Below are 140,251 nucleotides of genomic sequence, written 5' to 3'. Positions count from 1 at the left end.
GCACAGCACTGAAACAGCCCTCCTCAAAGTCACCAACGACCTCCTCCTCTCCTCAGACGCTGGTCACCGCAACATTCTCATCCTCCTCGACCTCACTGCAGTGTTTGACACCATCAACCACAACATCCTTCTCTCCCGCCTCGAATCCTCCCTCAACATCACCGGAACTGCTCTCTCCTGGATTAAATCATATCTCACAAACAACAGTTCATCAGTATCAACAACTGCACCTCCTCCACTGCTCCTCTGTCTCAAGGCGTCCCCCAGGGTTCGGTGCTTGGTCCTCTTCTGTTCATCCTTGACTTGCTCCCTCTTGGTCACATCATCACTTTCACTGTTACGCCGATGATGTCCAACTCTACATCTCCACAAAAGCCATCACCACTGCTACTCACTCCACTCTCACCAACTGCCTCACTGACATTAAATCATGGATGCAAACCAACTTCCTCAAACTGAACTGTGATAAATCTGACATGATCATCATCGGTCCCAAATCCCTCACTAAAACCAGTCACAACTTCTGCCTCACCATCGACAACTCCACTCTGTCTCCCTCCCCACACATCCGCAACCTTGGAGTCATGTTTGACAGCAACCTCTCCTTTGAACACCACGTCAAACAAATCCCCAGAACTGCCTTTTTCCACTTAAAAAACATCGCCCGTCTCCTCATCTGCTGCTGAAACTCTGATCCACGCCTTCATCACCTCCAGAATTGACTACTGCAACAGCATTCTTTACGCCACATCATCCAAAATCCTAAATAAACTCCAGTACATCCAAAACTCTGCTGCTTGCCTGCTCACCCACACCCGCTCCCGTGACCACATCACCCCTGTTCTCCAGAACCTCCACTGGCTCCCCGTCCCACAACGGATCAAATACAAAATCCTTCTCCTCACTCACAAAGCCCTCCACAATCAGGCCCCCTCCTACCTCACCGACCTGCTTCACCACCACACTCCATCCCGCCGGCTCCGCTCCTCTGATGCCAACCTCCTGTCCCTTCCGCTCAGGACCAAGCACCGGACATGGGGCGACAGAGCCTTCTCCATATCTGCCCCCTCCCTCTGGAACTCTCTCCCCAAAAACATCCGAGATTGCACTGACCTTTCCACATTCAAATCACAAATCAAAACTCACCTGTTCAAAACTGCTTTTAATGTGTGACTATTATTATGTACTTTGTTTTTAGTGTATTGTTTTTATATATGATGATTTTAATGTAAAGTGTCTTTGAGTGTCATGAAAAGCGCTGTATAAATAAAATGTATTATTATTATTATGTGACGTACTGCTTCTGGGCTGGCTCTCAATAAGGTTACACCGCTGAGCTTAATGAGGGATCGGTTTATGTTACTTCATGGAAACATTTATGAGGTAGAGACTCTGTTGTGTAGAGGCGAGAAAGATTTAAATGTGAGCCAACAGGAGTCACATATAGCCACCCTTCATTGTGAGTTACTTTGATTCGCTCTACTGACAAGACAGAGGTATTATTCTGTTTGAACAGAATGTCACTCCATATAATCGTTACAGAATAGATTGTGCAGCAATGCACAAGAGCTACACTCTCCCGGCTTTATGCGGGGCCACTAGTGGTTCTTCAAAAAGCAATAAAGAACAATTTAAATGTTAAAATGTTGTTTTTCATGTAGCAACAGCTTGTGTGTGCAACTTCCACACGCACATAAACCTCTGAAAACCCGTCTGTTTAGAGCCCGACACCGGCCTTTACTTCTGACCGCTCAACTGCCAAAGCAACCACTATACAGAACGATCACACGGTGAAATAATTGGAGATTTAGAGTGGACTGTTCAGTTGCCATTTTCCTTCACATATGCATGCGTTTAATTATGATCCACAACCATAAAGCACTCTCTTCACCAGAATCACTTCAAGGTCCACGGGGACGACCCCTTTTTCAATGCAGCCTAATATTTGTGCAAGCTGTCATAATGCCGACGCCTTGTGTCAAGCAAAATCTGCTGTTTTGCAACACTTGCAGGGTGCAAGCCATTGACTTCGTCATTCTGTGGTTGGAAAACACTGCTCATGTTCTTTGAACAGAGAGCGAAGTCGACGTCTAATTCTTGGGGGTTTGTGTTCCCCCCCCCGAAACTACATTTATCTTCAGTGAAGTGCGTACAGATTGCCTCAGGTTAACAGAAGGGGGAGGACGGACATGCTCAGTTGCTATGGAAAGTGTTTCCCTCCATCAGCTGCTCCGGCCACGGGTGACTAACATGTAGGATGAGGCAGAGTGGGAGGCAGAGGGGGAGGGGGGGAGCCCAGTAAGCATAGCTGTGAGTCTTCCCCCCGCAGCTTCGCCTCCTCCCACGCTATGAGCCTCGTTCGGCCTTCACAAACCAGAGGCAACGCTCTAAATTGCATTCTACATGCAGATGTTACTGTGACTCATTGCATGGACAAGGGAATACTTTCTTACTACTATAAATGGTCTGTGTGTTCAAGGGGTCACTTTGCAGGCCGAGCTAGAAGTTTCAAACCAGCAGTCATTTTTTACTTCCTGAGGGGAACAATCATAGAAAAAAATAAATAAACACTTCTTCACATGTATGTATCCCGAGAGCTACAGCCAGTAACAACGACTTCCCCTGGTTGTTTTATATCTTCACGTTGTTTCATTATAGTAAAGTTATATTTATTTATATTCATTATATTCGGTGTATAATTGAGAATTGTAAGAATTGAGTGGTACGCCAACTACAGCAGGCTAAAGTTAGTAGAAACACTGGAGAACTTGAACACAATTAACAATCTTACAAAAACACAAGCTGGAAAACAACAAAAGACTTTCACCACAGAATGAATCACAGCTTCTTGGAAAATATAGGCGAGGCTTTGCTCACTCTGCCCATCACTCCGGGTTCAGTCTTGAATGTGACTTATATAAATCGTTGTTGTTTTTTTTGTGTGTGGCAGCAGCCTTGTGAAACACCACGCTGCACTGAGAGAAAATAAAACCTCAAACCTGCCTAGACTTGAGAGAGAGCATGCTGTCATACAGCAGCCACTGTTTGCACACATCAGGGAGTCTCGCCTGGTTCGCCCACAGAGCTATCCACGACTGAAAATGAAACATTAAATGCCCCTTTTTTCAATGATTCCATCTAAAATGCAGTCACATACTCTTCTTCACTATCATGTCAGTAATTCTGATCTGGGATCTTTAGGGGATTATACTCGATTGTATTTGCTCATGTGAATTGTTTTTGAAATATGAATGGATGAGCCCAACTAGGAGAGAATAAGTGATTTTATAAGTTACAGCATGTGAGACTTGAGCTGCACTGAGGCGAATTCTAATCACTTCACTTGACAAGAAAGTATGACTCATGAAAGAAAAAGGGGTTCAAATCACGAATACAAGACTCTGGCTGACTCAAGGGAATATTATAATGAAGGAAGTGAAGGCTAAATGGAAGATATAACTACTGAATTTAGAGAAGTGAAATGCCATTGCTTTGGTCACACTGGCTACCGCCACACAGAAACAGCTAATATGTATACACTAAACTGCAGAATGCAAAATGGGCTCAATTCTAGTGCATTTACAGCCTCTGGTCTCAGATGTAATGATGGGACAGCTGTCCCGACAACAGTATTGATTGACTGTGACTGAAAACTCTCTTGCAGCTAAAAACGCAGACTCCCCAGCTTTCAACTAACTCGCTGGTAATAAAACACACACCTTCACCAGGAAAGTGTCTCCTGGAAATAAAGTGGCCTTCGTTCAAACAGGGATTTCAGGAGAAAAAGGAGAAAACACGGACCTGCACGTATATCTTCCTGTATGTATTGTTTTACCAGTTAGCTTTGAGCACTTTTCCCAATTTGCAAGTGACAAATGGCAATGACAGGGGAGCTTTGAGTAAACAACGACCACACAGCAGGGAGAGTGCCCACCATCATCTACTTCACACTGTGGAGGATTTAGTTATCCCACCAGTGACAAAAACACAGTGATAAGCCTCTGAGGTGGTTTTATGTCGATTTTGACTGCGGTGTCACTGTCCCGCATTGGAATAGGACCATATCCTGCAATAAACATAATCTCAGTCACTCAGATAAGACCCTATCATGGGGCAATAACACGAGCAACCTCCTTGCTCAATGCAATAGTGATATCATAACGCATGTGTGTTTAAATACAACTTATAGTCCTTTACACCAAAGTATATCTTCAGACATGACACCCCTACCAATCCCCCCATCTGAGATATGCATTGCTCTATTCTGTAAATAGACAGAGAGGAGGGTCCCCCGCATGTAATTTAAGCAGCCTGGCATTAACAGTCATGACACGCAAAGGGAACTACAATTATGATGAGTTTAAAAAAGAAAGTACCATGACCGTGCAGTAACATGCAATAGGTCTGCCCTGTTGTCTGTTGTTCGGTAGAGTGAATTACTCCACAATCAACAACACACAGCTACTCGCTGACATGCGCGGAGCGGAAAGCCTTCGATTACTCAATGCGCAAATTGTTGACAGCAGCACAAAAAACAAACAGGCTAAAAATGATACGCTGTATCAGACCTTCGTTGATCTGCAGCGAGCCGCTCAGGGCTGCACAGAAACTTCAATGCGTCGAGTACCGGACCTCCGTGCTGTTTGTTGTTGATAGTCACTTACCTTCTCTGTCGTGGTGCGGTTCAAGAACCGGTGAAAAATCCTGCTTTCACAAGTGGCCGTTAACTTCAAATGGAGGCAGCAGCAGTTCGGCGAAGTGGAAGCAGTGAACTAATGCAGAGCAGTGACCGAGTGAGCGGATCCTCCTGTCAACTCAAGCACCGCCTCAGCCGCTCTGCGCCCTCTTCTTGGCAAGCCAATACACAATCGGTGCACCAGCGTGCCTCCATCCGCAAAGTTGCGAAAGTAATGCTCATTAAAAATGATGCAGCGTTAACCTGTCATATCACATCATTCCTCTAAGGCTAAAAGCAAATCAATGCAATTTACACGATAGGCATTTAAAAAAATAAATAATACTAATAACTCATTAATAAGTACAGTAGCTCCATTTTCCATATGGAGCCACAGTTCATTTGCAAAGTAGCAACCTTCTTTTTTTTTAAGTGTGCAAGTATGTATTGTAGCTCCCTATATGCTAGGCTAGGCTATGATTTGGTGATAACATGCCACAAGCTAACAAAATAAAATATGAACACAGTACTTTAATTGAGTACTTCCATTTCTTGCAACTTTATACTTTTTACTTCACGACCTTTATTTTGGCGGCTGTTGTTACTAGTTACTTTAACAATTAAGATTTTACAACACATATAATAGGTTTATAAAATATCCATTTTTATAGATTGAACTACCCAAGAACATGATATAATCCATTTTGCCAAAGATACTTCACAAACATTATCAATGCAGCCCTTGCAATGTAATGCCTACCACAAATATATTATTTAATATTCTATCCATATATTTTAACTGCTGCACTATTTTACGTCTTAGATTCGCATCAAAATGGTCATTGCCTTTTGACTACTTCTCTGTAATTGTTGTACATGACAAAAATCCCTTGAAACTAATGGGAGTATTTTCAGTGCGGTACTGCTACTTGTGCTGTATATTTTGTAGAAATGTTCTTCGAAACATATTCATCAACATATTCTGAGGAATGCTTAGTATGTGGCTTAGTATGGGGACTGCGGTATGCCTTGCAGCAACCAACCACATCACATAATAATGTTTGTAGACAACAGAGCCACTGTATTGGCTAAAGCACATGATTTCACATTCCAGTGACCACAATGGTGAGGGATTAGGCTCCACAATGACGAGGCTGGCAAGAGAGGATAACAGACATGGAAAGCATGTGGGTGTCTGGGTCAGACAGAGAAAAGGAGAGCGACACAGGGCAGAGGACTCAGACCTTCGTCCCACGGAGTTTTGTTGTAAAAAGGTTCCTTTTAATTATCTTGACCTTGATCTACAGCATGTCACATCCCACATCTCCTTCTCACCGCCCAGATTTCTAAAAGCACCACTAGTTTTCTCTATACTGACGTTTCTACATCATCTAATCAGCAGACATTCCCCGAAGAAAAGTCCCACCCTGCAGATCTCTGATGACATGATGTGGTAAAGCAAGGAACTGCGTTTTTTTTCCTAATTAAAATGCTAAATATAAAATCGTGTTATCCGGGTGAGAAAATACATTGTTTCAGGATGAAGTTTGACATTTTTTATTACTTTGTCTGTACAACACAGTACATAACAGACACAAAACAAACAAAAACATTGAAGAGGGAAAATAATAAAGGGCACAATCTAAAACCTATGTATGCTGCACTTCTGTGGGCGTTCATACTGGATGGTTGAAGTATTGTTTGTCTTACTACAGCAATAACCGACTAATGGTGAAACAGTTTACCTCTCAAAAGCCATAAGAGTGACTTTACAATTATTTTTACATTCTCCAAGCTATGGTTTGTGGTGACATGTCAGTGAACAGATGTTTGCTTACTGTGAAGAATGACTAGATCAATGCCCATATTTCAATCATCAGAAACAGATGCAAGAATTACCTAAAATATCAAGTGAACCATTATGATTTGTCAAACAAAACTCATTATACATAGTTAAATCCCAAAATGTTAAACTCCTAATTTAACACTTCAACTGGACCCAACATACAGACAATATTTACAACTGAGGCAACAAAGAAAACACAAAACCAATTTTCTTCTGAACTTCAAATGCACCGAAAAAGGCAGATTTCCATACATCAAATGGTAACATTTTCAAGCATGTTTGTGTAAAAGGCAACACAATAAATAAAACAAATGGCACAGAAGGTTTAGACAATCAAAACTCAGAAGCACAAATGTCTTGTGAAATATTCACAACAAACTAAAAACTAAAGCAAGCACACGAAAACAATCTTCAGAGTCAAAGTCCCCGCAGACAGCAACACAAACAGAACAGAGATTAAAAAAAGAATAATCACAATCCAATTACAGTGAGCGAAATAAGAGAATGACATTTATAATTCAATATAGTATTTGTATTTACAAGCATTTATACAACTGAGCGCATTAAACTGGGGTTCAAGCTTATTACTATATTAGGACATGGAGCAGAACAATCAGATCATATACTGCGCCAAAATATAAACCTTGTAAACATCACTTCTCAACTTTTATCTCAGATATCAGTCAGATTAAGTTACCATTAGCCAGGTTCCTAATATCTTTGTCCTTACTTTAAGGCATAGGCATCAAGCTTAGGGGTGAGCCCCTTATAGGATTTCATTTGAAATAAACCAGATTAAAATCAGAAGGTTTCACTCCAACGAGGAAAAGCTCTACTGGTCACAGCAACCAGGCAAAACGTCCTCCCCACGTGTCTCTGGATCAGGTCAGTACGCTGCAAAGTTATAAGATCTCCTCCACTCCGTGTGCAAAGATCATGACCAGGCCCGGCTCCAGGATCATGTCCTCCCCCATATGCTGATTCTCACAGGCCATCACCACCACGGCCTGCTTGCCAGGGATGCGCTTGGCAACGTAGTTCTCATAGTAGCGCCTGTTCATCTGCCGCGTCTCGAGCGTGGCCAGTCCCTGCGGCCAGTTTCGCTCGTGGGCGTTCTCGATCAGGTCGTTCACGATCGAGACAGGGCAGCCGCTGTCGATGAGGGAGCGCTTGATGACCGCTTGAAGCACGGCATCGGGAGTGGAGATCATGCCGCCCCAGCGAGTCACTCTGGCAGGTTGCATGGAGTTCACCCACCTGGAGATTAGATAAAGAAGAAGAAAATTAGGGACCGAGCTGCAGCTCTCAGACAAAGTTATTAGAATAAAAAGCATTGGAGAGGATGACATTTTAACTTACTCTAAGATCTCATTGTACTCGATACTCTCCTCGAGGTTTTGGAGATTAGGATTAGCACTGCGGATTGCTCTCATGTAGGCTTTTAGCAGCTGAATGTCCCGTTTCTGGAAATTAAAAGCATCATCTTCAGTGACTGATACCACAAAATACTCCTAAAGATGAACAGGAATTTATAAATGGACTATTTGTAATATTACTGATCCTAAATCTTTTCAGCTGCGTCAGACTCCGACCTAGCTATCAACAACATGCATAGTAACAGCAGAGCTTTCCATGAGCTACGACATTATGTACATTTTTGATTCTGATAAAATGGTGTTGATGAACAAGTTGCCACCAGCCTCTGCTTCAAAACAATGTGAAGATGATGATAGAGAAACGTCCATATCAGTCCCACCCCAGATGCTCTATATGAATGTGTGTGTGTGTGTGTGTGTGTGTGTGTGTGTGTGTGTGTGTTGTGCTCAGCTGAGAGGTTGTGTGGTGGAGAGTAGTCTTTTAGTGTTTGACAAATATTTGCAAAACAAATGATGACAGAACACATTAAGAATTGCATTGATTGCACAGACAGGCGGCATCCTAATTACACGGGCTACCTCAAAACTACTAATTCAATTTGACGATGGTGCAGTAAGCATTAAAGAGTCCACTGAAAGCACTTTATTTTCCACATACACCACACAGACGTTTATATGACTGATGAATGAACGAATGAATGATCTTTATCACCATTGCTCTTTTTACAGCAGACATTTTTAAGATGCACTGCAAACACACTAAAACAGTCATCGAAACAGGCCTATGTCTACATATGCCTATGAAGGTGAAAATAAATAAATAAATGCAAAATGAATAACGAAATAAGCTCTAATGATTCTTCATTGCAAAAGCTATGATTAGTAAGGCATGGTTCTAAATAGTAATAGCTATTTACAGACTGTGGGCTAAAACACACAAGTAGTCCAATTGCCCTTTACAATAATTCACAACATGTTTACAATCTGGTAGGCAAACACAATAAAATATGTAATAGTTAAGATGAGTGCATTAGCATTAGAATTAGAACTTGCCAGAGGCCACCAAATTTGGGCTTTTACAGTCAAATCCCCCCCCCCCCCAGGTGGCTACTCTTTCCCACCAACTATTCCATATCCTTGTAGAAAGCCCTGTAATAGCAGTGCCTTATAGGGTTAAGTATTTGTATATTAACATTCTGCTTCTTCGTTACATAACTGTATCGTGACAAAACTCTCAGGTCTCTTTCAGCAACTGAATAAGATTGAAGCAGAAAACTCACTGTCATTATAAAATAATAATGGAAAAGAAATATGCTCTTGGCTATTTCACAACCGGTTCCACAGACTTAATATTCTTAAGGAACTTGGCTCATAAAGTATTTTTTTGGTGAACACATAAATAAGCAGGAAAATGTTCTTACTTGTTCCCCCAACTGGTGTCTATGCTCTGCAACCGTTTTCTCCAGGTCCGAAATCTTTGTCTGTTGCTGCTGGACGACGCTCCGCAAGTGTTTGATGCAGTTATGGTTGGGCACCTCATCTTTGGGCATCTCATGCCTGGAGTAACCAGAGAGAAGAAAATTAGATTTAATACCATACAGAGGACAAGTCATACATTTTTGTAATCATTCATAATCAATGTACCCAACAGTGCAGAGTTCATTTCTGCCAAAGTGAAGCCCACTCACCCACATCCTTCGTCGCAGTTGACGGGCCTTTTGGGGTTGTGCTCGCAGTCCTTGAGGTGCGATTGCAGCTGGTCCAGCCGCAGAGTGGCCGTACAGCCAAAACCTGCATTGTCACAGTTGATCTGAAGTTTGGACAGCATGTTCCGCATGATGCGGGGCACGGGCCGGAGGTGAGCTAGCGTCACTACCGTGCGGTCAACAGGACATATCTGCTGCTGGGCAAACCACTGCGTTATACAGGCATTGCAGAAGGCATGCTCGCAGTGTGGAGCCTGAAATGAAAAGGAGAGCCCAAAATTTTTTTTTTAACTTTGAAATACGCCAATATGAACAAGAGTGGGTAATCTTTCAGATAGGGACTTGCCTGCACTGGTTCTTCAAGCACTCCACTACATATAGGGCACAGAAGGTCTTCATCCACCTCCCCTTGGAACCTCGTAATGTCGTACCCCATGGTACATCACTGGGATCCACAACCTTCCTGGGCAACACACAACCAAGGAAATTAATAGTAAAAATGCATCAATATGTGACTGTAGATACGCCATAAATATGTACAAATACTTACCTCACTCACGAAAGGCCTCAAGTGCTTCCATTCAGCTCTTGATGTAAAGCTGATACATCACATCTGGTGAAAGAGACACAGACACTCCCTGCAAGAAAAATTATGATATTCACACAGATTATTTGGTTTTCTGTAGTCCGACCTAGCTCATTGGATATTGGATAGCTGGAGCTGAGCTATGCTACATAATCTAAAAATGACATGACGAATACAATAGATGCTGTTTATCTACAGACATATTTCTTCACTATGTTAAGCATTCTGATAAAAAGGTAACAACGAGAGGAATCGTGCTTCCTAACAAACATATATTGTGTTATTATTGAATCAACAAAAGCTTTAAAAGTACAATGACTCAAGTCATGCAAGTACACAGTCATGTTTGAGCCAAAAAGTGACGTCCTTGATAACGTGCGTGTAGTTTTCAACACGTGAAACTGCACCATCTGAGAGCATCCTGTCGTCCCAGGTGACTTGTTGTGTCTGACCTAATTTCTGTGAAAGCAGCACACACCGGTCCGGAGGGGCTTTACAGATTCCCTTTATTTTTTCCACCAATCGCACTCAGCATGCACAAGCTAACCCTCCAAGCTAACGTTAGCTAACCTACATGTATGATGCTATTTCTCCGGTACATGTTGCACTAAAACCACTATTTAATTTGAGTTTATTATGAGCTAAACCGGTGTCATGCTGAGTAAACACCCCAGTGTTTAAGTTCAGATGTCAGCATAGCTTGCCAGCCATGAGGAGGCTAACGCTTGCAAAGCAGATAGCACTGGCACTGGTTTCCTTTGGATGTTAGCATTTGAGCTAACCAGACAGAGCCCAGTCCGGCCAAACTACACCGACAAACGGCTCGTTACAACCAGCCACATTAGAAGAAAACAGTATAATGGACTGATATACTTACTTGAATAATGTAATAAAACAGGTCCCAATCACGATGTTTATGTATTCTCTGACGTTCTACTGTTGCTAGTAGCGCGCTAGACACGTCCTGTGCTACATCCTATACCTCTGTGACGTCGATACGCAGGCGGGTGGATACGTCATGACGTACAACAGGAACCTCTAATTGGTCCAGAAAATCAATCAATCAATCAACCAACGAACCTATCTATCTGAAATCTTGAAAATGTTAAAATATGTATTTAAAGGACCATATAATGAAACACATTTCCTACAACAGACATATAATAAAATAAAACATATTAAGCAGTGAAATACAAGTGTTCATGACATTAAAAATGATAAATAAACAAAAATAATATTTTACACTTGCTGACATGCATCAGCAGAGGAATACTAATATAACTCCATGCTGACTGAATGAACCGTGTAATTAATTGATCCATTAATGTATTTCTCAATTTGTGAAAGTGCATTTTCTTTATTCATTTATTAGTTTCCAACACATTAGGTATGAAGCGCCCTTTTCCTCAGCCATGCACTGTTGCAGCTCCCTGTATGAAGCAGAAGGTAAACAGGAAGGAAATGAAGAGCAGCTAGCCTGCAGAGGGGAAGTGCACTACAGGCAGTGTGACAGGACCTGGCTGAACAGAAGGAGCAGCACATTGAAAAGATGAGTCATCATGAGTCACTACTACTGTTGTTTTGCATCTTCACAATACATGTGGCTGTGTTCAAATTAAATCTAGCCCCAGGCAATGGTAACACAGTTAACACAGTTAACAGGCAACCGATTACTGCTCTATCTACATTGCTGTCTTTTTGACTTAAAAATTGACGTTGGGCAAGTAGATTTCTGACCAAACACATTAACGTTAAACGCTGAAGAACCTTGCTCAGTTGTGAAATTTTCTCATTGAAATGAAGATTTGATTCAAACTTTTTCAGCCAAACATCCCCCCCCCCCCCCAACTGTATTCAGCTTCATAGCTGGCAGCTATTCCAGTGAATTTAACAGAAATGCTAATTCAGGGTGAATCATGCTAGTAAAACTACGTGATCCAAAACATTGATTCATCGTCAAGAAACAACTCCAGACTCACGAAATATTTAGCAATAGCACTTTATTGAACACAAACAACCCTAAGCCACAATACTGAATGACAAGACCAATTGGCTGCAGCAAACATTTTATAAAATAGATTCAGGTTTAATGTCACGAAATTGTTTTTTTTTCTTTTTACGTCAGAAAGACAGATGCAGGTTTTTCCAAAACAGTGAATGATCTTTTACATATTTAACATTTTTTGTAACAAATCATCATTCACATGTTTACACAAAAGAATAACAAGGCAAAGTGCTTTCAGGATTGCATTGTCAAAAAAATAACAGAAAAATGAATGGCTTGAGGTTTAGGTGCGACAGCGGGTGGGGTGACGGGGGAGTGGGGCCGGACCGGTCCTGGATTAGGTGTGGGTGGATGGGTTGGTGTGGGGGACCCTGGTCAGTAAACCTCAAACCTTTCACCTTGTCCTGTGCCCCTTATCGTCAAACTGAATGTAAAATGTCTGGGCAGTGTGGAGACCGGTGCCTGTGTAGCAGAATTTGGTTCGGCGTGGACAAATGGATTCAAAGGCATACGGCTCGAGGGGCTCAAACTCGCCCCCGTACAGAATGACCCAGAATGAAGCTGTAAACGTTGAAAGTATGCATACTAAAAGGGCTAGACTGGGAAGTATACATACAAGAGGAAACCAAAGAAATAGGTGGTGTTGAAAAACAAAAACAAAGCCAATGCACGGTTACTTATTTTCAAAAAAGAGGAATCCTCTGACCAGTCGCCACTGAATGTTAAAGGGGATAGACTATCTTTATAATCTGCATCATAACATTGTCTGGCTTCACATTCCAGTGGTAATTTGTCGTATAAATGCTTCTCATAAATATTTTTTTTCCAACGTCAAATAGACATATAGACATACAGCACAACCAAGCACGCTTTTTATGTATAACTACCATTGCTTATGATAAATCTGTATTCCTGTACTGTGAATAGACTTTTTTTTTAATCAGAACAGGTGGAGCGACAAACAATACTCAAGGCTGCAAAACAAGGAGGTAGGAGAAATGCTACTGAAAAACAGCAAGTGATGCTAATGTGATCTTTCACTGAAATAATTGTGAGATACACCAGGCTTCGGCTCGACTTCTTGAACTATGCTAGTGCCAACAGTTGCTATTCCAGTCAGTGTTTAAGGAGCAGTGTGTAACAACTGCAATGTTAGATTTTCACCTTTTACTTCCAAATTAACAACTGCCGCTCTCCTGAAAGCTCCAGATGAAGACTGGTGTAGCAGTGGTGGTGATTTACAAACTGACGAAATCTTAGAGGGCCATCCTGCCTTACAAAAATTTAAATCGTGTCTTATCCCTATATTTTCAGACTGGTCATGTTCTAAATTGGCCAATTTTCAACCGAGGAACTTTCATTGGTCCTGTTGTCATCACAGGTGTGGAGACCACGCTGCTGGTGATGGCATTGACTCCTTTACTCTCACTCACACACACACACACACACACACACACACACACACACACTAGAATAGTATATTTGCAGATTTGTAAATGAGGTAATCAGCATTAGGCTAAATAGGGAACCCTGTCATTGACACACACATGCCCACTTCATTCACCAGCAACAAACAAAAGCGGGACAGGACTCTGGAAGATGAAATCAACTTTGGAATGTTGGGATGGACGAGCCGACATTTTTAATCTTATCTTTTTTTCCCAATCTTTTTGTGAAGGTGCACTGTAAAACTATTTGATTGTTACTCATCACATGCCCTGATTCAGAGTCCTTCCCCTCACATTTCCCCAGATAAGCCACTCAAAGCAAACAGGCAACCCTTTATCAGTCATCTTTTTTTCCTTTTTAATTGCAATGAAATAAGGCTGCCTCAGCAGCAGATCAGTGACTGCTTCAAGTCCAGCTGTGAATGGATTGTTAATAGCGTGTGAGTTGCAATGAATAGGCAACATCTACAGTGAAGCGGACTCAACATAAAAACATGGAAAAAGGGACTAGGCGCTACCAAAATGTCACAGAACATGCAGTATTACATCCTTTCCTATACAGTAGGCTATTCCTAATAGCACATTCAAAGGGGCTCCTATGGGCAAATTCTCTGATATGGCTCTGCTTTAGAGTAATCAAGCTCGCTGTGAGACTACCTCCGCCGTGGACTCACAGAAGTCTATAAAGGTGCTCCATCAGAAGATGGCTGCCTTATTTCACCTGCGCAAATACTTTGTGTCATTCAGTTCAGGTTCAAGAGTAAACACGGGAAAGTTTTCTGTACATTTGTTTTCCTTTTGTGTTCATTAAATCCCCCCCCCCTCCCCCGAAGACACATCCTCTGCTGGTGAAAACAAACGGCACTTTCAAAGGGGAATGTTTTTCTAAAACCACAATCACAGGACCTCCAAGTAACAAATTCTGAAAACACACAGGCTGTACAGAAGATATAAATCTCATGAGTTTCTTAACTGTACAAGCTTTAGGCTACACGCTGAAAATGGAGGGACACGTAAGAACCCTTAATGCTGAACATTGAAAACAAATATAAGGCATTTCATATTTCCTTTTATCCGCATACATCACTGACAGCAGGTCTAAATATTTGAGAAAACATTTCACTCAAAGAGGAAGAGGATGCATATACACATCTACACATGCAAATGAAAATGTCTACCGGCTATAAACCAGAAGTCCAAACTAGAATACCATCAGAGTCCATCGGTAGAAATAAAACATATGCACCTACTCAAAATCTATCAGTCAACTTGTGCACGGTTCTTTCTCTGAGCAGGCAGCTTTTAAAGTCGGATATCACAGTTTTAAGAATGAAATATCAAACACTCACACTGTCAAACGCCACCTCTCTGAACACAAACGGAAGGACGACTTGAAATCCTTCATTTGCTACAGATGAGTGACTTTTGGTGTTAACAAAAAGGGCATATTAAATAATGTGGAGTTTTCTTTATTTTTTTCAACTGAGGAAGCAATAATAAACAAAAGGTTATTGCACTTTTTTATCTTTTGTCTATTTCAAAACGAGCTTGAGAGAAGAGGATTCATGCCTTAATGTCGTGGTAAGACAACAAATGTTACGTCACGTCTATAGTATGATCACACTGTTATTAACACTGCACACAGCTACTACTGCAACCCTACTTGTCGTCAGTCTACCCTAAATAACACAAAACAATCTCTACAATCAATTTGCAACACAGTCACAAACAACAGTTTGCCCTAACTTGATCTTGAATGCCGGTACCGCGTCGTCTCACAATTTTGGTTCGTATTGTGAAGTTACTAATTGTCGATGAATACCAAAGAAGTGGAGAAGAAACAATCAGAACGGAGCTCTGAAATTCCCAGACAATGGTCGTTCTACAGTTAATGTGTTGCTGACAATCAAAACTCATGTTCTCTGCACTCAAGAGGAGTCCAATGTTTCCTCCTCTCGTCTTTGCCTAAATTTGGTCGAAAGGCTCCGTTCGCGTCTTGGTGTTGGGGGAGCCAACCGAGCCCCGAGGTGCCTTCTTTGGATTTGTGCTTTCTTACAACTGATCCCCGTCCATTCAATGTTTGATGTGCCTGAAATCGCAACAGTACTGTGCAATTTATTCTGCCACCCAAAGGGAGCACTCAGTCACTGGAAATGCATCAGGACATCCAGACTAATAAAAGGAGCTATTTAGGCTGGTTTTATGTTTTTCTCAGATCACATTGGGTTGGAATAATCACGCTCAGAGGGAAAATGAGCCATGTCGTGTACTTTGTGTCATTTCTTTTTTTCCCCGTTATAAGGCTTCTGGGAAATACAAATGGAAGACCGTACCTTTCGGTAGTAACAAATAAAAGGCACCATGCCACCACTGTGCTCGAAATTACACAGGTCCTATCGGTGGGGGGGGGGGGGGGGGGGATTAATAACCAACTGTTCAGGCAGGGAAGGCTGTCAAACTAGCATTAGTCATAAATTGTATTGTTTTGACTTTTAGAGGTAAAGTTTTATAGCTACCTTCATTCCCCGCCTTAAATGAGACTGAACCCTTTTACCCTTTATGACTTGCACCACATAACAGACGCGTCTGTTGGTTGTAATGAAGAGAACGTGTTTGAATCTGCTTTTCTGTTCTAAAAAGGGCATGTTTGTGAACGTTTAGGTTTGACATGCATATATTGAAAAGTCTCTTACACACAAACTACAAGAGAGAAACCTACACGACTGGCATCAGGAGAAACGAGAAGAAATCACAGAGGATAAATGTCAGCGTCGTCACACAAAAGATCACTGATGAGGTAAAACTGCAGGTCCAATAAAAAGTACACGGTGCAGTTCGCTGCCCCTTTGTAAGGTAGGAAACATGAGACATCTGCCAACACTAATCCAACACTTCCGCGTCGATACATCTCTGATTTTAGGCTGGTTTAAGCAGAATTACGCTACCCCCACAACAAGATAGACCACAAGATTTTAACTCTTTGTTAGCAAAGCTGTACAAGTATATTCCATAAGAATTTCCTTTCCGTCCGACTTTTTTTTTTTGAGGTACACCACTTTTATCTCCAGGGTCATTTGGCTCTGGATGACGGAAGAAGCCAAAGTTGATTGTTTACGAGTGAATTCTGAATTCGTTCATTCACAGTGGCAAATATGGCGATATCCTAACCTCCCACGACAATCTCTGCACCACGGCAACCTCCAGCTATGTGCTACCTCAATTGATTTGTGTGCTTCTCGACACCCAAACATGTCTGCAAGACCAAAATTTGCCAATAATTCCATTTTTAGTTTTTTTCTTTTTGAGCAATCCAACCAAGCAGCATAACTCTACAGGTGACGCAACTTATCAGGTGCTGCCAGGTATCATTTCACTTCTTCAGCTTTTAAGGCAAAAGGCTCAACAGTGGATCAGAGAGTTGAATTGAAATTTGCCATTTACTTCAAGTAAGAACCGAGACATCCATTGAGGCAAATCAATTCTATACTGTATATACCATGCTTTTTTTTTTTTGGACATCATTTTTTTTCTCCAGGTAACACACACACACACACACCTTGTGAAACAAAACACACAACCAAGGGATTGCTTTGCCAATACCAAAGGGACTAATTATATTCTTCAGAAATGTCCAATTATACAATAGACTTCAACCAACACCAAATTTTAACAGAATACTTGCACTTAAGTACCAGTATCCCATGCAAATATCTAGTTCTTCCTTTGACTAACATAATTGGTGTAAAGACATGCAGCTCCAAACACAAAACTGTAGTAATCCTGCCTACTTCTGAATTAGTTACCGAGTAATAATGATTTCTGTCTAAAGGCAAATAAAGGTTTCTATGGCACTAAATGGGTGTAGCTTAGGTGCATTTTTGTCAAATATAGGCTCTTACCGAGTATGTGTAATCATATATACTGCAGACATTTTTGCCCCTCTTGTTTTACCGTACTGTAAGGCAATCTCAATGGAATGGATGAAGATGAATGTTAAATTCATCTGAACTCTCGTCTTCCGTTTACCTTGTAGGCTACACTCCACACAAATATACATAAATATATATATTTGTACAGAGAAAGAGTGATATTACACAACAGCAGGCCTATTTTCAAACAATGCCACACAAAAAGAACCCCTATCCAGACCCTCACTGCAGGAAGACTACTATACATACTGTATATGTAGAGAATTACATGCTACCTGTATAATCATATCTACACAAGACAAATGAAGAGCAACAGTTTAAAGTCGGGAGAAAGCAAATTGTCCTGCTCTAAACTGACCCTACATTCATTTCAGTTAGAAAAGTTCATGGCTCAGATTTGATGGTCAGACTGTAAACTGCTTGAACGAATGCATGAATCCATTGCTGCCTTACGAAGAGGCTTTCGCCGCTCGACACATTTTGGCAATTAGGCCGTATTTGTGACCAAAGATTATAACATCCAACCCGCATTTAAATCTTCCACTGGCATTTATGCTATGATTTACTGAATTGGCCTAAATGGATGGCAGTGCAATGTTTGTGCTGCACACGATTACACTCACATACACACACACACACACACACACACTCACACTCTATTGCTACAATTGGACCTTTCATTGCTTTTCTGTTTCGGACACCAGATATATTGTATATGCTCCACTCGCTTAAATTGTTACTATATCAAAATTGTGATCTAGCTCCATGCACAATCACTCAATTATCACTGGTACACACAAATAAAATTTTAAAAAAGCATGTATAAGAATACTGTGATACAACAAAAGGATTCAGTTACAACTTGTATATAGCTGTCGGGGCAATGGCTCCATTTACTGGTCAGATGAGGACATCACAAGAGAAGAATGATCAGCGGTCTGACAGCACCTACCGACGGCAGAGCGAGTACGTAGAGTGTTTGAGGAGCCTGCCTGAGGTGTCTGGTGAATCACTGGACTGACTTTAAGTGACTGAGGCCAGAGGCTGTATTATTAACAGTAGGCTGGGTAATGTAACCTTGTCACTTTTTTTTTGGGCTGGTTGCCGAGCAATAGGTAACACAAAAACAAAAAGTCAGTGGGCTGTGGACACTGTGCGGAAAGTACTTGGAGACACTTTAAATAATGCATTATTAGAGTACTATTTCGTTGCAGCCTTTGCTTGTCTCTCGTCACCCTACCTGCCTGTATTCAGCAGCAACACACATGCATGTAAACACAACATACATCACATCTGCTCCATTTTGCACACTTTGAACCTGAACGTACTAAAGTGCGTGCTTGACTATCTAATTAAGTGCTGTGGATTAAGGTTAAAAAGGAATTCAACTATGAAACATCCCATCCAAAATAAAAAATGTAGACATAATCATCCTGCTGAGATCTGATTGGATTAATATATTCTGCCAGCTGCTATTTCAGCACAGATCCTGAGATTACAAAACGTTTTGTACCTTTCCCTAATGTTAATAATAATAATAATAATAGAACTTTTCTCATGTAAATTATAAATTGATCAAGAGAACACAAGGCCGGGGATCATCAATTACAGTAGCTCCATTTCATTTCAGTCAGTTATGGAGGTCAATTGAAACGCAAACTTATGAAACGATGACACCGACTGAGAAATCACCGCTCTGAAATGGATTTCGTCAGTTTCTGTTCATTATGTAAAATTCAAGATTTTTCGCAGGGGTGTTTAACGACATCTGCCAGTCTAGGTCCTCATCGCTCATCCAGTCAACTAATGTGTGCAATTGTGCCACTTCATTACCAACGGATATGAAGTTATCACACCGAGGAAAACAATCCGACTCAGTGTAATTTAACCACCAGCAGATGGTCTAAAACAAATAAAAACATAAAATAAAATAAAAACAGACACAAATAGCATAGATATAACATCTAAAAGTCACAAACAGCTCTAGTGGTCCGATACAATCATCTTTAGTACCAGAAATGGGATGACGAGACAACAATATGAACACCAAAAAAGCACATATTTGGATTTCTGCTATTCCTGAAATCTAAACAACAGGTATTGGCCGAAGCAAAGATCCCTCTCATTTTCCTCTTAGCCCTATCTGCCTCTACAAGGAATATCAACTTCCTGGTCATTGATAATGCCGGGACATATAAAGATATGCCACCGCCCCCCCCCTCCCCTACACAAGATACTATGGGTGCAACTGTTGTTCAATGCTGTTGCTCTCAAATGGGTGGAAAGATAATCTGTCTCAGGGCTCATCTTATTCTGCCATTATGCAATCCAACTGAAATGATGTGTTACAGAAGGCATGGGTCAAAAGGCATTTCATGAGATGCCATAAAGGCAATCCAGTGCATTTGTGTTGACACTGACAGTAAAATGCCCGGCACACACAGAGCCATTCGTTTAGTCTTTAGGTAATTTTTTCATGAAATAATAAAAAAACCAAACACATTCCAGGGAAACAAAAGCCCTTGTGACAGTGATTGTCTATTCAAAAACGTTAAACAAAACAAAAACAAACAAAAAAAGGCCAAAAGAAAATATTGCTTGAAAACTGCCCAATAAAAATAGCAGACATTACTCCAACTGTTGAAATCGATCAGACACGACCACCGAGAAGTTGAGAGATAAGCTATTAGATGTTCAAGACTAGTTCACCAGCTCCAAGAAATACTCTTTGAGTGCGAGTTTGTTAAAAACCACAAAGCTGATGGCCGGTTCAACTTCAGAGAACACAAACAACAAAAATGTCACGAGTGCCTAAAAACCAAAACCGATTGCTCTCTTTCGATAATTAGGCCTTTCGAATTTGGAAAATCCTTTCCAAAAAAAACAAAAAAAAACACTGTTAAATAGATGGTAAATAAATTGAAATGGCTTGTTCATTTATGTGCTCAAGATATATGATGCTTTGATGAGGTGTTGTTGGCAGATATTACTAGTAAAGCCTTCATCTAGAAATAAACAAGGCCTCAGTCAGTCACTATCCTACGGAGAGAGAACGTCAGGCCAACGGACCCCCGGGTGAAGATGAAGCAGCTGCTAAACGAGTTGACGAGGTATATCGAGATCTATTGTCTTTTCTCTATACAGTACAGTTCATCTCAAATAAATAATTTATAGCCATAATAGTGTTGATCAACTTTGGTCATAAGTTATATGCTTAGAAACATTCTAGCTTAAACACTTATTTAGCATCTTTAAAACATGAAGTCAGCATTAAGAACAAATCAATGTTACGAACGCCGACCCGAACACCGCTCTCCTTTGGAAGGAGACATGCCGATGTATTCAGCAGCATTCCCAAATTATCTTAAAATGCCAAACAATTCTAGGCCGTACATTTAAAGTACACTCTGGAATTAACATCTTTGTGACCCTTTTCCAAAGTTTTCCGGATTGTACTGTCGTACACAAGCATTGCACTCTTCAGCAAAAGTTCTATTTTTCCCTTGTGTGGTTTCCTTCATACAAATGCTAGGCTAACGGAGAATTAAAAAACGAAAAAGAAAGAAAATATAATTTAAAAGAAAAAACAAACAAAGAAACTCTTTGATCATTCTTTTGGGAAGGCTGCATGTTCCTCTACAAGGTCACCCGCAACGGATTCAAACATGACATGACTTTTATGTTGAGCGATATGAAGAGAAAGACGGGTGAGGATGCAGAGACTTCCATGCTCTTAGACGTCGGTTATATCATTATGTCGACACGGTTTTAAAGGGTCGAGTGGTTTAGAGATGGCCAGATTGCGAGTGTTTGTTTTGGAATGCCACACTTCATCTGAGTGACCCTGCAGAGCAATCCGCCTCGACATGTTAAGCACTACCAGGAGATGGAGGAATGGGATCTAATTGCATATTAGGTTTGACTGCACCTCAAGAGAAGAACAAACACAGACACACACAAACAGACACAGAGAACAGACATGTGGGTGGGTGCTCTCCTGGTCCTCTGGGCCATGTTAAAGGGACCTCACTCAGACAGACACCCGTCCAGGCCAACCGGTGCACCGTGACGGTCTTTGACGTAGCCGTTGTGGAGGCCGTTGCTGGGCAAGGGGGCGCAGGCGGCAGTGATGCCGCAGTGCTTCAGCAAGTTGAGACCCGTGGAGGGGGAGACGGTGGGAGAAGAGCAGGAGCAGGAGGAAGGGTCCCGCTGGGGGAAAGGCTTCATGGTAGAGAGGATCAGAGCCAGGCAGTCCGCCACGTCCTTGTTGGGAGCACAGGCCAGGGCCGGGGTATGGCCTGATTGACAGATAACACATTCACATTAAACCTGAACCGATTCCTCGAGTAAATCGATTACTAAAAACCATCGATGCAAAATCTTTGCATCGAGGCTTTTTGTTCGCCCACACCAACTTCAGCTACAGATATCTGGACCCCGAGTGGGCAATCTGACACTTTCGTGTGCTGTGGAAAATGGTCAGAAAAGCTTTTATGATTTATAGTTTACAAGCTAAATCATTATTAAACAGAGTAAGACTCCAACTCACTTTAATGTAACACTACATCTAAATCACACTGGATGAGCTCTAATGGCTCACCAAGCGTCGAGAGGCCTCACCTTCCTCATCCACAGCCAGCACAGTGGCTCCTCTACTCAGCAGTGCCTGCACCACCGTAGCCAGGCCATTACGTGCTGCGAGATGGAGGGGCCTGGAACAGAGAGTGGGAAAGAGTGTGAGACACAGCTGGCACATCTACTACTCAGTCTGCAATTCTAACATTAGAAGTTTTTACATTGATAAATAGAAAGAGACATGTGACCCCAATAACAGACTAATACTCGACCTGGTACCTTATTCTCCCAATGTGCGTACTCATTCAGAGGCGATAAAAGTTAAAGGTTCCAGCCTCAGAGTAGGGGTCAGATTAAAACAAATGACAGACATGGCCTGCAAAGTTTTTCAAGGCGATTGGCTTAACGGGGCTTTTGTAGAAATGTAGGCTCACAAATATTTACAGAAAATCCCAATAAACTCCATGATCTTTGTCCCCTTTTTTGTTGATAGCTTAGAAGTATTGCTAGCTTCCTCACATTTGCAGAGCGCTGTTGGTGGCATTGATGAGTGTGGGACTGTGGATTTCCCCCAGAATCAGCAGGGCACACATCTCATGGGCCTGTGGGACAAAACGAAATTAAAAGTAAAAAAAAAAAACTGCATGGCCACATGTCTACGTACTACTTGGTGTTAATACTCAGCACAACACAGTGGAGCTTTGAGTACCTTGCTGCAGGCCAGGTGCAGGGCAGTGTTGTTGTTCTCATCCAGCAACGTCAGGTCAGCCTTGGCCCGGTGAAGAAGGATGGCTGGAGGACATCAAGGCAGACAGACATTTATTTCCTGCTTCTACAGATGTCCCGAGTGTGACAATCAGCTATTCTTAAGGAAACAACTAGTTCTTTAAGAACAACAGGTCAAAGACTTACCCACGGTGCCACTGTGTCCCTTGTCAGCCGCTACCATCAGGGCAGAGCATCCACTGTTGTCCACTGCGTTGATCTCTGTCCCATGGCGGAGTACTAGCTGAAGTCCCGCGACATCCTCAGCAAATGCAGCAGCATGCAGTGGGGTCCTACAGGCGCAGACAGAGACAGTCCAAACAATTAAGACAGAAGGATGAGGTCTTGGTATTGGCATTTACAATGTCTACATTTAAAACTGTGAAATGGTCTACTCATTGTGTAGTTATTTCTAGGGGTGTAACGGTTCACAAAATTCACGGTTGGGTTCGGTACTATAAATGCCAGAGAAATGTACTTGATTTTAAAATATATTTATTCATTACAACTAACATCATAAAGTTATTCTTTGACTTTGAACAATGATGGAACTATACCTGAGTGACCCATCTTCTGGGGTGTCTTCTTAGCAACACAAGCATAAAAAACAAAAACTGCTCCTTAATGTGATGTAGTATTGTTACTTACATCTTGCTTACATCTTGTATTGCTACTTACATCTTGCAAAAGAGATTTTTAATCTCAATGGGACTACCTGGTTAAATAAAGGTTTTAATTTTTTTTTTTCTTCTTTTTTTATTCAAATGTATTCGGTTCGTGAGCCTCGTACCGAACGGTTCAATACGAATACGCGTATCGTTAGTTATTTCATCATACAGAAATCCTGACGACTCGTTTTAAGGCTCAGTTTCTGAATACGGGCTGTGTGTAATTCTCCATGGATTGAGCGTTAATCCTCTCACAGTATTTATTTAGTACTTAGACCTGTTTTATAAGAAAGAAAGATGTAAAAATAAGTATTGTTTCTGCATTCTCACCTTCCTTTTGCATCTCTGGTGTTAATCATGTGGACCCCAGCAGACTCCAGCAGCCTCTCTGCGGCACCGCTGTGGCCATTCATCCTACATGCAAGAGCGGAGCGTTAATGAAATGATTCCATCTAAACATACTCATTGTCTCGTTTCTTTTGAGGAATTAGTTTTGACAAAGTAAGACATGCGGCAAAAGCACATGCCAACTGAATACTCACAGAGCACAGTGCAGGGGGGTGAAAGGGTTTCCCTCGTCATGGACAAATGTTTTAAATTCAAGTAAAACCTCCAAACAGTCTTCATGCCCTAAGAACAAACACACTCAGCATTATGGACAGACGTGACACTGATTTATTGCAACATTTAGGGATTTAGCCTTTTCCAGTCGATCAAACGAAGCAAACCTTTGTAAGCAGCCCAGTGCAATGGGGTGTATTGCTTGCTGTCCAGCAGTTTATCTTGTTGGTCTGTGGCCATGGCAGCCTGCACCAGACTGGCCAGGATCTCCGTGTGGCCTCTGGATGCAGCGTAGTGCAGCGGCGTCCTACCCTGTACGTCCCGACACAGTGCAGATGCTTTGTGCTCCAGCAGGGCTGTCACACAGTCATCATGGCCCAACACCGCCTGAACAAAGGCCGGACAATCTCCATTGATACAAACAACTTGGACTGAGAAAAATTACAATAACAACATCTTTACATTTTAGATAAGACATCATTTCCTGCTCACATTTCGCCCTTAGGTATTCTACTTATTGACCACAGCAGCATTCATTAGATTTAAGCTACTTTCCTGGACAGGGAGCTCTTATTCTGAGGTCTGTATTTGAATGTTATTTGTAGACATCTCATTTAAAAAAAGGTTTTTAATCCATGACTACGATAAATACCTGTCAGGAAACTGGCCACCTAACCCTAACCCCCCTTGGGCTTTGTAGCTTTTATCCTTTTGACTCCTTGACAGATGGTGCTAGTAAGACTTTAAAAAAGGAGCTTTAACCATCATTCCTTTATGTTGATATTTCACTCTTTTGCCACCAGGGAAATGTGGAAACACTGCTGGATGCAGCTTAACTATTTCATCAGGCAGGTGCCCATTTAGCTATATGATCGAAACTACTATTTTTTGTGTATTAAAAAACAGAAGTCAACATTGACAATAAAGCATTTCACTTTAATTCTCACTACCAATTAAAAGTCAAAGTCTTGTATGAGTTTTTGTGGTGCAGCCGATGCTCTGCCGTTGTGTTTTTGACCTACCCCTCTGTGCAAAGATGTGCTGCTCCTCTTGTCCTTGGCATCTGGCAAGGCACCCTTCTCCAACAGGAAGTGGACACAGTCAGTGTGACCTCCCAGAACAGCTAGCATCAAAGGGGTCCTGAAGGGGACAGAAGGAACAATGAAGACATGTTTTACCGAGTGCTGATTGGTCAGATATGCTTTAGGCATTAAACTGTTTTTGAAAGCTGAATGTACAAAATGTTTCAAAGAAAACAACTCACTGGCCGAATTTGTCTGCGACATTGGTGAGATCGCCCTCCTCCCCATAGTCTATCATCATGCGCAGGCAATCCGAGTGACCGTTGGAAGCTGGAATAAAATAAAGCACAGGAGAGAATATAAATAAATAAATAAAAACTATTCTCTGCAAGTTAAAATGTAGACCATTCAGGGTAGTAACAATCAGAAACATTGTCATGAGATCGTCCAGCGGAGAGCCGTATACCTGCAACATGAATTGGAGTCCACATGAGGCGGTTGTCATTGAGGAGACAGGAGGCCCCCTGAGCCAACAGCACCTCCACACAGCGGGCGTAGCCTTTCTGGGCAGCCAGGTAGAGCACAGAACGCCCTGCGGCATCCTGCATGTCCACATAGGCCGCGGTCTCCGTCAGCACACGCAGCGCCTGCCAGTGGCCCTTATCAGCCTGAGGGAGCAGAGACGGGCAGTCACAACTTTGCATGTGGTCAGCATTAAGCGGTCGATTAAAACCGGCTTCGACCAGAGTTGGTTAAATGAGAAACACTCACAGCAAGATGCAGAGGACTGACTGGAATACTGCTCTCTATGTCTCCTAGTGCATTAAAGGACATCTCCAGGAGCTGAGAAATAAACCACAAGAGTGGATTTCATTTAATTTACTGAGGAAATAGATAAACATGCTACACATATTAATATCAATGAAAAGTTACACCTGACGTGTTTTCATCATGCAAAAGCCTGCAAAAATGATCCCATTAATTAATAGTTTTGGCTAAACAACACGACCGCAAATACATTTCACTCAGCAGAATAAAATATTGTGTTGACCCAAGTCTTATGGACCAGATCTGGGCCATTTGCTTGAGTGGAATAGGAGCACGAGTGCATGTAATGTGTGACAGTTGAGTATTAAAGTTTAAGTTTCAGATTAAAAACGGAAAAACTCACCAGCTCCAGGTTCTGTTTGTTGCCATGATAAGCTGCATAGTGAACAGCGCTGTAACCCTTTGAGTTGACCATCGATGGATCAGCGCCGTTGTCCAAAAGATGCTCCAAGCAGCTGTTATGAGAAGACGATGAAACATGTAGAGAAAGGATAAAGAGCAGAGCCGGTCTCAGCACTAACGTGACCACAACCCATACTGTCGAGCCTTGAGACTCATTTCCTTCAGCGGCCTTTAGGCACACATCTTTTCCACAAACAAACTTGATGTCCGTTTATTAAATCTTAAGCCTTGATCACATTCGTCATGGTTCGATGGAGAGGAAAGCCAAAGGAAAAAACACTCACAAGTACGACTCCTTCGCCTCATCCTCATCATTCTGATGGTTCCCAGAAAAATGACGATCAACTCTGAAAATGACAAGAAATGCTTTGATTCAATAAACTCTCTTGATATCGGTAGAACATGCACATCATTGCAAAACCACACATTCCTCTGTGTGTTGTTTAGATGGTTACACTGATGTCTAATAAAGCTTGATGTTGCTCACAAGTGAATGCGATTTGACGATGAAACCAAACATTCAGCAAACTGCTTGAACTGCATACGTATGAGTAACGAGGAAAAAAAGATGAGAAAGTCAAGAATTTTTTTAATTTATTTACAGTTTGACGCAGAAGGAGAGGGAAACGTTGTCCAACCTGCTGAAGGCTTGGGAGGCGGCAGAGTAGTGCAGGGGAGTACAGCCTGTCTGGTCAGGCTCGTTGACTTCAGCGCCAGCGCTCACCAGGGTCACAGTGCACTGGTACCTCCCATTAGCAGCCGCATAGTGCAACGGAGTCCTACAGGGAGGATGAGAGGGGAGAGAATCGTCACTCAGACTAGTTACATTACTGTCACACAGCAGCATGTCACAGCAGCATGAAAACATCTGAGGAGGAGAAACTCACCTTCCCATTATGTCCCTCTTATTCAAGTCGGTACCGCTACTTAAGAGCAAGTTCAGACATTCAACATTTCTGTAAAGGAAGATGATCATGGAAAGGGAATTAAGTTAGATGTTTCAGACATGTGCGACTGGAACATTTTTTGGTCATTTAAAATGTGACAAAGCAGATTCTGCATCTTACCCTCCAGAGGCAGCAGCGTGTAGACAGGTCCTCCCAAAGTTGTCAGGGGTGTTTATGTCAAACCCAGCCGAAAGTACGTGCTCCTTACTCATGGATGAAACTATACTGTACAGCTGACCTGTAGGGTAATGAAGGAACACGATGGCGGTAACGGCAAACGTCAAAGCGTATAAAAATAGAAAGATTTTGTTCATCGGAATGCACATTTTTTGTGGAACAAAGACAAACCTGAGGAGAGTAACTTGCGACAACAGTCTGAAAACCCGTACAGCACCGCTAAGTGCAAGGGGAACATTCCATTTATTCCACGCCTGGAAATTAGAAAAACATACAAACAGAATATTAGAAAAGAAACAGTCAAATGTTAAAATGGACCTTGGGATGCACCGGTACGACTTTTTCAGTTCTGATACCGATACCTGGGCTTTAGGTATCGGCCGATATGGAGCACGGATCCAATACCGGTATTTAATGAATTAGTTCCACATCATTGTTTCACATGTAAGGCTTAACTTAAACATTAATTTTTTTTTTTTTAAATCTGTAACTTACTAAAAAAAAGAAGAAAAAAAGAAATCTATAAAATGAACAGGAATTACAATTTAAGTGTGAAACTTTTAATGCAGCAACAAATTGGTCAAAATGTATTAAAATTCCAGCATATAACGTATATGATAAATAAACATGTCCGTATTGGCCTGATATCTGATATCAGTGCATCCTTTAAATGTAACCCCATTGATAACCAACTGTTTCACAGCATGTATACATTGATGCTTCTTCGTATTAGTTATCTGTAGTACAACTAAAGGCGTTTCTGATACCTGGCCGTGTCCGCTCCGTTGGTCATGAGCGTGCTGATCAGCAGTTCGTGGCCGTACTTAGCAGCAACGTGGAGAGGAGTATTGCCAAACTTATCCACACAATCAATTTCCCCACCTGATGTGAAGAAGGGAAGAGGGAGTGAATACAAGGCTCATTGGGACAAACGTCTTCTCACAGATCAGTCAGACAAGTTCATCGTTACCGTTCTGGATGAGGATCTGAGAGCGTGTGAAGCGTCCATGAATGGCTGCCATGTGCAGGGGGCTCTTCCCTTCTTTGCTCTGAAAAAACAAACGAATATAAAATCACATTATTTCATCTCGAGTGTAGTTAAGAGATAATAACAATTCACAGTTTAGTATAACTTAGCATGCATGTTTTGACAAGTTCTAAGCATGTTTCTGCAGGGAGCAGTAGCTAACAAGTAGTTTCCACACCATCTGCCATAAATTCATATAAATATAATAAATTATAATGTGACAGGTCTCACTTTCACACAGTATAATGTATACAGTCTTGTAAGCTATAAAAAGATGAATAACATGATTTATATCAGGACATTTTCTTTTTCACACATACGATGGAAATGTTCTCGTTTCTAGCGGCTTAATACACGTGTGTGATAAATGTTCCACCCCTGCACATTTACAGAAAAAGAGTTTACATGGGTAGGAATAAACTGTGTATTATCTCCATCTCCATTACTTTATGTTCATTTCATGAATTTGGACCACAGCATCAAACCAAACACGCTTTTCTTTACATCTCCAATTTGAAAATGAGTGTAAAAGTCTTTGACAATGGCCAAAACCAAACAAAATGTAGTGCAGTGCCACATCTTAACACAGCATTATCACCACAACATATAGGGAACAGTAGGTAAAGTGAATTGAACCCATTTCATACCTGCTGGTTGACATCTGCCCCATTGTTGACCAGCAACTCCAGACAGAGGGCACCGTTGGTGGAGACAGCGGCCAGGTGCAGAGGGGTGTAGCCGCACTTGTTGGGCTGGTTAACATTAGCTCCGTTGTTCACCAGCTCGGTAGCCACAGCCTCCTGTCCCGTGTAGCAAGCCACGTGGAGCGCAGTGTTTCCAAAGCTATTGGGCTCATCGATCTGACAGCAAAACACAAACACCCGATCAGACTGAGCCAAGAGCCTGAAAGGCAGGAGTCCGAGAAATCTTAACATAAGTGACACATTTCCGCAGATGGTGAGAGAGTATTGGTTAAACGCTGTGACTGTTAATGATCAGACAACATGGCAGCTAAACTAATGTATTTATATAAATATATTATATGATGTGAAAATCGCTCACCTCTGTCCCCATCCTCAGTAGGTACTTTACAATTTCGAGGTGACCACTTGCAGCTGCAGCATGGAGAGGTGTGTAGCCCTGCTTATCCTTGCAGCTCTTGTCTGCACTGCGGGACACCAGCAACTTCACAATCTCTGAATGCCCTACGGGAAACACAAAAAACACAAATCTTTGAGGGATTCGTAGCAATAATGGCCACAAACAGAGAAGTCCAAGTATGAGACACAACAATCAGCGATTGTAGATAGATAATGACGTAAGGACTTGGCAATGTTATTGCTCATCATTTGAGTGAAACTTGTCATGAACAACAGGAGCTTTTTACTGCTATGTGACAGTGAAAATGTGTGCCGTGTGCAGAATTGGCAAGAAATCGAAACTTGCTTACCCAAGTAAGCAGCACAATGGATAGGCTGTCTTTCCTTCTTATCGATGGCACTCAGGTTGGCCCCTTTGTTCAGCAGCAGCTTCACCATCTGTGAGAAGAGTAAAATAAAATTGAAGGAAAACAACATCTCATAGGTTCTCAAAATAGGAAGCCAATGACTCGAGACTCACCTCCTGGAACCCACTCTGAGCTGCGTGGTGCAGGGCAGTTCTGCCAGTGCGATCTGCCATGTTCAGGTTGCTCAGCTGGGTCAGCAGGGCCTCTGCGCAGCGAGTGGCCCGGTTGGCAGTAGCCACATGCAGCGGTGTCTGCCAGAACTTGTCTCGTGCATTTGCCTCCGCTCCGCGCCTCAGCAGCAGACCCACTGCCCTCTGTGGACAAAGGAAAACCATCACAAGAGCTTAAAGCATATATTATATCTGCAGTTTGCTGCATTTCCTTCAGTCAGCACAATATATTTGGTGCATAAATCTAAAAGAGTTGTACAATCACGGCCGGTGAATACATAATGGCATTAGAGGATGAAGTCATCTTGACAGAGATAACTGGACTCCTGGATATGAGTTTATTGCTTACCTCATTCCTGGAAGCAGCCGCCCTGTGCAACGGGGTCAACCATACATGGTCTTTAGCATTTACAGTGGCACCTGGCAGACAAAAAAAAAAAGTAACACATTTTAAGAAGAAGTAGAAAGAGCAAAAAACTGACAATGAGGGCAATGTTTATTGGAGTGGTGACAAAGATTTGAGAATGCACCACTTTTCATTAATGCAGAAGACTCAAAATAAACACATAGCCATGTAGCAGTGGTGCACACACTCACCTGATTCAATGAGGAGGTCCAATATATGGACGTCACCCACACAGGCAGCAGCATGAAGTGGCGTGCGGCGCTCTTGGTCCTGTGGGTAAAATAAATCAATTAAGGGGAATGTGACGTCAAACCGTCATGTTTAACGGATATAGATAACAGGACCCAAGTGCTTCATGATAACAGCCCGTTTGCATTGAAACTGAAAGCACGTCATACATACCAGTGCATTGACATCCTCCTTTTTGTGCAATAATTGTTGAACTTCTTCAGCATTACGGTTGAAGATGGCCTGGACCAGAGGAGGCTGCAACACAGAAATACCTGCTAAGTTACCGTTGCACATCACAACCTTAACGACGATTAGCTAACATGTAATGTCCCATCTCGCTGCGATTTTCTCTGCGCACTATTCAGTGTAATTGGTAAAATGTGCTATCGTGATTTTACATGTTGTATTTGGTGCATTGGTTGGGCACCGAATGAGATTCTTGTTTGCTTCCAGGAAATAGACGGAGCCCTGGCTGAGGCCTGCAGGCCCTTGTGCAAGTACTTAGTTACGTCAGCTAGCCTCTGTAGCTAATTATGCTACATAGATGGCCCCGACCCAGAGCAGTAGAAACGTACGTAATGCCGAACATCATTGCTCATCACAGGTGATTGTATGATTATGTTTACGACATGCACTCAAATAAAGATGCACCACCGATAAGCTGAAAACGAAACGACTTGCTCCGCGGATAAGACGCAGTACGTTGCGCACAAGAACAGGGCTTTTCCCAGCAAATAGACTGCGCCACAGCACAAACACGGAGCGCTTTCTTTTCGTCGTACCTGGTCTGCAATGTTATGTACTCCCATCTCCCAAACTCAGCCAGGACGGAGCTCCTTCATGAGGATAAAACTGCGAGGTATATTGCGGTGCGCTACTGTATCCACTTGTTTCAGACTACACCCATAGCTGGTTTGCAAACAGAAATGCGGTCTCGATCTGTTACTGTTGTTGTCTGTATCCCGATGTCTGGTTTGACGATACAGGCTACGACCGTGCTGGGTCCGCCTACAGGCGTGGCGGTCCGTGTTCTGGCTGCTCGGGTGAAATGGTGCCATCGTGTGAGAGAAAACGGTAAAAATCCGTTCACTAGCGGTGACAACATGGAGGGCTCTAAGTTAACTTCTGCGAGGTCAAGTGAAACGTTTAGGGGTCGGAGGGGCACCACGACAAAGACCGAAGAAGTTTTAGTCAAAGTTATTTAACCTAGTTGTTGTTGAACATATGTTGTAGCTTGAGACAATTATTTTTGATTATTACAAATGATTTAATTGTATATAATTTTGATAATTTAAATACATTTTATAATATTTTTATAATTCATAATATTATACCAATATTGTTATAATAACAATAACATTATTATAATAATGATAATAATATTACTATAGCAATATTGTTATACTAATATTATTATTCATATTTTTAAATGTAAGAACTTTTTTGAAAATGTTCCTTAATTTAGAAGTTGCCATATCAGGTAAAATGAATAGTAAACTGACTATTTTAGATCGACAGATTGATAGATACTTTATTAATCCCTCAAGGGGACATTTGTTCGCCACAGTGGTATTATGATACAGGTAAGCAATCAAAGTAACAGAGAAAAAATATATAAAATATAAAATATATTGAGTATAAAAATGCACAATACATACAATGAAATATAATAATGATAAATGAACTAACTAAACAGTAGTGCAAAGATTTAGCGTTTACATTGTTATTGCTATAAAATACACCTACAACTAAATAAATAAATTAAATTTGAGCTTATATGTTTAAAGTCGTTTGGCTAAACAGAAGATCAGCCCATTATTAATGTTAATATTATTATCCTTTAGAACGGTGATGGAACTGTTACTCTGAAACTGCACACTCCAGTACAGTAGGTAGCGGTATGCACCTATTCAAGTTGGTTTCGATCCGCCAATCAAATTAGAGAAGAAGAAGAAGAAAGGAACAGCTTGTTCCACCGGCGTTTTTAGCCACAAGAAGGTCGTTCGCGGTTGGGCGGTATTTATTCAACCCCAAACTAGCCCAAATAATTTAATTGTATCGCGAGTGTGTGGATCGTAACGTGGAGTAATGAGAGTATTGTCGGGGGAAAAAAAGAGGAATGCGGCTTTATGTCGCGTTTAGCTCGTCCGGGCTCGTTATGAAACAGTGTTAGCGAACGGTGGCTAACGTTGGCAGCTAACTGACGTTACCGAAACTAACATAAGTTACGCCGGCAGCTCTAAAAGCGGCAGGTGAGCGTTGTTGAAGTGACTATAATCAACGAGCTAGTTATTCGGGACAGTCAGAATTAGCTACAACTACCCGCACGGAAGCAGGGTGTTTGGACTGGATCTTTGAATCCCAGGATCTATCTTCGCTGATTTGATGGCTGCCACGGCCAGTGCCCGGAGGTTGCCCATGGGTGTGCGGACGTTCAGTGACTTTCTCCAGATCGTCTCCGTGGGCTCCCCTCGCTCGTGTCTCACGGGGGTGCAAAGAGGATGCCTGCGACAGAGCATTAGGTAAGCGAGACACAGCGAGTCCTACAAAACAGAGTCAATGACACAGTCTGTTTTTGGACCGAAGGGTGTAAGAGGTTACACGCTAACTTTATCACGGTTGACTTATTTATGTCATCACTAGTGTGACAATTCTCCATTCAGGCAAGGACTTTGATATTCTGGTAGCTAATGTCACCGTTTATAGTTCATAATACATACATATTCAAGCGAAAGACACCTACACTGTTGATGTTGTCGAGTTTGAAAATGTCTATTACAAGATGGTTTATTGTTTTTTGACTATTACAATTGTATTGTCATTTATGTAAGTATCATGTAATGTAATACGTACTTGTTTCATATTAAAAACAAACAAAAAAGTTCGGGTACAAGATACTTTATCCGCATTTGACCAAGTTGAATGAGAGCCGTAAGTGAAGAGAGCGCAACAACTTATTCGAATATGTAGAATAAACAAGTTACCTGCTGGAAAACTCATTGCTAAGCGGTATCCTGAGTGGGTGTCAGATTACAGAGTTTTCTGCTATTTACATAAAAGGCCTCAGAAAACACCAGCACAGTTGCAGCACAGGGACCTTCCACTGCCTCCTGGTTCAGCATATTATGTGTTCTCATTGACTTTGGTATCTAGAGAAAGGGGAACGTAGTGGGCCTTTTTATGTTGTGGACTGTGCCTGTGGCACGTTGCACTCTTTCCAGAATGTGGCTCACAGAAAAATATTTCTCTTACCTTTTAGGCACTTGTCGTCATGCGGCATTTTGATGACAAGAACTCCCAAAGTGCTTTGCCTTCAAGACTGGGACACCATGACAGCTGTTCCTCAAAACAGAAACTTCATCAGTTTCACCAACAAAAGGAAGGAGTACTCCGAGCGTAGGATACTTGGGTAATTATCCACTATTTGCTACTAATAACAATCACTTATGTGTTGTTGTTTTTTTATTCCTCAACCTTGCAATGCTTTTTTTGTCACAGCTTTTCTATGCAGGAAATGCATGATGTGGTAGCCAATGTTGACGACTACAAGAACTTTGTGCCGTGGTGTAAGAAGTCCCAGACCATCATGAAAAGAGCGGGCCACTCCAAAGCCCAGCTTGAAGTCGGGTTCCCTCCCATGGTGGAGAGATACACGTCTATGATCACTTGTGTCCGGCCTCATCTAGTCAAAGTAAGTGCCAGTACCTTCACGGAGTCTCGTCAGTCCTGTGAAGGATTTTATATCTGATGTTTAACGTGATATCTGTGGATGGTTGTGTTTGATATTGCTGCAATGCGAATAAGTTTAAATGTCAGCACCTGGCTGAAAGCGAAGCTGTCTTGAGTAATGTTTGTGATGCCAAATCTCTCATTTCTAATAACAGAATGTCTCCTCTGGGTTGATTTTTAGGCAGTGTGTACGGATGGAAAGCTATTCAATCACCTGGAGACGATATGGCGCTTTAGTCCTGGTATTCCTGGTTACCCTCGCACCTGCACCGTAGACTTCTCTGTAAGTAGCCTGCAGCTTGCTTCCTGTGGTGAAAACACTTGATTGCCAAAAGTTAGATGAGGAGCTCACTATGGTTCTCAAGTCCGTACGGTGAATATGAAGCCTTAGCCAGCAGATAATTAGCATGGCTTTGCATAAATACTGTAAGCAGAGGGAAACTGCTAGCCTGCCCAGACACGTCCAAATGGCTCCTTCTGGTTTTTCGGGTGGTTATGTGTGGGACTATTTCTTTTTCGTGAGCCGTGGCTTTTCTGGAGTCTCCTCTCTGTAACGAGACACCAGGAAGTCTGCTAGTCCAAGCTTCACACGAGTGATATCGCTGAACGAGAAAGCAAATAAACATATTTTCCAAAATGTTGAGCTATTCCTATTCAAACTATTGTATAGTTGCCATATTTTATGACTTGTCGACTCCCTGTCATATCCTAAAGAGATTTAATTTTTTTTTTGTATCTTTGACAGATATCCTTTGAGTTCCGCTCTTTGTTGCACTCCCAGTTAGCCACCATGTTCTTCGATGAGGTCGTAAAGCAGAATGTTGCTGCGTTCGAGCGGCGAGCCGGTAAGCTCTACGGCCCAGAGACTCGGATCCCACGAGAGCTGATGTTTCACGAGGTGCATCAGACGTGATCTCAGCATCCGTCTGTTCTCATCTGGCCTTAAACCACACCAACTTTTAGTCGCTTTATCAACACAAACCTGCATGATGCTTCTTAGTCGCCCATCCCTTCAAGACATCCCGGCATGCTCTAGTAGAGCGTTACGTTGGAGTTCCTGCCTCAACACACTCTGGTTTATCTCCTCTGTGTGTTAAGTCTGTCCAATTAAAGGATGCTTGTTTATCAGAAGGAACCCACCTTTGCTCTCGCTTCCATGGCAGTTACACGCTGCATTTGTGTAAACAGTAAATCATTGCAACAACATGATGGTAGGCTGGACTATTATTTCAAAAGAAAAGCACAGTGACACTGAACAAAACCGCCTTTTTTATTTTTTAGAAAAGGGCACAGACGTTTGCTCTGGACGGGGATCAAGTTTTGTCGTTCACTGTGATCTATTCCACACTGACACGATATCGAATCAGTGTGTTCACTCTTTAGTTAGCTTCAGCTGCTCATACCGTACCGAGGGAAGCGTAATCTTTGCCTCTACTTTTACCATTCACATTAACTATCTAAGTATATTGTTTGACATATTATATAGTACGTATCCTGGTGCAAAATGATAATTCATTTCATCCTTTTTTATTTATTCATCAGAATTTGCTTATTGTTTTATTGGGGTTCACATTAATGCACCATGTTGGGGTGTTGAGTGTTGTCACTGTATGTTGGGACAATATCATTGAAGTGCAACATTTGGTCCGCTGTGCCCTCGAGTCGCTTGAGGTTTGGGATATTTTGCTTTAACTTGGACGTTGATGTGCTGTGAGAATTGTGTTTTTGGACATTGAGACTTGTCCTGCCACTTTTAATAGTGTCTTATTTTACAGCCCCAGAACAAGTAACTATTAGGTTATTGACGGGGGGGGGGGCGGGGGGTCTTAATGCTGCACCAATAAGCGCACCTTATAAACTGGAGAGTACTGTGAAATACTGCAAATGGGATTACAAATCTAGATCTTACATCTTTCCCAGGTCATCACTAAATGATCATAGCCATTATTTTGATGAGCTGAGTTATATAACTTAACATCAATATGTAAAACATGCTGTAAACGTTTCTCTGCTTTTTGTATTTTACAGTTCACAGGAGGGTGTTAGTTCTATTGTGTACATTGTTGCTTTAAAATATACTCTAGGGCTGCAGAATAAAACATCAATCACTGTCTATGGGTTTCATGCTTATTTTCTGGGAACTTCAGCTTTTACAAATATACATTATGATGCATTGATCTAACTAACAGAGGCAAAGATAGTGTTTATGGGTTTCATTATTCGTGCGTGACTTATCTTTCATGTATGAGCAGCCCGCGGCTTTATTCCACGATAGAGTTCCTGAAGTTCATTGATTGTATATCTATTTTTAAGAGTTGACCATGTTCAAGTAGCAAAATGTCAACAGAAGTCTGTGACCTTCCTCATAACAGGCAGAACGTTATGTCCACATGCTCCAAGTCTCGTACCCAAAGACATTTGAGTATTTTCAAAGCTGTTCTGTCCTCACCGCTGACATGTTTTTATGTTCCGTGTTGGTAATGGAGTTAGGTAATCAACACATTACGAATGTTAATTAAATCAATCATTCTGTGAACTGACTTAATAAAGAAATCAGTCCAACTTTTAAAAAGATTGTAAAATGCTACTTCTCGTGTTGTATCTTTATGAATTAATATAGACTAAGTTGATTTAATGCCATATTAGAATTATATTAAAGCATGGCGCTTATAGTCAGTAATGTTGCATCTTGTAAGAATGCATTTGAACTCACTTTAAGTTTGTCTTTTTGCTAGACATCTTTTATTTTCAGTATGTTGCCAAAAGATTGAATTTCTTGCCAAGTTTTATTTTTGTAGTTGCCAAAACATCCAAGAGAGTATAATATGATCACCTCAGCTCTCCACAGTAATGGTAATTGTGTGACTGGCCATTGGTCTAACAGTAGCAGTCCAGTATGTGTATAAGGATTGAGTTGCTACAATAGAATATATTACCATTTTGCGTGCACTTTTCGTCTGTTGCAAACTTAAGTGCATCCTTGTAAATACTGTGTATTTCAGAGCTCTGTTATTTAAATAAAAAAGTGTAATTTGTTCCTGTGCAGTTTTATTTTTAATTGCGAGAGTCAAAGCACTGCTGAACTTTAACACCACAAACAGTATGTGTGCAGTGTCAAAGGCAGCTGACCGGCACGAGAAACCAGAGCAGGGTGATGGTATCTGGGACAGTTATTAATAACAGCAAATAGAGCTCGGTGTTTGAAGCCATCTTCATTCTCAATCATGTCAATTGTATTTATTACATAAAACGCAGGCCGAACCAAACTTCTCTGGTCAGAGGAAGTTTCCAAAATGATATTGTCTGTTGCTGCATGGCTCAGCAGGAGTGACATAAAGTTTACAGAGTAAAATGCACCGTCTATTAGACATGATGGGAACGGCCCTGACCTCACTCTTCAGTGGTTGTGTATGCAGATCAGTTAGAAATATCACAGAATTGGAATACTCTCCTTAAAGTGAGAGCAAAGGACTTATTTTACAGGCTCCTTTTCTATACTTTAAAAAAGGAGAAACCCCCAAAATTGTTAATAAAAACCTTTATTCTTTTTCTCATTTTTTTGTTAGGTTTTCCTCGTTTATCTTGACCTTTTGACACATCCAGCCCCAATCCCTAAGTGTTTCTCTGATGAATCCACCTGCACCAATGCACAACCATTCCTCTACGATCAAAATAACCACGTCTCTTGAACGCCCCACAAGGCAAACCACAAACACGCCTGATAAAAGCCAGAAGGAAGGTGGTAGCAGAGCAGAGATCCAAACAGAGTGAATTACTGACTCACAAGGCAAGAAAAAAAAAAAAGCGAGGATGCAAGAATTTAAACTACAAAAAACCGGAGTGTTGACGACCCCAGAACTTAAGCGCAAGCTTGAAACATTCAAGTGAAACACCTGAAAAACAGCACCGGCTAAACCCACAGAGCAAGGCAAGAAATCGTGTATATACACAAGATAGCTGCTGGTCATCTTTTTGTTCGTTGTCAGAATGTCAGTGAGGCTGGACACTACATTGTTGGTGAACTATGGTAATCATTGTGGTCATTACAAGCAAGTGATCGCAGAGCTCATACATTCAAGCTATACATATATATATATACCTATGTACACAAAGTATAAATAAAACTACAAAATGAGAACCCAAAGATTATAGTTTTACACATTTTCAACACCAAAAAGAAACTCCTGTAAAAGGGACACAATCAACCTGGGGGGGTGGGGGGGGGGGGGGGGTCCCTCTGCTACTACAAATTAGGATATCCAATCAAGCAAGTGCTCATTTTGGTTGATGTTTAAAGCGCTCTCTTGTGGGGATAAAGTCACAAACATACACTCAAATAAGACCGGACTTACACAAATACAAAGCCCCCCCGATCTCACTTTATTGTATTCAAGCTTGCTCTTTAGGATTTACTACAGGCTGCCGATTACAACACCCTTTGTCTTTACTGTGACTGTACATTCTGTATCCTCCACCAGTCAGGAGAGCAGAGAACCATTAAAAAACAGGAAGAAGAAGAATTTCTATAGAGACAAGTCAGTTATTTTGATCATAGAGGCAATACAGGTCATCATAAAAAAAAAAAAAAAAGGAAAGAAAATAGGAAACTACAAGTTGGAGAAAAGGGAGGGACCAACAATTTAAAGGGACAGTATCTTTTAACCGATTTTCATGACTTTTGAATATCTACCTTGAACAGCTGGTTAATTTTATTGGTGAGGGCCGTAATTGTAAGCTGGAGTGTTCATAAATGGGAGTGAAACACATGGCTAGACTGGGAGGGATGACGTCTGGGAACGTTGCATAGAAGAATCTAAGCGGGGAGCCTGAATTGGAGGGAAAGGCTCTTATGCTTCCGGATATCTTCTAAAACTAAACTACTGCATTAGCCAAAAAAAAGGAAATGGTCGAGTCACGTATTTAACTTCAGATCTTTAAACAAATACAAAGGAAGCGTTTATTTCCTTCCACAATTCCCTTTGGATGCCACTCCCTAGTCATAGTTCAGACCCGGTGCCCAGTGACAAACACACAGGCGCTGCACAGGGGATGCTAGGAGACTTATAACGGTACATAGTTTGAGCCTACTATAGGTTACATTTATGTGTCTGAAGTGTTGGAGACCTTACGGGAAAACTTGTCTGAAACTAAACGCACTGAAACACTAAATAGTGTGACGGTTAAAAAGGCCCTTCTTTTGTGAAATGACATTAAAAGCATACTGTCTCTTTGAATCCCTGGGGTCAACCACTTATGTCTGCCTTTTGATGTTCCCACCTCCTCCCCACCCTTCACCCTAACCCCCCAGCTCTTCTCCAGGTGGTTCTTCAGCCGGACTTGGCTCCCACCAGTGTCATCAGTCCGTCTGTGCTCATGGACTTGGGGCGCTCCAAGGGGAAGCCCAGGGCTCTACTCCACACCATCTGAGCCAGCACGCCGAGGGCTCGGGACACGCCGAACAGCACGGTGTAGTAGTTCATCTCGGACATTCCGTAGTACTGCAGACAGAGGAGAGAGAGAGCGAGAGAGAGAGAGTCAGGCCTGTCGGGGGTCTGCAGTTGCCTCCACAGGGTGACAGTTGCGTGATCTACCGCATGCCTCTTACCTGCAGCAGCACTCCGCTGTGGGCGTCCACATTGGGCCAGGGGTTCTTGGCCTTGCCCTGCTCCAGGAGCACGTTGGGCACGATCTTGTACAGCTGGGCCACCATCTTGAACATGGGGTCATTGGGCAAGTGCTTCAGGGCGAACTCGCGCTGACAGGTGTAACGTGGGTCGGTCTTCCTCAGGACAGCGTGGCCATAGCCTGGCACAACCTACGAAGAGAGACGACACTTTGCTCAACTTCTGAACTGTGCAACTCATTTTCACTGAACAGAGCCTGAACGCATCACAATGTAACTGAACGGAACCTACGCTTGTTAGCCGTTGACGGTGCTGCCACCGTTACTGGCTCCTAAATTTCACGGTTAAACATTGTAATTAATCACAATTAATCATGCGTGCCGAACCGAGAGGGGGGGGATCCGTACTGATCGTGGATCAACAACGGTACATTACAACACTTCTAGAGTCGGTAGAGGAACTGGTGTCTTTACCCTTCCAGACTTCAGAGTGTTCCAGATGTAATCCCTCATCTTCTCATCAGACACCTCTCCGCCCAACTCCTTCTGCAGGGCAGTCAGCCACACCAGTACCTCCTGCGAGATGCAGAATATAATAAACAGTCATTATACACAATAAACATGAATTCTTAAAAACAGAATGTACACGATTCAGACTTTTCCATGATATTATATGAGCTTGTGCTGCATTTCAGTAAGAAATACCATGGTAGGGAAATGCTTCTCTCATAATAATCCTAAAGATGTGTTCAAGTGTCCCCGTAAGACATGAAAACCACGAAACCAAAGCAGCAACAATGTCCCCTGTGAAAGAAATGCCTACTGGGAGACGAGATAAACACTGCCTTCAGCAGAACTGCATTTTGTGAACGTGACAACAGAGTGAAAACAATGGTTTGCTTGGTACGAACCTGATTAGCGAGGCCATGCAGAGGACCGGCCAGACCGTTCATGGCAGCGCTGAAGGAAAGGTAGGGGTCAGACAGCGCACTGCCCACCAGGTGGCTGGTATGTGCACTGACATTCCCTCCTTCGTGGTCACTGGAGCGTTACAAAATAAATATATGCATTCAAATTAACAAAAATGTACATCGAAACAAAAAACAAGTGACATTTTGTCTGAGATTAAACTGGCATCCACTACATTTCAACACAGAGGCAAACTGATTGCTATCAAATCACTGATAATGAAACAGTGGCGATTGTTCTGCTTGGTAGATAGGTTTGATGCCTAATAAAACTACAGGTTGTGTAAAACAGTATCACCCAGTATTTATTACTGAGATAACAGTAGAAGTTGCACCACACAAACCTTGACTGACAGGCCCATGCACGGCATGGCTGAACAAGACCAGTGTAACCTTGATGTAAGGCGCCTTGATATAAACTGAACAACGTTTAATGGTCAAAATTTAGATGTTTTTACAGCGTAGCTCTAGAGATGACAGGCTTTAGCGACACGAGGGTTACTCGAGTCAAAGAACACTCATTACTTTAGAATCAAATGTTATTTAAGTAGAATATTAGACAGGTATTTCAGTTGCTTGCTTTACGAAAGCATTATCCAGCCCAAGCTTCTGTATTGCCCCCCCCCATGCTCCTCCAACAAAAACCTAGAAAATCAAAGCTATCTTATAATGCGACAGGTACGCTTGAAGTTGCACCTGTGGATGGTGAGGTAGAGCCTCATCAGCTCAGTGAACTGGGCATCGCTGTAGCCCAGCATGTTGGTGAAGTTGTGGGACCAGTCCAGGTTTGAGTCGATGGCTCCGATGCTGCTGCCTTCGCGGTACAGGTTGCGGTAGATCTTGGCGGCAATGCAGGGCAGCTTGGCGATCAAGTCCATGGAGTCTTCATAGGCAAACTAAGAGAACCAACACAGAAGGGATGTGCTAAAGTAAACAGCAAACAAGCCACCACACCGGTTTGAGAGGAGATTTCCTGTAAACTCACCTCCCAGTACTTGGACTTGTGGACGCCCTCAGAGTACGCCCGGGCAAAGCTGCTCTCGCTGTTCAGAGCCGTGATGGTGGCACTGAACTGAGACATGGGGTGCAGGTTTGTGGGGAAATTATCCAACATGGTGACGACGTGAGAGGGGAGGGCTGCTCTCTTCGCCCACTCTTTGGACACCCAGCTCACCTGGAGGAACAGGAGCACGCAATATAGTTCACTCTCTCTGCTCTTTCAACGTCGAGATAAGATAATGTGTGCAACATGCACATGAATTAAATTGTAACGGCAACTACAGCGCTAATGAAGCGGTGCAGTGTTTCTTTTACAAGTAGAGGGAAAATAGTTTGTTTGGGAGAAACTAACTTATCCTGCAGATGCATTAAAAAGGACAGAATACCAAAGAACAAAGGGGTTAAGAGGTAAGAGGCGAAGGCTTATCAGTCAGGTTACCCTCATATCACTCTTCAAAGACATCGCTGGCAGCAATAAAATGCCTATTTAAGAAAGGTAATGAAAGTGTCGTGTTCCCCAGTTATAAAACAATCCTGTGTGTGTGTGTGTGTGTGTGTGTGTGTGTGTGTGTGTGTGTGTGTGTGTGTGTGTGTGTGTGTGTGTGTGTGTGTGTGTATGTATGCATACATATATACATACATATATGAGAGATGATTTTCTGGAGTCATACATAATTGACAAAGTCATTTAGGCAAGGCAACAGTAATCATGTTGGCACTCACATTACCAAGTTACTCTTTGAACTGATCGAACATCTGTCACCTTCATCTAATATTCATGATTCTGCAGGAATATGTAGTTTAGAAAATGCTGAAACATTGGGCGGATGGAGCGAATGAAGTCCTCCCTCATTACAACTCGGGCACATTTATCTTTGACGCTCCAGCGCTCGCCTGCCACTCACCTGCTCCTCAGTGGGCACTTGTCCCGTGACCAGCAGCCAGAAGAGGCCCTCAGGCAGCGGCTCTTCACCTCCTGGAGCTTTAGGCAGCAGCTGCTGACACTCTGGAATGCTGTAGCCCCGGAAACGGATGCCCTGTGCATCAATGGAGAGAGAGAGAGAAAAATGAATAAATGATCCTGAAACGCACCATCAAGTGAGTGATGACAACTCTACCATAGAATATGTTATTCCATGTGGTGGCCTGTTAAAAAGGTAGGGTTGGTAATCTTCCTCAAAAATCTTTTTTTTTGTTAAAATTCTAATTACATCCCAGCAGCAACCAATGACTCAAACGCTCCGACAGCCATTTTTTAAATCCAGAGTACTGTAGTCCTTCAGTTGACAATCCAAGCCTTTAACAAGATATATGGCTCTGCCCCTGAAAGCTCTCAACTTAATTAAAAAAAGAAATCAAGATAAGAGCCGTTGGGGCAGGCTAATCTCCAAAAACACAAGAGCATTCAAACTGACCTCATCAGGATCCAACACGGAGGTCTCGTACACCAGACCCTTCATGCCCCTCATACCTCCATAGACCTGTGGATGAAAACAAGCATGTTAGAGGCATTACATATTAAAAGCAGTCTTGTTATCACCGTATATTGGTGTATCAAGCCAAAATCCTCTGAATTAAACTCAGCAGCCAATTCTGTCTTTTACAAATTAATATTTTGTTGATTAATTCAACAATTATTTTTTTGAAGGAGAATATAGAGCCTATTTGTCAGATGCCTGACTGGACCTCAAATTCAAAAGGATTGCTGTGAAGCATCGATTCACTTAAATCAATGTATGTTAAAACAACACTTTCTCTGAACTGGAGAATCTGTATATTTACTTAAGTACCTCCCTTAAACGGTTTGGAGATGGATGCATTTCATCACACGTGTGGGGTAAGGGAAATAATCCAAGAGATTTACACACCAACGACAGTTTGTTACCTCAGTTTTAGTGATTTTCTCACTCTTACATGGCCGTTAAAGTAAACCAAAAATATCAAACAGATGACTCACAATGTTGGATGACACGTTATGCTACTACAACAGCAGTGGTGCAGAAATGACTTAACATGGGGACGATGAAGAGACATTTTTGAGTGACTACTGCTTAAAGAAACATGTTCCGCTTGTGGATGTCCTGCTTTGGTCACGACCAAAAGAAAACAGGACATGGAGCCGCCTTGACAAAGCGCTCCGGGATGCTTTGACTTTCGGTCCGTGCGGCTGTGGTAAGCCGTGTCCAATTTGGAGAGCTTTCAGAGCACCACATTGTTGGATCTCCGTCTAAAATACATCCACTCTAATGATGATTGAGTTTCGTTTTTGCTGCATCTTGTTTTGAAGGAGGCATGCATGCTTTGACTGGGCGCAGTCATTCTTGCGACGTACCGACACGTGCTGTACAAACGGATGTATTTTGGAAATGTATAAGTCTAGCTTCATACTGTGAACTCTGAGGGAGATGACCGTTCAGTGATACCTGACACAGTAAATGAGGCTGTGCGGGTCTAGACGGATTAGGTGATGCCAACATGCCCTCGTCTAATCCACATCATTGAAGACAGCCTAGATGCTCCGTCCTTCATTGACAGTGGATCAGAAGAATCTTGGCTTTGTCGTTCTCAAGTTTATTCAGATCCCTCGACACATTTAACTGTCGAACACCTCGAGTCACTCACCATGTCAACAGAAACCTGTCCTATGTTGGTTTTGCCATACTGTTGTTTAAAGTTCTTGACCCTGGTCTGTTCTTTGGGGATGAGGTCTGCCAGAACATCCTTCAGATTCTGTAAAAAACACAACGTTCAATCAGTCAAGCTGTGGAACGAACATCTTATCGGCAAATAAAACACATTCCTCCAAAGTGAACTGGGGTTAATCAAACAGACTTCATGTTTACATTTTAGTAAAATAATATCTGTAGATCCACAAAGGTCAGTGTGTTCCATCAATACTCAAGAGAACATAAACAAGTGTTTTACACTACAGCACGATAACCAGGTTAGAATATGAAGGAAGCAGACTACCCTGCAGTGAACGTAGTGTACTTACTGTTGTTGTTGCGCTGGCATTTCTGGCAGCCACAAGGAAGGAGGTGGCATTCTGCGGAGCAGACAACAAAATAAAAGGATTTTGACTATTAGTAGCACAATCACAAATCATAATTTAAAAAAAGTAGGAGCCACAGCAGCATCTCTAGGCTCCTAACACTCCTTACACATGAACCTAGACAACCTTGCAGCAGCTCAAGTCATAAGACACATATTTTCAGACCACATAGAGAACTACAGTTCGTTTTTATTGATGGTCCTCCAGCGAACGACATCTATGAACTAAATAAACATTTTCTAGTTCTTCAATTTATTTAGATTATTTACGACCGATTAAACTTGGTAGGGTCTAAATTATAAATCCTCAATTCATTCAGATTAATTGAGATAAGGTAAATAGGCAGATTAATACAAACAGCTGCAACGAGTACGTGCTGGTGAGGACTACTCTTTCACATCCCTCCCATGATGCATTAATAAAGTTTTCTAATCTAAACAGGGGATTACCCTGATCACACAACTGTTGCTCTACTTCTATCAAACATCACAATGTGTGTCATTGAAGAAAACCCCAATGCCTCACAATCAGGGCATTTTAATAGACTACCACACATACTAACATTCTGCACGGTGACTTACAAAAAAAAAGAGAAACAAGCAACACTTTATGAGCAAATTTTTCCATGAGTAAGATAAGTCCAGAAACACACAATGTTTCCCATCTAGCTGAGCATTAAGGATGGGCCTGCGTACATTTGCCAACACGAGCTATGTGACAGAAAAAAAAAATGACTCGTTACACTGAGAGATCAAACATTTTTCTATGATAATTGGTGCTCGGGTTCTTAAGCCTTATGCTGCGTTCACACCGGTTGCGTTGATTTTTTGACGCGCGTCGAGATTACATACAAAGTCTATGCACAGACGCGATGAGACTGGCGCGCCGCGATTTTGCGATGGCGCGGCGGACGCGTTATTGCAGTGCGGTGGACGCGTTGGATGCCGCAAAAGCGGCAACGCGCGAGTTGAAAATTTTCAACTTCTGAGAAATAATCGCGTGACGCTGTGGCGCGATAGCCTATCAGCGTTGAGTTGCTCCCCCTGTCATCACTGGCTTCCTGCCGTTGTAGAATCAGGAAATAAATCCTGTAGCCGTCTGTGTTCACCCAGAGCTCTACGATACCTCATATCAATAGAGACCGGACCAAACTATGTGTATACATGTGTGTGTGTAAACCATACGGTACAAACAATGAATAGATGCTGCCGTATTTACGTCTACGTGACGTTATTGAGTGCTGGTGGAGCTGCTACGATGTTAGCATAGCCTAGCACTGATCCATCAGAGCTCCATTGAGAAGACAAGTAGCCTACAAATCGGCATCATTACGTAGTTATTTCGGAGTCCCTTTTTGTCGGAGAAGACAAGTACAAATCGGCATCATTATGCAGTTATTCCGGAGTCCCTTTTTGTCGGTTTATTGCCGTTGAATCACAGCCAAATCAGTTTATTTTGTGTTCCTACAGCTGTAGTAAACAGCGACCGGTGGCTTGCTAGACAGTGAATACAGCTCGATACAATCCACGGAGCTCCTCTGAACAATATTATTAACCAGACATGACGGCGTTTGGCATTCCGATGTTTGAGGGACTTCTACAACACGTACAAAGCAGCAATTGTCCTTATTCCTTTCATGGTTGATAGCGGAAAGAAATGACGGCCAGGTGAACGGCTTCCAGGCTTCCAGGACGATAAACCACGCCCCCTCTCCGGCACGGAGCGATTTTGCGGCGTTTGGTGTGAATACGACCGGCGGTGCGTTGGACGCGTTTTTGCGGTGCGTTGGACGCGATTTTGCAGTGCGTCAAAAAATCAACACGACCGGTGTGAACGCAGCAGACTGTTGCTGGAACAAGACTCAGGGATGTATGAGGGATTTAAATTTTTTATTTTTTATTTTTTTAAACTACTGGCCCTGTTTCTGAAAGTGTTTGCAGGCTGGTAATCTAATTGAAAGCTCAGTGGTGAGAAGTTGAGCTTGCTGCTGCTCACCACTGAAACAAGACTCCTCTGTCAGCATGTCAAAATTATCAATGGGGAAAAGGGGGAGGAGCCTGCGCCTCTGGGACAGGGCACAGGTGGCATGCTCACAATGGGATCCCCTCCTTGTAACCAAAACTAGTAAAGGACCAACAAAAAGTAGGCTCTTGCACCACACACTACAAAGCTGAGCGAGAGATTATGTGACAGCTCAGGGCCTTAAATATAGAGCAGCAGTTTCACTCAGTCACTCCCACCGTCCTGTCTGGGAGAAAGGTTAGAGCAACTACACTGCTCAGAAGGGTATAGGAGTCAACCCAGAGGCTGAGACTTTAAGTTTAAGTAAACACAACTGAACATAAAACCTGGTTGAAGATCCTTTGTTGATAGTAAGCAAAAACACAAAACTGGATTCACCTGAGGCAAGAAACCACATTGACACCACCAGTCATGCTGCTCAGAGCATGAATCACATGACTTTTTATCATAAATAGTTCAGAAACCAAACATTTTATGGCCAAGAATGAAATGCCGCTACACAACAGATCACTAATAAAACTTCTGAGCAAAGATTACAGCTGATAAGGGAGAGTGTTATGTCTGTTATATCTACATATTGCTAATTACAAGACTGATAACAGTGACAGGATTAACCCCCCCAGTACAAGGAAAGACACCATTTGATCGCTGAATACTTGCTTTAGGGGGGGCTGTAGTGTCATTCGTTCAGTGTCAGCAATCTAGGCTGAGAGGTCAGTAGAGTAAAACACTAGATTTCAGTCACTGGAAGGTTATAGTCAGCACGTGGGGGCAACTACCTTTAATCGATGATTGGAAGTGTTTCAGAGGGCTGGCCTAAGCATGCAAAGCCTTGTGGTAACATCATGACGTGCCACGTTAAAGCAATATTTTAGTCACACGATAAAATACCGACAACTGAGATTATACACTTAAAATCCAGACTAAAACACGTTGTTCCCACAGTGCTGTGGAACTTTTACATTTTCGAGAATATCATCAAATGATGTGGTGTCAGATAATTGGCTGAAATGTTAACCTGAAGGTCGACCCGGGGTTGTGTTAGACGAAGTTTAATCCGTGTCTGTAGCCAAAGGAATAATAAGTTATTTAATAACAAAACCAGTACGTGCTTAGTCGTGCCCATTTAACACGGTGTGAGTCACTAACGTCTGGTTAAAGAAACATGTCCAGACAGGCGGTGACGATGCCAGGCCAGCACAAGCAGCACGTTAGCTAACAAGAGTTCACAAACGGTACAACGTAAACGTTATCATTACAGCATCCAGATACAAAAAACACCAATAAATTGAGGATACTCCTGAAAGCCGTTTCCCTGTTTTCTCAATTATTAGCCACGGTCTTTATAAACAGCATTTCACAATGTGGTTGGCTAAGCTAGCTAATGATAGCTAGCTTGCCATTACCTCGCTAGCCGGCTAAACCATGGTTAGCTTCTGTAGATAGCATCAACAACTTTGACTTCTAAAGTGGCATTACGGCCGTTTCAAGTCCTCTTACCTTTGAATTGAGTAGTTTAGGTGCTAACCTACTGACAGTCAGAAAAGACATTGTGTCTGTGTTAGTCTGTTATTTCCAATTGTTCTTTAAAACTAAGGAAGCCCCTGCCAGTGCACCACGGAGCTGGTTGAAGGTGCCCCTCCAGAAAGCAGAAGGTTGTAGGGAGATTCAGGCCCGGAGTAGCAGCGACGTTGATTGGACGATGGGCTGGATCAGGCACAACAGCGTAAAGGGATTTGATTGGCTAGGGGGCAGTTGGGTTTACGCTGATTGGATAACGTCTCTTCCCTCTGTTCTGTGAAGATAGCTGCAGATCAGTGAGGAACATGAGGAAATAATGTTATGTTCTATATGCCTATGTATGGTGTTTTTGCAAGTTATCATAGGCCACATCTATATGTTATTTATATATTATGTAGTGTGATATTTTCGGCATTCTTACCTAATATCAGTGGCCATGATCTATGTAGGCATTTAAAGCAGTAACAGCTGATAATATTTGCTTTGAATGCCACTTTGCAGAGATCAAAGTCAGTAATTATTACCAAGTGTTAGCACATGATAGGATTTCTTTCATAATTATCAATCCAAATGGCAATGTTAGACAGTTATGTTTAGAGAAGGAAACAAACTAGATTTTTGCTGTAAAACAAGAAGTTCAAACTTTATTGTCAATGCGTGTTGGAAAGTAGCCGGTTGTGTAGATTCAAGGGCTTTCGTTTTCAAACCTACTGCATGCAGTTTACCAGTCTGGTTCGGTTGATAGTTTAATGGTCAAGACTCCGGTCAACTTCCTTTGTGGACTGTAAGGTAATGGCTCAACAAACTGTTCAAAGAAATAATTTTATTCTGCAATACATGATAAATGTTTAAAATGCTAAGATGTACCAAAACAGAAACATACCCTACTTCCAAATACAGTAAAAAGACAGTCCCACATAGATGTTCTTGCATCATCCTTGAACCAGAGCTTGTGGTGTAAATAGTCACAGTTGCATACTCATTCTTCATCACAAAATGCAAGTGATGCAAAAATTCCACAAAATGTATTTGGCACATTAATAATTATCCAAATGGGTCATTTAACTTTATTTGAGCAGGGAATACATTGTGCAAAAGATCTAAAATAAGATTTTACAATGTTATCTTATAGCTTGTGGAGAGTCTGACCAGGACACTGACCAGTAGGGCCAGATTTCCTGTTATTTTAGAGTTTAGGATTAAAATGTTGTGTATTGTACATTTTAAATTTTGTTGGAATGGAATCTGTAGGAATCGGAATATGATCCCGTAGTCCAGAAATAAGGATTTTTTCCAATGTGTTCCCGGCTGTTGGCAGATTATATACTTTTAACCCTGATGGGTGAAATTGGGATCTGCAAAACACAGAAAATGCAATGTAAACTAATCCACATCATGCAGCCATTATGACATGCATGTTTTAAAATCTTTGTAAACCTTTGGCAGAATCAGTATTTTTCTAGTCCACACCATCTAAAGTGAATTTTGTAAACAAACGGCCTCAAACATACAGTTTAACAGCAAAAATAGCTATGTGCAACAAGATATACAGTACATCAATTTTTCCAGAAGTTGTAGGAGGTGATCGAATGTGTTTGGTCCCCACTCCTCTGCCTGGTAATCCGACCCAAGGTAATGCATAAAATGGCATTCAGTCCAAAGATAGTCCTTCCAGAAGGAGGGAAGGGGCTCTGGGCTCAGTCATCTTCCTCCTCCTCGTCCTCTACGGGATCTAGGAGGATGCCGTGCTTCAAGCAGGATTGGAGGTAGTTCACCACCGTCCGCTGGAAGTGCTGGATGCTGTGCGCCTCCCTCAGAACATGGCCCTCATCTGGATACAGCTGCAGCGAGTAATTGGCTTCCACCTTCACCAGTCGGCTCAGGAGCTCCGCGCTGTGCTGGAAGTGTACTCTCGCTTTGGCCAAATGTACACACACATATTGAAATTAGAGGCGAGAAAATTGAATTAAAAACATAAAATTAAACAAAATCTCACCATCTGCAGTTCCATGAAGAATCAGGAAATTCTCATCTTTTAGCTTGTTAACCTCCTCCAGCAAAGAGGCAGTCTGAAAACAAAAAGTGTTTTATTAGGTACAACTAGCTGAAACTAATCTATCTAACACAACAGCCCGATAAATCACACCTTCATACACATTTACATGTTAAATGTTCAGCTTTTGTTGAAACTTTTAAGAATGCATTTGTTTTGGGGCAAAAACAAACTGCAACTGAGAATATATCCACAGGCTCACCGAGTAAGCATTCTCCTCCTTAGCTGGAAGGCCTAGATACCTCTCTGAGAATGCAGCACCTGAAATAAATGGAATAACTCAAGTACATGAGTTGTGTCTCGATTTAATCACAATTCCCATGGACTTAGTGTTTGAATAGTTAATGACATGAGCTCAACTCACTATAAAGTCTGAAGTCAGTTATTGGTGCGACAGCGGCCGTGCATTGAAAGAGCTTATCTGTTGCAGCTAGCATCTTGAGAGTTAAATATCCGCCAAATGCCTGCAAGGAGAAACCGAAAAGGGGTAAAACAAACAGAGCATGCAATAGCTTGAATGGCTTCAATAGGAGAATTGAGTTTATAAATCTAAAAGAATGCTGTAACCTTGCCATAGAGGATCATCCGACGATCGTCAATGTAAGGCAGTTGCATCAACAGCCTGTAGATATATATATATATATATATACACATATCATTACATCCTATTAGTGAACCAGTTTACAGGCAGTCTTCTCACATGTCAATTATATAGCTTTTGTTTGCACAACTAAACTTACTCTACAACTCCCAGATAATCTTTGACTCTAACTGAGCCAAGCTTGCGCGGATCCACGGTGGTGGTCTTCTGTCCACGGCCGACCCCACTCCTCCCGTCCACCCAGGCCAAGGCCACATTGTGAGTGCCGGAGAGGACCTGAGGCCAGTCCAGGGAAAATTCCTCTGTCACCGACTGACTGCCAGGCACGCCATCCCTGAGCGACAAGACAAACAGGATCAGCAAGGACGGGGACAGATGCTGGGGGTGAAAGAATGAAGTAAAGGTGAGGGATCATAGGTTGCAAAACAGGTGGCTAAATAACTCAGCTGCTGCTTGTTCAGCGATTCTTACACAATGACGAGGAGAGGGTGCAGGTTTGTCTCGTAACCCTGAGGTAGCGATAGCTTCAGGTGTAGATCTAAGGAAATCAAACGAGTCAAATAAAGTCAACTGTCCACAGACATGTTATTGCTGCTACATTTTTAGGCTCTGACATCTGAAGCACATAAAAATACTCTTTAAAAAAATAGTTAATCCTTAATCTGAACAAAACATGAGCAAGCATGCACAATCATAGTCAGAGAATAACTGGCACTGGCCCTTGAGCAGAGGGCCAGAGGCTGAGACACTTTGCAGCCAGTGCTTAATATAGTCTGACTGCTTGAGAAGGGCACTCAGGGTGATCTGTGAATGCTTGTATTTGTGTGGCCAATATCCTAAATATCAAACCATGTAAAATAGAGCCAATGTTGTTTTTTGTTGTACCATGGTTGTCTGCTGGGAGAGTCCTGAACAGAGTCTCAGGAAGCCTCTTGTCCTCCAGAGCATCAGATAGAGGGCTGTTATCCTCCAAGACGACGTATCCTACAGGAGATTAAACACCAGTGTGTCAGATTATTCATACTAAATGTCAAAACAGACACACTAAACCATCAGTTTGCCTAATCCCCATGATCTCCATGCAAACGGCTCAAACTGAGAGCTACAGACAGAGGGCAGTGTTCACAAGCCTGCGAGTAAAGAATCTACTTTCTGGTGTGTTGTGCTTGGTGTTTGAATATAGCTTCCTCTGCAGGGTGTACCAAGAAACTGCAGACAAGCCTGTGTGTGCACGTCATTATACAATAAGTCAGACAAGCAGATGTAACACTCACTGGAGGGGTCCTTTGTACTGTGAACCGTCACTTTAGGTATTCCTGGGCCTGGGGGATTTTTCAAAAGAAAACATTCTAAAACCAGCTGTCTGAGCAGCGTTAAGCTTGAAAGCATACTCCTTGCTTTTGTGTTTCTCATTTACCTCGACAATAGAGGATGAAGTGGGTTTGATTGGGGCTGAATTCAGCTTTAAAGAAGCGACATCCATCTATGAGGTTGCAGGAGATGCACCGGCGCTGAAACACTCCATCCAGGTCCACACTTGGACACAAGAGAAAAGGGGTTATTGACCGCACGATAGAAGAATAGGAGAGTCTAAAGTGGTTTTATTAGTGCCAGGAGAGGGTCAAATAATTGCCAAGTAAAGTGTCAGTGTCTTGAGACAAACTAAGCAGTTGACTTTTAAGAAACAAATGCGTGTTCGATAAGACATAAAAGCGGTGATACAGATTGCTCTGTGTCGAGTCTCTCAATGACCCTCTCCACTCTGCTGCCTACAGATTCCATACAAGATGAATCACATGCCAAATTCAAACAAGCCACAGTCCCTCCTACATAACGTTGTGCCATCTCCTCAAGCCCAAAGCTATATAGGCTAATAAAAAGACGAGAGGTTGATGAGGGAACAGACAAGTGTGTCGGCACAGAGGGTCCTAGTCCACTCAGAGGAGTTCTTTCTTCTATGAATGTGTAAATACAGCTCTTGGCCTTGAGCATGTACAGCTCACAAGAATAACGATTCACACGTCAACACACTAATGTGCAGTTACTCTTCTGAATGCTTGTTCAACCATGCAAGCGTTGTTTCAGGGATGGCAATGTTGGCCACCTACTTTGGTCCAAACTAAAACCCATGGGATGAATTGTAGTAATCAATTTTATTTAAGGATATTCATAATGACCAGAGGATGAACCCATGTGATTTTTGTCATCCTCTCACTTTTCATCTAGCACCACCATAAGGTCAAATCTTTCACTTATCCACTGAAAAATCTCAATACCTACAAGATGGATTGGCATACAATGTGTACAGACATTCATGGTCCCCAGAGGATGAATCTTAAAAATGCCCCAACAACTATTGAATGGATTTCCATTAAACTGTAATTTCATCTAGCGCCACCATTAGGTCATATTGTGTTATGTGTGCAATACTTTTATTTATAACCAAATACCTGCTAAACCGATGACATTGCCATCAGCATCAGCAATACGTTGCGTTTGGTGCTAATTATCAAACGCTAACATGCAAAACGATGAACATGGTGAATATCATACCGGCTACATCAGCATGTTAGCCGGCTGACGTTAGCATTTCTCTCAAAGCACCACTGTGCTCTAGACTCTAGTTCTATATAATAACAAGACATGCTAGCATAGCTACTTTTCAACTGACAACACATATATCTTATGTCTTATATCATATACATTATGTCAATAATGTGTCTGTTTAAATAGCGTTGAACAGAATGTGTACTGTGCCGCCGTTTCAGAGGGAAGCATGTCTACCTGTAAAGGTGTCTACTTTGTCTGGATTCCTCTGTGCTCAGGAAATAGCTGATGATGAGAAACACAAACCACACACACAGCAAGTTATATCAACACTGAAATCACTTTTGGGCATCTTAACTTCATCATAATTATTCTGGATATCAATTATCCATGACGAGAATACACAGATTCACATACTTCAGCATGTTAAATCACACTTACTTTGTAAAGCACCATTAGGGACGGTGAATTAAATAAATCAAATGTGAAATGGATGTGCATCAAAGCATCATATGTCAACTATCCGCCTCTATGTACGTAGAGTACTGTGAGACAGAAACACTTATTTAGTTGTTTAGTATCAACCCGTGGACTTCGGGACGGCAAACAACGGACTAGATCCTCAATTGACTTTGTTGGATTGTCTTTGATGCTCATTCCTCAGTCAGTTAGTTCATGAGGGCTTTCTGCCCCCAGCAGGGTAAAACAGATGTAAGTGACAACCTGCTCTGTTCAAATGTAAGTAATTCTTTACCCTCTTCAGTGGCAAAGCATTGCCACAAGCAAAGTCAAGGTTAAAGAAGTTCCTTTTGGCACTTTTTCACAGAGATCAATGCTACATGTAGAAATTGCACTTTGAGTTATTTTTGAATAAAAAAATCACATGTGTACCATTCACCCAGTGGCTGAAACGTCTAGAAATTGCTCTCAGCTTACAGCGAGAGATGATCATTTTAATGATGGCCACTATTCTACTCTAACCCCAATTCATAGTCAGGAGCTGCAAGCTGTTAATGCGCTGAAAGGTGATTAAACCAGTCTCCACACACTGTGACTCTCACATACATTTTTCCAGCCGTCTCGTCGAGGGCACAGAGCAAGGTGACGTCCCAGCTCCCTGATGTCAAGAAGCGAGGCGGGACGGAGGGGATGACAGGCTGCGTTGCACAGAGAAACAGAGACGAAGAGCAATGTGGAAGCCAGGTGATACACAGAATAAAAATAGGTGCGATACAGCAATTGTGTGTCAGAGGATGGAGGGGAAAAAAGCAAAGGTAAAGTTCATAAAGTGAAACCAAATGAAGGCACTGGCGGCTACAGAGTGTTCAGGAACAGTATGTTTTAATGACTGAAGTGAGCGAGACGCAGAAAAAGAAAACTTGTGATTTGAGCCAAAGCCACTAATGATTTGCATGAGCCCAAAGGTGTCACGACACCTCTCAGATCTCTGAGTATTACTTGTTCAATATTCTGCCTGGTTGTCCATGTCACTAACTGCCTTGTAATTTCAGGCACAGCCTTGCTTATCTGTCCTCTGGTTACCCCTTTCCACCAGTTCCACCACCTGACCTGTTCCTCCCTCTAGCTCACCTCTGTGTGTGTTTCGAGTAGTGATGTGACTGTTCTGTGCCAAGAGACCCAACAGCTACGTAACATATGCTACTACACTCTTAATCTGTCCACTAATGGCAAAATGGCAACAACAAAAAAAAAAACGGCATCATAAAACCTTTTTAATTGCCTTTCTGGGCATGCATCAATTGCCAAATTGAAATTGACTGAACTTCCTTCAATGATGTAAAGGGCAAAACGGCCATAATAAGGGAAATTACTCCTTAGATGGTGGTGTTTTAGCAATTAGGGACAAAAACAAATACAAACAAATTGCTCTAATTAATAAGAGAGGAGGGGATTTTAAGCAAACCAGACTTTAAAGGTCTGTGCTGCTGATATCTGTAATCACAGTGTTTTATGTGACTGCTGTTGAAATGTTAACGACCAATTTTGTAAAAAAAAAAACTGACCTGGGCTGAAAGACCAGCAATATGGTGAAACTCTCCACGAGCGCCCTGTTTTGCTGGCAAGATTGTATAAAACACAGAGCCGTCTGCTGAAAACAACGGCGCATCCTGTTGAGGAGAAGTATTGAGTCAAGAAGACAGACAGTAGTGGCAAACAGGTGTAATAAAACATGAAACATGAGCAATACATACCTGTCGTTTGTTTTGCATTATGTCCATGGCCATTTTGTGCTTCTTTTGTTTTAGAATCACACAACATAGAGAAATGTATGAATCACACCATTTACAAAGCTAAAGCACAGTGCATTGTGTAAATAAAGCTTATTATATATATTCATTATTAAATATAAAAATAATACGCTATTGGCAATGGGTAACATGGAATATGTGAGGATTTACCAAAAGGGAACAAGCAATATAATACTGCGCTACATCACTGAGGATTCCTCTCATGCAGCAAATGACCTTAAATATTAATCCAGCCAGTAGATGTTTGAGAGCTTAAGGAAATCAATCCCAACTCCCAAGAAGCAAAAATTATATTAAAGCCGTACATATTGCAGCGGAGGCCGTTTGTGGATTACGAATGCTGAATGACTGATGACCGCTCACCTCTGAGCAAGCCCCCGTGGTGGCCTCGCACACACAGAGCACTGATTGGTTCTGGGCACGATTCAGCCAACGCACCGTGAGGCGAGTGCTGCTGATCCAAGTCACCATGGAGATGTAGTTGTCTCTGAAGAGGCGATGCAGAAAATGGAACACGGGGAAAGTGATTGGAAAGTGGTGCGAAGGAATGACCGAGAAAAAACAGTGGAGAGGAATTTTGACACATGAGTAATAATATCTGACAGGTGATGTCACAAGGTGACTTTAAGGTTTATTCTGTTTTTACTATGCACCATTCAGACTATTTCAGCCCCAATAACTGGGCTTTGGGTATCAGCCAATAGAAGGTACTGATCCAATACCAGTATTTAGGTAATAAGCTGTATACCTCACTGTGTGGAAGTGACTCGAATCATTATTTTATGTGCCTGACTTAACTTTGCAAAGCACAATATCAGCAAAAACAAAATAAATATTTTTGATGTAATATTTATTAAAATAATTGTATCTGATACCAGATCGGCGTATTGTCGCTGATACCCTATCCAGCAATTTGAGTCAGTAGCGGTGCATCTCTAGTTCTTACATTCAGATAGATGTAGTACCTGGCCCTGAGGGAGTCAGGAGGCATCATCTCCAGAGTGTGAGCTGGACCATACAGATTCACCACAAACAGACTGACTGATGGGATACTTGAGCCAGCCTGTGAGCACAACAAACAAAAAAATACGTTAAAAAGATCAAATAAACTCAATAAAATGTGCACGCACAGGAAAATCTTTTTAGCCACGCTGAAAAAAGTGGCCATTCTCTTACACTTTGGTTCAGACTGTAATGTCTCGACAATTATTTTTATGAATTGCCATTCAAATATGGTGCAGATATCAGTGGTGCCTAAAATATGAATCCTCGCGACCTTGTTGCTCCCCTGACTTTCCCTCTAGCTTCACTATAAGGTTGACTTGTAATAACTTTACTTTTCATCAGGTCCCACCTTTGAATTTGTCCAAATACCTGCAAAACTAATGACACCTGCTAAACAGCAGAATGTTAAGTTCAGCCTCACAGAGCTGCCAGTGTGACTATCAACTTTTGTCTTCATCAACTTTTACCTTGGGGTAGGGGAAGAGCACATTGGAGGGGTAGAGACCACCTAAGAAGTGAGGTATTTCCATCACAGGTGTGGCAGAGTTGTTGATGGTGAGGTACGCCAGCCGGGCCCCGTCCATAGACCACCAGTGGGCAACATATGTCAAGAGCACTTCCTCTGTTTTAAAAGACAGTGCAAGTTGTTATATCAGTCTCAAAGCATACACCTGCTGTTCACAATCATTGTTGTCAGCTTGGTTTTGCAGATGTTTCACTCTGTAGTTTAAGTGCAGGAATACATCTTACCTTCATAAGTCCAGTCAGAGAGCCCGTTCACCACGTTCTGCTCCAGGTCAGTGGTTGTGAGACGCAGGGCTTTGCTGGTCACACTCGGCTTGTAGTAGATATCTCCATCAAACACATAGGCCTGGCATGAGCGGCACAGACAGACAGGGCAAATCCAACATTAAATACAGAACGGTTGAAGGCTTCATCGCTGGCTGCCTGAATCGAGCGCCGGTCGAACACCGTCCAAGAGTGAATGAATCATCGGCCAGCACAAGTGAGAGCCAATACATCTTTACTTGCCAGTTAATATGCTGCAGACGTAGCAGCAAAAAGCCAATTACATTACAGGGAAGGTAGATGAATGATATGTTGAGTGTAAAACAACTCCATTATAGCAACACAGTCTGAGCAATAACCCCTGAGATGGAGTTCATCTCACCATTGATGTTATCATTATGAAAATGATGTCAAAGGACTTTGTTTTTATAGATTGTTGAGGTTGAAAAAAGAACTCCTTATCATTTTGGCAGGTGTAGTTGATTTAGACGCAGACAGCACATTGATCAGGTAAATGAGAGGGCCCCTGGCTTACCAGCTGGCTCCCCTGAGGCCCCCAGGAAGCGTATTGTAGCACTGCCTTCTCCCTCTCCGGAGGATTAAGCTCCAGCAGCTCCCTGGAACACACACAAATACAGGGCCGTAAGCCCTCTGTTAGGGATGAGTGCCCTGTTTAGAGCCCTCTGAGGTCCATCCATGCCCTGTCCTTGAGCTCTGCTCACTGCACTGTGAGGACAAAGGAGCAAGATGCAGACAGGGAAAAACAAAACAGAGAATGGAGTTGGTACATGCAAGAGTGCAACATTTGTTGTTACATAATCCTAGCTGCCAGGCAAACATTTTCCTCCAAGGCATACTCAGGCAATGATCAATACTGCAGGTCCTCCTCAATTCCTTTATCATAACCATTCCTCAGAAGCTCCAGGGATCTACCACAGAGCTTTTCCACTAATACAATGCTGAGTATGAATATCAGGCAGTGAAATCTGAAGTACAGTACAAACCTTACGTTAGGATATGGAACCTGGAAAGACCACTGAAGAATGAATGCATGTCTGACAGAAACATGAGGCTCTGATTCGATGAGACACACTCATTTGGGGAAGTTTTTTAATCCGCAGGTCTGCTTGCATTGGTGACGCTCATGCCCAGTGCAGCCCATGCATTAGCATTCATGATTCCACCTACCCATTAGCCACATTGTAGATAGCATAGGAGGCTGTGAAGGACTGAGAGAACACCTGAAAGAGGTAGAGGATATCATGCACACAGGTGTGCCGCACTTGGATGACAACACACACGTATTTTAGTGCTCACACAAAACTTCCACTTACGAGGTCGTGAATACCAGAAGACGGGGGACGTTCTCGTGAACACGGTAAACATGACCCCATTTGAAGGCAGCATAAGAGCATTCAGGTGAATGTTCCAAATGGGCACATTTTCTGTTTCAGAACTGAAAACACTATAATAGAACAAAGCTCTTTTGGTAAAAAAAAAAAAAGAAACATTCTGTGGGTCCAAAAAATCTCCCATTCATTGTCTTTGGAGCAGCCACAGACTTAATACTCATGAACTCATGTTCACAAAGAAAGAACCGTGGAAATAATATGTAGGAATTATTTATGTAGGTGGGCTTAAAACTAAGTTAGAGAATCTTATCAAGTAGTATCGTTACAGCTAATGTCTTTTCCACTGAGATCTATTGTGGCTGGCAACCCTGACACAGGCATCAGCAGCTCGATGAACAATTCAATTAACACGCTGAAGAAGACCAAGGGACCAGAATCAATGAATGTGTGCATGTGTATGTGTGTGTGTGTGTGTGTTAACCGCAATTGACCACAGCGTCTCACAACCACTGACCTGGAGCAGATCTCGGCAATGTATTGATTTGTATTATTCTTTTTTTCCTCTCATGCAAAGGGTTGGAAACAAGCTGTTTGCCCACTGGCCTCCGAAAGCCTGACCCTTCCGAATAACCAGTCCCCAAAGAAATGAAATGTCACATCCTCTATACAGTTTCACAGTTAGCGGTGAAATAGGATTTTTTTTTCTCCTCTGTGTTGTTTGTATGTTGCAAGAAAATGCATGGCTGGAAAAAGGCAGCGATAAAGAAAGAGAAATAAATTGTAAGGCTACCTAAATGAAATCGAAATCTGATTGCGGGGTAAAGTCTGAGCATGAGGGTGGAACAGGGTGTACAGCTGTTACAATTACAACAGAAAATAACTGCGAGGACATGAAGAGGAAGGGATGAATTGGTCCAACACTACAGGAAAAAGGGAGGGAGGGAGATGGAGAGAAAGAAACAAGGACAGGAAGGAAGGAAAGGATGCAGAGACAAGGACCGATCTTGGTCGTCACAGGGAGTATAACTCTCCGAGACCACAGGGGGGGGGGGGCTTAGCCAAGTGCACCACGTTCAATAAGCTGTTCATGATTTGTAAATGAACCCAGAGATTCTGCTCATGACTTAACATCATGGGGCTGGTGGCAGAGGCTACTTTATTGTGTGTTTGTGTGTTTCAGTATGATAAACAGACAGAGACAGTGAGAGCATCTGTCTTGGAAAGGAAGAGTGAATTCTAATGTGGCTTCCAGTCACATATCATAAATCCTACAGATTGCTCTGCCCCCCCCCCCCCCCCCCCCACACACACACACACACTTTACTACCCGCCTACTATCCAGTCCACATCTACAAAATGGGGGTGGGGGAATAAAACACAGATTAAATATTCATAAGATAGCTTGTTAATAACGTGTTGAAGGAAACGTATAGGTATTACAACACCATTTGCAGGAGCGCAGCTGTAATATATAGTGTACACTGCATGATGCACAATACAGAGATAATAGCATCCTTCCCTCTCAACGTTCTTCCTGCCTCACAAGCGTTTTTTTGCAGCCCCACTATGCGCTGCCTTTGATGCCAGCACCCATCAGCGTTTGCTGCAGAGTGTAGACACGACTCCGTTGGCATCTTATTTGTCCCTAAACTGCACTGTCTTGGCAGGATGGTATCTCGCCGTCACTCTTTTTATAAAAACAAGTGGGGCTTCTCTTTCTTGTTTTTTGAACCCATTCAATTCAAACAGGCTTTAAAGAAAGACATTTTCCTGTATACAGGAAATCTGCTCTCTCGTGTTCCATGTGGCCAAATCCACGTCTATGTACCCTCTTATCAAAATCCATTTATTTTCCCCCACGAGGCACAAAACCCTCCCTAAAGCCTCCAGAGCTATCACAAAATCCAGAGAAGCCTTTTAACTTTACCCACAGCCACGCTCATCCGTTTCTCTCCACTGCAGCTTTCTCCTTTTAGCATCTCTTAGATAACCCTTCTGATTGATTTCAACTGGGCAGTGTATTTGAGGGGAAATGGTACAAATCCTATTTTTCTGCCCAACTCCCTCCTTTCACAAGTGGCTTCCTCCACCGCTCTCTCTGTTTTTCTCTCTCGTTCTCTGCCACTCTCGGCAGCGTGCCGCTCCTCTTTTTGAACAGCAAAGCTGGTGCCTGCCGCAAACTGCTTCAGTCAGCACAAATCCCCTCCAGAGACAGGGGAAAAAAAGTGGCAGAGAGTGAGGAAGAAGGAGCGAAGAGAGAGGGATGGAGCTGGAAAGACGAGGATAATGGAGGAATAGCCCCCCCCATGCACACAAAATGCCAACCATGCTCACGCAAACATACACATTTCTATATATACAAATGATTCCAGGTGGCGTGCCCACTGCCTCTGATTTCTTCCCGGGTGAATACACACTGAGCATACAGATGAGAGTAGACAATTCCTGCTGACATCAGAGAAAGTATGCTAATGATATAAATCTAAAGCAACCCACAGATTGGACACAGATCTGAGCCCTTTCTCTACAGAGATAACTGAAAAGTGATTGAACGAATGTTCATCACTGAATAATGCAGTTAGAATGGATGCACTGTGTTTCAGACGAATACTGTAACACAGCAACAGGATCCCCCCCCCCCCCCCAGAAAAGAAGTGACTGAACAAATGAGATTGCGAGAGAGCAGCAAAACCTGATTTCAGCTTTTTAATAAGAATGTGGGGGAAAATGTGCTGAGGGATTTCATTTTATCCTAATTCTGTTTCCCCTCCATTGCCAATTACTTGCAAATAACAGAACTTGCATGCCCTTTGAGGAAAACCCCGACCATTTATTAATGGTGCGGGTATTTGAGGCGGCTGGAGGAACTGAGCTATGGGGTGTTAAAGTAAAGGGAGCAAAAAGATCTGTTTTGTGTCTATACCCCGACGCCTATCCGAAACCACCTGCGATTGGGATTCTTGTCAGCTTCTCATTAATATTCCCCACCGAACTAGCAGGGCGATTTCATTACTGCAGCTCCAACTTTACCCCCTCCACCTCCTTGATCTCCCCTTCCCCCGTTCCCCCCACTATCACTCGGATCACTCACTAAGCTTTCCTCAGGCCCCTGCACCTTCCGCCATCAGCCAGTTTAAATATTCAACTCCCCATAAGTTATCCCAGTCATGTGGCGGGCGGTGTTATGGAGCTTATGAGTGCTGCAGTAGCAGAATCAGCACACACACACACACACACAAACACACACACACACACACACACATCTTCCTCAACCTCCTTCATGTTCTCACTCCTTATCTCTGTTGTTTCTTCGGGGCTCTGATTAGGATGCATTCAGCGTGGTTTTGCAGCAACCGGTGGCCGACCAGACCCGTTGAGCCGTGTGAGCGGTAACAGTCTTTAATATTAGAAGGACAATGTGTGACTCCGGATGTCTTCTGAAGGTAAAGAGCTTAACAGAGCTTATTCTGGAATAACTCTGAGTCAACTTGGCATTTGGAGAAAACTTACCGGTCGAATGTTATACGCCAAGAGGACAGCCGTCTTGTCTGCTGACACTTGAAATTTAGTAGCAGTCAGGTCCTGTTGAAAGATTAGACAACACATCATCAGCAACTTCCATTTGTTTTTCGCAGAAGACAACCCTGTCTCCTTCAAAATATCATTCCCATAAAACTAAACTGCTCTCTCAATTACCTTTGGAGGGAAATGTTTACTGCGTTCCAATTTGCATACTTTTTATTTATTTATTTAGTACATACAAAGCAAATAATCCACATCAAAACACATTTCCCTGGAAACGAACAATGCAGTTTTGTTGTATGGGCTCAAGACAGGGCTGGTGGAGAAAGCGGTTGTAGGTATAATATAATTAAATATTTTTCTTCAGAATTAGAAATTTGACTTGCTTTTACTCAAACTTGGGGTCATTTTTGGATTCCCAGTTGAACCTAGAGAAACATTTAAGGTCGGTTCTATTGTCCTGTCATTTTGACAGAAACCAATGTGCCCCTGCTTATCCTTCTACCAGCTCGAACAAATCATCCATTCGTCAGTCTCATCATGCCTAGACTTCTGTAATGCCTTTAGTTCTTGTTTCAGCCAAAAGCTTCTGGCAGGACTTTCTGCTGCGTGTTTACAAAACTCCATAGCGTTCTCACATTACCTCAACGCTGCATGGCTTTCGCTAAATCTGTTTATTCTCAAAGACATGTTTTCAAAGCTTCCTTGCCTTCATTTGTTCTTATTCTTTAGCCGTTTGTGCTTGTCTTCAATTTGAATAGTTCTACAGATGCTTTTCACCATCTTTGTATGTTACTGTGAAGCACTTTGTCACCCTGGTTTTAAAATGTGCTTCCTAAAGTTGCAAACAAACTCTGCACACTTTCTGACTTGTAAAACATGTTTTGTTGTTTCGGTGCTAGACCTTCATCAGGCTAATGGTTTGTGACAATGACAAGCCATCTTAAATAGGGAATATGGAAATGACTCGATGGCAATCACCAATATTGTATGTAAGTAAAACACTCTGGATAGTAACAACCATGAATGTGCACCAAAATGTTTACATTAATTGGGTAGATTTCTGTCAAATGAATGCTTAAAGCCCCAAAGGCTAAACTTCGTTCTCAAAAATATGTTTTGATGACTCATAAGGATACATTTACATGGAAAATGGAAATTCAGCATTAATAAATAAATACAAAACTCCATAATGAATAAATATGATCTACTCGTCCCTCTTTCCCACGCAGCTGTCTCATAAAATAGATCTGCAAAAGTATTTTTCTGGTCTAAAAAGTGTTACCTAAAAAAGTTTCATTAATGACTATGAATTCTAATGTCAATCTTTGACACTATATGGAGCTAAAATTGTGTCAGACATTCATTTATTTCGGGAAACGCCATGTGCATCTTGGTATTCATACAGGAATACATATTTTTCTGGAATTAAGAGCAGCAGAGATAACAAATCACATCATAGCGCCGAGGAATGACTCAACCTGACAACACAACCCTGCTTTAAGCTCCTCGGCGATGACCCATATAAGGCTGTCAGTGTCGCGCAGAGGCGGTGTTCAAAATGATGCCCTTGCTTGGGAAATTCTCTTTGAAGCCACATGTTGAGAGGGCTCACACAGCAGCCAGATTTTGGGGGGAAATGAGCTGATACTGTCACTCTGCCAATTCTTTTTTTGTCTCAAGTGTGGGATTTGGAAAAGTGGCACTCAACAGCTTCTCTCTTTCTCTCGATCTGGAAACTCCATTGGCCAGTCGATTTGTCCAGCTGTCTGTGGATATGAGCCAATCAATACTGAAATCTGTCCCCTGTCCTCAAAAGCTGTGTAACTCACCAGGGAGCTGTTGTCCACCAGAGTCGAGGTGAGGTTGCTGTTGAGGCTAAACGACAGGACGTGTCCTTCTCTAGTGCGGAGAGCCACTTCGTTTTCTGACAGGGTCAAGACAGTTCGGGGAAGAGGATCCTGTGTTATTACAGTGATGGCTTGAATCCACAGAGGCAGAAACAGCTGCTAGGTCTGCAAACCACTATCTCAGTTTCAGGTGAGATCGATTAAGTGGTATTAAACTGACATGAACACTTCATTTGGGAGTAATTTGCGAGACAGAACAGGGGTCCTTACCGTTCAACCATGCCACACAGGGGTCATGAACTTGGAACTCTTCACTCTCCAGATCCTCCATAGTGAGATGGGAACGGACTAATAAGTGAGATTCATCTTCCGAAGCAAAGAGACAAGAGTTAATTAGTTCATCAAAAAGTATGTTTACAGTAAAGCCTGAGCGCCTGGAGCCTGGACTATATGTCTGCTTCGATTTTGGATTCATTTTTCACATTTTTGCCTTTATTTGACAGATTGCAGAGAAGACTGGAAAGAGACGAGATTGCGAGCATTTCTATTGCCTCTCAACGACTTACGGCAACCCTGCTGACAGAGCTAACAGCGTTTACCTTCCGTGTTTGAAACATTTGAAACATCTGTGAAATGCTTGTCCACGGAAGTGCAAGTTCGACAATTTGGGAAAAACGCTTATTGTCTTTCTGGAGAATAAGCTAAGATCTCTAACTGGAGATCGCAAGATGGATACCTCTCTCACAAGTTTAACTGTGCAATAAATATAAGGCTACAGCCAGCAGCCAGCTATCTTAGATTGTCATAAAGACTGGAATCAGAGGGAAGCAGCTCGCCTGGCTCTGTCAAAGAATAAACAAATATGAAACCTCTGGTCCATCGCAGGTTTGGGGATTCTGGTTGTGGATTTGCTACTTTGCCCTTTAACATCAGGTAATGGCGTTTATTACTTACATGACTTACATAAACCACCATAAAACTTGGTGAGATCTATTAGCAGACACATACAGCCCACAATATAACCTATATGGCAAGCAGCACTACTTCCAAATTCGATACAGTCTGTGGAACAAAAAAAGGGGGAATTTACTTTTCTATCAGATCAAATAAACAAGCTATAATATGTCAATTTGACAGCTTTTGAGGTGTTGGTAGAACCATGTTCTTACTTTTGGACAGAGCCAGGCTAGCTGTTCCCTCTTGTTGTCAGTCTTGTTATGCTAAGCTAACCAGATGCAAGGTATAGCTTCATACTCTACAGACGTGAGAGTTGTATCGATCTTCTCATCGAACTCTCTACAAAATAACAAAATTACCCAAAATATCACACTATCCCTTTAATTCCCTAAATTACAACACATCTCTGCTTTGCTGCCTTTTCTCCTCCATACAGCTCTTCTTACCGGGCGTGAGGGCGATGACAGAGAGAATGACCAGAGACATAACAGCCAGGATCACCACCATGGCTATTCCTATGCCCTTCCAGTTCCGCGGGGGACCATCTGAACTCCCCAAGTCCTGATATGAAAAGAACACACACAAACACGGTGATGAATGCGAGCACAGCAGTGGAGGAGGACATTAGTGCTGCTTCATCTCCACGCTCTCACAGAAATTGCCCCCCCCGACAGGCACATCAAAACAGCGAGCCCCAGGGGGGGGGGGGACTGAGACCAGCTTGATTGAGGCAGCAATTTTGGCCGCACTTTAATTTTTCTTTGTCATCGACTCATTTCACTTGTTACATGACTGATGGGCTATGTGGTTTGGCTAAAAAAATAAAAATAAGGAGGTGGTGTAAGTTATAATGAAATATGTGGCGCCTGAGTGCTTTTTATAGGAAAAGCTGCTCCCTATTTCATCTGCTTCAGTGGATCAGAATTTATTCAACAGCACTGGATGAAGTTGTTAACGAGGCAATGAAAATGAGAAGAAGTAGTTGGGACTACATAACTACACAATAAATTATACACAAAGCTTCAGTTATCAAGAGAGAAAAGGATTCTGTGAATATCCTCAGTATGTGATCAGGGAGAGCTGATGGAACGAGCCGGCATCAGTATCAGTTACAATGAAACACAATTGCGTGCTGTTCCCAAGCTGCACTCCACTCCCTCGTAACGAGTGGCTGGCACTGCTGGAGCCACATAGCCGCTGGAGTGTGAGAGTTCAATCACACAGAAGGTACAACATGTCGGTCCTCATTATGGCTGCCCCACCCTTTGGCTTAACCTTCACAGCCTCGCCTGTCCAGATCACCTTCCTCCAGGCATTAGGGAGGCGGGCAGCTGAAGGAAGGCATTTTGGCCTGCTGGTCAACAGATTGCTGTTCCTCCGTGCTCCCTGGGTGACACCAGCTGTCCCTGAATCAGTTCTATTGGTCACACCTAACATATCCTCTCCGGAAACATACACTTCTCTACCCCCATTGACCATCTGACTTAAAGCCGCTGGGCACACAGTGTATTAAAGTGCTGAAAACTGAGAATGCACTCACTTAACTGGAGTCAAAATGTCTTAAAAATTGATTTCTAAAAAGTGAGAGAATTCAGCAGGGACTGAGGCGTAAAGGTCAATGCAGTTGAACCAGAAACAGAGAGGTTTCTAAATTGTCTGTATGCCTTTGTGTGCCATTTATTTTGATCAGATAAAAATCCTCCATTCACAATGTTTTTTTTAAAAACACCTTTGAGAATTTGTCTCTCTCTCTCTTATCATAAGGAAGCAGTTTTACTTTATATCCATGATGAATGGAAGACAAACACGGCCTGTTCCATCCCGACTGGTTGCCAGCACAGAACTCCTGCCAAGGCCTCATCTTTAATAGATCTCCTTGGCTACAGTATCATAGCGTGTTCAAATTAAAACCACCACCAGTTGACTGATGTCCATGCCCGTGTGTCGATACTGGTCTTTCTAACACTCTGTTTTGTCTCATTCTACTGGCCTCTCAGCACAGAATCTCTCCACCATTATCCTCCCGTCAGATAAAGAAACCTTCAGCAGGCTTTGGGAGTAGTATACTGCATCTTCAGCGCTTTCTGTTTGACTGAACTGTTAGAAATTTGGAAAATTGAGAACTGAATGTCTCTTAACGTCCACACGGGGTATATGTTGCGTAAAATTGCAAACCATGAATAGCAATGGTTACATAAAACATATAAATAATTATATTCCAGGATCTCACAGTAGAAAGGGACATTTTAAATTAAATTCCTCCTCTTGACTGATTCCATCACCAATCCCAAGCCTGTGTGCAACGTGAGAGCGGAAACATCATCTTAATGGGATGCCCAGCTCCTATCATTCCCCTGAGCCCAGACATTAGACTATACTTCCGATTAAGGTCACATCGTCGTCGTGACAGACCGCGAGAATCCCACGTTTGAGCGATTGAGGAGTTTTGTCACACATTTGCGAGATGTGCCGAGCGGAATCCCCAGAGAGAACGTTTGACGAAGCTGCTCGTGCCGACTGGTCGCTGATTCCAATGCAGGCACAGGTGAACAGATGACGAGCTGGGCTGTGTGAAGGGCAGGCTTCTGTTAATCAGGTTTTCTTCAGAGCAAGACCAAATGTGAATCGAAGAGAGCCATCTCATTTATTCAGCCTCTGAAATCCCACAGGAGTTGGAGTAGAAGCCCAGATGAGGTGTCAGTCAAACAGCAAAGAGTGCAGGAATGTTAATCAAACGTTATGATTATGGAAGGAATCCCCTTGAGAGGATTTTTTGGCAAACCATGCAAAACTGCATTAGAGAATAGAGAGCTCTTCTGTTTGCCAGCAGAGCGAGGGGATTTTTAACTCAACCAAACGAGAGAATCGATACGGTGTACAGTGGTACATGGTCCAGAGGGAAACAATTAATAATGGGAATACAGCCATGAAGGAGACTTTTAGGAAGACAACCTCTGTTGAACACTGTTTCTTGCCAAGTATGACACCTCTATGCAGACCCATTCTGACCATCATTTCAACTTAGGAATCACAATTATCGGACTGGAAGCGTAAATTAAACTCCTTACAAACAGATTCCAGATAACTGCCTTCTTCTTCTCACAGCACTGCACACACAATCAAACAATTCCAACTGTATTGATTGAGTTTGCGCTCGAAAACAAAAAGGCAAGCCACACTTAAACACAATTTCTCAATCTGCACAGCGAGCAATACAACTAGGTTGTGCAGAATCAAGGCAGTGTGGAGAATTCATAAATTAGGCTCTGGAGACCTCCTGAACTCCATCTTCTGTGTCTTTGAGGCATGAAGAATCTGATAATAAATCATCGGCAGAGGAATGAGGGAGCCATTGCGGGCTGTTTGGGGCTTCTGGTTCTGGATTTGCATACCTCTAAAGCCCCCTTTAACATCAGGCAATGATGTTTATTACTTACATGACATTGGCAGACGCATCAATGGTATAACCAGCACCATAAAAAAGGGGAGATCTATTGTCAGACACATACAACACCTCGATATAACCTGTGTGCTCCTTAATTTAATGATACGCTGTAATTGCTCTCAAGGGAAAGCTGTAGATTAGCAACCTACGTATGTATGGCTGTGTCTATATCTCCTCTATATCTGCCTCATTTAAAATGAAAGTCATCAACAGTAGGCTGTAACTTTAGTGTGTTTGGGATAAATGGTAACCAATGAGCTGTAGCTATGAGATACTACAGATCAATATTGATTCATATCTAGGCTATCTTTCATCACATCCAGACACATTTCTGTGCTCCCACTCACTGTGCCACCCTGTCTCCGTTTGTGTTTATTGAAAAATAAAAAAGCGGGTGGTATAGACACCACATGAGGCTAAATGGGCAAATTTTTTTGCCCTCGAGGCTATTGCCAGACAATGCAGCACAAGCCTTTGTGAAATGAAAGACCTGCTGCTTTAGCCTCTAGCACTGCAAGGCCGCGCTGTCTTATTCTTTTCATGCTCCATCACGCATAAGAAAATGACTGTAGAAAAGGGCTATGAGTGTGTATGAGGGAGCTTTTCCTCAGTATGTCCAGCCACTCACAGTGACCGAGTTCCTGCCTTTAGGAAACAAGCAGCATCAGTTAAATCCATGTGGGAGAGCTGCAGTTGACATGATGTAGTGTTTCAGTGAAATATGACGAAAGATATGGCATTTGTCACTGGGCTGAGACTCCCCAGAAATAGGCTTATAATGTGCTCATTATACACTAAAACATTGTCACATCATCAGTGCTGAGGATGAATGTTAAAACAATATTGACTATGAAAAAAAAAAATGACATCATGAGTATAATTTTCTTCCTTAATGCCATTAACTGAACCAAAGAATTATGTATTCCTGGCATGGAATTTCTGATGTGGTGTTCATATTTGAGTGGTGACACATGTCATCTATGTTGACTCTGCAATTCTCTTTGCTCCTACTGGTCATCATGGTAGGTCTAATACTGTGACACACAGATGTATGACACAAGTAGCAACCCACATAAATCATTGCATTTCTCATGAACGGAGACCGACAATCGTAACCCAGCTTGGCCTACTTAAATGCTTCACGGTGTAAAGAACATTGATTACAGATCGTGACATGAAATGTTGCGACATTTGCAGGTAATGGATTGTTTATAAGCCCCGCTCTCAAAAAAAAACCAATAATGGTGCAGTATTACCACACTGACCCTTCAAGCAGGTTTCACCAAGACCAGAATAAACTGAAGGTTAGTGTGACACTTAATGTCAGACATCACCATGCTCATATTGCATACCAATTAGACCTAATGTAACTGCTCCATATCTCTCAAATGCTTTCTCCAACAGAGCAGCTGTGCACGAATCAGCTCATGATTTAAAATCTTTCCCAAGAAGAATGACAGTTTGTTGAGATCTGTTAATTCGGAGAGCTCAGTTGGCAAGGTTTTAAATTGTTGCACAGCACTGTAGAGAAAGTGTAGCACCAGAGTAACATTGTTGTATAATGACTGATGCAGCATAGGAACGTTTGATTAGAAGAAGGAAGCACTGCATGTTAGAGTAGTTACGTAAGTAAATCCAATTAAAAACAAAGTGTGACATAGTGATAAACAGAGATGAACTGTCTTAAATAAACCAGGTGTGCATGTCAATTACAATTAAATGGGAAAGCTGCATTCAAGAATAATTTACATTATAGATATTTCACTAAAGCCAGCATCTGGCATAATCAATGAGTGTTAATAGTGTGATGTATTGGCTCATAGTCTTTGTTCAATGACAATACACTGAGGGATAATCAATCATACAGTGCGTTTGAGCCAAGTCGTCCTGGCTGGAGGGGACATTTTTTCTGCCGGGACAATTTTTTACATGTGATTATTACACCGACATTTTTTTGTGATGCAGATATCATGGTATAAAAGTCTCTACGGGACAGAGCGACAATAAGAGTGAGAGGCTGTGGACGTCGAGTTACCACACCAGCCTTGCACCGCAGTGCACAGAGTCAATGCTGTCCAGGAGATGAATATTGACGGAAAAGTCTGAGTGGGCGAAATGGTCGAAAACACTAATTGATAATCATCGTTTTGTGGGTATACATGAGGAATTCCCCACTGCACATCAGAGACTACACACGCGCGCACACGCACGCACACACACACTGCTCTAAATATATGGGAAAACTAAGTAGGGATCGAAAAATGAAAATAAAACACACACACATACCAGCTCCGTGGTCATGTTTTGTTGAGTTGTGGCAATCATTGTAATCCGAAACAAGCTCTGCTGCCTCTGCAGCTTTAAAACCCGTCGAGCAGCTGCACTGTTGTCTAGCGGAGCTTTTTCTGCATGCTCTGCTTCTTGCAAGTTTGTGCTCGGTGGGCTGGTGGTCTCTCTCTCTCTCTCGCTCTCTCTCTCTCTCTCTCTCTCTCTCTCTCTCTCTCTCTCTCTCTCTCTCTCTCTCTCTCTCTCTTCAGTCATCACCTATTTCCAATCTGTTATAAACTATTGATTGGCTCAGACAGGCGGCTTGGCAGCCACAGGCGCAAATTGTTCCAGAATTCCTAGAGGTAATCAAAATAGAGAAATAAAATAAACTAAATATTTATAAATAGCCACTATGATTGAGAAGTGCAATATTTGAATTCCATTGACATAATAATCAGAAACGTATCATTGTGTAAAAGTACAATAACATAGTCTACTTTGTGGTGTATGCAATAGCACAATAATATACGTAAGTATATTAATTAGGAGGAGCAATTCTGCAGTGCCATAATTTCTAAAGAACCTTCAATGAGATGTTGGATACATTTTAATACAACATATATAGTCATGCACATTTCCAGTATAAGTAGCCTATATTATATAATACATCATGGTTTTTTTTTAATATAAAGAAATTGTTCAAATATGGATCACTTCTGTCTTGTCATGTAGCTGTAGGGATGGATTTACCAAAAATAGTAATATGGTGATAATTATGATCAAGTTTTTAATGATAAAGTTGTTAAGGCTCCTTCGGTGCTACAGATGCAGCACATTACCTCTCAGCCACAGCAGGCTGTGATTGACAACGTAACTATGTGTAATAGCCTACTTTTGATTTTGTATCAGTTTGTTTCTTTGATTGTTGGCTAATTTATAAAATAGTATTTAACATTCGTGATATTTCTGGTTCTCTTTATTCTGAATGTTTGTGCCTTTTCTGTGGTGCTAACGAGCGACCGTTACGGCTCTTTTATTTCGAAAAATCCGCCCACGGAAGTTCTTGACATCCGCGCAGTGGTCGTCGCTCATTGGCTAGCGGCGAAATTTGAAATGCAACGCGCTCATTGCAGTTGTGGCTGCGGAAGAATGTGGACAAAGGTACGAGGAGGGGGTCGCTAAAAACGAAAAAGAAACAACATTTCTGCGTTAAAACACCACCGACAGGTTTTTTGCGGCTCAACATTTCTCCAGCACCGAATCGGTAGGTAACTGTTGCTAGCTAATCTTTGCTAACATGTGAGCTAAAAATAACCGCCGTGTTGTTTTTCAGTATTAACGTTACAGTTGGAAATGCTAAACTAGCTCGAACAGAAACCAAAGAAAGCAGCTGCACTAAACGCATTGGCAAATGAGGAGTAACATGTGGTACTTAAATGAGTCTGTGGCGGCTAATTTATATTTGTATGCATTGTTATCGTTGCCATTATGTTTGAGAATAACTCCCATTTCCTCTTAACGTTTCCTCCGATATCTTAATTTAACGCTTGCTACGTTGAAAATGAGCCACACACCAGCCCAATCTATACAGAACCGCAACCCCTGTTCTATGAATGAACTGTAATGTCTCTCTTTGAAGGGTCTTCAGCTATAGACCATCATGCAGACTGCTGTGGAGTGCATCCAGAATTTATACGATAAGCTGAGGACGCAAGTTGACCTTCTCAACGAGAATATTGAACCAAGTGAGTACTTTACGATTCTTTTGTTTATCTTTACTATCTATCCTTTGAGACATATGATCCTACACAGATGCCTGTCACAGTACTATGTGCATCCTCTTTTCCCAGACTTCATCCAGCTGGCACAAAACTTTGATGACTGTCGTCGCAAATGGCTGAGGGCAGAACAAGACCTGGGCTCCTGCAAGGAGGTGCTCACCAAAGCAGAGACTGAGAGGGGAGCCTTGGAGGTCAAACTGAAACACGCCCGCAACCAAGTCGATATCGAGATCAGGCGCAGACAGAAGGCGGAGGCCGACTGTGAGAAGTTGGTACGTTGGATCAAATGCGGAGCCTTGTTTTTGTTGACACGTGTTGATTTAGTCCGCTGTTAATTCACTTGGTTCAAGGAGTGTCTCATTTGTGCTATGCTTGCATTTTCATATCACAGGACCGTCAAATTCAGCTGATCCGGGACCTCCTGATTAGTGAGGGATCCTCCAACAGCCTCCAGCTGAGTGCAGAGCAGCGCTCAGCTCTTGCCTTCCTGAACACAAACTGCCAGGCAGCAGCCAGCCTGAATACCAGCCGAAGGTAATAAACCCCGTTACCTGTTGCTGAAGTACAATGTTCCTGGTCATCTATTTATCACATGAATGCACCTTTCCAGCACACTTTCAATCCACTCTAACTTTGAAATGCACTCTCATTTCGATTTTTTTTTTTTAAAGACGAAATAATAAATAAAATGCTGCTGACTGGCTTGACACACCCTTTCTGTTGCTCCTGATAGACTGACTACGATAGATGAGTCCGCCTCCATCTTGTCAGATATCAGCTACGACAAAACGGATGACTCCCTTGTAAGTACTTCCCTTCTCAGTATCATGTAGCGTTAAATCCACATCATATACAGTATCAAGGATTCTCATGTGCTTGATCTGTGACAGGACTGGGACTCCTCCACTGTGAGGACAGTGCGCCTCAAGAAAAGAGAGAAGAGGGTATGATGAGTGCATGTGCACCATTTCTCTTTAAACGTTTGTGTTTGATAGATTGGCTTCATGTTCGCTGGAGGTACAGATGTCATGTCTGCTGTCTTGATTTCAGCGCTCCTCGAGAAATCGTGTCGATGGTCCCCCAGTTGCCTCCAAGCGGTCTCGATCAACAGGCAGAACTTTAGAGAGGGTAGGGAAAAGCAGATGTTTTGTTCTAAGCCTGTAACCAGCTCTTAAACCGTACTGTTGGGCCTTTGCATAGTCTGGTTGTATGTCGTTATTCTTACTGTTTTTGTTAATTTGTGACAGGGAAATGAGACCCTTGTGACAAAGACCACAGTGACTGTCTCTGGGAATGGAGGACCTGTTGAGGCCGTTTCTACCATTGAGAGTGTTCCTTATTGGACTCGCAGCAGGAGAAAGACTGGTAAGATTTCTTTACAACAGGATGATGTAAGCTTGGGTTATGATGGGCCCCGTTCTTCATATGTGGCACAACTTTTTCAGGCTAATATGGTTTGAGCCAGTTCAAATGACCTTGTTTATTTTGATCTGGCTAATGTGATTCTTCAAACACAACTTGATACAAGTCATTAGTTTGGGACAATTATATTGTTCTTTTTTGTTGTCAAATGTTGTCTTCACTGTGCCTGAAATTATTTTGTTAATCTTGGCTGGAATCCATTCAAATCATGCTTTACATTTTAAGCAGTTTTAGAAGAACTGACTCATCTAGGCTCATCACCTGCTGCGCTGCAGCCAAAATAACATTGAATCAGAGGAGACTGCTCATCAACCTGTTATTGCCAATGTTGTCATTATTTTTATGAGTGTCTTGAATATGCAGCAGCACTGATTCAACAGTATGTCTTCTCATGACCGCAGTGGTCATGGCAGCGAACACATTGGTATTTATGTTCCATCTCTTGCTCAGCTGCCATGGAGTGGGACTCTGAATCTGTCCAGTCTGAGGATGTCTTTAAGCAGCCTGGCAACCCCGAGGGAGAGAGGAAAGTGGCGCCCAGCACTCCGCAGAGCCACGGGGGTGTTCGTCTTCACGAGTTTGTCTCCAAAACTGTACGAATGCCATTTAATCAGACTAGAAAAGCACATTCTAGCACTTTATGTATTTAGAAACAATGTCTATTTTTGCCTTATGGCCAATACGTTTGATCAAACTTGGCGCTGAAGCTTGTTATCATCTACTCTTCTATGAACTTTTATATCTGCACAGAAACATGTTTATGTATTTACTTGAGTTTATGTGCCAAAACAAAGTGTAAGTTCTTGATTTAGCTGAACATGTAGGTGGCTGTTGACCCACAATCTTTACCAGCGTCCTATAATCATGTTAAATGTCTTTCTATAGGTCATTAAGCCGGAATCGTGCGTACCTTGTGGAAAGAGGATCAAGTTTGGCAAGATTGCACTGAAGTGCCGTGACTGCAGGGTGGTCTCTCACCCAGAGTGTCGCGAGCGTTGCCCCCTGCCATGCATCCCCAACATGGGCGCCACACCGGTCAAAATTGGGGAGGTGTGTGAGAACATTTTTCACTGATTCCTCTCTTGTTTGCTTCCACTCTGGAATTTCATCCACAGTGCTGACGGATTACCCCATCTCTTGTTTGTTCCCAGGGTGTGCTTGCAGACTACGTGTCTGACTTGTCACCCATGATTCCACCTCTCGTAGTCCACTGCATCAGTGAGATCGAGCAAAGGGGCCTGCATGAGGTGAGTGGTGTTTTCCTGTCCTCATAACATGCATAAATGTGGAAGTTTGTAAAGCCTCACACCCCAGTAGTTACCTTTTTAATGTCTTTCCCTCAAGCTGCTACAGACAGCTGTAACTAAGATTTGACAATCTGTTCCTGGGAGATTGAAGTCCCAATTGCTCCAAATCTCTTGATTGCTTTACGACTGTGCTGATGGTCTCTTCTTTCTATTTTATGCTTAGCTTCTGTCTCACTTTCTCAAGATTGATACCAGCTCCGAGTACAAAGCTGGAGACAATTAGCTTAGCACAAAAACTGGAAGCAGAGGGAACCAGCGTGCCAAAACGATGCCCACCGATTGAATACTTGTATTTCTTCCTCTCAGGCTGGACTCTACCGTCTGTCCGGTGCGGATCGCACAGTGAAGGACCTGAAGGAGAAGTTCCTGCGCAGCAAAACGGTTCCCGTGCTCAGCAAGGTGGACGACATCAATGCCGTCACTGGCCTCCTCAAGGACTTCCTGAGGAACCTCAAGGAGCCTCTTCTCACCTTCCGCCTCAACCGTACTTTCATGGAGGCAGCCGGTGTGTGTGTGTGTGTGTGTGTGTGACTGGTGTTAGAAAAGATGCTGTTGTTGAAAACTTTGTGTAACTTTTTAATAGATGGCAGAAATGTTCCCAACATAAGTGCCTCTATTTTGTTTTTGCAATTTCTTTTGAGAAGTGATGGAAACCTCAGGCATGAATTTTCCTGGAACAAACAAAAGAGATCGATCGTCTAGTTTGTTAATCCTTTTTTTTTGTCTTATTTAAATTTATTTTTACTGGAGTCCGATACATTTGCTTTCAAGTTGTTAATTAATTCAGACAGCCTCCCTCTCTGCTCACAAAAACAGTTTCCTTTGTTCCCTTTCAGAGGTTTCAGACGATGACAACAGCATAGCGCTGATGTACCAAACCATCAGTGACCTGCCGCAGCCCAACAGAGACACACTGGCTTTCCTAGTCCTTCACCTTCAGAGGTTGGTACTGAATATAAAACTAATATACCTAATTAGAGGTATGCATATCCAAAAGCATTCATTGTGCTTTGATGCCTTGTTGGTCCTGCTACAAGCTCATTGCTGACATTTGCTGATATTCACAGAAGTCTCTCTGTAACTGACCTTTTTTATTTTATTTCACTCTATCCTCTGAATTTAATTGGGTTGAATTGCTTTCAGCAAAGATGCGCGTTGGTCTCATGAACTTATTTAACCCAGGGGTCTGAAACCTTTTTGATTTCCGGTGCCATTTCAAAATGTTCTTGTTAATCAGTGTGCTATTTCAACATTAGGATTATGACACCACATCAAAAATTGAATGTCAGATCTGCAATTTTATTTTCCGTCCACATAGGCAATGTGCATAGCATCATTTTAGAGAAACATTTTCCTCCCATAATTTGGACATTGTGATTATATATTGGAGCGCTACACAAGAAGGCTGCCATCCTTATGAAAACATCCACGCCTAAGTGGAAATCATTAACCCTACCAACCCGTAGCCCAATCCTTTTCATCACGAATAACCGTAATGAATTCTGTGAAGAAGGCAACAAGTACCGGCCAATCAGATGCCACTTGCTGCTGTTGGTTAAGCGATGGTATGCCTACGGTTGCCTACTCCTAATTTAACCTAATATATATTTTAAATGTTGTATATTTTATTTCATATCTACCAGAGAGACATAATTGAGTCAATTAAAATCTTTCAGAGTTGCTGACAGCTTGGACACTAAGATGAACATCAGTAACTTGGCTCGAGTGTTTGGACCGACTATTGTGGGTCATGCCGTTCCCAACCCTGATCCCATGACGATGCTGCAGGATACCAAACGACAACCCGGGGTACGCCCGAGTGATGAATCATGTCTATTGCACATCGTGTTTCTTCTTTAGTCGTATAATGATGGAGAACTTTTAATGTTGTGATTGTAACAGCGAGTGTGGTTCAGTACTACATGTCCCAGAATCCCAGGGGGCAGCAAACACTTATTAAGCAGCTTCTTTGTTAGAAATAAGAAAATAACCAGCCAATAACTGCCCTTTTTCCATCATGTCATGAGCAACCGCTGTCTGATGTCATGCTGTGAGCTTGGTCAAAGGAGTGAGTCACCCTGCAGCTCTTCATCTGACGGCTCACTGTGGCTGTACACGCATGCATCGTTTCCTGCAATTAACTGCAATGCAGGAATGTCAGACTCTGCCACCGGCAATTATTAACAAGTTAGATTAGTGAGCTAATTACAGAATGTAAATTAATTCAATGGCTACTGCTTAAACAGCAAATATGGATTATAACTTCCTTTCTGTCAATTACAATTGTTACTGTGAGACAAAACTCAAGCTGCAAAGTCTAGATAGAGATTTGTGTGTGTGTGTGTGTATATATAGATATATAGATAGATAGATAGATAGATAGATAGATAGATAGATAGAGATATATATATATATATATATATATATCTTTTTTTTTTCTTTTTTTTTTTCTTTTTTTTTTTTTTGAAAGGATTGTTTTTACACACATTAAAACTAATTATTGTGTTTATTAATTATCACACTACGGTAATTAGCAAAGAAATCCATTCTGCAACCCACCTTAATAAGTGGCTGACCTACAACAACATACAGAGATCCACCAAAAAGCTAAATACTAAATAATCCTCCATTACAGAACATCCTCGCAGTACCATGAACTCTTTCAGTAATTCCCCTCTGTCTTGCCCAGGGCATCTACACACACATTCAGCTTAGCGCTGGAAGAGGATGAGGCAACACACTGAAATAACCCTGATCTTTGGCATTCATGCTAATCTCTCTGTGTTCAGGTTGTGGAGCGCCTGTTGGCTCTGCCGGTGGATTACTGGGCCCAGTTTGTGATGGCGGAAAGCTATCAGACTAACTTGGACCACCTGATCATCGAGAACGCAAACTGCTATGCCACCCCCGAGAGAAGTACGAGCTCACTAGACTTTGTGTGTTTGTTTTCTTCTGCAGTGTTTTCCTGGGAGTCTGGGCACAGTTGTTTGCTCTTTGACGTATCATTGTAATATTTGTACTGTTGCAGTGAGCATGCTGGGACCTCTGACGACTCCAGAGCACCAGTTCAATAAAACCCCCTCCTCCAGCTCCTTGTCTCAGCGCATGAAGTCCAGTCTGACACCCAGGTAAACGCACAAGCACACGCTTTCCTAATCAACGGGCCTCGTGCAAGAACCACTCGTGCAACCTGATTTCTTGATGATTTCTTGATGAATGAAACCTAAATTGTTCTTGCATGAGCTCCAATTATCTTACAATTACCTCTAGAAGAACTGTTGTGTGCTGCTGATTCAACTGTTTAACACAGATATTAAAACATCATTTGAACGTCTTTCATATAATTTAATCTACTGTACAATATCTCATTATCCTTCATTGACTGATGTATTTACTCCTAATTAAATAAAATGCCATTATGTGCGCTCTATGTTGCAGATTTGGGAGCAAGACCAAATCAGCAGTCGGATTGTCTCGTCAAGGAAAGTTCTTTGCGTCTCCACTCCTTAAATAATCCAAAGCAGCTGTACTACACTTCCTGATACTACGATAACAACCAACAGATATTGTTTTTATTATTGTGGTACCGTTCTGCCAGTCTCTAAGTCTTCTTATAATCGTTTTTAGTGTTTCACAATAGTCAGAGTTGTATTTCTGTGATTTTACGTGTTTGTAAAAGGATTCAGTTTTTTTTGACCGCGTCGGTTTTCCTATCTATGCACACTCGTGTGTCTTTAGAGCTAATTGTTTAACAAGGCATTCTACGTTCACCTCTTCACACATGAGAATGTACTGTTTGTTACTCTTTGTGAGAAATATGCGCAGAGGTAAAAATATGTATATGCACAGTTTTATTGTGACCTGCTTCTAAATTCAGTCATTTCTTTAGACAGTTTTTCAACTCATGTGTCACTCAGAAGTTGAATAACTGATTCTCAAGCATTTCATTCTCGGTTGCAATTGAATGTGTGACTGCTAGTAACATTATCTTTTATGTTTTTTGATGTTTGTATTCTATTTCTTTTGCATTTTGATTGTCTTCATCCTCCAGAGAATTGTAAATGTTTACAAGCTGGCTTGCCCTTTTCATACTACAACCAGTAGTTATAAGATGTTAATATGGATCTTCTGCAAGCAATTGGCATGAGTCTCTGGAGAACAGGGACATCATTTTTATATCTTCACTTGCAGTTGTTTAACACGGCCAGTGATCATCAGGAGTATCTACGGGTTTATGTCACAGGCTGTAATCTCTGCAAGATGATTTTGCTTCTCTAATGTTTATTGCTCTGTGTAATGTTTGTACTCCGGGTGGACGCTTATGAGCAGTCCCACGCAAGAGGCAATTACTTTGTAAGATTAGCCAGTTAAGTTGTCGTGGCATTGTTTGATTAACTATTGGTGCAAGTTTTGTACACAAGTTCATACTTTTAAAATACAGTTCTAACCTTTACAAAAAAAGTCTCGTGTGCCTTTTGTCAAATGCTTTGTGCTGTTCGCTAGCTTCCTGAATCCAAAAGTTGGAGGGTGTAAAGAGTTTCTATGATCCAGGTGAACTCCAGTTTTGATTAAACATACAGAGAGCTTTGTGGTTTCAGTTTGACAGATTGCCTCCTCACTGTCAAATTACCAATTTAAGACACTTGCATGAGAATCTTAACAGCCATCTTATTGCAGAAATGCTTAACCTGTAGTCTTCACCACAATGCACTGATTTAGCGCTTAGTCATGACACGCCACAAAGAAATCTTACACAGAGGGCTGTTATGTAAAGGTGTGTTATTTTCCAAAATAACAGGACACTTTATGACAAATGTGCATATATGTTCATTTTGTGAGGTATTTATTGGTACAGCAGTTGAGAAAATGTCATCAAAATTTAGGCCATGGCCAGAGAACGGGAGTGTTCTTGACATAGTCCTGGAAGCCCGGGTCAGAGCCCCACTTCCTCACGGCCTGCTTCTCCAGGATGGGGATGCCGCTGACGAAGCTTAGCAGGAACCAGACGAAGAGAGGAGACACCACGCTCGGGTACTGGGGCCCCTCCATCACTGACGAGAGCCAGAGCCCCGACCACTGCAGGATCTCCCCAAAATAGTTTGGATGTCTGCTGTAAGCCCATAGCCCACTCTGGATGAATTTCCCCTGGAGCCACAAAAGTAAATTTCACCGCCGCTACACACCGTGAACGATGCATTAAGGGTTGCACAACACCAGCTCTGTTAACTTACAGCATTGTCTGGGTTACGCTTGAAAAGCCATTTCTGCTGGTCAGCAATAGCTTCAGTGGCAAAGCCGAGGCCCCATACAGTCCAGCCAATGTAGTCCCTCGTTCCCAGAGGCACGTCCCGCTTCTCGCTGTTCAGCATGAGGGTGGGCAGGAGGGTCATAAATACCCACAAGGCTGAGAGAAACGGGGGGTGAATCATCTTCAACCGAACTAAATGCATGCAACAAACAGCTCCTTCATAGAATACAAGCATACTGAGAGCTAGAAACCAGACAGTGATTTATACGAGGCAACCTGGTTGCTGAGTTGGTTAAGGACTATGGCAGGGGTCTTCAGCTAAAATTCCAAAAGGTCCAGATTGAGAAAATCTCCTCGGGCAAAGGTCCGGAACATTACAATCCTCTCTCGCTCTCTCTCGCTCTCGATAGATAGATAGAGATATATTTTCAAGAAGTCTAGTAGTAACGTCTCTGTGTCGTCAACAACTGTCAAATCAAATACAGAAAGTACACCAATTATATTTTAACAAATTATTCTCAGTTCACAAATTTAACTGGATGGATTATAAATAATACATAGAAATACATAAATAAATGTTCTTCATTTCAAGTACAATAATGTCTGGATTAAAGAATCACTGATACAACAGAAAGCTTTTCAAAAATGTGCATCTTAAAATAAAGTAATTCATTTTGGAAAAACTAATTTCACTGAATTGTCCTGCAGCTTTAAATTCAGTTCATTCAGGTGTGAAGTGATGTCAATAAAAAAGTCACAATATAATATTTTTGTCTTCTAAAAAGATAAATCAGTGAGCATGGACTTTATCTGTGGTTATTAAACCACTTGTTTCAGCTCTATTCTCTCCGTTAACATCATTGTTGGACAGTGAATTCATGTGTCAGGACTCTGATCATACTGTGTCATCATTTCAGATGCGAGTGGGTACGTTTGTTCAAAAGAGTTGTGCTTTGTCTCGTAGTGCGCTTCATTTACCGCTTTTATCAATAGTTACGGTTTCTGGACATATGAGACATGCTGGATTTAACTGCCTGTGGTAAGAATTAACACATAATATTCTGTTCATTCTTGCTTATAAATGATGTTCTCTCTGAACACGTGTCTCTTTTTGGAGAACATCATGTGAGATAACTTCTCTGATCAGCGCAGTTTTCCTGCTGTTCTTTCTATTTCCTCGTCTCCCCCCCCGTGTGTCACGGTGTGCGTAAACCTCGCTCGAGTCAGAATACTCCTATTTGATTGGCTGAGCTTTAGCACGTGATGTGATTTACAACGCATTGGTCGGTGTGTCCTGCACCGCTGAACAAGTACCGTAACGGCTGAATAAGATGCGCCGGTTAAATTACAAACTCGCTGCCTAATAAGTATGATTCCGAAATACCGATTTTAGGTCCTGGGTCCGGATGCAACTGCGTCTGGATCCGGACCGCGGTCCGCCAGTTAGAGAACCCTGGACTATGGCAATGAGAGGAATGCTTCTGCATCACTTCAAGTACCTTGAACAGTCCAGTATACAAAGAAAGTCCCTGGGCTGTCTCTGACATTGTTGAACCTGCGATCATGACCGTCCTTCAAGATCCGCATGAAGAGGAATGTCCCCAGCCTGCAGAGAGGACACGGTTAACGTCCATGCACATTAACCAAAGGCATTATTCATTAACCTGACGAAGGCTTCACGTTCATTAGTTCCTCCTCTGAACTCGCCAAGGACCCTCTGTAACTTACACAAAACTCTGTCGGTAATAATGACAGAATATATAGGCATTCCTCTGGGTTTTATTCAAATGTGCAGGGGGTGACACTGTGTTTAACAATGGGGGTCAACGCTGCCTATCTTACCTGAGTCCCCATGCTGTCACCAACCCAGTCTGCACCTTCTGGCGGACATGACTGGCTCCTCCCCAGACACGACTCAGGTGGGCAAGTAGTATAAATGTGGCAGATCCTGGGAAAAAAGAGAGGGAGAGAGAGAGACAAGCTGCAGACTCAGGGCGTTTGGGGCATGGCGGATGGCTCTACTTGTTGCACAGTAAGGCGTGTTCGATAAATCGTCTACCCAGGATACTGCAGACAATTGGTTCCAAAGTTCAAGGGTAAAATATCCGGGAGCAGAGCGGAGAAGGAGAAGAGGACGAGTCAAAGACAAGTGTCAAGGTGATTCATTTGTGAAATTATAAGGAAATCAGTCATTGTTGACAGGTAAGCTGCACTGTTCTACGCGTAGCAAATTATTTGATAATTATCTGGTTGGAAGCCTGCAGTCACCTCTAACTTCGTCAGTGCTCGTACACTTTTTAAGCTAAGAACGTGTCACGAGTGACAATCGCCTTATTAAAACTAAAATCTAGGACTGTAACTACAGATTATAGTTATTGTTTTACCATTATTGAATAATCGGCTAAATCTATGGAGGATGACACCCTGTCACTGATTGTTTGGTCCGACTAACTGTCCCAAAAGATATTCAGTTTAGTATTACATGAGAAAAAAGCAGAAAATCCTCACAACTAAGAAACTGGGACTATAGGTAGACCAAATGTTGGGTCATTTTTGGTTGAAAAAAATCAATTAATAGACTTCTGGTTTCAGCTCTAGAGCAGTGGTGGGAAACATTTTTATTAAATGGGGGTTTTCCTGTGAAAATCTTTGGGAACCAATGCTCTCCAGAGGACATTAATAAGGTAAGAATTGAATCAGAGTAATTCTTACTGTGGAGTTTTTAAATCATGCAAAAGTGAGACCAGGTACCAGTAATCACTAGTGGGAAGACAGGCTGTGTCCATTCTTTATTGGGCCCCACATACAAACAATTTAAAAGAATTGGGGGGCCCCGTTTTTGTTTTAAAAAGAGGGCCCCATGATGTCTCTGTACGGCCCTGCAGTGACACAGGTAAGTTAAGCTGATTGGATATGCACCTCGCTTCTTAACATGAAGGAGGAGCTACCTGGCTGTTTCACAACAAAGCTGCTTTAGATAACACAGCTTTCACAATGGTTACAGTTCAATTTTTAAGTGCAAAGAAAAGTTTTAAAATCAAACAACTCACACAGCTGAATTATAGTTGTTTAAACGTACAGCCCGCTTAAATGTGATTCGCTTCTCTGTCGAGGCGAGTTTACACCAATTCGACTGTCTCGAATAACAAGTCAGGCTGCAAAACCTCTGCACAGGGGAACAAATCAACATTGTCAAAGGGAAAATGTTCGCCAGTTGTTGGTCTTTTTCTTTTTCATTACCTGCCAAATCATAAAACTTCTCGGTTCTGAAGGCTGCAGACAGAGCCCAGCCGGCCCACTGGATTCCCAGGTCCGTGGCGGCACATTTGACCAGCGTGCTCCCCATGATCATGTGCTGCAGGTCGGCGAGCAGCGCTTGAATCTGGTCGGAATTGATCATAGGGCCACTCCTCCGACACCAACAGAAACATACGCACTCTGATTAAAGTTCACCGCTGCCATTCTACTCCTGGGAGTGGCTTGAACGCGGGGAACTCTGGGTATTGTAGTTATCAGAGGATTAACGCGGTCCCACAGCTGAAGCTGAAAAGTGAGCGTCCATGGGTCAGAGTATGGAGGATGGAACCTACCAAAATATGATTAAACCACTCGATTAAAAAATTAATATGCAATCAAATGTACCTAAAACAACATCAACAATACATGTGGGCATTGCTTAATTTATAAAATGTGACATTGATATTTCTGTTTTTATTTGGTTCTTTATGTATTTACCTTTGGCATATTCATAAATCATTTATTAGAATTTTTAAAATTCCATCGCTGCATAACTTAACGGCAGAGGTTTCAATTGTCTACTACTTTATACTTACTCAGTAATGGTATTCAGGAGTAAAAGTATTAATGCCTCATTGTAAAAAGTAAAAGCCCTGCATTAAAAGTGTTACTTGAGTAATTATTAGCAAAAAAAAATCCATTGTCCTAATATTAAATAAAATGATACTGGATTATTACTTATGCATAGATTTGTGAACAGCATTTTATTGTTGTAGTTTGTCAAGGTGGAGCTCATTTGAATGACTCGATATACTATTCGTATTAGATAGTATAATCTGTATTGATAAATCATATTTGATAAGATTGTGTTTTGTTTGTAAAAATCTTAATCTGAAAAGCAACTACTGCTGTACACATGCATGCATAAATTATGAAAGGAGAAGTAACATCAAATATATGATACGTGCATAATGAGTACTTATACTTTGACAAAACCAAGTTATACTGGAGTAAAGCTTTGAATGCAGTACTTTGTATGACTTGTAAAGGAGCATTCTTATATTGTGGTACTTTTACTTGAGTATAGGATTTGAATACTTTTTCCAACACTGCTGAGAGGCCTCCAGAGCCCCAGCGACACGAGGACTTCTCTTGCTGCTTTGCTCACTGAGGTGAATATAAAGAGGTTATTCAGTAATGCCTCACTCTCCCCATTTTTCCACCTTATCTGATATCATTAAGTTTAAATACTCTTATAAATACTCCGATGAAAAACCCATAAGAGTAAAGTGTTGCAGCAGCACAGAGGTAGACTAATAGTAGAGGGAGGTGATAGCATTAAAAAAAACCTGTATACATTACTCACAATATCTTGGACTATAAAAAAAATAATTGTACTACTACTCCCATGGTATTGATAGTAATTTAAATATAACTGTGTATATGGTGCAGGTATGTTGTTATACATTAAATGAGTGGTCGTGATGTGTCCGACATGCAAAAGTCTCTCTAGTGAGCTCTGGAGGTCGGAGAGGGTGAACACATTTGAAGCAGTCTTAATTTGGTTAAATATGAGAGGACAACTCTTTCGTCTCTGTTTCCCTTCATCGTTCAGGAACAAACGCAGTCAAGTCAGAATATGGCCGAGAGCACAAGTCCAAAGGGCGGCACTGGTGACTTTGCTAAAAAAGTCCAAAGACAGCTGAGCAGAAGCAAAGAAAAGGTACCGGTCTGCACGTTTCTGTTTACCAAATAGCAGGAGAAAGACGGTATCACCATGCGGTAGCTGTTGCTTTGAGGTATACGTGCTGTTTTTTCTGCAGGTACTGCAAAAGTTGGGGAAGACGGTGGAGAGCAGAGATGACCACTTTGAACATTGTCTCCAACAGTTTAACGACCAGCAGGTAATCATTCCCTTGCTTAACGAGATAAAGGAAACCTTGAGTTACTTTCCGTGTTTGTTTTGGACAATAAAGTAGATTAACAATGTTTGAACAATTGAAAAAAAAAAAAAAGGACTTTCAGTGTAACACAAATATATTTCCACTGCTGTCTCTACTGTGTAAACATGCGATGACTTATACTCTGAGAACCAAACACAATGAAATTCATAAATCTGAAGACTGACAACTATGCAAACCTCTTGTCTATCCGCAGACTGATGGGAACCGAATGTACAAGGACCTGAGGAACTACATTCATTCAGTTCGAGGTGAAGATGCTTTTTTTACTTGTATACGTTGTAGATTTGTGTCCTCTGCAGGTCTCACACGGGACGAGTTTGCTTTTTACAGACATGCGCGAAGCTTCAAGACGCCTTTCCCAGTCTCTGTTTCATGCTTACGAAACTGACTGGGCTGGAGAGGAAGATTTAGGAGCCATTGTAGAGGTCAGTACAATCATCAGTGACGAAATACAGCTCTACCACTGCACGTCTGTGTTTTACAAGGACAAAAGCAACAGGATTCACACATAGCTAGGGGAACCAAAACCCCTTCTTTCTCCCTCTCTCCATACATAATTAATGCAATATTTATGCGATGTCTTTTAATAAGGGGGAGGACCTCCTGTGGAATGACCTCGAGGTGAAGCTAGTAGATCAGGCCGTACGCACCATGGAGTCCTACGTGAGCCAATTCCCAGATGTCCGGGTAAGACGAGAGAAAGAAAGCATGCAAGCAAACAGAAGTGAATACACAGACAGACAAAAGGCCTGAGAGCAAAACACACAAAACCCTACAAAAACACACAAGTACACACACACACACACACACACACACACACACACACCATCTGTGCGTTCCAATACCCATACTACCACACTACTTAGTATGCCGGAAAAAGATTTAGTAAGTCCCGGTACAAAGTGTGTCTATGCCAAAAGTACCAGGATGTGCTGCTGCTGCTGGTGATATTGTGCAGTATGCAAGCCTGCATGCTTGTCTGTCTATTCTGACCCACAATCCTGATGTATGAGCAAGGGCGTCAAAGTTACAGGTGCAATGTTATTATGACGTAGTACAACCCAATTAAATATCCACTGTATGCAGCAGTACGTGCTTTTTAAGGGCAGCTGAAGTATGTATTAATAGTAAAAGTATGCCAATCGTTTCCAATTTGTAGGAGAAAGTAGCCAAGAGGGGCAGAAAATTGGTCGACTACGACTCTTCCCTTCACCACCTGGAGGCACTGCAGACTGCTAAGAAGAGGGACGATGTCAAGATCAACAAGGTTATTGTTAAGAACATGCATATCTCTTTTTTTTAACTGTGCATTTCAACCTTCATTTGCCCAAAAATATACTTGCATTTGTTTCACTCTGAAGGCAAGCGAAGAGATGAACGCTGCAAAAAGTGTCTACGAAGGGATCAACTTTGAGTTAAAAGAAGAGCTGCCGGTGCTCTTTGACAGGTTTGCTGGAATATTTCTTTGTTTATCATCATATGACATGTAAGCGTATCCGCATGTTTTACATGATGGTTTTATTTTGTCTTCCTCAGCCGTGTTGGATGCTTTGTGACAGTCTTCTCAGCTGTATCCAATTTAAGAGACATCTTCTACAACGAAATGAACACGGTACGTTTTTCTGAAGTCAGAAGGCAAACTATATACATTGTTATGTTTTTATTTTATTTTAATTTGACCAGTTCTGTCCTCTTTCAGCTCAACCATGATCTGCTGAATGTGATAAAGGAGCTGCAGGCTCAGCACCCGGACAAAATGTTTGCTTTGAAGGGAATGCAACGGTAAGTTTTTTTTTTTTTTCCTTTTCAGCTTTGAAATTTGAAGACGTTTTGAAAACCTGTTGAATTACAATACAAAGTTATATCATCTACTCATGACAACTGAAGCTCTGCTAAACTTCACAACACTTACAAAGTGTCTCCTCAGCATCACAAACTACTGATGCTAACAGCGTTGTCTTATGCAGCTCCAAAAAGCATTCAATGCCAATATTTCACATGTTTTGGGGTTGAACAGCATTATGGGCCCAAACCTGCAATATTTACTACAATATATTTTATAGAGACAAAGTGCTTTCTGATTCATTCATTGTTTTGAGATGAATACTTTGAATACGTTAATGTCTGAATTTGGGGATTTGTGTCTTATAATACAAAATATTTCAGGTATGGCTCCCTGAAGAGACGAACTCTGACGTCCCCTAAGGCCTGGAAATCCAGCTTCTCTGATTTTCACAAGAGCTATAGTCCTAGACCTGGCCAGAGGTTTAGTTTCAAGTCCCCGGACAAGCCTCGCCACAGCACTTTGTCCAGACAGAGCAGCACCCTCGGCGTCTCACTGCAATCATCCCTTCCGGAGAGCCCCACTTCCGAGTCCAGGGACCTGGACGCGGGGTCGAGCCACAGTGAGATCCACAGTTCTCCTGCACAGGAAGACGCTGCAGCTGGAAATGAGCACAAGTCTGGAGAGGACGGCAATGATGTGGAAGAGGAGAAGGCCACGAAAGAAGAGGAGTCTGAGGCCAAGCCCCCCGCAGAATCTGATAACAAGGGAGACGGTAGGAAAGCTCCACCAAGTGAGAGCAGCTGTGAACTGAACAACTCCGGGGATTCAGAGAGCTTGGAGCTGTCTGCAGCCGACGACGGCCCGCTGCACATTGAAGAGAGAGGAGACAGCCCGGTGGAGCTCAACACCCTGAAACCAAATGGAGTGGAGAACGGTGAAGTTTCCGGGTTGCACTCTGACACCGAGGACCCGAGCCTTCCTCACAAGGTTTGTCAATTAATGAGCCGAGGAATGGCGACCCAGACCTTCTATTCACCACTGTGTTTTTGTCATGACTCACATTTCACATGACTTTTCAGGATGCTCCTGCAGAAAAACAGACATCTCCAGACTCAAAAAGCACAGAGGTTTAAAGTATTCAGACTTGAGGTTTGTATGATTCATGCATTATTGTCGATTATTATTGTTTCCATCGACCTTCCTCATGTATCCATGTCTGCCCTGTGTTGATTTAAACAGGGAAGCGGAGGAGATTGAAGTCAACAGCTGCACAAGAAAAGAAAAAAAGTGGAGACAGCAGCGCTGAAATGTTCAACTCCAATTTCAGGAATGATGGACATGTGCATCGACTTGTTGGTGTTAGTTTTCTTATTTATCTTTCATTGACATCAGTTGTACATACAGTGCAGTTCATTTTATGGGTAAAGTCTTATTTTTTGTAACAGCCATGTTTCATTTTAAGTATCCTTTGAAAAGTATAGATTATAAATAGACAACCCCCCCCCCCCCCCCACAGGTTTCATGATATTCTGCACCATAAATGAGTTATTTTATGTACACCAAACATAAATGCACCAATAGGTTTACATTGTTAGAAACGTTTCTTACTGACTACAGTATGGTCACTGTATACAAATGTACATGTGCCGGGGATTTCATTTTCCATTTTAGTTTGAATTACATCTATTATATTAGTATAGTATATTTGATCTTTTTCACTCACAAAACAGGAATCAAAGTAGTTGTGCACTGTGAAGATGAATCAGCATGTAATTCTGAACAATTATCTTTTTTTGTTTCACGTTTATACTAATTTGATGAAATATATAAATGAATATGAAATGTGTACACAATAAATCCTTCTGTCTTGTTTAAATTGAATCGAAGGTGTCATCTGCTGCGGTTGCTTCTCTGCCAACAGGTTATAAAATGATAGGTTCAAAAACAATGAGTTCTCACTCAGCCCACATTTCTCAGCTTTTTGTCATTGTGAACCCAACAGAATTTGCAATAGTTTGCATTAATTAATTTGCATTAAAGCTAAGAGAGCCTTCCTGCTTTAGGAGTCATTCATCTTTAATATTTAAAAGTTTATTTGAACCAATGTCAAAAATAAAGTAGAATTCCAGAGCTAAAATGTGGAGAATAGTCCGGCCGTTTTAAGGCAGTCTTTACCAGATTAGTTCAATGAAAGAAAATGTGGGTTTTTTTTTGCTTAATTCATTCTAAGAAAAATACATCAGATGTGTTTCCTCAAATTTGTTATGGTCAGCTGACCCCGGTGTCTCTCACTTCCTCAATTGGAACAGCATGGAGTTTTATTTTGGTAGTCAGAATCAGGACACAGACACCACTTAGTGATCTTCCTGATTGACAGGCTGCTTTGTGTTATGACTGAGCAGTATCAATATACATCATCGATATGCATCCTTCTATCTTATGGAACTGACTTTGTGACTTGTGATTATTTTACCCCTTTTTGAGGAGTATCACTCTGCATGTGGAAACACTGTTAGTGCCCCCTGTAGCTCTAAAGGGAGCTTTTAGTCAAGTCTGACAAAATAACCCTGCTGATGTTACCAGGGCTGTGTCAGCTTTAGGGGGTTGGAAAACGTGGTTGTTTACTACGCAGGAAGGATGTCGGGTGCGACTTGAAATCCGACCAGCACAGTGCCAGTTTGAGCCAGTTTGGTGTGGAAAAAGAAACACCCCATTCCCAAACAGGACTGTTTACAAAAGAGTCTCATATAGACTTATTTCACATGGCTTGTTGTGGCTCAATCCAAAAAGAAAACCCACCCCACTGCTAGCAATTAAAAAAAGATATAAGAAACAATATGAAATCTGACACAGCACAATAGAGTACAGCAAATGAAAGATGCTAACAAGTTGCCAAAACTTGTATACTTGACCCACACTAGGAACCAAAAGACGGTATCTCGCCCTCTGCTGCACAAGTCCTTCAATGTCCATCCATCCACCATCCGTAACCGCTCATCCATTCCAGGGTCGAACAATCAACAAATCAAACAATAGTCTTCAATACCTTTTTCAAACGGTTCTTGAAGAGGCCAAAAGAGTCACTGGTTGCAGCTTCTCAAATGTGAATATTTGCTGTTTTTTTGTTTTCCATGATAATTAATACAACTCTTTATATATATATATATAAATATATATATATATATATATATATATATATATATATATATATATATATATATATATATATATATATATATATATATATATATATATATATATAATATATATATATATATATATATATATATATAAATATATATATATATATATATATATATATATATATATATATATATATATTGGCAAAATTACGTGACAACAGAATGGCAGTCACAATAAGTAAATATCAGAAATAGCTTTGCATGGGTTAGGGTACCTACTTCTCTCTTCTCTCTTCTCTACCCTGCTTCACATTTTTACCTTTGGAGTCAAACATTTTTTTTTACTCTGTTACCTTGATTGCTTACCTGTAATATCATAATGCTACTGTAGCGAACAAATTTCCCATTCAAGGTAACATGAGGCGTTTCAACCAAGAGTTCTGATTACTGCTTAGTCTGCACTTTCTTTACTCCATGTAGGGTACAAGTTGTTCTTGCCACGTTGCAAGTAGTTGTGTTACTTTTCCAGCAGACATTTTCCTGAATAAATGGCACGTAAGTTTTCGAGTTTACTGAGAGTTCACATCGAGGACACAAAGTTCAAATGCATCATTTCCCATAACACTGTGTCTATCTATCTAGCATGCTCCTACTTCTCTCCTCTGTTTCACATGTTTACCTTCGGAGTGGCACATCTTGTTATTAGACGATCTTTGACGCGGAGAGGGGGAGGAAAGGGAGGGGCGGAAATCGAGAGAGTGTGCTGCATGACTCACGAGGGCTGGGAGAAAAAGTATCGCCGCTTACTGTATTTCACAGACTCACAGGCAGCTTAAATGTCAGACTCAAGTTAGAAAGTGTGCGTTAGTATTCTCCGACTTGAGGGGGAAACAAGAATCGGATTTTAAAGCCAGCTGTTTCGATCTGCTCCACAGCAGCCAGGTAGGTAATCTCACTCAACAGCTGTGATGAACAATGTCTGATTGTTCAGTGTGAGATATACGTCCCCGGGAAAATGTAGCTTTTGTCTTCTTCGAGGGGACATTGTGTTAAGTGAAGTAACTTAATCAGGACGGAGAAGTTTTGTTTGTCCCTTAAAATGTTGGACGAAGAGTCCGCACGTCGGTAGGTGTTGACTATGTGAGTTAAGCAGATGTCCGACATGGTTTCTTGACGTTTGCGGAAATGTTGGTGAGACATGTGGTTGTTTATTTGTTTGATTCTTTTTCAGGTAAAGTCAGCCAGTGAGTTAACTGTCACTAATCATGAATAGTAAGTCCACCTTTTTAAATCAATTGTATTTAAGTGCTTTTATGTCTGTCTTCTTAATATGACTGTGCTGCTATGACAAAATTGATTATTCTATATATTTTCAAAATAAAATGACAATAAAAGTGCTGTGCTTAGTAGAGTAAAACTATTGAGGTTGTTATACCTTTCTGTAGTCTTTTAATTGCATGCTGCTTAATACTACCATTTGATTAACAGTTAATCGATAAATTGATCGGAAGTTAATCGGCAATAGAGGAATTTTTCAAGAAAAAAAAGGTGACAGACATTTGATGCTGTTTCTCAAATGTAACTCCTGGTTTTACATTTGTAAACAAAATATTTTGGGGTTTTGAACTGTTGATTGAGAAAAAAAAGACAAAGACATTGGGTGATGTCATTTATGCTCGAGGATTAATCAACTAATCTCAAAAAATAATTTACAGCTCAATTGATAACGCAATCACTAGTTGCAGCCCAGCACTACGTTCCTCTGAAAGCTGAGTTAAACTGGAGTTGCTTTGTAGATTCAGTTCTTACAAAGTGGTTGATCATCTTATAAAATATGTTGTCATCGACTATTTACCCAACGGTTTGTTTTGTTAAAACCGGCTCCACCTGCACCAGATATAATATGTACGAGTAATAATAATATAACCTAACACTCTGATTAGTGCCTTTCTGCAGCCCAATGCATACTTTTACTTTTGATACTGTAAGTACTTTAGCTGATCAGGGCTGCAACTAACTAATCATTTGGTCTATAAAACAATGAAAAATGGCCCTTACAATATCCCCGAGCCAAAGGTGACGCCATCTGATGTCTTGTTTTGTTCGACCAACAGTCCAAACCCCAAAATATTCCTTTTAGATGAATTTATGGCCAAGAAAAGCAGGAAATTCACACATTATAGAGCATTGTTTCTCAAAAAACTTTTCTTTTGATTAATCCACCTCCTATTGCTGAAAATACTTTTGTACTTCCGCCGTAGTAGAATTTTAAATGCAGGACTTGTTCTGGAATGTTCTATAACTTTGTATTGTTACTTTTACTCAGTTTAAATGCCCTCAGTTTTTCTATCACCACTGTGCTCTCTGATTCAGTCGTTGCATCAGAGAGGAAACAAAGAGATTGAAGGGTTTGTTTCAGTGCCAGCAGTTAATAACCAGATTCCCTCCTCGGCCGGCAGCTATGCGGTTGCACAACTCTCTACCAGCAGCCTGTGTGCTGTAGCCCTGTGACATTTTGAACACATTCTTTTAACCTTCCAGAGTCCGACACGACTCCTTCGACAACCCTCTCCACACACACAAACACAAATGCGACAAAGGGTGAGTACACAAGTTTTTTTATTTTCTATTTATGATATGAACTCACTTGGCTTCAAATCTCTTGAGTTGCAGCCCACAAGTATCCTGATATGATGACCTTAAGACTTTGTGCTGTTTTATCAATGCATGTCATGCTTGTGTTTTGTCCAGCATCAGATATGGGGCTTTTAACAACACTTCCCCCAGAAGCAGACGCCACCATGATTCAGGGTAACTCCTACACTTTTATATTTTACTTCATTTTCTATTTATAGCACACAAACCAGCCTCCTCCTGGAATCGCACACTACTTCCCCCTCCTGCAAAGTAAAACAATCAAATTAACTCTAACACATCGTCTGTTTTTAATTCCCCCTCCTCAGTGGTAACAACAGCAGCCCCCGCCAGCTCAGACGCAGTCGTAGCAGGTAATCGGTCGCACTTCAATCTGAGCTTTTTCTCGTTGTGATGTTTGAAAGCGGCATTTAAAGCTAATTCTTTTTGCCTTATTTTCCCCCAGTGGTCGTTGTCGTCATCCTGCTGACAGTAGTTGCTTTGGGCTTCCTGCTTTACCGGTATCTCTGCCACAACAAAGGAGACTACAGGACGACGGGGGAGCCGGCTCCGGGGGAGGACCCCGACGACCAGCAGAATAACCAGGCCGTGAGCGAAAAGAAGGAATACTTCATATGACCCTGGTGGAGACGAGGCTCTGTGGAGGACTGCTAAGAAATGGGACTGTTTTGTTTTTCTATGCATCTGTGTTTTGAGGGAAGGCCGTGAATTTCTGCACGCAGAGGGGGAAAAAAAACAAACGTGTTTTAAGATGTGTGTTGTGACGCACAAGCAAAACCAAAGATAAGATTGTTACACTGAGCGAATATTGATGGTGACAACAGGTGTATGTTTAGGTTAGCAAAGCTATGCATGAAAACAGATTTTTAGTAGTCGGTTACATGATCCGTAAACAATCCGCAACAATCCGCTACACTGTTTATCAGCCATGTTTCCCCACCAAACAAACCTCTTACAAGACGTGTTGTGAAGCTGTTGGGGGAGAAGTTACTTTTTATATTGATTTGCTTGTAAAATTGTATGTTTTCTATGCAATTTTTTTATTTTAATTTTTTTAATATAAGCTAGTTAAAAGCAATGTCCTCAGTGCAGGACAGCCTAAACATTTGTCGTACCTGTTTTTATATTCCTTGCTAGACACGATTACTGATGACTTCTCCATCTCACATAAATGTGGAAGGCAATTGAACTTGTTTTTGGACTAGCGCCATTATACAGTGTGACTGCTTGCAGTGATGTTTAATGTGTTTCAAAAGAGTCAGTCATAAACCCACAACCTGACTCTGAATCGGTGGTCAATGAACACCTTTTTTTTTTTTTTAGATACACCAAGCTACCTCCAATGAATCTCAAAGTCCTGCACAAAAACATGGTTAAGAAGCAGATGTTCAGTGTTTGACATTGTCGAGTAGATTAGCTGACAAAATATTGGACATACATTTCCAATAGATAACGACAAACCACAGCATCAAATGATTACAACGGATGTGAGTCGAAACCGGAACAGTTTCAACAAGGACTGAATTTGATGAGCTTCAGAGAAGTTGGGATTTATTGTGGACTGTTGGGATTAAAATGCCAGACGCAATAAACTGGCAGCGGTGCAACGCTCTGGTGATATTTGACAAAAATACAGATCCATATTTGACTCAATTCCTTTTATATCAAAGTGACAATATTTGAGTTATTGACTCTTTCGTACAGTATGTATACTAAACTAAGGTGGGAGATAATTATTTATGACAAAAGTGATATTGGTATTAAGGCCAAGCAAGTAGCATCCACTCAAACAATCAAGTACGTTGGTTAAACGATCAATTACCTGTGATGCAGTCTGGCCAGGGAAAGGCAACATTTAAGCTAAAATCACAACAAAACAATAACCAAAAATCCCAGGTGTTATCTCAGGTCACAATCTTGAACTTAACAACCTGCCCTGTTCTAATACAATGTATATGTATAGAAAATTAAACAAACATGCAGCATTTCAAATTTCCAAAATAACCTTTATTCTAAACTTACATTTTAAATTTTAAGTTTAGTATAAAAAAGTTAAGTGCACCTAAGACCCTTTTTCCAAAGTATTCCATCTTTTTGACACTCATCTCCTTTAGTAATCTTAAAAGATAGAATGTGTACCAAAGTCTGTCACATCACTTTAGTACATACATCTATTTTACAAAGTGTTGTAAAGAGAATCCCTGAACTATGACTGTCCATAATCCTTCAACAAAGAGTAATCTTGCTGGCTGTGGTTGGCATAGCATCTACTGGTCAGCTGTGGTTTACAGTACTTCATATTGCTGGGACAAAGCCACCATTATGCTGCTTCACAAACAAGCGATGGAAAAAAAAAGAAAAGAAAAACCTTAGACTGAATCATATTTGTTCTTATAAAGTTTTGATAGCTGTGGCCTCTTCCCCAGCAGAGCTGTATGAAACGACAGCATGAGTGAGAATAAATGAACATTGAGCCATTTAAAGAAAAACACCGCGCGACACGTGGGTCATGTCTGCTATAGTAGCTTTGTTTAAGAGCCGCTGAAAAGGAGTTCATCAGATGAACGAAGCACGTTTCCAGACAGCTGCTCTCTTCCGACCCAACACAGAAATAACTAAATGTCGGTCGACAGCGGCGCCATTTGTTTTCTGGAGGCCACAGCTGTTAAAACTCGATACGGTGTGTCGGATACCCAGTGACACGACGACGCTACCAGACACCAAAATGAAGAATATCTACAAATACACGTTTATTGTATCCCAACTGACTTAGCTAGCTTCAGATACCTCATTTAAAGTTTGCAAGATAACGTATTATGTAAAGATTCTAAAGTTTAATTAGCGGCACAAAAGTGTGTTGGAAATGAACAATTATGCCGACAGTGATATAGCCTCTTTGCAAGTTTGCATACACGTTAAGGCTACCGAACAACACGACACATCTTGACATTACTTTCAAACGGACTAGTTTGATGGATTGTCTAAACAGGAACAGAAATCTCAGTTTCTTGTTTTTTTTTTAAAGTCATGAAAACTGAAAGAAAGAAAAAAAAAAAAGAGTAGCCCCTACTCTGCAACCACTCAAATTTGCTTTGCGGTGAATCTCTGATAAAAATGATTGAATCAAATTTGTACATAGCAAAAGGTGCAAAATGATGCATCAATTTAAAGATGCGATTAATCCACATAAAGTGACATTAACACAATTGCAGTCGTGTCAAACTGAAGGTCTTAGTACCAACAATCTCATACCTGCTTATTCGAAGATATGTTTGCTGTCAAATTGTGACATTTTAAATTTCAAGTAATAACCAAACATAAGTGCACTGTAGATCAAATTTAGGATACAACCAGCTTATTGGTTATACTAAAAACTGATTAGGCTAACTAGTCGTGTAAATGTGGAAAAGTAATGAAGGGGAAAAAAAGAAACACTGAAATATTTATTATTGTCCTCAATCTTTTGAAACGCCAAGAAACTAATGCTATCAGAGGTGACACTTTCCTACGGTGAATAAACACTTTGAAAATTGGATTCTAAATGATACTGTGTGAAAAGACAAAGAGAAACAGTGGAGGGTAGTTCTTGAAGTCTGTACAATAAAACATTTAGTGTATAAACTCTGGGTATCCGACTGTGAAATAGAAACAGGAGAGAAAAAAAAAACTATCTAAAAATGTTACACCAACCACCCCTTCCCATTCAACTTACTATTTGGATTTACTTTAAATTTCTTTCCTTTAAGTTTACTGAAGTTAATTTGATTTAAATTCGGGCTATCCCCAGTGCTCTTTGGCACTTCACTATGTTCATCTACAAATTGCCCAACAAGGTACAGTAAACCACTTTGGATATTGCATGAAATCTTTTCTTAAATTATTTGCTTCAGTTTCGTTTATTTAATTTACAAGTGATTAAAATGTAACAATCCGTCAGTTAGACTGTACAACAAATTTGCTGTGATATTTTGGATACTGTGCAAAGGACGAGACAATTCTAGCTAAAAGCATCCAAGATGCTCATTCTTTTTTTTTTTTTTGTATAGTTGAGATGTAATTTCTCATGATAATCATACTGGTATTTACATGAAACTATTACACATCTATTAATTTAACTACACTGAAAGTTTCCCAAAAAAGACAAATGGATTTTTTTTTTTTTTGCGCTTCAACTGCAACTTTGTAACTGCATTTCACTTTCACCATAAAGCAGCTAAACTATATAACGCGGGTCTGATATTTCAATATTTAATTTACGTTGCTTTTACAGGTATACAAGAACATCTCAATGTAATTTGTGATCCATTCGATCAAAGGAGACCAGGTCTCTTGAACAAATACAGATGCCTGAAAGAGGTCCAATCTGGAATGACCGAAAGAGGTTAGACCCATTCAAGAATTACGGAATGAATTCTACGACATTAAAAATTAGCATTTGTCCTCTCCAGGCAGTGGCATTCATCATTTGATCTCGGGGTCAGAAGTGGAGTACTGTACCTTTTACAAGGGCGCTAAAATATTACATTCCGTTAGGTGATATCAGTATTGTGGCATGGCCAAGTAGCCTGAAGAGGGAGGCATATGGGATGGGGGAAGAACTGGGGCATCATTTGGGGCAGGGACACGGTTTAGGCATGAAGGAGGAGTTGAGGAGTTGCCGTTACCAGATGGTATAACCTCCACTGGATCCACCCAGGAAGAAGTTATTCTTGCGCTGTGCCATTACAACATTGGCACCCTGCATGGCAGCCAGCTGAGCTGCATTGGGGGGATGTCCAGGAGGTGGGGGCTAGAGACAGGGAGAAACAAGCACAAGCATTGGTAGAGAGCCGACCAACTTTGGATTTTATAACAGTCTGCAATGGCAACCTAACTGCAATATAGTTCTGAATAGTTGGACTAGGTGGATACTCACTGGGATGGAAACACCGCTGCTTGCTGTGAAGCGAGCACCAGCATCAAAGCCACCATCTACCATCACTGTTGAACCAGGGGGGTACATGGCTCCCATGGGATAGTAAGCCATGGGGACATTCTGGCCCATTTGCCCAACCTGCATATGTGGCTGCATGGGCATAAACATCTGAGCACCAGGGTAGTGACAGGACATCTGTGCCACCTGACTGGGCACCTGATGTGGAAGCATATATCTGGGCTGGTATATCTGCAGACAAAAGATACAAAAAAGAAGTGAAAAAGAACTATTCACTGAGAGTATTGTGTTATCATAAGATACATAAAAGTAATAGTTACCTCAGAATATGCAGGTGGTGTGTCTGTGTAAGGAGGTGCCTGAGGAGACATTTGCATAGCAGGAGGGTATACAGGTGCAGAGCTCTGCTGAGGGTACACAGCCTGCTGAGGATATGAACCTGCAAAACAACATTTTACTTTAAGCAAATGCTTCGTCATTTAGTGGCTGACACAGAAATCCAAAGAATCATTTTAGAGGTCAAACGTTTCTCAGAAACAACAGAAAACGTCATGTTTATTGTCAGGCTAAAGCAAAGAATAACACATTCTCAGCAGTAATAGAAAACAGCTTAATATTAAAATATGGACTGCAGAGAAATGTAGCACATACAGCCTTGCTTGAGGGGTGAAAGGTAGTCCCAACATATGAAAAAAAGTAAAAACTGTGAACTAAGTTTAAAAAATACAAGTTCAAGTTATTGTTTTAATTACAAGATTTGTGTTTAAAAACTGACAAAACGTCGGAAAAAAAGCCCGACATGGAGCTGAAATGCTTAGTCTATTATTTGACAGAAAATGTATTATTTGATCATGAATTAATAATTAAAGTATTTCTTTTAGCAAAAAAAAAAAAATGCTAAAATTCTCTGGTCCCACTTTCCCCAAAGTGAATATTTTCCGGGTTTCTTTATACAACTGTCCGGGTCTCAGAATTAACGATGCGCATCTTGCGCTATTTATCGTAGTTAGACAAGAGCAATTATTCGAGAAAATAATCGATCATGAAAATAATCGTTATTTTGTCGGCCTCGGCGCTTCAAACCGTGGTAGCAACAAAGGATCCGAGTATGTTCAAATAACTAGCATATATAGCCGAGGGAAAAAAAGACGAGACACGCGATGCAATGCTCTTATAAATATAGGCTACTTCTACCCATATTGTATGTGCACAGTGGATTAAAACGATGGATACATATTTAGATTCCCATGTATGTGAACTAAAACGGTAAAATCATGTTAGCGCTGCCTTTAAATCCTGCCTGTTGTGAGTGGTGATGATGGCTAACTGGAAATATGTGACATGGCCACTAATGCTACGGTGATATAAGGTGACAGTAGATTTACGCGTTCATTATTTACATCTTCGGTGTTTTATGATAAAATATATACCAGCGATCGACGTGTGTGCTGAACAAGTTAGCCAAGCAAACGTCAGTTTATGGTCGTGTACGTAGCTAAACGTGAAGTCCGCTTCAGATGGCCACAACCACACAGCTTCTTCTTCATCTTCTAGTTAAACCCTCAGCGTCGTAAAACGGACAGCTGACTAATCACCCGAACGGAGTGTGGACAAATACCTTTGTTGTTCATTGTTCTTGACTGGTGCGAACGAGGAGGAATTTCAGATAAAACGGAGCTCAACGTATATCTTGTCACGGCCTTTATAACAGGTTACGGCTTCACAATCATTCACTTCCTTGTTTTTCAGCTTCTTGTTGTTGTGGAAGTGGTGACGTCGGTCGTTCTCTATCTGTGGTTCGGCGCACTCGGTGTTTTAAGTGCGCGCGCCCCCTACAGGCAGAAAAGATAGGGGCGTTCAAGAGTGACTAAAAGGTGAAAAGACAAAAATAATCGGACTTGGTTTTTAAGCGCAAAGAATAAATGCTAATTTTAAAACAAAACAAATGCTAACAACTTTGCACTACTGTTTAGTTAGTTAGTTCGTTAATATATTCTATTTTATTGTATATATTGTGCATTTTCATATTTAATATATCTTTTTTCTTTGATTGCTTGACTATATTTTTGCTGCTGTAGTGAACAAATTTCCCCTTGCGGGATGAATAAAGTATCTATCTATCTATCTATCTATCTATCTATCTATCTATCTATCTATCTATCTATCTATCTATCTATCTATCTATCTATCTATCTATCTATCTATCTATCTATCTATCTATCTATCTATCTATCTATCTATCTATCTATCTATCTATCTATATATCTATCTATCTATCTATCTATCTATCTAACATATAGACAGATAGATGGACAAATGGATAGCTATATAGATAGCTAGCAGCTTTACAGCAGACAGGTAACACATGACTGATAAAAGAAACAAACGGCCTAAGGAGACACGCAGGGAGGTAGATAATACAATATTATAACAGGAATACAGAAATAACTTTATTGGAAACGTAGCTACAACTAAAAACAAGGTCAGTTCCTGATACTATTCTGTGTGGTCAATACATTGTATTGTGTTGATAAATGACTCAGCAATACCATACAAGGATGTTTATACTAATATTGATAGGCAGTCTCTTTTTACCTGCCCTTGATTTGTAGTGATCTGTGTTACCCATGCACAAAAGGATATACTTGACCTCTCCTGTCACATTTATTCTTTTTTTTCACCATGTGGATTTCATGAAGTCTTTCGTGCAAATAAAACACACATACACCTGTGTGCTTTTCCTACTGTGTGGAGCTGATATTGTTCATGGAGCCATTGTTAATTTTACTGTAAAATGGCCCACTTGTAGTCATTAATAAAGTGTGTAAGTTTGAAACACGTTTTCCATTTGCAGTAACATTTCCATTTTTATGACATTTACCCATTGATATTCATATTAAACTGAGATCATAAAGTGATGAACCTATAGCTGCATACTTTAAGTGTTATAATTACTTATACTGTAAGTAAACAAAGAGCAGTTTTGGACAACTCTTCGTGTACAGCAGCATGATCTATTATTCCACTGTGCCAGAGCTTCTTTCTCCTCGGCTTGTATTCTCGGTACTTCCCCTTTAAGAGAACCATGGAACCTCGCAAGTCGAGGCAGACATTTTTCAATGCAAGATTTTTCCGTGCATAAATTATGTTCATGACGTAGTGCTAAAGGCCAATTTTGTTGCAATTTAGTCCGACTTTACAGCTCAAATAGGATTTTGTGAGACACCTCAAGGATTTTTGATTATCTGAGCTGTTGCAGAAAGGGCATCGTCATTAAACATTAAGAGAGAGGAGATCCTAACGTTACAACCCTCCTTATCAATGCAAATACCTCTTTTGTGTGCAGTCACAGCGCCCGTCTGGGAGCTGAGATGAATTTTTAATTATGTGTGACTGAAACAAACTGACAAGGACCTTTTATGAAAACGGGGGATTACAGACTGCATTTTCGCGGTAAGTTGAATACAATAACCGGAGTCTACTCGAGCCTGCTCCTCGCGCATAGCAGCGACATGGCGAGAGGAAATGAGTTTCGGTTAATATGCAATGTTCGTAATTAGCATAATTTATATATTTATGATAAAGAGAGGGACATACATAATACTCGGTCTCTAGGCACGGGTAGAGATGGTTTCTGTCGCCTGTGCTTGGTGGATAGTGCTCGTCTTCAAAAGTGGCCGACGCGACGAGACTTTTATTGGGCAGGATGGGGGTGGGGAGCTCATCAACACCCGCTGAAGTTTTTGACAGATCCTCGTTTCTAACAGGGCATTGCAGCAGGAAATGCACCATCTTGAATCTTTTTTTCTGATCTGCGATTGAAATGTAACCACTTCATGTCGATGATCCGCGTGTTTCATCACGTTTTCTGCAGCTGAAGTGCAACACAATCATGGCCCGTTTCTCCGGCCCCTCCAAATAGTCTGGTCCTGCAATCTCAGAAATAGCCATGAATAAAAACCAGTCCTCTGCATGTGGGTTTGTTTCCAAACCAGGATAAAAGGGGTCACCCCAAATAAACTTCATATTTATTTTTGAAATGGCTGCAAAAGGAGTGGATTAAGTAAGTGAAATAGCATCTTTCATAACCTAGGTCACACAGTGTCTTACACAAGGATGAATGATTAAAAGAACAAAATATGAGACACACATTAGAAAATAGCACAATAACAACATAACAATAGAAGCGCCTCAGCTCAAAACAAGGCTCATGACTCAACCATAAAAGCACAGAGATAGGTCTTCAGCTGTGACTTAAAACACCCAAATAGAGTCTGCTCACAGACCCAGGACAGCAGATGCGGTCCTCTTGTGATTTCAGTCTAGAACGAGGTACAACTATCAGTCCTGGTTCAGGGGACCTGAGGGGCTGAGCAGAGGTATTCCGCATTAGTAGATCACTAATATACTCTGGAGCAAGACTATTCAGAGCCTTGTAGATGAGGAGTAGGACCTTAAGGAGTGTCTCGGCAGCTAAATGTTTGGCACTCAGCAGAACAATCTATCCGAACTGTACAACAAACAGTTCCCAAAGAAGTCAGAATATATTTGACAGTAGCCAGCCCTTGCACTAAGAATGTAAGTTCCTGCCCTCTGGTCACCGCCTCAGACAACCATTTGCCAAAACTAACAGATATACTGTAATTTCTCTTTTATACCCTCTGCCATATTACTGCTCAACTTTGTAAAGTACAGGTAGCATCAGCACATCTCCAACCATGCCTTTCTTTCTTTCTCTTCCCCTAATACAATTGCCCCTCAGGGACAAATAAAGGTCCTGAACTTGAATTGAATCCTAAATTTAATTGATTTCAAAAGAGTGAAAACAGTGGGCATAGTTTTGCAATATTCTTCAGGTGAAAGTAGCAGGACCGAATAACTGTCTTGACAAAACAATGCTCTGTTAGTGGCCGATGGACTCAGGTTTTGGAGGATGTTAGTAGAGACCTCGTCTGGGGAAAAGAAAAACAGTGTTTTACTGTGATTTAATTGAAGACAATTTTGAGACATCCGTTAACTAATCTCGGCCAGACACTTGTACAGAGCAGTTCAATTTGAGAGGTTTTTATCAGTGTAGCAATGATAAAACACACAACCAAATTGACGGATCGAGTGCCCTTGGTCGTCAGACTCTAGATCAAGAAATCTTTTTCCGCGTTTGTTTAATGACTGTTTGTTCAATGACTGTTTGTTCAATGACTGTTTGTTTACCCAGAATGTCAGGAAGACAGTGACTGCGGTGGTGCAGCGAGCCATGAACTCCCACGATCCGCCTGCCAAAGATGCCCCACTCACTGTCAATGAGCAGGTAACACTCACCTGTCTGTTAAAACATGATGAACGGCCTTCTCCTCCCACTGTAACCGCTCTCAGCTACTCCAAACCCTGACGACTGATGTTGTCCTCAAGTTCTTTGCTGCCGTTTGCTCCCGTCACCCTCCATGTGCCAACATACCATATCATAAAGGAATGATTAGCTTCCACACAAGTTCATTGAAAAACACTTTTGTCTTTTTATCACCTAATAATGCCTGCAGATCATTGCTTTTTGTGTACTCATGCTTTTTTTTCTTTCTTTCGTGTGTGTGTTGTTTTAGGTCATTGTGTCCTAACATGTGCTCGGCTTCTCTGTTCTCCTTAGCCATTCACTGTCTGACTGCAGAAGTCTTTTTTCAGCCATTTAAATCCTGCACTTTGACATTCCCCGCAAAGACTATACCAGGTATGCATCCTCCCCTCTCTTCCTGCATTGTCTCGCTGCCTCTCCTCTAGGTCTTTCATTGTTGCATACCGTGAATCATCAGTTCAGTCAATGTGAATTGATAAGTAGAGAAATACCGAAATTAAGTTCTTGTTGTTCGGGTTTTTGTGTTTGTTGATGAAGTGAGACTTTTACCACATTTAAAATGTTATTGACAGAAGTGTTTTACAAACTACTAACAGGTCATTGTGATGTCAAGCCATGAGACTATTCGTGTGCTCGAGGTAGAGGTCGATGCATCTCTGCCATCATCAGGACCCGATGGGACGAGTGATGTCAAAGCTGAGGAGGGTGTGGCTCGGCCTGCAGAGCAACGCGGGGCTGGCAGCATACAGGACGGCCCCGCTATGCCCCAGAGCACTGGGGGAGTAGGTAAATCACGGTCATAGCAGAAAATGATGGATTGCACATGACTTATTATTCATGCATACGTGACACAGTTGTTCTGAAATGTTAATAGCAGCTGTTACAACCACTTTAAATGTCGGTAAGAACTAACCCTGGCTGTGCTCCTGCAGTGCTAGGTGAGCAGCAGGTGGTGTCTGTCGAGGTTCCTGCCCCTGCTGTCCAAACACTGACTCCTGCTGTTCCCATCAGTTTGTCCCTGTCGCAGCCCCAGACCGCCATGCCCATCACTGTACAAGGCTGTCCACAGGTATTGAATTTACACACCCTATACATTTTTTAAATTCATCTTAAGTCTTCAGAGATGGAATGATGCCGTCAATAGTTTTGCTGTGTCTTTTAGTTTTGTTGTGTATTTGAGTACAAATGCAATGAGAATGTATCACTGTTCAGTTCAGTAAAAGTGCCCCTGTAAAAACACCAGAATGCCAGTAAATAGATAAAAATGAGGTCGAAAATGTAATTTGAAACAGCATTACTATGTTCATCCCAGTCAAATGAGTTGATTATACTACATTAGGTGCTGACCCAGGAAAGTTTGGCCACTCTGATGACCAGTATGATGGCCCAGACAGGATCTCTGGGGCAGCCCTTGCTCATCCCCATCAGTATGGCGGGCTCCATCGGTGGCCAGGGAGGTCTGGCTGTTCTCACCATACCTACCACCAACGTAGCCAGTCTCCCCGGGCTCACAGCAGCTAACACAGCTGGAAACCTTCTCAAACTGCCCTTTGCTGGCCTCCAAGGTAAAGCACAAACTATCTGTGTATGCATGCTCCCCATATAGCCTCTCATATTAGATTTTGGCCACATTTCTTTTTTGCTAGATCGTTGTTGGCTGCCACAGAAACCCTTTGGTCCACACTGACATATTTCAACAATATTTGATTGCACATTAAGGAGAATGAAATCATAACCTTTTCCAATGTGTTTGAACTCCAAAATATATATATATATTGATTGATTGATATTGAATGCTAATTCTATTATATATGAAGCCATAACACTGATTTTATGCAAGCAATAAAGCAAGTTACTTCATGGACAAGTCAGCCTATGTTCAGATAATTGCCTCGACTATGTATAATTTGCAGGCCTGTATCTAATACTGGTGCAACGGTACAGCAAGCGGTTTGTAAGTCATGGGACAGTTCATTTTTTTACGGTTCGGTTTTGCATCCCTTGTGAACATTGTAAAGAGTACACCTGCTAAACATCAGCATCTTAGCTTAGCGTTGACATTGTGAGCTGGTTAGCACACTTACGTTAGCACTTAGCGCAAAGCACTCTGTGCCTGATTACAGTCTCACAGAGCAGCATGTCGGTAGACTCTTGAGTCTTGTTATAACGTTTTGAGTCTCACAGTGAATAATACGTTGCAAACTCTTGAATTTTTACTCAGCTGCGACAGTCCTGAACTCTGTTCAGCCCCAACTGCAGACGAACGCTCAGACGATGTTCCAGCCTCAAGCTGCCATGCAGCCAGTGCAGGTGATGTCTCATCCAACACAGGTGACCAATGCACAGGTTACCGCCGCTCAGGTGGCGGCGGCCCAGGCGACCACTGCTGTCTCTCAGTCCAACATATCGTTAGCAGCGCTCCAGGCTGCAGGGCTCTCTATCAATCCTGCCATTGTAAGAATGCAGCTTCAGGATTTATACCTTTGTTTACTGTTTATAAATATAATGTCAGTCATGCAATTTAATTTCCTGCGCTTCTTACACATGTTGTGTTGTAATGCTCAGATCAATGCTGCGTCTTTGGTAACGCAGCCCCAGTTCCTCAGTTCCCTCACCTCCACTCCTATCTTCACTAGTGCCATGTCCGGCATGGCCGGCATCACCAGCCAGATCATCACTAATGCCCAAGGACAGGTGGGTGCCACAAATGAATGCTTCTCGGTTTATTTTTGTGAGTTTGGATTTGCCTTATGGTGTCTCTCTACTTTGTACTTTCAGCTAAAGGAAAGACGAGGAGCTTTTACAAAGAAAATAACATAACTCTTAGCCTTTGTAGTGTATCATTACCCAAAAAAGAATTTTTTGAAGGTGTTCATTTGGATGCATATTGATTGGTAATCACTTTTGTGTTTTGTGTTTTGTGTTGCTTTTGTGTTGTGTTTCTATTGCTGGGAATAACAAAAAAACAAACAACAGCCTCAAGTTAACATCAGTCAGCAGTACTATTTCAAGTCAGTGGAGCGGAAGACGATTTCTGTGAAAACTGATTTGCCCTCTCAAACAGTTCCATGAATCAATCTTTCCGTTAGTGCAGCTCATCTGAGTTACTAGTGTTTAATCTTAAAATACATTTATTCCAAGAGAACCGCTAAAAGGCCGTACTTCACAGGTTGTTGAATGTTCTGAAAGTGGCTTTGGTAAGCGAAAACTATCACAGAGCATTACATTCAATTATTCGTGTTTCTCAAACAATTTCAAACAATATTTACAGGTCATAGGAACCCTCCCTCTTCTGTTGAACCCAGCCTCTCTGGCTGGAGCGGCTGCCACACCCACCCTTCAGGGTCTGCAGGGTCTGCAGGGTCTGCAGGGTCTGCAGGGTCTACAGGGTCTACAGGGTCTACAGGGTCTGCAGGGTCTACAGGGTCTACAGGGTCTGCATGGTCTGCATGGTCTGCAAGGCCTGCAAGGCCTGCATGGTCTGCAGGGTCTCCAGGTCCAGACACTCACCCCACAGCTGCTTCTCAACACCCAGGGCCAGATTATTGCCACAGTGGGGAATGGATCTGCAGTTGTTACTTCTGCTGCAGTCATGCCCAAAGCTGCTGCTCCCCCAACACTTACCAAACCTATCACACAGGTAACTAACTAAAATCTGTCTGAATTTTGTTTTGAGGTCAGAAAGGACTGAGTCATTTCTGCTTTTTCACTTGAAAGCTGAAACAGACCAAAAATGACTTAATGCCTAATTGGCAGATCTTTAGCTATTCCTGAAGGTATTTAAATATGATTAAACTTTGTCATTTGCATCATTGCAGGTTATATAATTTATCTGTTCCCTCCCAGGCTTCAGGAACAACTGTCAGTCAGTCACCAATTGTCATCGCTCCTCAGCCGTCTGTACTGAAGAATGCCACCACGCTCTCCTCGACAGTACCCATCACCTGTGGAGACATTGTAAAAGTGGGACAGCTTGCCGGCAGTATGTACCTACACCTGCTTCTCACATCCAAACATAGATCCATTTTAAGTAGGTCGTTATTTTTAACCAGATTCCCCTGAATTCTAGAACCCCAGCAGGTAGTCAGCAGCGAGGAAGGCATTAATCTGGAAGAGATTCGGGAGTTTGCCAAGAATTTCAAGATCCGTCGGCTGTCCTTGGGGCTTACTCAGACACAAGTAGGGCAGGCTCTAACTGCAACTGAGGGTCCTGCCTACAGCCAGTCCGCCATTTGCCGGTAAATTACTCCCCTGTTCATGTTACCTGCCTATGGAAGCTTTCTTAAGTAATGTTTTGTGAAAAATGAAAGATTCTACACTATTTTCTCTTCATAAAGTGTGCAGACAGTGCATTTGATGTGTGCATTCATTGTTCATGTCGTTTATTTATTGGAAACAATTCCTTTAAATGTTTTAATTAACATTTTCATTGCTGAGGCTACACTCCATACAGAAAAGAAATACCGACCTCTGTGAGAATATATTTTAAGAATTGTTCAAATGGTTCATGACCTGAAATGGCACTTTAATATGAACAGCAATGGAGTCACAATTATATAGAGAGTAAAAATACTGAGACATTTCTCAATAGGTTGGTGAGAGCTTGGTGGACTAGTACCCAAAATATATTTTGGATCTTAGTTATTTCCCTGCAAACTGGTTGTTTGTGATATGCAGTGTGTGTTTGCGTTCAATGATTTTACTTTTGTAACACAGGTTTGAAAAGCTGGATATCACGCCGAAGAGTGCTCAGAAGTTGAAGCCGGTGTTGGAGAAGTGGCTGGCTGAGGCTGAGCACTGGAACCAGAAAGGCCAGCAGAATCTGATGGAGTTTGTTGGCGGCGAACCATCCAAAAAACGCAAGCGGCGTACGAGTTTCACACCGCAGGCAATAGAAGTTCTTAACTCCTACTTTGAAAAGAACGCATTGCCAACAGGTCAAGAGATTACAGAAATTGCACGAGAGCTAAACTACGACCGAGAGGTCGTGCGAGTCTGGTTCTGTAACCGGCGGCAGACGCTGAAAAACACAAGCAAAATCAATGTCTTCCAGGTTCAGTAACGAACTCATTCTGGGATGATGCGTTTTTTGGAAGTCGAACATTCAATACAGCAACACAGTTGTGAATTGTGTTGTACATAAAAGCCAAACTCCATTAAGGAGTATGAACTTTTATAGAAAAGAAAGGAAATTACACATAATTCAAGTGTAATGAAAGAGTACTAAAAAAAAAAAGGTTGATATTGTATTTTAAGACTCTACATGTGTACACAACTCCTGTGTGGTGGGCTGCATGGTTCTTTTGTCATGTACAGTGATGATAATACAGCGATATTAACGTCATATTTAAAAACATTTGGTGAAATTTTATACAAGTGATTTTATAGGCTATACCTCTGAATTATAATACGTGGCAGTGCATTGAGTCACATTGATTTTAGTCACATAATTGTCACTTTGTCACAATGGGTGACATTACGCTGATATTTGAATAACGTGCTTTTGCCACCGTGGATATTTTCAGAGTTCTTGCCGCTCATTCATTTTATATTCATGTAGTATTTGTACTACATGAGCAGCTTTGCAAACATAAAAAAGCCTCTGTAGACTAAAAGTAGGCAATAGCATATAATCTTATTTTTATCAGAATTTGTTGTCTAATTAATGCCAAAACTGACGTTGCTATCTATGGACCCCTGACTCTGCAACAATTCTTTGGGACAATCATAATTTTGATATTTCTTATTGAAAATCACAAAGATGAGCTTAACGTCTGTAGTAATTTCCTATTGTTTGGCGTTAAATGCGTCACAGTGATTTTTGATGTTCCTCGGACAACAAGTTCTTATCAAAATATAATTATAGCTTCAGCTGTTGCCTATGACGCCACAACTGTAAACTTTTTTGGGGCATTTTATAATGTTTGTTTAATTTGTGAGTTACTGATTGTGGGTGAAACGTGTGTGAATTCACTACAGTCTGTCTTGTTTTTACACTTTCTGTTTAATGTGCTGATAATACTCTGAGAGTATTTTGTGTTTCCTCTTTATTCACAGTTGTGACTGTTCCGTCAATGGGTTGACAACGGTTCTGCAGCATTTGTTTTTTCAATCTCAAGTTCGATAAAGTGTATGTTAAAAGCAGGAACTTAATTGGACTATGATGAAGGCAGTTTAAAACAGTCTTGCGTTGCCTAGAAACATGAGCACCAGGTTTTTAAGATACTCTTACTAAGTCCAATATCAATCAAATTTCTAAAAATGCAATTATATGTTGATCCAAGGAAGGGGTTTTGTGGGTTAATGACTTTCAATCTGAATCAGTAAGAAGAGTGTTTGCATGTGCAGTATGAAGTTATTTTCTAAAACTATGGCCATTTTCTTTATCTTTGCCAATGCCAATTCTTCAAGAATTCTTTGCACTTTAGTGACAGTAGGAAAAGTGAAGGGGATGCGAATGGTTTATGTACAGTGCAAGGTTTGGTACTTACGAATGTGGGAGAATTTAATTTCTGCATTTTAATGTTCTTGAACAGCAACAATCTTTGCTTTGCAAAATGTAGCAGTACTGGCCAAATTGCAATCATCAACTTAACAAGCGACTTCTATCACTAAGAATAATGTACTTTTATGCAGAAAAAAATGTAAAATACTGCAGTTTAAATGTACAAGCTAATATGCATTCATCCAATCTTTCCCCCCGATTTTGTGAATTATATGGTGCATATTTTCCTTCTGAACAATTTTTTATAAATGGGCCTATTTTGCAATGGACATACATTATACCTAAACATACAAAATGGTAATATTGCAAAGTTCTTGCTATAATATTTGTTTTCCCCTCTGTTCAATATGGGAGGCCAATGTATAATATTGTTTAATATACTAAGTTATCAATAGAGAAAAGAAGAGCTAAATTACAATAATAAGATGATATTCATTTGTTCTGCAAAGCACATAAAGACTTCAGGTCTTTGCAAGAAAAGAGAAGTTGGATGCTTTTTGTCATTTTCTCTCAGATAAATAAAACCTGTTTTTATTCATCACTCCTGATTGTTGTGTATTGATATATTTCAACATTTGAAATGGTTGCAGTTGATAGTGACCCCTGATCTCCATAAAAAATGGGTTGTTTTGAAAAGTAAAATATCACTTCTAAAATCAGGAAACTCCATTCTTCAACCTCGTGTTTTACCTGACATGACCGATCGGTGGCGGTAATGAGCGCCAGCGTTCTTTGCTAGCACTGTGACATAATAACACGAAGAAGAGAGAAACGGAAATTACGATAGCTCCTGTCCCTAACGAAGCTAGATAAACAAACAAAAGCAAGACATTTTATCACATAAATGTAGCAGTCTGAGCTAATTTTGACGCGTCTCTATGTATAGATATGTCTATCGGTAACAACTTGTTCCCGTGAATCCTCAATAAGTGAGGCAAAGAAGAGCTAGCATTATTATAGCTAAGTTAGCTGGCAGGTTGTCGCTAACTGTGGTTAGCTCGTCATGTTTATTTTAGTGCTGGGGCGAAGGAGCGCGACATGATGGCATGAAATTGTGGCACTGTTAGCAAGTAGCTATCCTCTCGCTTAAAGGTACGTGATGTTTCTTTAATTTGGTGACGTTATTTCACTAAATATAAAGTAAAAATAGCATCGCTTTACACAGGTTGTTTTAATTTTAACAGCGCATCAGTGCACGGTGGCACAACACGTTAACGATTACGTCCACCTCAGCAGCTCTGCATTGTTCAGCATAACAACCTGTTAGTTGACTGCTAGTTGATTCCTGTCTCCTGTTTTTTTGTTGGATGTGTTCTTCGGTTAAACATCCACATGTTGCTCTATTTTTTACGATTTTTAAAGTTAGAGCCACGTTCAATTAAAAACAAACTTCTTATTTCACTTTCTCCACTAAAGATTGGAAGGTTGTGGGAAACTTGGCGCAAGTTTGAACCGTAGCTGCACTCCGAAAGATCTGCTAATCGTCACCATGGCGTGGGCTCTGAAGCTGCCTCTCACGGATGAGGTGATCGAGTCCGGACTGGTCCAGGACTTTGATGCCAGTCTGTCGGGCATTGGCCAGGAGCTCGGGGCTGGGGCATACAGCATGAGGTACTGTACGAGCCCTGCTCTTTAGGTCTGTTGTTGGACATTAATAGTGCTGCACATCGATATTCATATAAATCTAACCCCAAAGTGAATCCTCCTTTAGTCATCACCATCTAAAGTTTGTGAAACTATTACCTTCTTAAGATTTCGATATCAGCTGTGTTTGTTTTCACTTGACCTAAAGCTGAATTTGCTTCCTAGTTTGTTTTTCTATTATTTATTTTTTTCATTCAAAATCCCATCATTTGCAGAGAACATATTTGGTCACTTTTACATGGAATTAATTGGAGATTCTATATAAAGGTATTTTATTTATTTTCGGTCTCCTCAAATGTGGTTTTATGACTGTGCAGTGTTTCACATTGTCTCTCAGACAGGCTCAGACCCCTTCACTTTTTCATCTTTTTATGAAGCAGCCATATCCTAAAATCCATGTCAATCATCACTCAATGACTACAATGAAAAAGCAAGAATGGGATTTTAAATTTATTTTATTTTGAATTTGCAAATTTATTGAAAATAATAAAAACTGAAATATCACATTGACATAAATATTCAGACCCTTTGCTATAACATCTTTGAGATGTTTCCACACATTGATTGAAGACGACCTGTTTTCCAGCATTGGTAACACTTGGAAAAATATTGGATTGTCGGATTCCATTCTTTTCCAATTTTTGTAAAATATAATAACAAAGAAATTCAACTGTTCTTTTTTTTTTATGATTTATGGCATTATAACTGGCTTAAACTGCACACAAGACATTTTGAGTTGCCATGGTTGTGTTGTTTCCATAGAGGAACAGGACTTATTGCAATGAAAATCAAGGCGACAGAGAGTAAAATGTGACTTCAACTGCTTGGGGTTCAGAGTGTTAAGAGAGGTGATGACAAAAGACCCCGATGGTCTCTCTGGCTGAGCTCCAGAGATCCTGTGGGGAGAAACCTCAGAAGCAAAATCCACGATCCTGACTTTACATTAGAGTGGACAGACCAGTGAAAACCTGGAAAACTGTCTCCAATCTCTAAATCCAGGTGTGCAGAGCTTGTTGTGTCATACCCAAGAAGACTTGAGGCTGTAATCGCAGCCAAAGGTGCTTTAACTAAGCACTGAGTCAAGGTGTCTGAATAATTAATGTCAAAGTGATATTTTAGTTTTATGTTCTTTATATATCTATCTGCTGTATGTGAAGCCCTGCACTTAGTGACGACTGAATGGAAAATTAATCACCACATGCAGATGCACTGCAAAGCTTAGTGACTATCGGATAACGAACACTCTTTGATGATATTTGAGTGTGGGCATTAGATTTATCCTATCACTATGCAGCATACTCCTGATACTTCAATATAAATATATCTGCAACAGCAGGTTTTTTTGTGGGGGCTTTTTCAAGAGGTTAAAGTCCAAATAGACATTTATGACTTCTGCTCAGTTTTTCATGAAGGCAGTTATGTGTAATACATTTAGGGTTTCACTGACTCAAGTGCTTTGCTTTGCTGGACAGAGATCCCTCTCTTTTGTGCCCTTTCTTGACTGGTTAAGTGCTCTGTTAAATGATACTGTGCCAGCTGCAAAGTGCATGCTTGTTCCTGAAATTCTTCTGTTGAGAGGAGCTATGAGATACTAACTTGGTATTTAGTAGTGTTGGTGCCCTAGTTGCCTCCAATATAACTAATGAACTGTAAAGCTGAGGAACACAATAAACCGAGCATTCAGCCTCCAGTGTTGTCCATTGAATGTGTCCCACAGTTTCGGGGGAGGGAGCTCACCAACAGCGTTGTTCTTTTGTCTCTGCTCTCCAGTGACGTGCTGGCCCTCCCTATCTTCAAACAGGAGGAGTCCAACCTGCCTCCAGACAGCGACAACAAGATCCTTCCCTTTCAGTATGTTCTGTGTGCAGCTACCTCGCCAGCCGTTAAACTACACGATGAAACACTCACCTACCTCAACCAAGGTCAGCGTCGGGATCCCTGCCACACTGCACTTTAGCAGTAAATGTATCAATTTCAAGGGCTAATTCACAAAAGGATAGTATGGTTTTAGCGGTGGCTAACCCTGTACAAATATGACAAAAACAAACCGTGTGATTCTCAAAGCACCCGTTCAGGGTGAAATGCACCCCTAAATGTGCTGCCAAGCCAAAAGTGCTCCTCTGCTATCGCAATCATTTAAATGAGGTAATATGCATACAATTAGTGTAAAATAGGCCCCTTTCTGTGCAAATGGGCCTCATTGCGAAAATAGTCCAATTCACAAAGACCAGTGCTAATAGCAGCACGCAGTTACAGTGAAGTTATTCGCCTCTTTAGAAAGCTGGTGGTAACTGAAGCGCTAAGATTAGTTATTTTGGGATGCAGCGACAGAATGCAAAGGCAGTTGTGCCATAAATGCATACAACTTACTAACGTGTCGTTTCTGCTGCGCTGGGATCGCTGCAGTTATTAAATTGCATCTCTTATGGGCCGACCCTAATCGACTCAATGTTCCTGGCTCAGGCTGATTGCAGCCCCTCACAGCCGACGCATTGGCCTCAAGTGCACTTATACTTTGCAACATGGATAATTGAAATCACACACAAAAAAAGGGCAATTGCACTCGGCTGCAAAAGTTAATGGCCATGTTTTAATTTTATTGTCATTAGTGTAATATCTTTTAGAATAATACTTTAAAACGAGTAGATCGCAAATGGTACACAATTCATGGTGCTATCGGCGGCCGCTAACCATTCTTTATGAATTCGTCCCTCAGTTGCCTTTTGACATATTAAATCTAGATATTCTATTACCTGGTTGGTTGTTTATCTTCACGGACAAATTTAATGAGAGTGGAAATTAGGGGTAGGGTGGGGAAATCAAAATGGAAATATTTTACAATGTGTTCTGTTTTTAATACACTGGCACCGACATAGTGATGCAATCTTTTCTGGGCATTCAGCCTGTTTGTTAATTTGACTTGTGAAAGTCATTTCGGGGTATATTGTGAAATATGTGACATGTATGTAAATTATGCATTATTGTGATTAGTATAGCTACACTGGTTGGATTTCAATTGTGAATGTTCCTTCACGATCTGGATTTGTCATTGCAGGGCAGTCCTATGAAATTAGAATGCTTGACAATCGTAAAATTGGGGAACTTCCGGAAATCACTGATAAAATGGTGAAGGTAAGAATCGGACACGTACAGACATTGCAACATATTTGCACAGGACTGCTGGGACGAACCAGTATTCACATATTAGCTTCAGCAGCATTAACACGACCTGCCTAATTCTTTCCAAAAAAAACAATGAATCTCATAAAATTTCAGAGCATCATCCGTGTGGTGTTTCATGACAGACGTCTTCAGTACACGGAGCACCAGCAGCTGGAGGGCTGGCGCTGGAACAGGCCCGGAGATCGCATCCTCGACCTGGGTGAGCACTAAATAACACAATGCCGGTCTACTTTGATGGCTCCAGAAGGTTCTGGCTCTTATCTAATGTATTGGATTTGTGTGTGGAAGGATTTGTTGCTGTGCTGCCTTGTATGCATGTTAACCATCCAGTAGTTTTGGGATGATTTCAGGATGTTGACTGAACTATAAGTGCAGGGTTTAGACAATGGCAGTATGATGGAGAGGATTGTGTGCGTCAAGAAGTCTTTTGATAACAGCCTGTTTTACGTTGATCCGTTGCAGATATCCCCATGTCCGTCGGCATAATCGACCCCCGGGCTAACCCTACTCAGCTTAACACTGTGGAGTTCCTTTGGGACCCATCAAAAAGAACCTCAGTTTTTATCCAGGTAGCATGACGGACAACACTTCTGTATTCCTTAATGACTTTCATTCATTAAAAAGACGACGTCGGTAATCTGAGGCAATTTGAATCACTTTGGCATCACAGAGCTAAGCTTGTTAACATGTAGTGTGCTCATTCAGTTCACTTGACATTTTGCACAAACAGAATAATGTCATTCTGCAGGCAGTAATTACTAATACAGTTTTGCCTGTTTTTTAATTTTTAATTTGATTTAACTGACCTGAGTCTTCTGTTTTTTGTCGTCATTCCTGTACAGATTTAAATTGGATATTCCTTTCCTTTTTTAGGTACACTGCATCAGCACAGAATTCACCATGCGCAAGCATGGAGGGGAAAAGGGCGTCCCTTTCCGAATCCAGATAGACACGTTTAAGGAGAACGAGAATGAAGAGTACACAGAACACCTCCACTCGGCCTCCTGCCAGTTCAAAGTCTTCAAGGTGAGGGGAAAGAGAGAGAGAGAGAGGCTAAAAGTGACAGAAAAAAGCATTGATGTACAGCAATGCAAACATTTTGTTATGTATGACCACCACCTAAATGACTCTCACATGACCCGTTTCAGCCTAAAGGTGCGGACAGAAAGCAGAAGACTGACAGGGAGAAGATGGAGAAGAGGGCGCCACAGGAAAAAGAAAAGTATCAGCCCTCCTATGAAACCACAATCCTGACAGAGGTTAGCATATTGCTAATGTCTTAAAGGGATGCGTGATTAGATAAAGAGAAAAGTCATCAAACAGACCCTGCTGCAGTCCAAAGGGACTCTGATACCTGGAAACACTATCACTGTTGTCCACAGGGACCGCCAAAATCAACACAAGATGAGAAGTTCTTGTTGTAGCTTTAAATGTAAGAGAAAGCTGCAGCTGGTAACTGGTGGCAGCAGACATTTATTTCTGAAGTTATTCGGAGGCAACAATAACAAAAGTGTGGTTCCCTTGCAGTGCTGTCCCTGGCCGGAGGTCACATACGTCCCCAACTCCCCGTCTCCTGGCTTCAACAGCACCCCCAACAGCTTCCCAGTGCTAGAAGGGTACGAGTGTTTCTCAGAACCTGCCAATGCTTCATGATTAGTGCTGCTTGAATTGAATCAACCATGGAATCCACATAGTAGTTGAGTGGTTTTGGTTGGTGAGGAACACGCGTGATGTTTAGATTCTAACGAGGTACATTTTTCATCCCTTTTTTTTTTTTTTTTTAGAAATGGATCGCCGACCCACCAGCCTGAGCCTGTGGTTCAGGTAGCAGATGTAAGTACACGTGCATATTCACTGCCCGGCTACCTCCCTGAAACACTGACTATTAACATTGACAAATGCAAAGCTAGTAGATTCTCTGAGGCGCTTTGAAAGCATAACAAAAACAAAGGTGCCCAACCCTCCTCAAGGTGTGAGATATAATAATGATAAACCAAAAATACACCTTCAGCTCTCATTCATCTGGACTCTTTTCTATGTGCTACTGGGAACCAGCCAATGATTCAATGCCGTAAGAGACAACTGGTACATGCCGTAAATTTTGGCAGATGTCTAGCTGATCTGTTATGCTTTAGTGACTTGCACCTATTCGAAGATGAAGATGTTATGATGGGTGGGTGGGTGATGTCACTCAAGTAGGATTAGTATTGTTTGATAAATGTTTTAGAATGAAAGAATGTTTTACAAATAAAAAAATCAAAGCCGCAGGCAGCAGCGGGCGGATTTCGGGCTTCACAAAGCTGAGCAAAGTCCCTTCGGTTGGTTTAATTCTGAAGGACTGAGACCTCTCGCATACTTGTTTCATCATGACAGTGTTTGCAGCATTTCAGCCTGATTTGCGCCAGGACCGTCCACACGTTTAGAACTAGTGGCGCCCCTTATTCAAAATAGCTTTACTCATTCCATTCAACACTTCCATGAAACCTAGCCTGCGAGTATGTTTTGATTAGACAAAGCAATTGTGATGTGCGACGTGTTGTGTAATTATTTTTTTTTGTTTAATTTGTAGCCCCACCTAGTGGTCAATTTGAATTCAACTCTCAGGGTGTGTTTCAGGTGCTCTTGATTGGACCAGTGGTTTTTATATAATTTCATCAGTCAAATTCATCTGTAACTTGTTTATTGGCAACTGAATTACTCTCAACATATGGAGCGGTAGGGAGGCGAAGAGGGAGTCTGTAACCATAGCTGTGTGTGTGTGTGTGTGTGTGTGTATATATATATATATATATATATATATATATATATATATATATATATATATATATATATATATATATATATACACACACATATACACACACACATTTACACACACATACATACATACATACACACACACAATGATTTAGGAGGCGCTGGATTATTTACACATGAGCATATGTGTATCATTAATATGATAACAAGGTTTCATTTTTTTAAATCAACTTATTGTCAATACCGATATATCATGACACTTCTACTCTGCACAAATAAAAGTGTTGGATTATGTTTGCCCACATTATAAATGAACTCCATAGATTCAGGCTGATTGATATTAAGTCAAATCTGTGTTTCCATGTGTCTTGTTGATTTTAAATGTTTTCTTCAGTGGAGGTAAAACAGTATGGCATGAGGTCATTTTAGAAAATGACAGTAACTTCATACACGACTTGTTAAAACTAACTCTGAGACTAACTCCTTCGAGACTGTTGCAATTAACTGTTTTATTCTGGGTTGTGTGTTTTTTTTTCTCCTCAGAATTTGTTACCCACAGCAACACCACAGGATGCACAACAGTGGCTCTTAAGAAACCGCTTCTCACCCTTCTCTCGGCTCTTCACCAACTTCTCAGGTAGGTAACGGCTTTTAAGTACAGACTTGCAAATGAACACTTGTTCCTTGTAGTTTTACTTGGGCCCTCAAAACAGCTGGACTGAAGCCCCTGTTCATGGGCTCTGGTCATTTGTCACAACAGCAGTTGGACCCTTTTCTTAATATTTCTATATCAACATGACGCAATGCAGTGCTGTCTTCTTTAACACAAAGGCCACAGGCGTGAGGTAAAACATGCACAAAGAGAAGTTCCATGCCCTTTGTGTGATTAATCTTTTACATGCGTCTAAGACGCGTTATTTTTTTATAATTTTGCTGCACATGTTGCAACTGCTGGAGCCCCTGAAACAAACTTGTTGTGTAATTCTGAGAGGGAAGGGTTTTATGCTCTTCAGCAAGGTCTTGTTTCCGTGTACCAGGGACAGATCTGTTGAAGCTGACCAGGGAGGATGTCATTCAGATCTGTGGGCCAGCTGATGGTATCAGACTCTTCAATGCACTGAAGGGACGGTGGGTCTTCTTTAATCGACTCCCATCTTTCAAACTGTCAACTTCCTAATATATCAAGAATGAAAGGTTTATTATTTTCCTCTCTGTGGACGCTGTTGACAGGGTGGTGCGCCCGAGGCTGACCATTTACGTCTGCCAGGAGTCTCAGCAGGCGAGGGAGCAGCAACCCAAACATGAAAACGGAGACGCTGCCGCCAACACTTTCTTTGGTCAGTGCCTGTTCCACATCAACATGTCAAACACTGGAATAATAAAATAAAACAAAATTGTTGAGAATATCCTCAAACGCATGAAACAATTTGACAATATCTTGTCTGATATGCAGCCATTGATTTAACGATGTTTCACACTGCCCCTCACCGTCATCACTTTGAAACAGCTGTTGCCAAAAACTGACATTTTATCTTGAATTTCCTGTTGCTGACATTTGAAGTCATACTTAATCGTTTTAACAAATATTGGAAATATTTGCCTTCTTTCTGAGAGTTAAATGGGAAGATCGATACCAATCTGATATCTGGACAGTAAATTTGAATCTTAATTCCAATTCTTACAGTCCTGTCATCACATTTAACCAACTGAGGCCGTGTAAATAGAGATATTTGGGCGTCAAAAGTGCAATAACTGAGGAAGAAATGTGATATCCTAACATAAAAATAACCACATAAGGAAGAATAAAGTAGTGAATTGACAAATATTTCCTCCACACGGCTCTGAACAGGGCGATAGCTGCCAATCACATCTGAGAAGCTCATGGTTATTATAGGTGGACAATTGACAACAAACCCCACAAAATATCAGAAAATGGCGACGCAGCAGTGAGACCAACTTGATGTTTTTAAACTTTTTTTTTGTACAGACAAAACAAACCGGATTCATTATATAACTTGTTAATTATTGAACTTAAGATGTGCAGGTATGCAGATTCTGTTACCTTTGAACAGAGCTACACTCACTATTTACAAGCTTGCTGGCTGTAGCTTCATGCTTCCCACACAGTCATGATAATGGATCTTGTCATCCAACTCATGGCACGAAAAACAAATATGCGCATTCCCCAAAATGTCAAACTATTCCTTTTAGTTTAAATGTATCTCTAGCTCCTCCTCAGGTATACACTGTTGGCTGTATCAGCACTTTCGCTTTAGTTTGCACTGTTAGCTGTGGGCCACCGGCTCGCTACACATACTTGTGTGAGAAGTTAAAATTTGTGTTCTTGTACCTGCTTTTCTCTGCAGTATATCACGCCATTTACCTGGAGGAGCTCACATCTGCTGAGCTGACGGAGAAGCTCGCTCAGCTCTTCAACATCTCACCCAGGCAGATAAATCAGATCTTCAAACAGGGTCCCACCGGCATCCACGTGCTGGTCAGTGACGATGTAAGTAACCCTGCTGCTCACTGCCTGTAAGCTGGGTATACACTGCACCATTTCAGAGAAAAGGCACTTCAACTGTGCGAGAGCCTGACGACGGCCGAGCAACGTTTCTGAAATTTCTTCACATTTCAGTCCCAGGTGATGCAAAACCTGGGGCACACGCTTGTAAACAACTTTAGCTTGTTTCCCTCCTACATTAAACATGTACACTCTTTTTAACAGATGATTCAGAACTTCCAGGATGAAGTATGTTTCGTTTTGGACACAATGAAAGGTATTTGAGTGTGGCATTAATGTGTTTCTATATTTAACGTGGAGCCTGGATGAACTTATCCTTGCAAGTTTATTTATACCGCCCTCCCCTGCTATGCTTTTCTTTTCCTCTCCAGATGACACGGACGATGGCTACCACATCATCTTGAAGTGAATACTGCGCAGGAGAGTAGCGCTGTTCTCTTCTTTAGACCCGATCCAGTCAGCCCCTCTAGAGCTTCATATTCTTCGCTGTTCCTGGAATACGTGGGGACGCCCCCGAGAAACGTCTTGAGGCTGCTCGGAGGACCGTGTGACTGAAGCACCTGACCCTCTCCTCACTACCTTATTGTCTTACTTATGAGGTAGTGACTGTTACCACAGTGAAGTGAAGAATCTCCTTGTCGCCCTGCCGTTGTCTCCCTTAAGTGGCTGCGTTTTCCTTGGTTGCTTATGTCTTGTGAAAGACGTGTTCAGCACTACAGCGGCCATCACTGCTTATTTGTTAGCTGAGCGTCTGGTGTGCCAAAGCTCTGTGCTTCAGAAACAGTTTGTCATCTCTTTAAAAACCAACAACCAAATATGCAAAATAGAATACTATTCACAGCGACAAAAAACGACATCAAGTTACTCTGACAGTACTTGACTTTCAGCCTGCCATGCAGCGTGATTGCTCCTCTTCATGCTAGGTTGAGCTTACTGAGATCCACTGAAGCCAGTCTGCAAGAAACGCGGTATAGCAAACACAATCGCACACATCAAAGAACCCCGAGAGGCATCAACTCAGTAATCAGGACATTAAGGGGAAATGGTTGGAATCCAGCTGTACTCAATTACATCCGTTAGTCCTTTTGAAAGCGAACAATGTCAGTCTTTCGCTGGTTTGAAATGTTACTTTTGAGGAAGAAAAAGCTTTTTTCCGGACTCTCAAACAGTAAAATCCTTGTAGTTGGTGTAGAGCGCATACTGGCGCTTGTGGTTGTTACCTATGATGAAACACTGTCTGTGTTAGTAATCTCAGTGGCTGCACCAGCAAACTGTCTCCTGTCCACGTGTTTTAATCATTATTTGTAAATAGGTCATTATTTTTTAAATGTTTTCATAAGGAATGTGTTTCTTTGGCAGTTAAAATCATTGTTTTTGGACGTTGCCATATCCAAATACTACATGTAATTGAGCTGTTGGTCACATCAGAGCTGCATGTACGGAGATATGGTTAGTTTATGTTCAGTCCATTGTACTGCTTACATGAAATTTTAGATCCCAATTTTAGCCCCATATTGTCAGCATTATTAAAATGCTTACCTGTGTACTGGCCACCATCTGTTGTCTGTGTCCTTGAGGTGCTTGCAAAAAATAAAACTTTTTTTGTTTCACTATCGTAAATGTTCGTAATCTCCTCAGGGTAAAAAAAAAAAAGGAGGGTCATAATTTTCTTAATATTATTAAAAGCACATCTTTTCCTTTACTGGACAGACGTGATGGACATGCACATGTATGGAAACTGTGTCTTTAACACATTACATTCTGTACATCAGAGTGAGTCAGGTTTATGTTAAATACCATTAATATCAAGATGCTTTCGAGTTTTACACGTCTGTTTCTGAGCAATATGAACAAAGAAGCAAGAAAGAAAAGAAAAAGTCACTTCATTTCCCAGCATGCTCCGGGGCAGGGCATGCCTGTGATGTCACAATAAGTATATATACGGCTTCAGGGAAGAATTTCTTCCTCCATTGTTACATTGTAACAAACGGGGGCGACAGCGAAACGGGGAGAAACGCGTCTTCTCGTTACAACATTTGCAACATTTTGACACCAATCGGAAGAGAAAAAAGCAGCCACATTCCGCGTTAATGCGAGACAACAGCGAAATAAGCACCGCCGACTGAACCCGCCCCGGCGAGAAAAGGAGGATAAACGAACACAGATGTCAGCGGATTTCTCCATCGCAAGCTAATTTTCTTTTTTTTTTTTACATCTGTAAGATAAGACATTCGGCTCATTTACATGATTCAGGTTGCACCGAAAATGTTGGGAAGTGAATCGCATATGACGTTCCCCTCTTTCTTCAGTCGGTCCTTTAAATAGATAGGCATGCAACATTTACATAAAACACGCAGGTCTAACAGACAGCCCCTGCTTTCTCTCTCCGCGACATATCGGTGTGCAGAACAATGAGCATGGAGCCCAAGTAGCCGAATTTAGTCCGATTTAAGGGTTGCACATTGACAGTCACGCAAGCTTTCGGCCAGATTACTTTGGGGAACCGTTGCACCACGGTTGCAGTCTGGATACTCTGTTTTGACACCAAAAAAAAAAGAAGCAGCTCACAGGGCGTTGAAAGATTGACGTGCAGCTAACATTGGAAAAGGGAAACTACCTACGAGTTGGTTGGAATAAGGGTCCCTGTTTCTGCCCCAGGTAAGAGAGTTTAGTATTTCATTAGAGGTTTGCCATTGTGTGTGTGTAAACCTGGTAAACTGGAAAGAGAGGGCGGTTGAGCTGTTGCCTATTAGACTAATAATATTCAACCTCCCCAACACAGTCAGTCGCTGCATGTACACAGTTTACCAAATACCTCACCGACACTGCACATCCCTGAAGGTGACACACGTTGTACTATGAAGTCACAATGGTGTGTAAGCGTGCTATTCAACTAAGTCCTTAAAGGAACAGGAGTCTGATCTCCACAAGGGAAATGAGCCTGCCATCAAAATTCAGCCCCCTGCTCTATTTGCCCTATTAATGTTGGGAGTCCCCAGGTGGAACAAATGGTTCACATTCATGCTTTAAGCATAATAGCATCTCGACTGAACATTTAAGACATTGCAGCCTCTTCAGATGTGTTAAATAAAACATAAGCGAGAAAAAAAAAACTAATTCCAAAGAGGAACATGGATGAAAAATCCACATAAAAACTGAATTTGTGTGCAGTTTCAATGATTTTGCACAGGGCACAACACATCTACCCTATGCATCAACACATTCATGATAACACGGGTGATCTTATCATTTTAGTTTCAGTTATCACATCCTATTTTTTATTTTTTGACTTGTTCACACATCCCAGTAAAATCGCCACGTCTGCAGCAGTTGTTTCATTATTCACCGTAAGCTCCTGGATCCGTCTCTATGTGACATCTTAACAACATTGTCTCTCTATTACGCTTAAGGACAAACTACACTGTACGATAGCATACAAATGTTACATATTAGTCATTTTTAAGGCTGGATTTGTTCTTCGGTATCATGGAAAATGCAGAATTCGGAGTTGTCCCACTTAGGAATGAAGATGCTGCCCGTTGCTGTCAGAAGCATGTGACGTGTTAACCCGGACCCAGTTAAAACTGTGTCTCATGCAGATGGAGAGTTGCATAGTGAACTAGTAATTACCTTTGAAAGCGCCTGATTCATAGACGATACTAATATGATGAGCTGGAGCCTGGGCACACTGTCTTTATGGCATGTCGTCATGATTTTTCATTTATTTGGATTGAAAGCACAAAAACATTGTGAAATGCAGTTTGACCACAGACCATAATATAACCTCCATTCACCTTGTTTGCCCTCAACCCACCGGTGAGATTGATCAGCCTCATCTTTCTGATTCACTCACATCGACCCCCATCTGCATCCTTCATAGCAGAACTACACGCGAGAGAGAGAGCGAGAAGCCATCGAGACCGTTTGCTTCGAGGCTCTGCGCGTTAACCATGCTTGCCTAGTTGCCATGGTGACGTTTTCTGGACTTGATGATTTCAAAGTAGAATTTCATGGGAGAGGGGGGGGGGGCAGAGGGAGGAAATGATGGAGCTGGAATACAGATGAAAGGAGCCCATTTAGCCTCTTTTTGTGTTTGTTTTGCCCATTTTATTAGTCGTTGCGAGTCTCTTTGTGAGTTTTATGTCTCTTTGTGGTCATTTTGAGTCTCTTCCTGGCTCTCTTTGAGTGATATTTTGTGGTTGAAGGCCCTGACACCTTGAGCCCCCCCCCCCCCCCCCCCCCGGGCCTGTACCCAGTAAGCCCATTCAGTAATCCACTCACGCCTCTGTGCCCTCAGACACCAAGTTTCCATGGAGGCAGGTTCGTCCCTCAGCCTCAAACGAAGATATGAAGAGGTGGACCACAGCTCTCCATTCTCCACACCGAAAGACTCCGACGATGACATCTCCAGCAGCGACAGCGCTGATAGCTGCGACAGCCTCAACCCCCCTTCCAGCACTGCATTTACCCGTAAGGAACAGCAGGAGACAAACGTTAAAGGCAATACACTCTAAAACACACTCAAACAATTCATTAGCAAACGTATTTAATTACTCATGTGTAACATTGCATACCAAATGTCTCTCCACCCCCTTTTGCCCCACTTCAGCCACCTCCATCCTCAGACAGCACAAGCCGTCACCGGGGGGGAAACGGGTACGTTTTGATGTGGTGACGGTGTATTACTTCCCTCGGCGGCAGGGATTCACCAGCGTGCCCAGCCAAGGGGGCAGCTCTCTGGGCATGGCCCATCACCACTCCTCCATCAGGCACTACACGCTGGGCGAGTTCGCCCGCGAACAGGAAACAAGCCACCGGCACACGTTACGCCAGCACCTGCGCCAAGAGAAGCTCAACGCCCGCAAGATGAAGGTACCGGTAGATGTTTCAAGTAAATCAAGGTATCTTGTTTTGGGTCCCAATGGCACACATAACAATGGCCGCTGCTCTGACCATCCTGCTACGTTGATTTGAATGGGAATGTCCGTTCTTCTCCGATTTGATTTCTATGGGTAAAACCTGTTTCATGTTCCTCCTACCCCATTCATTATCTCAAGACTCCCCAGATTCACAGGTCACAGCCCCCAGGGTTGGACGCACTGGAATTAGCTCTGAAAAAAAAAACAGTAAAATGCTGCTTATGAATCAGTTACAAGGCCTAATATTCTGCAGAACAAGTACTTTATACTTATTTATTTTTACTGAAGTGGGATTTTGATTGAAGGACTGTCACTTTTAATCGAGTATTTGTTCATTGTAGCGTAAGATCTGAGGTGAACTTCAATATTCTACACATTGGCAGCTGTGTTGTAATCTTTATTTCACATTATTCTCTCTCAATCACATTCACTCTCCTTTTAAACTGCTGTGTGGACATTTGTCCATCAGTTTACTTGTAACTGGAAAAGTTTGAAAAGACAAATAAGTAGATTCATGTTTTTGTCACTTTTACCCACGAAAACAAGTGCTGCATACATGGCACCGTGCAAAAGAATTTCCAAAGAGCTGCAGTTTTGGTTGAGTCATCCTTATTTCAGACCAAATACAGCCACTGCCCTTTAAATGATGGCTCTGCTTGCAAAATGCACTTCCTTGCTTTTCCCCAACATTGTCCATTTCAACGGTTCAGTATGAAATGATGAAGCTGTTTTTGAAGTCCTCGGGATAACTGTGATGCACTTGAGCTTCAAATAGGGATTTCAGTCTCTCGTTGTCTCAAGCTCACACTCCTACACCGACTGTCGTCCACAGCTGACGAGGAACGGCACGGTGGAGTGCGCTCAGGCGGACCTGCTGACTCTGGAGGACGTATCGGACGAGGACCTCGACGTGGACGGGGTGGAGGTGGACGACTGTTTCTTCCTTCAGCCGCTGCCCACAAAGCGCCGCCGAGCCCTCCTGCGGGCCTCCGGCATCGCCCGCATAGACGCCCGGGAGAAAGCTGAGCTCAGAACCATCCGCCTCTCGCGGGAGGAATGCGGCTGCGACTGCCGCTTGTACTGCGACCCTCGCCACTGTGGCTGCAGCCAGGCTGGCATTAAGTGCCAGGTAAGGGTTGTTGGCTTGTCTGTGTGCGTGTGCAGAAAGCAGAGAGCCGCTGTGCAGTTTGCCGAGGATCAAATGAGTCTTCAATGCTCAATACAATGTGTGCCCTGAGAGCCATACCTAAAGGACCGTCTGTGCGTGTGCACTGTAGTCTTGACCAAGTTTCCATTTGGTAAAATAAATCAGCCATCATTCGGTATTTTTCTTATTCAAAAATTGTGAATGTAGTATTCAAAGTATTTCCGTATGATAGAGGGCTGCAGCAAATATGATGCATTGAGATTGAATCTTTCAGAGTGCTGGAGGGACGACATGTTTTTGTCGACCAAACAACTCATTCCTGCAGCACTCCATTGATCGATGCAGCGAAATCTGCAGAATTTATATATCAACGCATCAATGCAGTGAATCAATTAATAATCAATTTCATCATCGTCATCATCTATTTGTACAGGCTCATTTCAAGTCACTGATTTTAAAGATGATAAACAAAATTGTCAAAGCATTTTGACGCATTCAGAATATTAAGATGCTTTGTGCATATGTCTATGTGCATGACGGTTTCCATAAACAATTATTAAATAAAATATATGATTTCATATTTGTTAAAAATGAAAGAATATATTCCATGAAAGGCTGTATCTCTCCCTCTATTGTTCAGAGCTGCACCATTTAAAAACAAATAATTTGCAACTATTCTGATGATTCATTTGATGGTTCAAATGTTGTCAAATGTTTTGACAACATTGCAAATAATCGTTAGGTACGGCCCAGGCATTGTTGATGTTGTTAATAGTGGCACACCTGTTAGAACAATTATCAAGTTGTTTGAGATTAGAAGAAGTTAGCTTTTTAACTTTGTGAATTATCTTTCTCCATCTCGACCCGACTTACTACACAGTAACCAGATATTCTCTCTCTCTCTTATCTCTGTGTCATCTGTCTTTGTCCTTTGCACATACAGCTCATATGCCGCTTATCTAAATGAGTCAGTGACGTGTTCGCCTTGTTGACTGGAAGTGAAATGACCGTGGCTTTCATCCCCAGGTGGATCGAATGTCATTCCCGTGTGGCTGCTCTCGGGATGGCTGCGGCAACGTAGCGGGCCGCATCGAGTTCAACCCTCTACGTGTCAGAACTCACTACCTGCACACCATCATGAAGCTGGACCTGGAGAAAAGGAGGATGCTGATACAAGGTACAGGGGACCAGTACGCTGAATCTGACCAGATGTCCTCCCCCTCCTCCACTTGCCCCACTTCTCCGGACCTGTCCTCGGCCGCGGGCCTGGACTCTGAGCTGGAGGAGAGCGAGGTGCAGACGCTGGTGGAGGTTCAGGATCTCCTGGCAGAGCAGGACATTCTGGAGCGGGAAAACGAGACAGCCGTGTTGCACCTGCAGAGCGCGGAGGAGCAGGAGAGAAGGGAGAGGGAGGAGGCGGCGGGGGAGTCAGTGCAGCAGGAGCTGGGCGCTGGAGGGCTCGCGGAGCAGCGTCTCTGCCTCCTGCCTGGTGCTTTGGGAGGGGAGCCGCCCGAGCAGGCGGCGGTGCCGGGTGTGGCGCAGGTCCTCCTGCAGGGGCCGTTCCCCACGGGGGCCACGGTCCTCTGCATCACTGACAACCAGGAGGAGAGTCCCTCTGACCTCCTCAAAGACTCCACGTCTCTGCTCTACTATCAGCTCAGTCCCATAGAGCCTGGAGACTTTGAGACCCCGCCCAGAGATTCAGGAGGAGACAACCGGAAACAAGGAGGAGGAGAGGAGGAGTCAAGGCATGATAAGCCTGAAGAGATCAACTGCAGGCAGAGTTTAGGCAAGTCTGTGACCAATGTGATTCTGTGCTCAGGGGAATGCATGGCAGCAGTGGAGGAGAGGCCCTCGAGTCCGCAGCAGAGCCTCCCCGAAATGCAGTGCCAACGGGAGTCGTGCTTGGAGGGAGAAGTAAATCCACCGCCTCCTGAAGTTTAGTTCTAGCTTCTCTGCAGATATTTTGCACAATAGCTTCATCTAAGATGAAAAAAAGACGGAAAAAAAATACACGTTTCACATTTATTACTGCTATCATCAAGAATTATCACAGGTTGCAATCTCTCGTAGTGACTGTCGTTGAATTATGTGGAGCACGAGGTCAAGTATTACAATACACGAGGGAAGGGGGGATGCTGAAAGCACATACAGATCACTCCCCAGAAGTAATATGGATGCAGTTACAAGGCAACAGTGAAGGTAATTCTCTTGGAGGGTGATGAATGCGGCCTTAATGGAAAAAAACAACATGAAAACACTTGTGTGTAGGAGTCATATGTCGATGAGAAAGTACAGCAAGTAGGGCTTTGTTAATTTCCAACGTAGCGAACAGAAAAACACAATGTATGAATGCTGACATAAGCCTTTTGTTTGATGATGTATAACACTTATCAACACGAAACACTTAGCTGGTAAATTCAGGGTTCGGCAGTTAAGGGTCGCGAGGTTGCCTTTGGCGGCCATTTTGAGGAATTTGAAACCAATTCTTAAGCTGTAAAAAATAAGGATAACAAACAGCCAAACGTGCACCCACGAATACACATTTGTTCATAATATTTGTTGAATTTGTGATATTCAAATATTGCTGTTACAGTCAGAACCACTTTGCAAGCGCACAGTCATCTCTTTAAGAGACGACGATTGACTGTGAAAAGTCTGACGAACCCATCTACATCACTGATGAGTTATTAAACTGATGAGGACCAGATGAACCTGAACGAAAAACAAAAAGGCAATTTGTGGAGCCTTGGCAGCCGAAGCATCCCAGCATCTTTGAGCTGGACCGAGAATTATACTGCAAAGCATGAAGTCCACTAACTCGCAAACATACTGAGGGTGGAGGCTGCGAGAGCCGGCGCACCCATTGGTGCCATTGATGAACCGCCATTCGCAAGATTTTCATTATTAAGCTGACGTGTAACTTCATCGTATCTTCTACTCAAAACATCAAATATGGCAACCATATTTCCAGCTTCGGTAACCAAAAAGCTGATGCCTGGTTGCCAGCCTGGCAACCGCTTTCACAGTTAGTGTTGAGCCCTGTAATTCAGAAACCTACTGGCTCACTTTCCACTGCGGCAAACGTGTGCCATCAAGCCAAATGAAGGCCTCTGATCGGATCATCTGTTGAAAATAGACCTAATAATCCTGGAAATACTTGTTTTTGTGTACTGTATATGTGTTTGCAATGTGCAAGACAGAGCCGAGGTTGCTGCTTTTTTTTTCTATCTGCACGCACATTGTGAACTGAGGGCCGCGGGTGTCGTGGCTCTGCTGTAATGAAGGTAAACCAACACAGAGCGGCAGACTAACACTGGCCTGAGTGGTTGCTCTTGCTCACCTCGGGCTGCTTGTGCAAATGCAGTCAAATCTGTCAACAACCTAGTTTACCTGTAGTTACAATGCCTACGATATGACTTGTCATTTCTTTGAGTAACGTGTCTTTTGTGGATTAGATACTGTCAGTTTGAAGTCCTCACAGTCTTTGTTGTCTTTGAGTGAAAGGAAACCTCTTTCACGGGCTACTGCTACACTGTACAACCTTGTAGTCTGCCATGTTGTGATGAAATGCCAGAATAGATCTTCCGAGTCCTCTCCTTTTTGAATAAGTTATACTGTAAGGAAGAGATGAATCAAGTCAAAGTCATGGGGAAATAGCATTTAAAGAGTCAAAGAAAGTAGTTCTACAAAATGATGTGATGTTAATAATTTGTATATTTTATGTTTAACCTGTACAGTGTGTGTGTACTTTACATTAGTGTGTCTTAAGAGAGAGAGAGAAGGTTGCGTGTGCATCTGTCTGTGTGTGCATGTACATGTGTATGCACTGTATTATGGGGAGGGGGAGTATATTAGTGAGGATACATATTTTATTCCTGAAAGGTGCTGATGTTACAGATTTACAATCCACTGTTGTGTTTCCCCCCCCCCCCCCCCCCCCCCTCGTGAGAAAATATGATTTTCACGGAGACGCTTCTTGATGACTGATGTGTTGGAGAGCAAAAGCTACACCGCACTGCACATCATTCATGTGGCGACTCTGGAACGAGGTGTGTGTAAAGGCAACATTTCCTGTCTTTAAATGTCTTTTTTTTAAATATATTGTCTGATTAATACTGATCTGCGTAACTTCTTCTTACACAAAATCAGTTCTTTTGTTTTGCTGCCTAAAATTGCAGCTGTTGCTTTTGGGCCGTCCGAACACACGATGTAATGTACGAGATGTCTGATGTGTTTCTTTGCCTTTTGTTTTTTTCAAATCGTCTTAATATAAATCTGCTTAAGAGTTGCACCAAAGCAGTGGTTTCAGACCTAATTAGACGATGCGCTCAAGCATCACATTTTAACAACGCGGCCTCCTGTAGTTACTGTGAGCATTTCGATTTATTGTGAGCCTTTTGTGTGTTCGCGTGACTCGCCTTCACATCGTGCCATCTTTAAAATGATGATGATTAGAAGCTGCCTATTGTTGAGCTTTTGTCCTTTGGCTTTCTATCGGTAGTTTTAGGTTTGGGACCACTGCATCCAATTAACTCCAGTACACGATGTGACCGTGTGCGTCTCTGTGTGAAAGGGGTGTGCGATTGTTGAAAACAAGAATACGTTTAGACTTCATCTAAAAGCTATGAGAACTACTCTCATGCTAACTGTTGCCTAAAGTGGACAAAAAGCTTTTTTTATACAAAAATAAAAACAATAAAACACTCATTTTAAAAAGGATAACATTCCATGTCTGTTGTGTTGATTGAGGTATCGCATCTGTTGGCATATTTCACATGATTTAAACCTTACAGGTTATTGATTCCCTTGATTTGGCTAAATATGGATCATGACGCCCATGATTATGATCCATTTTGGCGATTTGACTGTTTTCGACTGTATAAAAAGGAAGGCAACAGGGAAGCTTTGGATCTCGTGTATGTTCCTTTTTGATTTAAGGAGAACGCTCCAATGAAACTATGTTTTGTTAAAGCAAGGAATCCCGGTCTATGTCCTTTGCACATCTCGAGAACAATTCATCTCTCATGAGTAAAACTGTGCGAATAAATCCAATGTTACTGTCAGCAAAATAGCACAGCTATCTAAATCCATGGTACTTTGTTACCGCGGTGTTAATAATCAAGCCAGCCACATTACCTCCATTAAGTGTATTTTACTGATGTTTCTGACCGCGAGTTACTGCGAGTGTTTTTAAAGGCCCTTTACACAGCAGCCATTTTGACCTGTTGCAGGGTAAACACAGGCGCAATTGATAAAGGCAAGACAATTTTACATTTCAGCAACAAGGCAATTCAAAGTGTATTCCATAAAACATCAAAAGACAAAGTGCAAAAGAAACCCATAAAAGGACATTTAAATACAATTGAAAGCAGTCATTTAGTGCCAAGAGAATAGAAAATATAAACAGTTCTCTGGAGTTTGTTCCAGATATGTAGTGCAAAGAAACTGAACGCTGCTTTTCCATGTTTAGTTTGAGTCAAAAATGAATTATGGTCCCATTCTTTTTAGTGTGTCACGCTTACCAGGGCCCCGGCCCACCCACGTGGAGCAGGGCCATAATTAATGTTATTAATTACACCTGTGTTGACGTCAAAGCGGCTGCTGTGAAAAGGGCCCATTTCTGAGCTAAGAGTAGGCTAAATAACACTGAATTATACTTGAACTGTTATATTTTGTGAGTCTAATCTGAATCAACAATGTACCCAGTATTTCTCTGTCAGTTAAATGCAGTACCTATTTTCCTTTGAAGTAGAAGTGTACAATAAGTAATTAGGCCCAGTATACAGTTGAGTTAGGGGCCTTTCTGAGTTGGAATTATCACAAAAATATTAAGTATTTTTCACATCTAAACGTCTTAATCTATAGCTGTTTGGGGCCTTTTTAGTCAAGTTGCCTCCCTTGCCGAACAATAAAGTGCTCCTGCTAGTCTGGTCGCTCTAAAAAACAAAACGTCATGACAGACTGTCTGCTGGATGCAGTACATTCTCTGACCACTAGATGGCACCATGAACTCGGTGCACTCCTCAACACAACCTGCTCTTCTGCATGTGTGTCACATAGAGTGGTTCATTCACTGCAGTTGTTCCTCTGAAATTTGAGGCTTTGCATCTTATCCAGGCCAAAGGATTACAGTACATCTGGAGATGGCCTATTACATCTCAACTGGTTTCTTTTACGATGTGATGCCTCTTTCGCAACCTGTTGTTTTCCACTCTTACTGAGCTGGCTTTGATTCAGAGTAACATCTTTTATAGAATCGCCCATGTTATCTTACAGTTTTTAGGGGTCCTCTCGCGTTTCACTGTGTACAACAGCTGACCGTGTAAGGCAAGACATTTGCTCTCTTCAATGGCAGGAAGTTGCTAGGTCTCTACTCTGGGATGCAGGATGCAGACTCACTGCTCGGACGCATACGTCCCTTCAAATAGCTTTGAAAACCAAATAAGTCTCATAAGTGATTGCGAGAATTCATACAAGATTTCTATTGTCTTAAACAGGGCGATCGTATTGTTATATTGAAGGGCACTCCGGCAATTTTGCACATGGAGTTCAGTTTGCTCGCCCTGAGGAGTATTGCTCAGCTTGTGAAAGCAGAGTGTGGAGTTTAGTGGAGACGTGAGCATTTATCAGGAGGATTTAACAAAAGATGCTGTTATGTTGCATTATGGGCAGTGCAACATACATCATTTTCAATGTGTTTCCTACAAAGTTTCCCAACCTGTAAGTTGCTGGTGTACACATTTAAGTGTGTCTCTTGACTTGGAAGTTACCTGACTAAAATTCCCCTACTCCTCAGTGCCAGTCACCGTGTGCCATTATTCAGTCTGAGACACAAACAAACACGCAGAAACAAATTACCTCTGGAACAATTGGGGCAGCAGTCCACCGCTCTGAGAACTATGCATCATCTGTTTAACCTTTCCGGCCCCTTGCTTTCTATTGTTTAACCCATCCAATGGCCGGAAGAACTCAGCCGGGCCTGATAGCTTCGGGGCTGATGAAGGAGACCATCTCGAGCCTGTGGAAATATTTTGAGAGGGCATTAAAAAAACACAGATCACAATCAGAGGAGAGAATTCTCCCACAGCCATCTGAGTGCGTGTTGACAGATGTGCAAAATCACCAGCTTTATCTGGGCTTTAATTTGCCTGTTGTGACTGGACAGAGCCTTTGAGAACAACTGGGCCTTAGGAGTGAAGTGGAAAGTTGCCACACCGCCTCACTCCAGTCTACCAGTCTGTAAGTGCTGCTCCAGTGCCTGGAAAGAATGCTCTCTCTTTCCCTCTCTCTCTGTGACGCCAGCGCTATGGCATCATTAGGCCTTCACCGAAACCGATCCCTTTTAAATAACACTATTCATAAAACCGGCTCACTGTATTTTCGCGAGTCTGCTGCCGTTTCTCTTCACATGCTGGTTGAACTGAGGAGGCAAATCTAGACCCTCCGACACAAAGTTCACTCTGTGTGCTCAGGGGACAGGATCCGAATATCCCGAAAGCGGGAAGAAAGAAACGAGGGCAGTGAAGGTCAACAGAAAACCGAAAGCTGCTCAAACGTTCTCTTTGGGCCTTTCAGCAAAAGGACAATATATCAACCTCGACTTGTCTACATATGTGGTGCCTATTTGTAAGACATAATTATGTTATAGTCTGTATTCTCTAATATATAAACTATTGAATGTCTTTTTGAGGGATGCATTTTAATGATAGTGTAATGGATATATGTATAGTAAGGATGCCTTAAAGCAGTGGTTCCCAAACTTTTTGGCTTAAAAAAAAGGCGGGGTTAAAGGAAACGCTAGTGCGCTTGCTCTATGGGCCCTATTTCCAGCACATCACTGCTTCTGCGATGTCCCCAAGGATGGCCAGCAATTGGAAACTGGGTTGCTGAAAAGCAAATATTTGATCAAATAAGCCAAATATCTCCCTCCAAAAGCTATCTAAGAGAAGACACTTCTAAAGTCCATAAGCGGATTCCCCAAAATGTTGATCCATCGCATGTATTACTAAGGAAATTGGAAGGGCAAGCCGCAATTCCCTTTCCCATTTATCATAATTTTCGCAGTAACATCTGCCTGTTGGAGCAGAGAGAGGGAGGGGGGGGGGGGGGGGGGTCTGTTAACAGAAAGTAGTATTAAAGAGTAGGTTTTCAGGCGGTAACAGGTAACTGAAAGTATAGCACTCAATTGGCAGTTTATTAGGTATAGCTTGCACTCCAGCAGTCCTTTAATACATGATGATGATGTTGATAATCATTTTGGAGGATGCAGTTTGGTGCTGTTGAATTGTATTGCTTTATACTGAGAGGTGTATCTATCATTTAGCACCCTCATTTATATAAATTGGTTGGATTATAAGCGAAAGCTTTAAATCTGTCGTTTGGGATATTTGACTCTGTAGTATTGAATGCAGTTCTGAATTTCACATGTGCAACAACATACTGAGGCCAAAACCAGAAGATTTCTCTTCAGTCATCAGGCTCTGGGTACAAGATGGCACCGCCAGAACTGGCAAGAAAGGAAACTGAACGAAAAGCAAAGCATGGCAGCATAGTCAAGTGACTCCAAGCAGAACCAGAAAAGCAGCTGTGTGTCCACAGCTGTGTGAAATGTGTCTTCCTCTGCCTGCTGGTCCCCAAAGACATGTCCATCTTGGCTACATCAATGTTCCCCAACAAAAACTCCATATACTGTGGAGGTTGCTGAAAAAACAAAGCATGTTTTTGTGTTTATGTTCAGTGCATATTTTTTTTTTATTGTTCTATGTTCTCTTTCTTTCAGTCCTGTAATATCATCCCATTAGCTAAGCAACTGGCTGTGGGCCGAGGTGGAGGTTTAAATATCTGTAAGCTTACGTAGCCTCATAACAACAACCAGCGGGGAAACCTCATGTTCATGTTTTCTATCTTACCGTCGGAGAGAAAAGAGGTGACTTCATATCAGAAGTATCTGGAGAAATTTCATTTTAATTGATGGAATAAAATAGGCAGTCTTTACAAAGTAATGTTGGTTATTGACTGTTTTGTTCAAGGTTTTTCCATGATTTCTACTCTTTATTTAACTTCTCAACTGGCAACTGAGTAGTTATGCCGAAAGTGTCAAATTCAGGAACTGGTGGATTAATGATGATATTCCCCTCATGTGGTAATTCCATTCCATTATCCAAACTGCTTATCCTATTCAGGGTCGCGGGGTGCTGGAGCTGATCCCAGCTGACATTGGGCGAAGGCAGGGTACACCCTGGACAGGTTGCCAGTTTATCGCAGGGCACATGTAGAGACAGACAAACATTCACGCTCACATTCATACCTACGGGCAATTTCGAGTCTCCAAATAACCTAAGCTGCATGTCTTTGGACTGTGGTAGGAAGCCGGAGAACCCGGACGGAACTCTCGCTGCCACGGGGAGAACATGCAAACTCCACACAGAAGGACCACCCGGGATCAGGGATCGAACCTGAGCCCCTCTTGCTGTGAGGTGACAGTGCTAGCCACTACACCACCGTGCAGCCTGTGGTAATATGAAATCATTAAAATAATGTTGTTGCCATATTACATGCAGATGTGGGAGGTTTTCATGGGCTCAAGGGTTGGTAACGTCGGTCGGTATGTCCACCGTTTTGGTTGGTTTGCCATGACACGTGGTACAGGTACAAAGTTTACACTTTTCTAGAATAACTATATCCACGTCTACCGTATAGATGGCCATGGAATTTAATACAAAGATTTCTGTTTCACCCGGGATGAATTTTCTTTACCAGCTCTATCTGGGTTAGGGTTAGGATGGTTTTTATGTTTTTTAGCTAAAAGTAGCTAAAAAACAATGCTATTAGAGCATTGAGAGTGAACCAAAACAGTAAAGTTGAAGGTTAGATGGCTAAACAATGAACTAAACTTGTTATAAAGTTCCCTAAAGCGGAGAGGAGGTGGTAATGGTAATTATCTGTAGGTTCGTCACTATGAGTGACCCCTTTCACATTGATTTAGTTAAAATATAATTTATAGCTGGTTTAAGTTCTAATTAGCAAATGTTAGCATGCTAACACACTAAACTGAGATAGTATTAAACATTACCTGATAAATATCAGCATGTTAGCGTTGTCATTGTGAACGTGTTAGCATGGCGGCGTTAGCATTTAGCTCAAAACACTGCTGTGTCCTGGAGCGATTCTAGTGAGAATGAAAGAGAGAAGGAAATCAAAGTGTTTCATCACAAGTGTCTTAGTCCACATGCACTTTCTAACAATGCTGTTACAGCTCCGATCTGCTCTTGATCTCGATGCTGCTGTCGCCTCGGGCTCACGGTGATCGATAGCATGTTTGTGGGGCTCAGACTTTGTGTTGCAGACGTGGTGGGAATAAGAAGGATATGTTTTTGCAAATCTGGGAAAGGATGTAGAATCACTTCCTGTCCATGTGCCCTAGTCCCGAATGGACAATTAAGTGAATCATGTAAAATTCCCTCATTGCTTGTGGCCAATGTCAAGCCCCCAACACGGAGCCCTGGGAAGTCACTCCTCAACCTTAATTAATACCATATTCTTACAGTACTCTTGTGTTTTTTTTTCTCTTGCTTGGCCAAAACTGGCAGTGATAGTCACTCTCAGCAGGGTCCAGGCTGTAGTGAATTTTATAGTTCAGTTTTCAGTAGCGCTCTTGTATTTTGATAGTTTTAGCCAAATTACCTCATTTCCTGTAACAAAGGGCTTTGCTGGTCTACATGTAAAAACAATGCTTTGCCCTGTAGTCTCTGTAGCTAAGAGTTTCCATACTGTGTGTGTGTGTGTGTGTGTGTGTGCATAGCCCTCGCTGTCATGGAAACATGTATGCAGAAGCAGAGGAGTGTGTTTAGGGAAGGGATGTTGGAGGGCACTTTCCATTTGTGGAACAATCTGAAAGGGTGGAGTCAGGAAACGTGTCGCTTAAGGTTACAGGTGCAGTTTAGTCTGAAGCTGATAAACAATGTTGTAGTTTGGCTAACTGCTTAGCATTGGAGTTAAAGTGATGAGATAAAGTATCAGGGATTTTTTTGTTAACCCTCTATAGTAGCTCCATTCTTTTTATCCACATACTAGCTCTTTTAGTGTTTTGCCACATACAATAACTCTGGTTTTAAAGGAAAAAGTTCCATCTGTGCTGAAATGAACCTGGCTAACTGAAGAAAAAATGATCTGATCACATATTAGATCCACTGCCATTAAAATACATTAAGAATATTGTTGGTGTTCTAAATGTAAGTGTAAATGTTTGTCGTACACAAGCTGTCTCATGGGTGCCAATGCGTGGTGGGAATGAGGGCCTGGTCTCTATTGAGGACTAAAACTGCCATTATAGTAAATAAATATATTAAATAATGAAGAGTTGAATGTCGACAAAAAGCCTCAATTATCAAATCAATATGCAGGTTAATCTGTAAATAAATGAATATGCACAGAAAATAGAATGATAAATTAACAAAATATATAAATTAATTTTGCTATTTCATTATTTGCCAATTTATTTTCTGTTTACATGTATTTCTGTTTTTATTTATTTCCCTATTTATTAATTTCTCTATTCATTTATTTATTTATTTCTGCTTTTATTTCTGCTTTTATGAATGTTTTTATGAATGTGAACAAATAGATTAACCAATAGTTGTTAAGTAACCATCAAGGCATCCCCCTTCATTAGCATATGGGTTAAGAAATACAGAAATAAATAAATATTCATAAATAATAAAACTGTTAAAAATGAATAAAAACTCAAATAAACATTTTCAAATTGAACCTGCATATTTATTTGGTAATTGATACTGTTAGTTCTACATGTCTTTCTTTATTATTTCATTTATTGAGTCATTTATTTATTATAGTGCCAGTTTTAGTCCTCAGGTCTCTGGTTACTGCTGGGAAAACAGGCGTAGCGTGAGTCCAACAGGTGATGGGCTTGATTGAGTGGCTTGTCATAACACTGCAGCGCTTTATCACCAGGGAACTACTGCTGAAAATTAATTACACATCTAAGGATGACTTCAGAAGATTATTTATAGCCTCTCTCAAGGGTTTTAGTGGGAAGGGGATCCCCTCGGAGAGAATGAAAGTATCAGTCAACTGCTCTGCTGGACACTGAGCAACATCCGTCTGACTAAGTAACGTGAGGTCATTCATAGTTTGGATGTTTAACGATCTGCTCTGCATGTGTGAGCTGATGTCAAGTTGTAAGTGTAAGCAATCAGTAACAGATAGCAAATAAGTTCAACCAAACGAACGTGAGGTCAAGCTCTAACGCTCTGGAATGCCGAATTGGTTTCTGTTTACTCTGTTCTTCCTTCCTTCTGGGTCGTTTTTTAGAGTTTATGTTTCAGATATATCACTAACAAGCCAACCAGGTGCGAAATAAAGACAACAGCACAGAAGGAAACACATTTCTCTCTTCTAAAAGAAAACTTATATTGTCTCTGCGGGACTCAGAAGATATCAGTACTGGCACGCACAGTCACCTGAGCTGTGTAAACTGGTGAAGAGGGGAGATTATGCAGCAGCAAGAGGGCAGAGTTAGAAGGTCATAACACTGCTGAATGTCAATTTGATCTCCTTCTTCTTGCTTTAATGACCAGACACTTCCAGCTGCTCCCAGAGAAAATGTGATGGTTCAGCACTTCCGTGAGATGCTGATGGCTTTCCCACTGACCCCTCTAGGGAATCACTAAGACATCTTGTTACTGAGGATCTTCATTTGTCTGGGTTTTCAAGAGCTAACTGAGACTGATGAGGCATTCCTGAAAAACATCAGCGGACTCTGCTGTGATCTTGGTACCGATTTACTTGACTCCCATGTCAGACAGCATACTGGGAGCTGATCAAATATTTCAATAGAAACCCAAAACTGCCCTCTCAGAGATTAAGCTCCAGTGGACAGAGAGAAAGAGATGAGGAGTTCAAACTGCCATACATTCTTGGCAAAGTAACGTGAACTGGAGAGCAGCTAGATGGTTAATGATTAGAACGCCTCATTTCCCCCTGTGGCGCTCTTTCCCACAGGCCATCACTTTCCTTGAGGTTAAAGCACTGAAAAGTCATTGTTTGGAGTGAGCACAAAGGCTTGAACCATATGCAATTACTCTTTTGTTCCTGGCCTGATAAAACATTCAGATTCGATCTTTGCCTTTGTATGTTTGGTGTTATAGTGGATACACTTGTATTATGCTCGCTCCTTTTTGAGCAGATGCCATGGCTGCCATCCCAGTAAGTGAAGGGTATTCCCCATATTTCATACCCTTAGCTGAAAGGTTTCTTTCCCAACTGTTCCACTATTAAAGTGATTTTCCTCTTTAAAG

At 41.8% G+C, this 140,251-nt stretch overlaps 14 protein-coding genes across 17 annotated transcripts in view; 7 read left to right on the top strand and 7 right to left on the bottom strand.

Moving 5' to 3' along the window:
• Nucleotides 1–4,798, bottom strand: part of dgkaa (diacylglycerol kinase, alpha a) — a 17,981-nt gene extending 13,183 nt beyond the window's left edge. The window contains exon 1 of the mRNA XM_079274464.1: nt 4,665–4,798. The gene's annotated coding sequence lies outside the window, so the exon portion shown is untranslated. The remainder of the gene's footprint in view (nt 1–4,664) is intronic.
• Nucleotides 4,799–6,216: 1,418 nt separating this feature from the next.
• rnf41 (ring finger protein 41) lies at nt 6,217–11,167 on the bottom strand. Its single transcript, XM_079273362.1, has 7 exons — nt 11,067–11,167; nt 10,153–10,241; nt 9,950–10,064; nt 9,586–9,857; nt 9,319–9,454; nt 7,881–7,984; nt 6,217–7,778 (listed from the first exon to the last, which is right to left on the bottom strand). The coding sequence occupies exons 3-7, from the start codon at nt 10,037–10,039 to the stop codon at nt 7,424–7,426; spliced, it is 957 nt and encodes a 318-aa protein (XP_079129488.1). The 5' UTR covers nt 10,040–10,064; nt 10,153–10,241; nt 11,067–11,167; the 3' UTR covers nt 6,217–7,423.
• A 10,430-nt stretch (nt 11,168–21,597) lies between these two features.
• On the bottom strand, nt 21,598–31,710 carry ankrd52a (ankyrin repeat domain 52a; the record flags this gene model as incomplete). The annotated part of the gene is made up of 28 exons (XM_079273246.1): nt 31,640–31,710; nt 31,029–31,112; nt 30,818–30,896; nt 30,570–30,640; nt 30,164–30,364; nt 29,994–30,081; nt 29,606–29,748; nt 29,191–29,403; nt 28,487–28,565; nt 28,284–28,398; nt 27,688–27,770; nt 27,460–27,577; nt 27,280–27,348; nt 27,031–27,171; nt 26,677–26,739; nt 26,334–26,445; nt 25,934–26,005; nt 25,629–25,830; nt 25,405–25,492; nt 25,163–25,280; nt 24,308–24,527; nt 24,122–24,209; nt 23,910–23,993; nt 23,059–23,204; nt 22,856–22,938; nt 22,666–22,748; nt 22,192–22,283; nt 21,598–21,869 (listed from the first exon to the last, which is right to left on the bottom strand). Exons 1-28 carry the CDS (start codon nt 31,664–31,666, stop codon nt 21,598–21,600), a joined length of 3,234 nt encoding a protein of 1,077 aa, XP_079129372.1. The 5' UTR covers nt 31,667–31,710.
• Nucleotides 31,711–32,838: 1,128 nt separating this feature from the next.
• coq10a (coenzyme Q10A) lies at nt 32,839–37,683 on the top strand. Its single transcript, XM_079273501.1, has 5 exons — nt 32,839–33,379; nt 34,117–34,266; nt 34,356–34,548; nt 34,768–34,869; nt 35,332–37,683. The coding sequence occupies exons 1-5, from the start codon at nt 33,243–33,245 to the stop codon at nt 35,497–35,499; spliced, it is 750 nt and encodes a 249-aa protein (XP_079129627.1). The 5' UTR covers nt 32,839–33,242; the 3' UTR covers nt 35,500–37,683.
• A 424-nt stretch (nt 37,684–38,107) lies between these two features.
• On the bottom strand, nt 38,108–48,904 carry cs (citrate synthase). Its single transcript, XM_079273500.1, has 11 exons — nt 48,751–48,904; nt 45,172–45,222; nt 44,799–44,906; nt 43,592–43,657; nt 43,082–43,213; nt 42,163–42,351; nt 41,874–42,073; nt 41,121–41,250; nt 40,684–40,785; nt 40,192–40,401; nt 38,108–40,084 (listed from the first exon to the last, which is right to left on the bottom strand). Exons 1-11 carry the CDS (start codon nt 48,799–48,801, stop codon nt 39,914–39,916), a joined length of 1,410 nt encoding a protein of 469 aa, XP_079129626.1. The 5' UTR covers nt 48,802–48,904; the 3' UTR covers nt 38,108–39,913.
• Nucleotides 48,905–50,468: 1,564 nt separating this feature from the next.
• Nucleotides 50,469–71,502, bottom strand: LOC306781032 (inactive dipeptidyl peptidase 10; the record flags this gene model as incomplete). The annotated part of the gene is made up of 25 exons (XM_079273663.1): nt 71,449–71,502; nt 66,164–66,278; nt 65,031–65,126; nt 64,743–64,837; nt 62,899–62,970; nt 59,225–59,277; nt 58,572–58,653; nt 57,998–58,118; nt 57,715–57,869; nt 57,208–57,305; nt 56,606–56,729; nt 56,186–56,227; nt 55,997–56,101; nt 55,038–55,129; nt 54,210–54,257; nt 52,843–52,961; nt 52,700–52,747; nt 52,311–52,409; nt 51,897–51,963; nt 51,565–51,759; nt 51,392–51,446; nt 51,189–51,288; nt 51,027–51,085; nt 50,768–50,840; nt 50,469–50,686 (listed from the first exon to the last, which is right to left on the bottom strand). The coding sequence occupies exons 1-25, from the start codon at nt 71,485–71,487 to the stop codon at nt 50,469–50,471; spliced, it is 2,370 nt and encodes a 789-aa protein (XP_079129789.1). The 5' UTR covers nt 71,488–71,502.
• A 1,066-nt stretch (nt 71,503–72,568) lies between these two features.
• On the top strand, nt 72,569–80,387 carry racgap1 (Rac GTPase activating protein 1). The gene is made up of 17 exons (XM_079272752.1): nt 72,569–72,694; nt 73,070–73,175; nt 73,281–73,483; nt 73,603–73,745; nt 73,945–74,014; nt 74,102–74,155; nt 74,262–74,339; nt 74,459–74,576; nt 75,084–75,226; nt 75,519–75,683; nt 75,785–75,880; nt 76,247–76,445; nt 76,777–76,882; nt 77,617–77,749; nt 78,730–78,856; nt 78,969–79,068; nt 79,379–80,387. Exons 2-17 carry the CDS (start codon nt 73,091–73,093, stop codon nt 79,452–79,454), a joined length of 1,896 nt encoding a protein of 631 aa, XP_079128878.1. The 5' UTR covers nt 72,569–72,694; nt 73,070–73,090; the 3' UTR covers nt 79,455–80,387.
• A 397-nt stretch (nt 80,388–80,784) lies between these two features.
• On the bottom strand, nt 80,785–84,630 carry LOC306781494 (uncharacterized protein). Its single transcript, XM_079274370.1, has 5 exons — nt 84,429–84,630; nt 83,031–83,136; nt 82,688–82,794; nt 81,172–81,344; nt 80,785–81,085 (listed from the first exon to the last, which is right to left on the bottom strand). The coding sequence occupies exons 1-5, from the start codon at nt 84,586–84,588 to the stop codon at nt 80,813–80,815; spliced, it is 819 nt and encodes a 272-aa protein (XP_079130496.1). The 5' UTR covers nt 84,589–84,630; the 3' UTR covers nt 80,785–80,812.
• A 1,434-nt stretch (nt 84,631–86,064) lies between these two features.
• On the top strand, nt 86,065–89,885 carry bin2a (bridging integrator 2a; the record flags this gene model as incomplete). The annotated part of the gene is made up of 12 exons (XM_079274511.1): nt 86,065–86,148; nt 86,249–86,329; nt 86,583–86,637; nt 86,720–86,814; nt 86,981–87,076; nt 87,549–87,656; nt 87,751–87,836; nt 87,926–88,001; nt 88,089–88,171; nt 88,556–89,162; nt 89,255–89,324; nt 89,415–89,885. 11 exons carry the CDS (start codon nt 86,065–86,067, stop codon nt 89,306–89,308), a joined length of 1,425 nt encoding a protein of 474 aa, XP_079130637.1. The 3' UTR covers nt 89,309–89,324; nt 89,415–89,885.
• A 2,183-nt stretch (nt 89,886–92,068) lies between these two features.
• On the top strand, nt 92,069–95,076 carry LOC306781142 (uncharacterized protein). The gene is made up of 6 exons (XM_079273858.1): nt 92,069–92,260; nt 92,550–92,590; nt 93,860–93,919; nt 94,070–94,129; nt 94,282–94,326; nt 94,419–95,076. Exons 2-6 carry the CDS (start codon nt 92,584–92,586, stop codon nt 94,589–94,591), a joined length of 345 nt encoding a protein of 114 aa, XP_079129984.1. The 5' UTR covers nt 92,069–92,260; nt 92,550–92,583; the 3' UTR covers nt 94,592–95,076.
• An 882-nt stretch (nt 95,077–95,958) lies between these two features.
• On the bottom strand, nt 95,959–100,662 carry dazap2 (DAZ associated protein 2). Its single transcript, XM_079273857.1, has 4 exons — nt 100,525–100,662; nt 99,227–99,345; nt 98,889–99,137; nt 95,959–98,762 (listed from the first exon to the last, which is right to left on the bottom strand). The coding sequence occupies exons 1-4, from the start codon at nt 100,535–100,537 to the stop codon at nt 98,634–98,636; spliced, it is 510 nt and encodes a 169-aa protein (XP_079129983.1). The 5' UTR covers nt 100,538–100,662; the 3' UTR covers nt 95,959–98,633.
• A 1,529-nt stretch (nt 100,663–102,191) lies between these two features.
• Nucleotides 102,192–111,213, top strand: pou6f1 (POU class 6 homeobox 1). Of its 4 annotated transcripts, none has more exons than XM_079272991.1 (10): nt 102,192–102,359; nt 104,122–104,214; nt 104,850–105,039; nt 105,186–105,322; nt 105,593–105,818; nt 106,475–106,947; nt 107,525–107,893; nt 108,100–108,235; nt 108,323–108,491; nt 108,970–111,213. In XM_079272991.1, exons 2-10 carry the CDS (start codon nt 104,161–104,163, stop codon nt 109,313–109,315), a joined length of 2,100 nt encoding a protein of 699 aa, XP_079129117.1. In that variant the 5' UTR covers nt 102,192–102,359; nt 104,122–104,160; the 3' UTR covers nt 109,316–111,213. The 4 variants fall into 4 exon arrangements, with proteins under 4 accessions (XP_079129117.1, XP_079129120.1, XP_079129118.1 ...); XM_079272994.1 differs by lacking the exon at nt 102,192–102,359 and having other exon boundaries at nt 104,128–104,214; nt 106,475–106,707; nt 106,819–106,947; XM_079272992.1 differs by lacking the exon at nt 102,192–102,359 and adding an exon at nt 104,548–104,628 and having other exon boundaries at nt 104,131–104,214.
• A 328-nt stretch (nt 111,214–111,541) lies between these two features.
• On the top strand, nt 111,542–122,434 carry tfcp2 (transcription factor CP2). Its single transcript, XM_079274123.1, has 16 exons — nt 111,542–111,850; nt 112,175–112,369; nt 114,173–114,324; nt 115,458–115,534; nt 115,679–115,784; nt 116,048–116,154; nt 116,459–116,611; nt 116,734–116,844; nt 117,113–117,201; nt 117,370–117,418; nt 118,886–118,979; nt 119,380–119,470; nt 119,573–119,679; nt 120,709–120,851; nt 121,071–121,122; nt 121,238–122,434. Exons 2-16 carry the CDS (start codon nt 112,248–112,250, stop codon nt 121,273–121,275), a joined length of 1,491 nt encoding a protein of 496 aa, XP_079130249.1. The 5' UTR covers nt 111,542–111,850; nt 112,175–112,247; the 3' UTR covers nt 121,276–122,434.
• Nucleotides 122,435–122,955: 521 nt separating this feature from the next.
• On the top strand, nt 122,956–130,848 carry csrnp2 (cysteine-serine-rich nuclear protein 2). The gene is made up of 5 exons (XM_079272840.1): nt 122,956–123,524; nt 125,164–125,336; nt 125,476–125,738; nt 126,618–126,914; nt 127,959–130,848. Exons 2-5 carry the CDS (start codon nt 125,177–125,179, stop codon nt 128,874–128,876), a joined length of 1,638 nt encoding a protein of 545 aa, XP_079128966.1. The 5' UTR covers nt 122,956–123,524; nt 125,164–125,176; the 3' UTR covers nt 128,877–130,848.
• Nucleotides 130,849–140,251: the final 9,403 nt, after the last annotated feature.

Source organism: Melanostigma gelatinosum (assembly GCF_949748355.1).
Source record: "Melanostigma gelatinosum genome assembly, chromosome: 8".
Taxonomy (NCBI): domain Eukaryota; kingdom Metazoa; phylum Chordata; class Actinopteri; order Perciformes; family Zoarcidae; genus Melanostigma; species Melanostigma gelatinosum.
Note: the sequence above shows the minus strand (reverse complement) of the source record. Positions and strands in the feature narration are given on the sequence as shown.

What these genes read in the sequence shown, in the direction of transcription:
- rnf41 (XM_079273362.1), bottom strand. Translation starts at nt 10,039, where the DNA reads ATGGGGTACGACATTACGAGGTTCCAAGGGGAGGTGGATGAAGACCTT. An exon ending in AACTGCGACGAAGGATGTGG is followed by an intron (nt 9,455 to 9,585) that starts GTGAGTGGGCTT and finishes TGGTTACTCCAG; the next exon opens with GCATGAGATGCCCAAAGATG. An exon ending in GAGTACAATGAGATCTTAGA is followed by an intron (nt 7,779 to 7,880) that starts GTAAGTTAAAAT and finishes TCTAATCTCCAG; the next exon opens with GTGGGTGAACTCCATGCAAC.
- coq10a (XM_079273501.1), top strand. Translation starts at nt 33,243, where the DNA reads ATGGCTGCCACGGCCAGTGCCCGGAGGTTGCCCATGGGTGTGCGGACG. An exon ending in TGCCTGCGACAGAGCATTAG is followed by an intron (nt 33,380 to 34,116) that starts GTAAGCGAGACA and finishes CTTACCTTTTAG; the next exon opens with GCACTTGTCGTCATGCGGCA. An exon ending in CCTGCACCGTAGACTTCTCT is followed by an intron (nt 34,870 to 35,331) that starts GTAAGTAGCCTG and finishes TATCTTTGACAG; the next exon opens with ATATCCTTTGAGTTCCGCTC.
- cs (XM_079273500.1), bottom strand. Translation starts at nt 48,801, where the DNA reads ATGTCTTTTCTGACTGTCAGTAGGTTAGCACCTAAACTACTCAATTCA. An exon ending in CCGTGTTGGATCCTGATGAG is followed by an intron (nt 43,214 to 43,591) that starts GTCAGTTTGAAT and finishes ATTGATGCACAG; the next exon opens with GGCATCCGTTTCCGGGGCTA. An exon ending in AAGTGCCCACTGAGGAGCAG is followed by an intron (nt 42,352 to 43,081) that starts GTGAGTGGCAGG and finishes CTGTTCCTCCAG; the next exon opens with GTGAGCTGGGTGTCCAAAGA.
- racgap1 (XM_079272752.1), top strand. Translation starts at nt 73,091, where the DNA reads ATGCAGACTGCTGTGGAGTGCATCCAGAATTTATACGATAAGCTGAGG. An exon ending in AGCCTGAATACCAGCCGAAG is followed by an intron (nt 73,746 to 73,944) that starts GTAATAAACCCC and finishes TGCTCCTGATAG; the next exon opens with ACTGACTACGATAGATGAGT. An exon ending in AAGTCCAGTCTGACACCCAG is followed by an intron (nt 79,069 to 79,378) that starts GTAAACGCACAA and finishes TCTATGTTGCAG; the next exon opens with ATTTGGGAGCAAGACCAAAT.
- LOC306781494 (XM_079274370.1), bottom strand. Translation starts at nt 84,588, where the DNA reads ATGATCAATTCCGACCAGATTCAAGCGCTGCTCGCCGACCTGCAGCAC. An exon ending in GTGACAGCATGGGGACTCAG is followed by an intron (nt 82,795 to 83,030) that starts GTAAGATAGGCA and finishes TCCTCTCTGCAG; the next exon opens with GCTGGGGACATTCCTCTTCA. An exon ending in TGTATACTGGACTGTTCAAG is followed by an intron (nt 81,345 to 82,687) that starts GTACTTGAAGTG and finishes CGTTTCTCTCAG; the next exon opens with CCTTGTGGGTATTTATGACC.
- LOC306781142 (XM_079273858.1), top strand. An exon ending in AGACGCCACCATGATTCAGG is followed by an intron (nt 94,130 to 94,281) that starts GTAACTCCTACA and finishes CCCCCTCCTCAG; the next exon opens with TGGTAACAACAGCAGCCCCC. An exon ending in CTCAGACGCAGTCGTAGCAG is followed by an intron (nt 94,327 to 94,418) that starts GTAATCGGTCGC and finishes ATTTTCCCCCAG; the next exon opens with TGGTCGTTGTCGTCATCCTG.
- dazap2 (XM_079273857.1), bottom strand. An exon ending in CACCACCTGCATATTCTGAG is followed by an intron (nt 99,138 to 99,226) that starts GTAACTATTACT and finishes TTTTGTCTGCAG; the next exon opens with ATATACCAGCCCAGATATAT. An exon ending in GCAGCGGTGTTTCCATCCCA is followed by an intron (nt 98,763 to 98,888) that starts GTGAGTATCCAC and finishes CCCTGTCTCTAG; the next exon opens with CCCCCACCTCCTGGACATCC.
- pou6f1 (XM_079272991.1), top strand. Translation starts at nt 104,161, where the DNA reads ATGAACTCCCACGATCCGCCTGCCAAAGATGCCCCACTCACTGTCAAT. An exon ending in CACTCACTGTCAATGAGCAG is followed by an intron (nt 104,215 to 104,849) that starts GTAACACTCACC and finishes AACTACTAACAG; the next exon opens with GTCATTGTGATGTCAAGCCA. An exon ending in GCCCTTTGCTGGCCTCCAAG is followed by an intron (nt 105,819 to 106,474) that starts GTAAAGCACAAA and finishes ATTTTTACTCAG; the next exon opens with CTGCGACAGTCCTGAACTCT.
- tfcp2 (XM_079274123.1), top strand. Translation starts at nt 112,248, where the DNA reads ATGGCGTGGGCTCTGAAGCTGCCTCTCACGGATGAGGTGATCGAGTCC. An exon ending in GCTGGGGCATACAGCATGAG is followed by an intron (nt 112,370 to 114,172) that starts GTACTGTACGAG and finishes TCTGCTCTCCAG; the next exon opens with TGACGTGCTGGCCCTCCCTA. An exon ending in TTCAATGCACTGAAGGGACG is followed by an intron (nt 119,471 to 119,572) that starts GTGGGTCTTCTT and finishes CGCTGTTGACAG; the next exon opens with GGTGGTGCGCCCGAGGCTGA.
- csrnp2 (XM_079272840.1), top strand. Translation starts at nt 125,177, where the DNA reads ATGGAGGCAGGTTCGTCCCTCAGCCTCAAACGAAGATATGAAGAGGTG. An exon ending in TTCCAGCACTGCATTTACCC is followed by an intron (nt 125,337 to 125,475) that starts GTAAGGAACAGC and finishes GCCCCACTTCAG; the next exon opens with CCACCTCCATCCTCAGACAG. An exon ending in TCAACGCCCGCAAGATGAAG is followed by an intron (nt 125,739 to 126,617) that starts GTACCGGTAGAT and finishes TGTCGTCCACAG; the next exon opens with CTGACGAGGAACGGCACGGT.